General features: G+C 49.2%; 7 protein-coding genes, 2 long non-coding RNA genes, 1 other non-coding gene and 1 pseudogene across 23 annotated transcripts; 5 read left to right on the plus strand and 6 right to left on the minus strand.

Moving 5' to 3' along the window:
• Positions 1-24,265: 24,265 nt before the first annotated feature.
• C17H6orf15 (chromosome 17 C6orf15 homolog) lies at positions 24,266-25,628 on the minus strand. Its single transcript, XM_007973174.3, has 2 exons — positions 25,527-25,628; positions 24,266-25,332 (listed from the first exon to the last, which is right to left on the minus strand). Exons 1-2 carry the CDS (start codon positions 25,591-25,593, stop codon positions 24,422-24,424), a joined length of 978 nt encoding a protein of 325 aa, XP_007971365.3. The 5' UTR covers positions 25,594-25,628; the 3' UTR covers positions 24,266-24,421.
• A 1,879-nt stretch (positions 25,629-27,507) lies between these two features.
• LOC103221798 (uncharacterized) lies at positions 27,508-42,785 on the plus strand. Its single transcript, XR_005242980.2, has 4 exons — positions 27,508-27,919; positions 32,453-32,504; positions 38,611-38,711; positions 41,723-42,785. It is a non-coding gene; the product is annotated as an uncharacterized protein (transcript).
• On the minus strand, positions 28,112-33,527 carry CDSN (corneodesmosin). The gene is made up of 2 exons (XM_007973147.3): positions 33,416-33,527; positions 28,112-30,593 (listed from the first exon to the last, which is right to left on the minus strand). Exons 1-2 carry the CDS (start codon positions 33,498-33,500, stop codon positions 29,035-29,037), a joined length of 1,644 nt encoding a protein of 547 aa, XP_007971338.3. The 5' UTR covers positions 33,501-33,527; the 3' UTR covers positions 28,112-29,034.
• A 4,762-nt stretch (positions 42,786-47,547) lies between the features above and the next one.
• On the minus strand, positions 47,548-52,645 carry PSORS1C2 (psoriasis susceptibility 1 candidate 2). Of its 2 annotated transcripts, XM_073005825.1 has the most exons (4): positions 51,159-52,645; positions 49,988-50,352; positions 49,630-49,730; positions 47,548-48,609 (listed from the first exon to the last, which is right to left on the minus strand). In XM_073005825.1, the coding sequence occupies exons 3-4, from the start codon at positions 49,682-49,684 to the stop codon at positions 48,254-48,256; spliced, it is 411 nt and encodes a 136-aa protein (XP_072861926.1). In that variant the 5' UTR covers positions 49,685-49,730; positions 49,988-50,352; positions 51,159-52,645; the 3' UTR covers positions 47,548-48,253. The 2 variants fall into 2 exon arrangements, with proteins under 2 accessions (XP_072861926.1, XP_007971342.2); XM_007973151.3 differs by lacking the exon at positions 51,159-52,645 and having other exon boundaries at positions 49,988-50,423.
• PSORS1C1 (psoriasis susceptibility 1 candidate 1) lies at positions 50,276-50,581 on the plus strand. Its single transcript, XM_007973154.3, is given in 1 exon segment — positions 50,276-50,581. A coding segment is annotated over 1 exon segment (306 nt).
• On the plus strand, positions 51,329-51,565 carry LOC119626810 (DNA-directed RNA polymerases I, II, and III subunit RPABC5 pseudogene; annotated as a pseudogene).
• Positions 52,646-52,797: 152 nt separating the features above from the next.
• CCHCR1 (coiled-coil alpha-helical rod protein 1) lies at positions 52,798-68,441 on the minus strand. Of its 12 annotated transcripts, none has more exons than XM_007973165.3 (18): positions 68,315-68,441; positions 67,160-67,226; positions 66,868-66,973; positions 64,933-65,236; positions 61,668-61,831; positions 61,434-61,569; positions 61,164-61,274; positions 60,772-60,921; positions 59,389-59,499; positions 59,177-59,283; positions 56,815-56,927; positions 56,566-56,611; positions 56,282-56,418; positions 56,002-56,190; positions 55,804-55,905; positions 53,638-53,789; positions 53,334-53,505; positions 52,798-53,084 (listed from the first exon to the last, which is right to left on the minus strand). In XM_007973165.3, exons 2-18 carry the CDS (start codon positions 67,173-67,175, stop codon positions 52,960-52,962), a joined length of 2,241 nt encoding a protein of 746 aa, XP_007971356.3. In that variant the 5' UTR covers positions 67,176-67,226; positions 68,315-68,441; the 3' UTR covers positions 52,798-52,959. The 12 variants fall into 12 exon arrangements, with proteins under 12 accessions (XP_007971356.3, XP_007971357.3, XP_007971358.3 ...); XM_007973166.3 differs by having other exon boundaries at positions 67,160-67,292; XM_007973167.3 differs by having other exon boundaries at positions 68,311-68,441.
• Positions 68,442-68,630: 189 nt separating this feature from the next.
• TCF19 (transcription factor 19) lies at positions 68,631-73,923 on the plus strand. Of its 2 annotated transcripts, none has more exons than XM_007973168.3 (4): positions 68,631-68,908; positions 69,287-69,841; positions 71,589-72,147; positions 72,616-73,923. In XM_007973168.3, the coding sequence occupies exons 2-4, from the start codon at positions 69,604-69,606 to the stop codon at positions 72,854-72,856; spliced, it is 1,038 nt and encodes a 345-aa protein (XP_007971359.3). In that variant the 5' UTR covers positions 68,631-68,908; positions 69,287-69,603; the 3' UTR covers positions 72,857-73,923. The 2 variants fall into 2 exon arrangements, with proteins under 2 accessions (XP_007971359.3, XP_007971360.3); XM_007973169.3 differs by having other exon boundaries at positions 68,631-68,866.
• Positions 73,924-75,059: 1,136 nt separating this feature from the next.
• Positions 75,060-82,861, minus strand: POU5F1 (POU class 5 homeobox 1). Its single transcript, XM_073005826.1, has 5 exons — positions 80,620-82,861; positions 76,337-76,457; positions 75,948-76,078; positions 75,508-75,666; positions 75,060-75,326 (listed from the first exon to the last, which is right to left on the minus strand). Exons 1-5 carry the CDS (start codon positions 81,022-81,024, stop codon positions 75,060-75,062), a joined length of 1,083 nt encoding a protein of 360 aa, XP_072861927.1. The 5' UTR covers positions 81,025-82,861.
• Positions 82,862-84,095: 1,234 nt separating this feature from the next.
• On the minus strand, positions 84,096-88,123 carry LOC140708856 (uncharacterized). Its single transcript, XR_012089097.1, has 4 exons — positions 86,078-88,123; positions 84,992-85,177; positions 84,875-84,907; positions 84,096-84,392 (listed from the first exon to the last, which is right to left on the minus strand). It is a non-coding gene; the product is annotated as an uncharacterized lncRNA (long non-coding RNA).
• A 21,653-nt stretch (positions 88,124-109,776) lies between these two features.
• On the plus strand, positions 109,777-112,323 carry LOC140708857 (uncharacterized). Its single transcript, XR_012089098.1, has 2 exons — positions 109,777-110,977; positions 111,194-112,323. It is a non-coding gene; the product is annotated as an uncharacterized lncRNA (long non-coding RNA).
• The last annotated feature ends 21,727 nt before the right edge of the window (positions 112,324-134,050 follow it).

The raw sequence follows: 134,050 nt of genomic DNA on the forward strand, positions 1-134,050 counted from the left end.
AAGCCAAGTCCTTTTTTAAGGCTGGTGTCATGAGAATTACTCAACGCCTCCTGCTGCTGGGGAAAGACACCTCACCCCTTTTATGGGAGCCCAAGGGGAAGGACTCACAGGACAGGGCAGGCTGCCCTGCCTCTTGTCTAGGCAGAGTCACTGCAATCACACATGCTCACTAATCCAGTTCACTAAGGTAGGAAGCCACAGTAAAGTTTGGAGCCAAAACTGTAGGAATAAAGAGAGTTCCTTTATCTGGAACGGCCTCAATTTTTGAATAAGGAGTTTTTTGTTGTTGTTGTTTTGTTTTGTTTTGTTTTGTTGTTTTTTTGTTTGTTTGTTTTTGAGACAGAGTTTCTCTCTTGTTGCCCAGGCTGGAGTGAAGTGGGGAGATCTCGGCTCACTGCAACCTCTGCCTCCCAGGTTCAAGCGATTCTCCTGCCTCAGCCTTCGAAGTAGCTGGGATTACGGGCGTCTGCCACTACGCCTGGCTAATTTTTGTACTTTTAGTAGAGACGGAGTTTCGCCATGATGTTCAGGCTGGTCTTGAACTCCTGCCCTCAGGTGATCCGCCCACCTCGGCCTCCCAAAACTCTGGGATTAAAGATGTGAGCCACCGAGCCCGTCCATAAGGACATATTTTTTAATGTCCTGCCTCTTCCTCTTTTTTTTTTTTTCTTCTTCTCTTTTTGTTTTCAAATAATTAAAGATGCATGGAAAGTTGCAAAATTAGTACAGAGATGTCCTGTGCACTCTTCATGCAGCTCCCCAGTGGTAAGCTCTTACACACCATAGTACATTATCAGAACAAGCAATCGATGCATGTTTTCTCAATGCATTGCAGTAGGTGGATTTGGTACTTGAGACCCTCAACAATCTCTTTCTGCATATCATGACTAACAATAGAGGCTCATAGTCTTCAAAGGACTGCCCTGTGAAGGAACTGGATGGAATTTTGTTTGCAAAGGGCTGAGAATCACTGGAGAGGCAATAAATGGAAATGTTCCTGCAGACTGTCACTATAGAGAGCAGGACTGACGGATGTCAAAGGATATCTGGGGACATAAGCCCTCAGCAGGGAGGAGAGCCAAAAGGCCATTCTGGTTGGTTATTGGAGAAGTTATTTGGATAGTTTTTAATTAGAGACATCTCTTGCATGAAAGGATTTCCTAATGAAATCAGATTTTGATTGTGGAAAACATCATTAAAATATAGGGAACATCAGTATATTCTAGGACCTGAGAGTAAAGAATGAAGTCCCTTTTAGAGAGATACACTATTCTCTTTTAGGAAGATGGGCATAGAAGTGCAGGAAGTCAACTAGATGTGTCAAAATATAAATTTTTGGCTTCTTGCAACAGAGACCCAAATACCAATGGCTTAAATTAGGTAGAAAAAGTTTTCCCACCCTTGGATCCAAGCACATGAGGACCCTGCCTGGGCTCCATGATTTAGAGGGACCTGCTCTATCATTCCCCCATCTTATAGGACAAAAAGTCTGAGAAGCCAAAGGGATAGGCCTAGCCATGAAGCTCGCATCTCTTCTACAAGTACTACAGCCTAGGTACTGGGAACCCCTGAATTCCTGGCACAAATGGCCCCCACGCCTGCTTCCAAGCTTGCATGGGCCTCCTCCTGGGGCCCATCCTCCTGTGGGCATGCCCTGCTGCTATTGTGCGTGCTCTGAGGCCCCAAAGGGTGGCTGTTTTCAGAGAAGGATATGGGTCTGGAGGTTTCAGGGGACTTGAATTTTGAGGAAAGAAAGTAGGGCAGATGCAGGTAGAGGACCCAGAGCTAGCTTTCTTCACTCAGCCATATTCTGCCATGGGACCTAGGGGAGTCTCAGAATTCTAAATTCCAGCCTGGCTGTGTTCACTTGGATTCCCAGAAAACAGATTCTAAGATAGATTTGTCTGCAGAAGGTTTATTGGGGAATAATCTTGGGATAAACATCTTTAAAGGTTGAGAGAAACGGGACAAGGAAAGAGAGAAATTGAACTGTAATGAAGCCGTAAAGAGGACTGAGCTGATCTCATGGGTTGCGGAGGCCTCTGGCATTGGGCTAGTCCTTTAAAGTTGGCCAAACTAGAGGCAAGATAACCAGGACTTTGTATGTTCTTATCTGCCAGTCACTGGGCATGGCTGCCCCAGGGAGGGGAGGCGTAACCTTGGGCAAGGCAGCTCTTTTCAGCAGAGAGGGCACTGTCACAACCAACACTCCCGGCAGCTGGGGAATGAGTGACAATAGTGAAGGTAGGATTTGGGTGGCACACAACAGTATCTGCTACACTAGCCTTCAAGATCAGGATGAAGGTATATTTATCAGGACAAAAGCTGAACATGGTTTATTCAATAATTTATTTGTTTGACTTATAACAGTAAACCATCTCTAGCACACATTTCCCTTCTTGATATCAGACAGCTGGTCTGAGGGATACCCAAGACCCACATTCAGGAAGTAAGATAGACACCAGCCTGGACTGCTGAATAGATGCCCTGTGATTTATCTTCAGACACGACTCAGTGGAAATTCAGTAGACTCCATTCAAAAACCTCTCTTGATAATATTTCCAGGCCCAGTCAACTTATCTTGGTCTCACTATAAGGAAGGGAGCTGAGATCAGCTGCACCCTGAGATCCTAAGATCCTGATAGGAAGGGGGTGAAATCAGATTGGAAATAGACATGACAAAGGCAGGCAGATGTAAGAGGTATTCAAAAGCCCAGTTGTGGTCTATTTTTGCTATCCACGAGGAATCTTTTTTTTGTTTGTTTGTTTTTCTTTTTTTTTGAGATGGAGTCTTGCTCTGTCGTCCAGGCTGGAGTGCAGTGGCCGGATCTCAACTCACTGCAAGCTCCGCCTCGCGGGTTCACGCCATTCTCCTGCCTCAGCCTCCCGAGTAGCTGGGACTACAGGCACCCGCCACCTCGCCCGGCTAGTTTTTTTGGGTATTTTTTAGTAGAGACGGGGTTTCACGGTGTTAGCCAGGATGGTCTCGATCTCCTGACCTCGTGATCCGCCCGTCTCGGCCTCCCAAAGTGCTGGGATTACAGGCTTGAGCCACTGCGCCTGGCCTCCACGAGGAATCTTATGGGCAGATTCCACATTACCTGATTATTTGTCAGGGCGGTGAGTTAAGGCTATTTTCTTGAATGAAATAATCAATTCCCCTCCTCTCCCTGCTGAAATGCAGTCTGTTTCCAAGACTTTCCTAACGTAGAGTGATTTTACTGAGCCTAGAGCATGGATTTCCCATTCCATAACTGTTTTGTTTTGTTTTGTTTTGTTTCTTGAGACGGAGTCTCACTCTGTCACCCAGGCTGGAGTGCAATGGCATGATCTTGGCTCACTGCAACCTCCGCCTCCCGGGTTCAAGCTATTCTCCTGCCTCGGCCTCCTGAGTAGCTAGGATTACAAGGGCAAGCCACCATGCCTGGCTAATTTTGTATTTTAGGAGAGATGGGATTTCACCATGTTGGTCAGGCTGGTCTCGAATCCCATCCCATAACACTTTAAGAGGGATGAGATAGAACATAATGTGAGAAAATAACATTGTTCCAAGATTTGTAAATGCTAATAATTGTTGAAGTTGCATGGTACGTAAACAGAGACATTTTCTTTATTTTTGTGTAAGTTTGAAAATTTCAATAATAAAAAGTGTTATAAATTGTCTTAGCAGGTCACGTAATAAAGGTAAAATTTGTGTTGGTCTTAATGAGAGAAAATTTGGAAAGTGGAGATATGCGGGGCTTTGGAGCTCCCAAACTATTCAGGCTGTGTTTTGACTCAGCGAGTTCCAAGTGGGAGAGCAGGAGAGCTCGCTCTTTAAAAGATCGACAGCGCCATCTACCGGTAACAGCGCCCAACTCCCTTGCTAAGGATGATGCTATCCTTATGCTAGGGTGATACTATCAAGCATCATTGTTAGTCATCCAAGAAATTAAGACAATAAGAAATCACTCAAAAAATAAAATGGTGGCAGAACGAGGTGGCTCACGCCTGTAATCTCAGCATTTTGGGAGGCTGAAAGGGGAGGATCGCTTGAGCCCAGGAGTTTAAGGCCCGCTTGGGCAACATAGTGAGGTCCCCATCTCTACCAAAAAAAATAAATAAATAAAATAAAGAAAAAGTAAGCAGTTAAAATTAATTTTTAAAAGTACACAATACTGAAAATGTTACAAAGTACTATTATTCAGCCATAAGAAAGAAATTACATTTTATTTATTTATTTATTTATTTATTTATTTGGATACAGAGTCTTGCTCTGTCATCCAGGCTGGAGTGCAATGGCGCAATCTTGGCTCACTGCAGCCTCCACCTCCCAGTATCAAGTGATTCTCCTGTCTCAGCCTCCTAAGTAGCTGGGATTACAGGCATGTGCCACCACACCCAGCTAATTTTTGTATTTTTTTAGTAGAGACGGGGTTTCACCCTGTTGGCCAGGCTGGTCTCGAACTCCTGACCTCAGGTGATCTGCCTGCCTCGGCCTCCCACAGTTCTGGGATTAGACGTATGAGCCACCGCACCCAGCAGAAATTACATTCTGGTACGTGCTACAACATAGATGAATATTGGAAAAAATTATGCAAAATGAAATAAGCCAGACACAATAGGACAAATATTGTATGATTTCACTTACATTAGATATTTTAAATGGAGAAATCTGGTTTGCCAGCACAGCAGGGAAAAAAATAAATAAAAGTAAAATAGGAAAATCATAGAGGTGAAAAGTCAATAAGGTGCCGTGGCTCATGCCTGTAATCCCAGTACTTTGGGAGGCTAAGGCGGGGGAATCTCCTGCGGTCAGGAGTTCGAGACCAGACTGGCCAACATGGTGAAACCCCATCTCTCTAAAAATACAAAAATTAGCCAGGTATGGTGGCAAACACCTGTAATCCCAGCTACTCAGGAGGCTGAGGTAGGAGAATTGGTTGAACCTGGGAGGCAGAGCTTGCAGTGAGCTGAGATGGTGCCACTGCACTCCAGCCTGAGCAACAGAGCGAGACTCTGTCTTGAGAAAATAAAGTAACATAAAATGGGCCAGGTACGGTGGCTCATGATTGTAATTCCAGCACTTTGGGAGGCTGAAGTGGGTGGATCACCTGAGGTCAGGAGTACGAGACCAGCCTGGCTAACATGGCGAAACCCCGTCTGTACTAAAAGTACAAAAATTAGTCAGGCATGGTGGTGGACACCTGTAATCCCAGCCACTGGGGAGGCCGAGACAGGAGAATCGCTTGAACCCGGGAGGTGGAGGCTGCAGTGAGCCAAGATCGCGCCACTACACTCCAACCTGGGCAACAACAGCGAGACTCCATCTCAAAAAATACACAAATAAAAAATAAAATAAAAATAGTTAAAATGCCAAATTTTATGTTATACACATTTTCATATATATAACATACACACACACACACACACACACATATATATACATACAAGTATGAGCCAGTACACCTGGCCAAATTGACTTTTCACTTCTATGATTTTCCTACTTTATTTGTATTTATTTTTTTCCCTGCTGTGCTGACAAACCAGATTTCCCCATTTTAAATGTCTGCTGTAAGTGAAACCACACAATATTTGTCCTTTTGTGTCTGGCTTATTTCATTTTGCATAACTTTTTTCAATATTCATCCATGGTGTAGCATGTATCAGAATGTAATTCCTTGTTTATAGCTGAATTATATATATATTTCTTTTTACCACAGTAAAAGAAATTTTAGGCCGGGCGTGGTGGCTCATGCCTATAATCCCAGCACTTTGGGAGGCCAAGGAAGGCAGATCACTTGAATTCAGGAGTTTGAGACCAACCTGGGCAACATGGCAAAACTCTGTCTGTACTAAAACTACAAAAATTAGCCAGGCATGTTGGTGTACGCCTCTAGTCCAGCTACTTGGGAGGCTGAGGTGGGAGGATCGTTTGAGCCCAGGAGGTCCAGGCTGCAGCGAGCCGTGATTGCACCACTACACTCCAGCCTGAGTCATAGAGCCAGAACTTGTCTCAGAAAATAAATGAATAGTTTTGTTTGTTTGTTTGTTTGTTTGTTTTGAGATACAGTTTTGCTCTTGTTGCCCAGGCTAGAGTACAATGGTGTGATCTTGGCTCACTGCAACCTCCACCTCCCAGGTTCTAGCGACTGTCCTGCCTCAGCCTCCCCAGTAGCTAGGATTACAGGCGTGCACCACCACACCTGGCTAATTTTTGTATTTTTAGTAGAGACGGAGTTTCTCCATGTTGGTCAGGCTGGTCTCAAACTCCCGACCTCAGGTGATCCACCCGCCTCACCTTCCCAAAATGCTGGGATTACAGGAGTGAGCCACCGCGCCTGGCTAAAAAAAGAAATTTGTAATGAAATTACTTCAAAACTGTTTAAAAAGTTAAGAAAAAACCACATTACATAAATATGATATAAAATTAAAAGAATGACATAAAAATAAAAAAAAAATGCAAGAGCAAAAAAGGATGCAATGAAATATGGAAACTAGTGAATGGAACCAGTGAAATGACAAAATAAATAAACGAGTAGCAAGATACCTGAAAAGAAAAGTTGACTGCCAATCAAAATCTGTTGCTGGGTGACCAATAAATCAAAGTTAAGAGAGGTAGGTATTTTAGGAGTATTTCATCCAGGTCATAGTAAAACCCAGCCCAGGAATAAAACATTGTATGTATCTATACCAGCCTTGTTTTAAACAAAATCTAAAATAGCTTAAACACAATACAATAGAATGAAAAATTACATCTAGGGCTGAGCCTGGTGGTGCCTGCCTGTAACTCCACCTACTCTGGAGGCTAAGGCAGGAGGATTGCTTGAGGCTAGGAGTTTGAGACTGCCCAGCCTGGTCAACATAGCCAGATCTCATTTCTAAAAAACCAATAAAATGAATTAGCCAGGTTGTTGGAGCACATGCCTGTAGTCCCAGCTACTTCCTCGGAAGGCTGAGGCTAGAAAATCACTTGAGCCCAGGAATTTGAAACTGCAGTGAGCTATGAGTGAGACCCCAAAATCTCCAAAAAAAAAAAAAAGAAAGAAAAAAGAAAAAAAATACGAAGGCAATGAAGAGTTAGAAAAATCAGATAAAACCAGTGAGTTACTATAAACATCATGCTGTGGTGTGGGTGGGGATCACAGATTTGGAAATGAGCTCTCTAGAAGCCAATTCAAAGAGGGAAACACAACCATTACATGGCTTCCAGTGTCCAGAAGGTAAAGAGACCAAAGTCTCAGAAGTAGTGAGACAGCCAGGTGGAGGGGGCTCCTGGGAGAAACCCCGACCAGCCTGCCTACTGAGGTGGAGCCTCAGGAAGTTTGCGCCCTTTGCAGCAGGGAGCAGCCTGGCCCCTCTTCTCTGTGTGTGGAACCTGGGGGTTGAATGTCGGGTGGGAAGCGCTCTAGCAGGGACTCTGGCCTAGTGAGAGTCCCTGTTTCCCCCTTTTCTTTTCATCCAATGAAACCCTGTCTCACTCACCATTCAAATTATCTGTGAGCCTGAATTTTCATGGCTGTGGGACAAAGAATTCTATCTTTAGCTGAACTAAGGAAAAGTCCCGCTGGTCTCCCTTGACTAGAAGGGGTGTGATAAAGTGAACAACATCTCAGCCACACCCCTACCATAAATACAAGTTTTCACAGGATTTATTCATTTCTTCCAGTGTTCCTGTTACAGCTGGTGGCACCATGTTCCGGCAGAGTCAGTCAGATCAGATCAGTCCCGTGCTGTGTGCCCATGCCACTGGTCTGGCTTAATCCAGGGATTGATTCTAGTGTACATGGAATAGACGGCACAGATATTGTTCCATCAAACTGACCTAAGAAGTCTCTCTCCACCCATCTTTTGATATGTAAAGCATGACTGTGAGTTCAATGTTATTATACACTTGATGTCACAGCCATTTTGAAGCTGCTGATTAAAAGCAGGTTATGGCTGGGCGTGGTGGCTCACACCTGTAATCTCTTAGGGAGGCTGAGGTGGGAGAATCGCTTGAGCCCAGGAGATCAGCCTGGGTAACATAGCCAGACCCTGTCTCTATTAAAGAAAATTAAGAAAATAAAATAAAAATAGGTTACAACAGAATACCCATGGCCAGAACATACCCGTCTGCATGTTCCCCTGCAGGGAACAATGACTAAACAGTACATGATTCTTGTCCCTTGAGCTCCCCTTTCCTAGATTCCATAAAGGCCACCCTCTTCTGCAGCCACATTTTTTCTTCAGTTGGAACCTAGTATCATGGATTTGATTTTTGCTTCCTTAGGTCTAGTCTTTATCCATGCATGCTTCCCGTGGGCTGCCTTTGATTGGATTTATTTACTCCCCAATTTCCTTAGCACCATCTACAGTGCCTTTCCCAGATAGTGCCTCTCATTCACTGTGCACAGATTCCCCACAACTTTCATTCGTAGCTGATTAACTTCCATGAAATGTCCCAGGAAATCCTTTACTAGCTGTGTGACTTTAGGCAAATTACTTAACCTCTCTGAGCCATATTTTCATCATTTATAAAGTTCATAATGTTTACCTTGGAAGGATGTTTGGAATTAAAGTAAGTTAGAGGCTGGGTGCAGTGGCTCACACCTGTAATCCCAGCACTTTTGGAGGCCAAGGTGGGCAGATCACCTGAGGTCAGGAGTTCTAGGCCAGCCTGGCCAACATGGTGAGACCCCCCTTCTCTTCTAAAAATACAAAGATTAGGCTAGGCACAGTGACTCACACCTGTAATCCCAGCACTTTGGGAGACTGAGGTGGGTGGACCACCTGAGGTCAGGAGTTCAAGACCAGCCTGGCCAGCATAGTGAAATCCCATCTCTACTGAAAATACAAAAATGAGTCGGGCATGATGGCCGGCGCCTGCAATCCCAGCTGCTCGGGAGGCTGAGGCAGGAGAATCGCTTGAACTTGGGAGGCGTACATTGCAGTGAGCCGAGATCGCGCCACTGCACTCCAGCTTGGAGCGACAGAGTGGGTCTCAAAAAAAAAAAAAAAAAAAAATTAGCCAGGGGCATAGTCCCAGCTACTCAGGAGGCTAAGGCAGGAGAATCCTTTGAACCCGGCAGGTAGAAGTTGCAGTCAGCCAAGATCATGCTACTGCACTCCAGCCTGGGGGACAGAGTGACACCCTGTCAATCAAAAAATAAAATAAGGCCGGGCGCGGTGGCTCAAGCCTGTAATCCCAGCACTTTGGGAGGCCGAGACGGGCGGATCACGAGGTCAGGAGATCGAGACCATCCTGGCTAACACGGTGAAACCCCATCTCTACTAAAAATACAAAAAACTAGCCGGGCGAGGTGGCGGGCGCCTGTAGTCCCAGCTACTCCGGAGGCTGAGGCAGGAGAATGGCGTAAACCCGGGAGGCGGCGCTTGCAGTGAGCTGAGATCCGGCCACTGCAGTCCAGCCCCGGCTACAGAGCAAGACTCCGTCTCAAAAAATAAAATAAAATAAAATAAAATAAAATAAAATAAATTATAATAATAATGGTAACAGCAGCAAATTGTTATTGAGTTCTTATTGTGCCAGACACGATGCTAAGAATTTCACATACAAATATTTGGTTGAGTCATCTCAACGACCCTATCACATGGGAACTCTGACTATCCCCACTTTACAGATAAGGAAGATGAAGCTTAGAGAGCTTAGTGCCTGGCCCATTAGTTACAGTAGTTATAACTATAATTATTCAATGTCATGAGAAAGTCACCATGGGCCTGGGAGTTCAGTGGGAGGGTCAGGAAAGACTTGAACAATGAGTTGTTTGCAGATGAATGGGCTTTTGTGTGTGTTTGTTTTGTTTTTATTGTAAACCCAGTACTATACAGGTCTTTGTAAAAGTACAAAGTAAAAAGTTGAAAAGTCCTGAAAAGCTTCTACCGCCAAGGAATAACCCCCGAAATAACGTCTTATCAGACCTTTCTCCATGAATACACTGTTTAAAAATTATCACCAGCAGTTTCATGGAACATGAATACTCTATTTTAAAAAGAGATAAACTTTTATGTCTGTATTACTTTATTTTTTCTGAGTATCATTTTTCCCCTGATTTTCACTGAAAGGGTTGCTGTCTATGTTGCTGTTTCAGCCCTTCCAGTAGTTTAAAATGTGGATCTTTAGTTCTAGTCTAATTAGTGATTTCCCTTACATCTATTTAAAGTTATAATTTTATTTAACCTCAAAGGTTATTCAGTAGCTTTAGTCTTTCCGCTGAACCAAGCACACTTATTTATTTATTTATTTTTGGAGATGGAGTCGCACTCTGTCACCCAGGCTGGAGCACAGTAGCGCGGTCTCAGCTCACTGCAACCTCCGCCTCTGGGGTTCAAGCAATTCTCGTGCCTCAGCTTTCCGAGTAGCTGGGCTTACAGTTGCCCGCCACTATGCCTGGCTAATTTTTATATTTTTAGTAGAGATGGGGTTTTGCCATGTTGACCAGGCTGGTCTTGAATTCCTGACTTCAAGTGATCCTCCCGCCTTGGCCTCCCTCCTCACGCTGGAATTATAGGCGTGAGCCACTGTGCCTGGCCACCAAACACACTTTAACTTCTTTCCTTCTTCCATTCCTCTTACTGTACCCTTCTAGGATTCCTTAAGTTTTGTTAAGAGCTTCTGGAACTGGAATCTAGCAAATGAATGTTCCATTTAGCAGGAAGAGAAAGAGGAGGTGGGCGAATCGCAGAACCAAAGTGCAGAGTGGTGAAGAGCTCCAGACGGGCGTAGGGTGGGGTGACTGGCAGGGCCCTGGTGCATTCAGTCATTGGTTCTGCAAATGTTCAAGAGTTCCACCAGTGGTGTCTGCCCGACAGAGGGCAGGAACAGGGGTGAGGGTGAGGACAAGACACAGACAGAGCCTGGAGGGGCAGTCAGTCGCACAGGAATGACCTTCTGTGCAAGCTGCAGGCTCTGCAGCCAGCCAGTACCTGAGCAGGGGAGAGGTCTGACGAGCTGACTTATAGGATGGGCTGGAGGAGGCAGAGCCTGTGGGTATGAGGCCAATTAGGAGATTGCTGTCACCACCCAGGCAGAAGGCCATGAACATCCCCATGTGAGAAAGAATGGCATAAACAGGAAACAAATTTAACAATTAAATAAAAGCACCTCCCTCATGCAGAAAACTCGCCCTGTGCCAGGCCCTGCAGAACCATCTGCAGAGTCATCTCCTCTCTTGGTGACTTGGCAACCCCTAGCAAACACAATGCATCTTGGCTTGCCATCAGTGCAACCCTGGTTCTTCAGATACAGATAAAACGCCAAATCCCTAAGAAGGCCTAGAAGGCTCTGCAGTGTCAGCACCAGCACCCCTACCCCTTGGCCCCTCTCTGTGGCCACTTTCTTGGGTCCTGCAGATGCTCCAGGCTCCACCCCCAGGGTTTCACACCACTCCTGCCTTTTATTTTTTATTTTTTTCTAGAGGTGAGATCTTGCTCTGTTACCCAGGCTGGAGTGCAGTCAGTGGCATGATCATAGCTCACTCCATCCTCGAACTCCTGGGCTCAAGCAGTTCTCCCATCTCAGCCTCTTGAGTAGCTGGGACTACAGGCATGCACCACCATGCCCGGCTAGTTGCTTTTTAAATAAAGACACAGATTCTACTGGATTAAGGCTCACCCTAATGACCTCATTTTAACTTGATTACCTCTATAAAGACCCTATTTCCAAATCAGATCACATTCTGAGGTGCTAGGGATTAAGACTTCAGCATATCTTTTGGGGATGGGGGACCAACATGGTCACATCCTGAATGACTGTAGCTCAAACAGGTCTTTGCTAGGTGAAAATAACAGGTGGAAAAATCACTGAGCACTTCATCTTATCTCAAACTATGACTTCAAAATCTCTACAGTGGACTGGTATCCCAGCTGACCTCACCTTACATGGAGTGTGGCCTAATTCACACTCTCCAGAATTCCCCACACTGACTGTAACTTCCACATGTTCCTTCACTTGATTCCTGCATAAACCTGGGTATGGTCCCCTCATTGTCTCTCAGTGATGTGGAAAGTTTTCATGATGAGTGCTACCCTACTCTTTCTAATACAAGTAGGATACAACAAATAGCATGTTAAGTTAGCAAATTTGACATTAACGTCTATCTTAAAAGTCGCCAACTATCGGCCAGGCACAGTGGATCACACTTGTAATCCCAGCATTTTGGGAGGTTGAGATGGGCAGATGGCTTCAGTCCAGGAGTTTGAGACCAGCCTGGGCAACATGAAGAAAACCTGTCTCTATTAAAAACAAAAACAAAAATTAGCCAGGCATGGTGGTACACTTGTAGGCCCAGCTACTTGGGAGGCTGAGGTGGGAGGATTGCTTGAGCCTGGGAGGTTGAGGTTGCAGTAAGCCAAGATGGCACCACTGCACTCCAGCCTGGCAGCACAGCGAGACTCTGTCTCAAACAAACAAACAAACAGACAAAAAAGTGGCCAACAGAGGAGGTAGTAGTTTTGTCACTAACTGTCATGTGGACCCCCAGGACCTAACCTTTGGTTTCAAATACTGTTCTTCATTTATAGAAACTGGGACCCCTTAGAATGCAAGGCTTAGATGACAACAAATTCCATGTCTCAGAGAAGGAAAGAATCAGGACAGGACTTGAATGTTCTGTTGTTGCCAGAGAGCAAGGATGACTTTAAGAATGTGAAGGACAGGCTGGGCACAGTGGCTTATGCCTGTAATCCCAGCACTTTGGGAGGCCGAGACGAACAGATCACTTGAGCACAGGGGTTTAAGATCAGCCTGGGCAACATGGCGAAACCCCATCTCTACAAAAAATACAAAAAGTGACTGGGCATGGTGATGAGTGCCTGTAGTCCCGGCTACTTGGGAGGCTGAGACGGGAGGATCATCAGAGCCTGGGAAGGTCAAGACTGCAGTGAGCCGTGATTATGCCACTCCAACCTGGACAACAGTGAGACTCTGTCTCAAAAAAAAAAAAAAAAAAAAAAGAAAAGAAAGAAAGAAGGAAAGAAAGAAAAAGAAAGAAAGAAAGTCAAGGACAGTACTAAAAAGGACAAAGGAGCCAACTTAAAAGAGCTCCCATTGTTCAAGTTGACAGTTGGGCATGAAAGAAAGAAGATGGGGGAGGAATGATAATTATGGTTAATTGAAGTAAATTGAATCTGTGGCAGGCCATGAAATCACGATAATAACAGATAAAAATTCACAGAAAGGGCACAAAAGATGACTGTAATGGAGAAGAATTGAGTTTTAAAATTTTATTTTAATAAAAAGGGAACTATTCATTTTGTCTCTTCTATTAATTATGTGTCTGTTTATAAAGCAAAGATAGGTGCTTGCTTTCATCTGTGTAAGCAGAAAACCCACAGAGAATGCTGAGAAAGCCCAGTAGCCCTGTTGTAGTAGGCAGCTAGTCAGGCATGAGCAGAGCAGGAGAGGGCTCCCTGCCGCACACACACCTGCCAGGAATGTCAGGCGAGCATCAGGTGATGGCCAGGCGGTTATTAACTGTTTCTCTAAAATAATAACTGGTAACAGCTGGCGCCAGGGACAGGCAACCTCCCAAAAGAGAGAAAAAACCTGAAATTGGCGATCAGCAATTTGGTGTTGGCAAAAGTGTGGAAAAATTGGAACTCTCATACACAGTTGTTGAAGTGTGAAATGGTACAGCACTTTGGAAAATAGTCTGACTGTTCCTCCAAAGGTTGAACATGGAGGTACTGTATGACTCAGCAATCCTACTTCTAGGTTTATAGCCCAGAAAAATGAAAATCTATGTCTACACAAGAACTTGTTCACAAATGTTCATAGCAGCATTATTCATAATAAATAGCCAAACAACAACAATGACAACAACAACAACAACAAAAATGGAAATGGCCTAAATGTCCATCAACTGATGAATGGAAAATAAAATGTGATGTATACAGCCATACACTAGAATAAAAATGAATTTGAAAATAAAAAGAAATAAAGTACTGATATGTGCTACAACATGGATGAACCTTGAAAACATTGTGCTAAATGAAAGAAGCCAGTCACAACGACCACATGTTGTATTATTCCATTTATATGAAATGTACAGAATAGGCAAGTCCTTAGAGACAAAAAGTAGATGAGTGGCTGCTTAGGGCCAGGGTGGAGTAGGAGAGGGTTGCCAGGAGATTGGGAGTGACTGCTCTTGGGTTTGGGCTTTCTTTTGGGGTTGATGAAAATGTTCTGAAATTGATTATGGTGTTGGTTTTGTAACTCCATGAGTATACTAAAAACTACTCCCTGATGTTGTACATTTATTTATTTTTATTTCATTTTATTATATTTATTTATTTATTTTGAGACAGAGTTTCGCTCTTGTTGCCCAGGCTGGAGTGCAATGGTGCAATCTCCCCTCACTGCAACCTTCCACCTCCTGGGTTCAAGTGATTGTCCTGCCTCAGCCTCCCAAGTAGCTGGAATTACAGGCATGCACCACCACACCTGGCTAATTTTGTATTTATAGTAGAGACAGAGTTTCTCCACGTTGGTAAGGCTGGTCTCAAACTCCCAACCTCAGGTGATCCACCTGCCTCGGCCTCCCAAAGTGCTGGGATTACAGGAGTGAGCCACCACACCCGGCCTCATTTTATTATTTTATTAATTATTTTTAATTTTGTGAGTACGTTGTAGGCATATATGTTTATGGGGTACATGAGATATTTTGGTGCAGGCATGCAGTGTGTCATAATCACATCATGGAAAATTGGGTATCCATCCTTTCAAGCATTAATCCTTTGTGTTACAAACAATGCAATTATACTCTTGTAGTTAGTTTTAAATGTACAATTAAGTTATTATCAGCTGGGCACAGTGGCTCATGCCTATACTCCTAACACTTTGAGAGGCCGAAGCGGGCGGATCACCTGAGGTCAGGAGTTTGAGACCAGCCTGGCCAACATGGTGAAATCCCATCTTTACTAAAAACACAAAAATTAGTTGGGCATGGTGGCAGGTGCCTATAATCCCAGCTACCCGGGAGGCTGAGGCAGGAGAATCATTGAAGCCCAGGAGGCGGAGGCTGCAGTGAGCTGAGAAGGTGCCACTACACTCCAGCCTGGGCAACAGAGGGAGATTCCATCTAAAAAAAATAAAATAAAATAATTTTAAAAGGTTATTATTGACTATAGTCTTCCTGTTGTGCTATCAAATACTAGGTCTTATTCATGCTTTCTAACTATTTCTTTTTGTCCCATTAACCATCCCCAAGTGTCCCCCACAGCCCCTCTACTCTTCCCAGCCTTTGGTAACCATCCTTCTACTGTCTCTGTCCATGAGTTCAATTGTTTTGATTTTAGATCCCACAAATAAGTGAGAACATGTGATGTTTGTCTTTCTATGCCTGGCTTATTTCATCTAACATAAAGACCTCCAGTTCCAACCATATTGTTGCAAATGACAAGATACCATTCTTTTTATGGCTGAATAGTACTCCATTATGTATATGGACATTTTCTTTATCCGTTCATCTGTTGATGGACACTTTAGTTGCTTCCAAATCTTGGCTATTGTGAACAGTGCTGCAATAAACTATAGTTATTATTTTCTATTGGTTCATCATTTAGTCTTTCTACTTTAAGACAAGAGTAGTTTACCTACCACCATTACAGTGTTATACTATTCTGTGTTTTTCTGTATACTTTGCTATTACCAATGAGTTTTGTAATGAGATTTATTTTCATTCACTAACATCCTTTTCTTTCAGATTAAAGAACTCCCTTGAGCATTTCTTGTAAGACTGGTCTGGTGTTGATGAAATCCCTCAGCTTTTGTTTGTCTGAAAAGGTCTTTATTTCTCCTTTATGCTTGAAGGATATTTTCACTGGATATACTATTGTAGGGTAAAAGTTTTTTTCCTTCAGCACTTGAAATATGTCATGCTACTGTCTCCTGACCTGTAGGGCTTCCACTGAAGAATCTGCTGCCAGACTTATTGATGCTTTGGGAGTTTGATTATTAAATGCCTTGAGGTAGTCTTTGAGTTTAATCTGCCCGGCATTCTATTACCTTCTTGTATTTGAATGTTGATATCTTTCAATAGGTTTGGGAAATTCTATTATTTCTTTGAATAAACTTTCTACCTCTATCTCTTCTCTACCTCCTCTTTAAAGCCAATAACTCTTAGATTTGCCCTTTTGAGGCTGTTTTCTAGATCTTATAGGCATGCTTCATTGTTTTTCATCATTTTTTCCTTTGTCTCCTCTGACTCTGTATTTTCAAGTAGCCTGTCTTCAGGCTCACTAATTCTTCTGCTTGATTAATTCTACTATTCAGAGATTCTGTCTTTTCTGAAAGATTAAAATAAATGAAATTTTAAAAAAGCTGGGCACAGTGGCCCATACCTGAAATCCTAGCACTTTGAAAGGCCAAGGCAGGCGGATCAACTGAGATCAGGAGTTTGAAACCAGCCTGGCCAACACGGCGAAACTCCATCTCTACTAAAAACACAAAAATTAGCCAGGTGTGGTGGCAGGCACTTGCAATCCCAGCTACTCGGTAGGCTGAGGCAGGAGAACTTCTTGAACCTAGGAGACAGAAGTTGCAGTGAAGTGAAATTGTGCCACTGTACTCCAGCCTGGGTGACAGAGTAAGACTCTGTGCCCCTCCTCAAAAAAAAAGAAAAAAAAAAAAAAGAAAGAAAGAAAAGGAAAAAGAAAAAAGAAAACAAATTACAAAAATTTCAAAACAGTTGTATATTCTTTAGCATGTCAATTGTATTTTTCAACTATAGAATTTCTGCCTGATTCTTTTTAATTATTTCAATCTCCTCGTTAAATTTATCTGATAGAATTCTGAATTCTTTCTCTGTGCTATCTTGAATTTTTTTTTGAGATGGAGTCACACTCTGTCACCCAGGCTGGAGTGCAGTGGCGCGATCTTGGCTCACTGCAACCTCTGCCTCCTGGGTTCAAGCAATTCTCCTGCCTCAGCCTCCTGAGTAGCTGGGACTACAGGCGCATGCTACCACGTCCAGCTAATTTTTTGTATTTTTAGTAGAAATGGGGTTTCACTGTGTTAGCCAGGATGGTCTCGATCCCCTGATCTCGTGATCCGCCTTTCTCGGCCTCCCATAGTACTAGGATTTCAGGCGTGAGCCACTGCACCCGGCCCTTGAATTTCTTTTAGTTCCCTCAAAACACCTCTTTTGAATTCTCTGTCTGAAAGATCATATATCTCTTTTTCTCCAGGCTTGGTCCCTGATAGCCTATCTAGTTCATTTGATGAGGTCATGATAGTATTGATGCTTATAGACGTTTGTCGGTATCTGGGCATTGAAGAGTTAGGTATTTATTGTAGTCTTCACAGACCTGGGCTTGTTTGTGCCTGTCCTTCCTGGGAAACCCAATAATACTGTGGTTTTGCAGACTCTTAGAAGTACTGCCTTGGTGGTCTTGGATAAGAGCTGGAAGAATTTTCTGGATTATCAGCATAGACTCTTGTTCTTTTTGCTTACTTTCTCCCAAACATACAGTCTCTCTCTCTCTGTGCTGAGCCACCTGGAGCTGGGGGTGTGGTGACACAAGCACCCCTGTGGTCACCACCACTGGGACTGCACTGGGTCAGACTTGAAGTCAGCACAGCACTGGGTCTTGGCCAAGAGCCTTCCCTTCAGGGCAACAAGTTCCTCTAGGCCAAGAGCTTGTCCAGAGATGCTATCTGGGAGCCATGGATTGGAGTCAAAAACTTTGGTAATTTACCTGATGTTCTGTTCTACTCTACTGTGGCTAAGCGGGCACTCACACCGCAATACAAAATCCCTGCCACTCATCCCTCCCCTTTCCTTAGGCAGAGGAGCCTCTCCCTATGGCGACCACCACCACCAGTCCACAGCAATTCTGCCAGGCCACCACCAATGTTCACTTAAAGCCCAAAGGCGGCCGGCCGTGGTGGCTCGTGCCTGTAATCTCAGCACTTTGGGAGACCGAGGCAGGTGGATCACTTGAGGTCAGGAGGTCGAGACAAGCCTGACCAACATGGTGAAACCCCGTCTCTACTAAAAATACAAAAATTAGCCGGGTGTGGTGGTGGGTGCCTGTAATCCCAGCTACTTGGGAGGCTGAAGCAGGAGAACCTCTTGAACCCAGGAGACGGAGGTTGCAGTGAGCCTAGATGGCACCGCTGCACTCCAGTGTGGGTGACAGCAAGACTCCGTCTCAAAAAAAAAAAAATTAAAATTAAAGCCCAAAGTCTCTTCCATCAGCTTGTGGTGAATGTTGCCAAGCCTGAGACTTACCTTTCAGGACAGCAGGCTCCCCTCTGGACCTGCCCTGAGCCAGAGGGGCAGGTCCAGGACAAAGTCTACACCTAGACTTGGGGACTTCAAGAGACTGCTTGTTTCTTTACCCTACCATGGCTGAGCTGGTGCCTAAGGTACAAGACAAAGTCCCCTTTACTTTTCCCTCTGCTTTTCTGGAACCGCAGGAGCCTTTCACCATAGCCACCATAGCTGGGAATGTGCTGGGTCACTCCTGAAGCCAGCACATCTCAGAGTCTCACCCAAGGCCCACAGTGTACTACCTGGTTATTGCTGCTAGTTATTCAGGGCCCAGGGGCTCTTTAGTCAGCAGGTGATGGATCCTGCAAGTAGCGGGCCCTTCTCTTCAAGGCAGCAGCTTCCCTTTTGGCCCAGGTGTGTCTAAAAATGTCATCTGGGAGCTAGGACCTGGAATGGGGGCCTCATGACTCCGCCCAGTGCCCTGCCCTACTGTGGCTGAGCTGGTATCCAAGATGCAAGACCAAGTCCTCTTTACCTGTTGCTCGCCAACCCTTAAGCAGAAGGAAGGAGTCACTTTCGTTGCTAGGAGCTGCACTGCCTGGGATTGGAGAAGGGGTGGCATAAGCCTTCCCTTAGCCATACCGGCTGGTGTCTCCCTAGGTCAAGTGCAACCCTAGTCCATTCGCTGTAAGTCCAGCCCAGCACTGGGAATTGTCTAGGAATTCCAGTCCTTGTGTCCTAGACTGCCTTTCCTTTTCTGCCTTTTGTAGATATATGGCCTCTTTATGTTGCCCAGGCTGGTCTCAGACTCCTGGGCTCGTGTCCCTCCTGCCTCAGCTTCCCCAAGTGCTGGGATTACAGGTGTGAGCCACCGTGTCCAGCCTAGACTGCCTTTCAAGTTTACCTAGGACACTAGAGCACTTTGGCCCATGGTGGTGAGGCTTGTCAAGAAACTCAAATTCCAACCACTGGATAGGCGATTTCCCTCTGGCTAGGGCTGGTCCAGATGCTCCCTCCATGTGCAGGTGCTGGCCGAGCCCAGCATGGTTTGCTCTCTCCTATGACAGGGCAGCAGTGATTTCAATGTAAAGTACCCCCACTCCCGTGCCCTCCTTCCCCAAAGTGCAAAGATTCTCTTTCTATGCTGCAGGGACACTGCCAGGGAGGATGGAAGGGGGCATCACAATTCAAGACTGTCTCTCCTGCCCTCCTCCAGTCTCTTAGTGATGTGAAGTTAAATCCAGTTACTGTGATTGCTCACCTGATTTTTGGTTCTTGTGATGATGCTTTTCTGTGTGCAGATAGTTGTTAAAAGTTCGTGTTCCAAGGCCGGGCACAGTGGCTCACGCCTGTAATCCTAGCACTTTGGGAGGCCGAGGCAGGCAGATCATGAGGTCAGGAGATCCAGACCATACTGGCCAACATGGTGAAACTCCATCTCTACTAAAAATACAAAAATTAGCTTGACATGGTGGTGCATACCTGTAATCCCATCTACTCGGGAGGCTGAGGCAGGGGAATCGCTTGAACCAGGCAGTCGGAGGTTGCGGTAAGCTGAGATCACGTCACTGCACTCCAGCCTGGCAACAGAGCGAGACTCCATCTCAAAAAAAAAAACAAAAACAAAAAAAACACCTGCTCCATCAGTCACAACTGCCATCCTGAGGCCAAGAAGAACTAAATGGTCTCAAAATTATTTCACAACTGGTTGCTACCACCTTTCCACAGTGGGGCTTGTCTAGCTGGAGATTATCTAGAATCAAACATTAATTAACTTTAGGCTGGTCATGGTGGCTCACGCCTGTAATCCCAGCACTTTGGAAGACCAAGGCAGGAAGATCACTTGAGGCCAGGAGTTCAAGACAACCTGGGCAACAAGCGAGACGCCCATCGCTACAAAAAAAAAAAAAAAAAAGAGTAAGCACATCATAGAATTCTAAGAATTGAAGTAACCCTGTAACATTTAATTCATGGTAAATACATAAAGGAAGCTATTATTATTATCATCACCCAACAGTGTGTGTGTGCGTGAAAAATGTCTTTTTTTACTGACACATGGCTGAGTGAATGCAGTTTGTTTGCGGGATGAAATATTTAAATGAGAAGCCAACTCAACTCTTCCTCTTGAACTTGGAGTCATTCTCTGGAGTGTAATTCCCAGTGCAAAGCATCACGTCAACCTTATCAATCGACTATGATGTCAACGACAGCCACTGCACCAGACCAGCCCTCCTCTGCGGGATTAAGAACTATCGTGTGAACCACCTCACTGGGACAATGCACTGCATTAGGATCTATCCCTTACGATGGCTCAGGGTTTTCAGTCTCTAAGGCACCTTATCGTTATCTTACCTAAACTTCCTAATAACCCTGTGAGGAAGGCTGGACGTCTGCTTTCATCCCACGTTACAGATGAGAAAACAAAGGTCCACAGAGGTCAATGACTTGCCTAAGGTGACCTGGCACAGAAAGTTGTGTGGCAGAAGGGGAACCTCGGTTTCCTAACTTCTGGTTAAGTGCCCTCCTAGGATAGGAGAAATGAACGACTCCTGCTACTCCAGCCACCACTTCCACCAATTAACCACTAATAAAAATGTAAAAATCAGTATGCCAGCAGTACTCCCTGTTGCAAACATTAGGACCTTTCTTGTATCGCAGATTACTGAAAACATTCCCTCTCTTTTTGTTGTAGTTGTTGTTGTTTGGTTTTTGGGTTTTTGTTGTTGTTGTTGCTGTTGTTCTGAGATGGAGTTTCCCTCTTGTCATCCAGGCTGGAGTGCAATGGCGTGATCTCAGCTCACTGCAACCTCTGCCTTCCGGGTTCAAGCAATTCTCCTACCTTAGCCTCCTGAGTAGCTGGGATTACAGGCGCCCACCACCACACCTGGCTAATTTTTTATTTTTAGTAGAGATGGAGTTGCAACATGTTGGCCAGGCTGGTCTTGAACTCCTAACCTCAGGTGGTCCACCCTCCTCAGCCTCCCAAAGTGCTGGGATTACAGGTGTGAGCCGCCTTTCTTTCTTTCTTTTTTTTTTTTAGAGTCTTGCCCTGTCACCCAGGCTGGAGTGCGGTGGAATGATCATGGCTCACTGCAGCCTCGACCTCCCAGGCTCAAGGTGATCCTCCCACCTCAGCTTCCCAAGAGTAGCTGGGACCACAGGCACAACACCATGCCAAGCTAATATTTCTTTTTTTTTGCTTTTTTTTTTTTTTTTTTTTTTGAGACAGAGTCTCACCCTGTTGCCCAGGCTGGAGTGCAGTGGCACAATCTTGGCTCACGGCAACCTCCATCTCCCAGGTTCAAGCAATTCTCATGCCTCAACCTCTCCTCTAGCTGGAATTACAGGCATGCAGCACCATGCCTGGCTAATTTTTGTATTTTTAGTAGAGATGGGGTTTCACCGCATCTCTACTGGTCTTCGCCTGCCTTGGCCTCCCAAAGTACTGGGATTACAGGTGTGAGCCACCATACCTGGCCTACTCTTAATTTGATTTTTTAAGTACACAAGCTAATTTTTAAATTACTATTTGTAGAGATGAGGTCTCCCTATGTTGCCCAGGCTGCTCTAGAACTCCTGGGCTCAAGGAATCCTCCTGCCTCAGCCTCCCAAAGTGCTGAAATTATAGACGTGAGCCACCATGCCCAGTTCCACCACTTTTTAAGCAACAACTAACCTTAAGCCAAAGACCACCCTGAGGGGACTGGTCATATCCCCCTGGGACTCTCCACTGTTGCAGCCCATCTTCCCTGAGCCACCAGCACCAAGCGTCAGATGAACTTCACTGCCCTGGTTCAGTGCTGCCTGTGTGTGAGCCTCGGCTCCCCATCCTCTGTGTCTCAGTGTCTTCCCTGTGCAGTGGGCCTAGCAGTGCCCACCCAATGGGGTGGTTGTGAGGATTTGCTGGAAGGTGTGTGTGGAAGCGCCTTGTCCAGGACCTGGCCTATATGTAAATATAATAAAAGTTTGTTGTTATTTCTGTTAATTGCATATTGTACTTGAATACTCCCTGGACAGATAATGAGAAAAAATGAGGTTTGAGTCACCGCCTCTGTCACTTGTCACCTTGCGTGAGTTGCTTAATCCCTCTAAATCTCAGTTCCTCCATCTGCAAAAATCTTTTTTTTTTTGAGACAGCCTCACTCTGTCACCCAGGCTGGAGTGCAGTGGCACGATCTCGGCTCACTACAACCTCCAACTCCTGGGTTCAAGCGATTCTTCTGCCTCAGCCTCCCAAATAGCTGGGACTACAGGCACCTGGCACCACGTCTGGCTAATTTTTGTATTTTTAGTAGAGATGAAGTTTTGCCATGTTCCTTGTGTTGGACTAGGCTGGTCTCAAACTCCTCAGGTGATCTGCCTGCCTCAACTTCCCAAAGTGCTGGGATTACAGGCGTGAGCCACCGTGCCCGGCTGCAAAAATCTTATAATACCTTCCTCACGGAGAGTAATGAAGGTTAAACGATGAAACACACAGAGCATTTTAATGTTGAGAAGGACTTCATGAGGTTGGTGAAAAATGTCAGTGAGGCTCTGGGAGGGCCACAACACGAGTGCAGATTAGACTCCGAGTGTAGCCGTGTGGCTCAGGAGTTGAGTGGAAGTAGAGAGAGGATAAGAGAGGGGCAGGGACAGAGAGAGAGGATCAAGCATTCCTTCAGTGCCTGCTGAGTGCCTGCCCTGGTCCAGACCCTGTTCTTGGTGCTGGGGGGTGCAGCAGTGAGTTAAAGAGACAAAGCCCCTGTCCTCATGGTGCTTATGCTCTAGTGAGTCTGGGGAACAGATCCGGGGACTGTTGACCCCAAATTTAAATATGTGAATAGGAATGACTATGGAGAAGAGGCAACCAGGAGGAGGGACAGACAGAAGTGAGACTCCAGGCTTGAGAGAATGACCTTGGGCTGGTGGAAGAGGCACGTGCTGAAAACAGGCACAGAACCCCTCACCCTAGGGCAGGGAGAAACCAAGAGAGTCCGAGATGGGAAAAGAATCAGGTGAAGAGGTTGAGGTGATGAAGAAGGGCGCGTGCTTGGTGATGCGGAAGGTGGGCTCTGCGGAAGGTGTTCCAGGGAGGACTTCTCAGTGTAGGATGGAGCCTTATGGCAGACGCTGGGACTGGGCATCTTCTCTGGAAACGCCCCTCTCCCACTCAGGCAGGCAGGCAGCTCCCTATCCCTTGAGTTCTGGTGTTTTTCCTACTCCTTTCTCCCTTCCCACAAGCTGCTCAATTCCCAGGGACCTGGCTGAATGGAGAGTACATACACCTGGACCACTGAAGGCGCGGCACAGGGGAGAGCGAATCCAGAACCAAATCACCTTCATCCGCACCTGCTAATTCTTCTGTGCTTTTGTAGCCTGACCCTTGGCTGCCCTCACTCCAACTCCTGTGTGAGGATGCTGAGCTCCTGGGAAAACCAAAGGGAGGGCAGGAGAGACAATACAGTGACCAAAGGCTGAGAGCGTGTCATCACTTGGGCATGAAAGCATCAAATGCCACCCCAGATGGGACTGTTGGCTCTAAGGTTTTTTCTCCCTTTCCTTTCTCCCTTTTCTCTTTTCCTTTATCGAGGTCTGCTATTTACTCCGCAAATGTTCAAAGTCTGTGGTTCTCTGGGACACAATGTGCCAAGTGATGCATGTAAGGGAGGAGATCAATGTATCCTCCACTTCCAAGAAGCTTGACTTTCCGGGGAAGAAAAGACAAGTGAAGCATAGACTTTGTGACGTTTGGCTTCCTGTTTCTGTGAATTGTGAGGAATCCTGTCCACCTGGCCCTGGAGCCGCCATACCCCTGCTGCAGGTGCCGTCTCAATTAGTCCTGCTGTCCCTCCTCCCCCTTTCAGATTCCAGCACAATTCTGGAACAGCTCTCCCACCTGGTTGAGACTCTCCCACCTGGCCAGGGTGAGGCTCCACCCTCAAGCCCTTGGGCGTTGATCCTTTGCAAAGGATGGGTATAGCAAGAGAGCGTCTGCAGGGGCCCCTAGAGGGCCGTGGAGATGGCTAGAAAACAGGAGTGAACAGACTCACTTCAGCTTATGCCCAGAAACAAAGACACCAAGAAGAAGCAAATTCCATAGTGCTTTTATTTTATTGGAGATGAGCAAGGGAGGCATTGAAAAGTGGGGATAGGGCTGGAAACATGCTGACAGGGCCTGGATTGAGCCCACACAGCAAGGGGTGGGAGCAGGACTATAACTCCCAATATTGGGTTTCCCTCTATGTGCTCTAGCCCCACTGCAACCCAGGGCTTGGAGGATTAGGGAAGCCAGCTGGGATGTTCCAAGAAGAGCCAGGAGGGCGGAGAACTCCGGGAGGAAATGGGTTATTGATACCTGGGTATAGATGAATATTCCCCCAGCTGCCTCCTGGATACCGATTATTATTCCCCCAGCTGCCTCCTGGATACCGATTAATATTCCCCCAGCTGCCTCCTGGATACCGATTAATATTCCCCCAGCTGGTACCTGGGGGTTGATTATTGATACCCCAGATTCCCCCAGGGTGTGGCATGGGCCTCGTTCCCCAACCAGTCCCAGGGCCTCCACCTCCCCAGGACACACTGGGATTCAGGGTCCCCCAGGGGTGATCGGGCAGAACCCTGTGGATGAGAGACCAGGGAGGGCGTTGGGAAAGGATTTTTCCCCCGGGCCCCAGTGGATTAGAACGGGGCAGTCGTCTGGACTCTGAGTCCTGGTGGAGGTGTGAAGCCTCGGGTGAGAGGTCTGTGGCGTCAGGAGAAGACTCCCCAGGCAAAGGGCCACTGCCTGGAGCGAGGGCCGCAGCACTGGAGAGGTAAGAGAGTTCTTCAGGCAGCCCTTCCCCCAGGCGGTCCGCAGCCGCAGCAGCCATCATCAGCCAAGGATCCTCAGGGGGCCAGGAGTACACGGCAGGCAGCCTCCCGGACAGAGGCCACCTCTGCACAGCAGAGCCTCCTGCAGGTGGGAAGCCGTCTGATGGGGGCACGCTGAGCTTCAGAGGAGCCCTTGCCAAATCGTTAGACCTCGGGTCCAGAGCGGGCTGAGGATGTTCAGAGTTAGGGGGGCCAGTCAGGGAAGGTTGTCCAAGCTGAGGCAAGTTGGTCCCCAGGTTTTGGGAAACTTTCTCCTCCACAGCACCAATGCTCCGGGCAAAGAGGCCTGAGGGAAAGGGAAGATAAAGCAGCCAATGGTTTCCCTTCCCCATTCCGGTTCGCTTTGCTTCCCCTGTGCCTATTCTTCCTTTTCCCTCAGGTACCTAAATGTGTACCCTCCTGCCTTTACCCCTTTCCTTAATTCCTGTTTCCTGGGGGACCTCCAGTCTCTCCTGCCCAAGGGCATCACGGCCTCCGTACCTGGGAGATGAAGACAGACCAGAAGCAGGCCCAGGGGAGCGCAGCTCCCTGCCATGCGGCCCTGCATCCTGCTCAGCACCCGAATCTCCCTCAGCCCCAAGACAGCCAGCCCTTTATCCTGGTAGTGGGGTGGGGGACGGCAGAAACAGGCTGGGCTAGTGGTTGTGGAGACAATAAACCTCCACATTCCACCCTCATTCCTAATGCGGTCTGTGGCAACAGGTGCCACTTGAATGAGTGTCCCAGAGGAAGCTGGGTGTCCCCCGCCCTGGCTCCTTTCCTTGACCTCCCTGCCCCTCCTTGGCCTATGTGTCCTGGCTCACAGCTCATACATGGTTGCCAACCTCCCCAGCCCTGCTTCCCTACACACAAGGACCTCCACCCTGGGGTCCTACTCTGTTAATTGCCTCTCAGCAACAGAAACACTGGTTTCTCTTTGGGATCTGGATTGTTCCCTCCCAGCACCCCTTTCTCATGCATCCTCATATCTCCTTCACCTTGGCCCCAACCTGCAGGAGGTTCTGGGGTGCGGAAGTGGCCCCATCTGAGGAGCTGCTCCTAGATGGGACCCTGGATCTAGCTAGGGAAATGGGCCTGGATGCCATCCTTATGAGAAGCTGGCTAATTCCTGCTGCTGCAGTGACAAATTACCATGAACCGAATGACTTACAACAACATGGATTTATGACTTTACAGTTTTGGAGATCAGAGGTCCAAAACAGGTCTCAGTGGATTAAAATAAAGGTCTCAGCAGGGCTGTGATTCTTTCTGGGGGCTTTAGGGGAGAATCCCTTCCCCCCTTTTTCACCTTCTAGAGGTTACTTGTGTTCTTTGGCTCATGGTCCCCTTCCTCCATCTCTAAAGCCAAAATCAGCCAGTTCTTACACTGTATCACTTACACTTCCTCTTCTGCCTCCCATGTCCACACTAAGGGACCTGGTGACTACACTGGACCCACCTGGATAATCCATGATAATGTCTTTAAGGTCAGCTGACTAGCAACCTTAATCCCATCTGGAATCTTAATTTCCCTTTGCCATGTAACCTAATTCCCACATTCCAGGTATTAGGATGTGGACATCTTTGATGGTGTTGGGGTTGGAGACATCATTCTGCCTGCCACAGGTGGTCAGATGTGCCACATAGTGTAAGAAACACTGGGAGAAAGTGGCTATTTCCCAGTAACAGTAGAGGAGAGCCTTTAAATGCTGCTGTTGGATGGCCAGGACTTGATCCTTGTTGAAGCTGCGTAGGGAATGTAGAGACTCATTAACTGTTTGTTGACTTTTAAATATGTTTTATTTTTATTATAAAAATACAATGCCTTTGTTCTCTCCATGGCTTCCCGGAGGCCCCAGGAGTAGGCTTCCCTGGCTGTCCGAGGTCTAAACATGAGCTGTTGGCTGATTCTACTGCTGTGTCCTCCTCCCCAGCCCCTGCTGGCTTAACCACTGGAGGAGCGAAGAGCTTCTCTCCAGAACTGGCAGTGGGAGGAGCCCAGAGGCCTTTTTGGATGACATGCATGAGTTTTACACAAGCTTTTAATTTGGAGCACAGCAGAAGACTTGAGGAATCACCGCATCCGAGGGCCTCCCTCCCTGCAATTCCCATCCATGAAGCATCTGAGGACCTCAATTCCTGCCATTGGCTGCAGATCAGGGGCCAGATGCTGGACCAAGGGTGATTCAGCCTCTTTCTGGTCAATGTAATACATTTCTGCTGATTCCAAACTTGGACTTTCAACAGTTCTAAATTCAGGACCAGACAGCACCATCCTGATAGGAGGGAACGGGTTAAGTGCTAGGGTAGGGGTGAATTCCTTTGCAGCCAGCAGAGGCTCTGAGAGGTGGCCTGGGGTGGGGGTGGGGCTCCTACAGGGACAAGCACGATCCCCTCTGCCCTCCTTGGGATGCGGGAACTCCGTCTGCCTCAGCCACTCTCTGCCTGTCTCAGGACTTAAGTCACATGGACCCCACCGCCACTCCACTTTCTCTCTCTTCTCCAGTGGAGGTGACTCCTCTTCCACACTGGGGCACGCTGCCCTCTCAGCCCTCAACTGAGATCCATGTCGCTCACACTGTCACTCTGGACCCCAGCAGAGCAGCGAGTGTGAAGACGGAGAGACCACTGGCAGCTCTGTTCTGCCGCGGGCCGGGCCTCTTGATCTAGGCCAGTGAGTCACCCTGCTTGGCTGCACTCCCTGCCCCGCTCCCATCCTCTCAGTCCTTTACTCTCTCCACCCCCAGCTCCAGGAACAACGCCCACCTGGGCTCCTACTCAGCTGACAGGAATCTGGTTGGAGTTGTTGTGTCCCAGCCTTCCCAAGCTTCCAGGTGTCCCAGAAACCCAGGAAATCGAGACTCATGACTCCCAGAGAGGATGGCGTCTAGAAGGTGAGGCATGCTAATGGTGGAAGAAAAGGAGTTTGGGTGGGGAGGGGAGGGAAAGGAAACACTGAGGGCCCTAAATAAGGAGGAGGAGGACGCCATGGTGAATGAGGAATGGGAAGAGAATGGATTTCCTGGAGCAATGAGAGAGGACGGAAATGGTGGAAGGATCTGGGAGGCCAGGCACTCTCTGCTTTCAGTTCAACAAATATTTATTGTGTTCCTCCTCTGTGGGAGGAGCTGGAAGGTAGAAGAGAAATACAGGCCAGCTTTTGAAGGAAAATGAGAGACACAGAGACCTCTAGAGGCGTAGGAAGAGCACTAGCCAGGCTCTCAGAGGAGACCCAGGACTCCAAGAAGGCAAAAAGTCTTCACCTAGTCCCCACAGTTTACTGAGCATCTGTCCAGGATCCAGAGACAACAGGGAGCCTGCTCCAACCTCTGAGGGTGCCCCAGTGTCTCCCTCACCCAGGGAAGCATCTGAGCACTGAGGGAAGTGGCCGCAGGAAGGGGCTGAGATAAGGGCCTTGAGAGGCAATGGGTGTGTTGGGGATGGTGATCTAGGAGGGCGTGGTGAGCTCTGTAATGGAGGGTGGGCTGGAATTGGGAGCCAGAGCCCAGTGGCATATTGGGTGGGTTGACCAGAGGTCACTGAAAAGTGGCCACTGTTTCCAGATGATGGTTTGACTTTGCTTTATTTGGTAAAGCGGAAGAGGAAGGTATAACTTTTCCAGGCGTCAGAGGTGCTCTGGGAGCATTTCAGGGGTTTCCCAGTTGAGAAGCAGATGGGTGTGTTACTCAATGGACCATTTCAAAGACACAGCAGAGGGAATTGTAAGGGGTGGTGATCTGGCTGAGGAGCACTGCAGTGGAATGGGAATTTAAACAGTAGGAGAGAATCAAGAGAGGAGCTTTGAATCTACCATTTTGGGAAGAGGAAGGAGGAAGGGGTGATAAGAGAGAGTCTGCAACCTTGGGGTAGTGGAGAAAGCACAGCCACTCTTTTGGGAAGGAGGAGGGAAACTGAGCTGACCCTGTGCCTGGGCACTGGACTTCTCCCATATGGGATATAGTGTATGTGCTTGTTTGTGCCCAAGGCATGCACACACACGAAAGTTGACTTACGGACTGTCGAGTAACTCTCCCTGGGGTAGGAAAACCTCAGGGTCAGCTAGCTGGGGCCCCAGAGGCTTCACTTGGGCTAGGATATCCCGGATGGAGCGGCAGGGGATCTTTCCAGCACTGCCGGAGCCACAGGGCTTGGCACCAGCGGAGGGATCAGGATGGGGAGAGCCATCGGGGTCCCCAGTCAGTGTCAAGGAGGAGACAGACATGCAAGGGTGACCAGAAGAGCTGGACTTGCTGCCACAAGGCTGAAGGATGATTTTGCCACTGGATTGGGAACTGGAGCTGCTGCTGAAGGAGCCGGTGCCTGGCGGGGAGCAGGGGCTCTGGGAAGTGCTGCCGCAGGGATGGTAGGGTGAACTGGAGCTGCTGGAAATGCTAGAACTGCTGTGGACTTGAGAACTGAAGGGAGAGCAGGGTCCCTTGGAGCCTGTGGAGCTGCCTCCACAGAGCTGGACCCCACCAGTCCCCACGGGCTGGAATGCAATGACTGAGGAAGCTCCCGACTGGCTGGGGATGATGGGGTTGCTGGAGAAGTATTTGCCCTCAGAGATGGGGGGCCCAGCTGCAAAGGAAGGGACACCTGGAGAGCCTTTCACAGGGTTATCTTTGGTGAAGTAGCCCACAGGGTAGATTTTCCCTTTACTGTACGTCATGCCTGGAACCAGATAACTGTCAGAGGAGCCACCCACCACCTCATAGCCACCATAGGATTTGTCTACAGAGGTGATTGGGGGACAGGGCTTGCCTGGAAGGCCACCGTTGCTACAGGGGAGACCTTGAACCACTCCAGGGCCACCAGAACCGTGCTGCTCCACCACCACCACCACAGGCCTCTGACCCCCTGACACAGAGTGGGAGCTGGGGATGTAGGGACCGGAGTGTGAGATGATGGGCCCTCCACTGCAGGGAGAGTCGGGGATGTCCGAACTACAGGGACGCTGGTTGGAGATGACCCTTTGGCCACTGCTGGACACCCCAGAGGTCTGGGAAAAGGAAGAGCTTTGTCCAAGCTGGGAGGGGTTTAGTATTCCGCGGTAAGCGTTGTCACTGGTTGGCAGAGCAGAGCCACTCCCTACTTGGGAGCTGCTGCTGCTGAACTGAAAGCTGCTGCTGCTGGAATGAGAGCTGCTGCTTCCCGAGTGAGAGCTACTGCTTCCTGCGTTAGAGCCGCTGCTTCCCGAGTGAGAGCCGCTGCTGCCGCCGGGCTGGGAGCCGCTGCTGCCCCCGGGCTGGGAGCCGCTGCTGCCCAGCTGGGAGGAACTGGATGCACCTTGTAGACTAGAGCCAGATCCGGAGGAGTAGCTGACCTGGGAATACCCTGTTCCTGGCTTAAAAGATCCTGCAGAACCACCCTGGGCAACGCTGGATCCACTGGAGCCACCGCCAGAGCCACTGGCACTGGAAATGGAGCTGCCAGAACCGCTGGAGCCACTGTAGCTACTGAAGCCACTGGAGCCACCCTTCCCAGTGAGGCAGGGGTCATTAGGAGAGGTGATACGCGTGGGGTCCTTACAGGGGTCTGAGAAGGTGCCAATGCTCTTAGCCAAGGTCCCTGTGGAGGAAAGCAGTGGTTAGTAAGGGCCAGGGAGGCTTGGCTTCCTCCCTCACCTTTCAGCCCTGTCTCAGTCATCGGCCTCTATCTCAGTCATCGGCCTCTCGGGTTTCTCCCAAGCGGAGCCCAGGGAGAGTTTAGGGATGGAGAAAGGAGGAAGAACTGGCTATTGTCTCTAAAGGATATTGAGGTGGCAGAATAAAAGCAGTTCCATTGTTTGGGAAGGGTGGGCAAACACCAACCAGAAAAATAGAAAATTAGGTGCCAAAGTGAGGGGCCTCAAAGGAATACATTGAAGATAAGAGGGGGCTGGGCACAGTGGCTCACGCCGGTAATCCCAGCACTTTGGGAGGCCGAGGTAGGAGGATTGCATGAGCCCCAGAGTTTAAGAGCAGCCTGGGCAACATAGTGAGACCCCATCTGTATTTTTTAATTTAAAAGTTTTTTTAAAAGAAAAGGGAATGGAAAAATGGCAGGAACGAGTAGGTCTAAAAGAAAGGACCCTAAAGAGACAAAGAACTGGGGAAACTGAGGCTCTGAGCAGTCCAGGCATAAATTCTTAAGGAGAAAAATCCTGGGCCAGACAGTGGGACCAAAGGGAAGGAGAAGACAAAAGGCAAAACAATGGAGGGCTGAGAAGCGGAGAAAAACACAGAAGGAGACACTGGAAAAAGATAAAGCTGGGGGCAGAGGGGCTGAAATAAAGGAAAGGGCACTCGAGGACTAAGATTTGGTCACCAGCTTCTTCATGAGAGCCCAGGCTGTGGTCAGGAATGGAAACCCTATTTCCCATCCCAGCACTGGCCATGCCAGTAAGGCTGGGTGGGGGCCAGGATGTGGGGTCACTATCTGTTGCCTCAGAACCTGCTGGTACCAGTGTGGCAGGACACCGCACCCTGAGCCAGCCCTGCTCTCGCCGGCCCAGCCCAGGACGAAACCCGAGAGCCTCAAAGACTCCTGGCCATGATTAGCTTCCCTCTCTGAGCACACCTGCCTCCATCCAGCCCTTCATCTGACTTCTGCTGCCTTGACTTCCCTTTGGGATGTGGGAACACATCTTTCCTTATCTTTCCTTTCCTTTGCTCAAAACCCCAGGCCCAACTTACCCCGTGGTTCCTCCATGACTCTTTCACCTGCATTTCTTCTGCATTCCCTGGTCCCTCCAGGTCCCACGTGACACAAACAGAGCCACATAGCAAGTTACTGAACCTCTCTGAGCTTTAGTTTATACATTCAGAGGGGACAAATTTGTCTTGCCTTCTCACAGCATTACTATGAAGAAGACTAAATGAGATCATCCATCTGGAAGATTTTTTTTCTTTTTTTTCTTTTTTTTTTTTTTTTTTAAGATGGAGTTTGGCTCTTGTTGCCCGGGCTGGAGTGCAATAACATGGTCTCAGCTCACTGTAACCTCTGCCTCCTGGGTGCAAGCAATTCTCCTGCCTCAGCCTCCCAAGTAGCTGGGACCACAGGCACCCGCCACCACACCCAGCTAATTTTTTGTATTTTTTGTAGAGATGGAGTTTCACCATATAGGCCAGGCTGGTCTCGAACTCCTGACCTCAGGTGATTCACCTGCCTTGGCCTCCTGAAGTGTTGGGATTACAGGTGCAAGCCATCGTGCCCGGCCAGAAGATGTTTTAGAAAGTGTAAAGCATTATATATGAAGATTTATTACTGCCACTCATCCTGACCCCTCCACTAACAGCCAGACTTCCATCCTCTGTGATGTCCCTGTTCTCTCCTCAGAAAGAAATTCTCTGCATGCACCTCCACACCAAACCCCTTCTGTGCCAGTTCCCTTCAGTACTCTGCACAAATCCACCAAGCATTGCCTTTCTCTTTCTCTATTCCCTCAGACACCAACCACCTACCAGACCATGGGAAGGTCGCAGAAATTCCTTAAGCGCTGTAAGTACCCGGTGGTCAACAACACAGGTCCAGGGGTCACCTGGCCTGGGGTTGAAATCTTGGCTTTGCTGCTTTCTAATGCATGATCCTGAGCTAGTTTCCTAATCTCTTCATGCCTCAGTGTCCTCATCTGTAGAGTGGAAATAGCAAATCTCCTTTCATACCATTCTTGTAATGATCAAAAGTGCTAATGTAGGCCGGGTGTGGTGGTTCATGCCTGTAATCCCAGCACCTCGGGAGACCGAGGCGAGTGGATCACTTGAGTCAGGAGTTCCAGACCAGCTTGACCAACATGGTGAAACCCTGTTTCTACTAAAAATACAAAAAAAATTATCCAGGTGTGGTGATGGGTGCCTGTAGTCCCAGCTACTCGGGAGGCTGAGGCATGAGAGTTGCTTGAACGTGGGAGGTGGAAGTTGCAGTGAGCCGAGATTACGCTACTGCACTCCAGCCTGGGAGACACAGTGGGACTCCATCTCACCAAAAAAAAAAAAAAAAAAAAAGGTTCTAATAAATAATCCAAATGTGCTTAAAACAGAGTCTAGCATATTAAAAGGCTCTAAAAATGATATCACTATTAAATGTCCAATCATTATCGTGTAGTTCTCCCATAATAAAAATCACCACCACCACCATTTATATAAACCTCTAGAATTTCCAAAGCATGTGTCACATACATTATTTAATTTGAGACACACAGACTAGAGATAGGTGTCATTAACCCCACTTCAGAATTTCAGAAACTGAGGCTCAGGAAGCTTAAGAAACTTACCTGAGGTGACAAGGCAGTGAGGAGCAACCCCCAGACTCAAAAGGCAGATTCCAGAGCCCCTGCCCGTCCCCTTCACTGAGTCCTCTCCTGGACTCTCCCTCCCACCTTCCTCCTGTTCCCAGGGCCCCCAGCCTCCTACCTGGCAGAAGGAGACCAGTCAGCAGCAGTGCCATCATCCCGCGCCCGCCCACACGCCCCATCCAGGGTGCCCGAGACGAGCCCATCTCGGACTGCACAGCCTCCTGACTGACGGCAGCTCAAGGACACCCGGGTCCTTTATGCCAGAGCTGGACATTCCCTGGGCAGGAGTCACTGTGGGGAGGGGAGGAGAGGTGGAGGGGGTGGGTGCCCTGGGGGAAGTTGGTGTGGCCGGGAGGAGCGTGGTAATCAACCCGGTGCATCTGCCTACTCAGCAGCAGCAGTGGCTGCAGTGTGGGGTACCCATGGCCACGGGGCCCTAACGATCCTGCCACCTGACAGGCCTGGCCCCGGCTCCTCATTGCTTAACCCGGAACCAGGCGCTCTGCCCCACGGCCACCCACTCTGGGGCGGCCACTCTTGCCACGGGACCCAGCTGCCTGGCTCCTTAACTCTCCTGCCTACCCTGGCTTGGCCTGTCTCCCCATCTGCCCTCCACTCGCAGACGTGGGCGTTTCAGCTTTTTTTCCCACACTTGGGTGCCTGTTCCAGCCCCACCTGCCCAACCCCAGTGAGGTCCCATTCACAGCCCCCAATCTGCTCCTTCCTTGGGACCCCATCACTCCACCTCCACTTTCCTCCTTCAAATATGAGTTCTGCCCCCATCCCCCAGGCTCTCCCTCCCGCCACTCCCCAAGTACTAGGCCAGCCATACACCTGTTACACGTTCCATCACCTGGGGAACCTTCTCCTTCCCAGAAATGGGGCACCACATTCCCAAAACCAATCCCTGACCTGTTCCTTCTGGGGGCCTCTGGGGACGGCATGGTGATGGGGGGGGGGGTTGCTGGGAGCCAGGGCTCAGCCAGGGGAGGGGCCTGGGCTGATGACCTCTGTCATAGCTGGGCCTTGGTTACTCACAGGACACTCACAGCCCCTCCTCATGGCTGGAAACTCAGACCTCAAGGGTGAGCAAGAGGCTAAGAAGGCTAATTGGGAAGGTGGTGGCCCCATAGCCCATCTGCTGGCCCTGGGCTGGATGAGCGAGCAGGAAGCAGCAGCCAACTCTGGGCAGGTCAAGGAGGGCCAGGCAGGCTCCCGGGTCCTCAAAGGATGAAAGGAGGCCAGGAGAACCAGAGCCCTGCCGTCTGCTGAGAGGGTGGTGGCTTCTCCTCCATTGCACTGGCCTCCCTCCTGCTCTGGCCCCAGCCCTGCCCCAGCCAATTAATTGCTCACTAGTATTGCCGGAGTATCAGTATCGGAGGGAGGTGCCTAGGAGTTCAGCAAGCTGCCCTCTCCCCCGCCAGGCCTCGGACACCCCTGCTCCCCTCACCCAAACTCACTTCCAAAACCTCATCTCCTCACAAAGGCAGGTCTATCCCTGGAGCCCTTGGGCTGGTCTCTCCCATTCCCTCTACCTCCTGACCGGCCTTTAAGTCCAGACCAGCAGGATGGAAATGTTTCCTGTCTGTGCTGTCTGACACAGTAGCCACTAGCCACATGGGGCTAGTCTAACCACCAAAGATTTGGAGCTTTAATTTTAATTAATTGTAATGATGTGGTTGACCACATGCAGCTAGTGGCTACCATCTAGTCTTGCTCTTGACTTGCTGGTGACACTCAGAATGGGAGTGGGAGGAAAGAGGGGCTGAGGGAGCCAAGGAGAGAGGAAGGGATAGGACAGGGTCCCCTGAAGGGGGCTAATGCCTTGGGAAACACAAAAACCACTGGCTTCAGAATGAAGATGACGTGGGTTCAGGTCCCAGCTAACCTCTTGGCTTTGGGCGACTCTTCAAATCTTTCTGAACTTCCATTTCCTCATCTGTAAAATGGGGATATTTTAAATAACACTTAGCTCACAAGGTTTTTGTGAACGGCAAATGGGAAATTATCAGAAAGGTTAAATGGGACAAGGGGTGCAGTCCCCCTGTAGGAAGCCCAACAAATGGAGCCCTGCAGGTGCTCCTGTCTTCATCCTTCCACTGGGGGAAACAAATAGGCCAGCTTCACCCCTACGGCCCCAGGCTCCCTTTCCTGAGTCTCCAGCCCAGCCAATGCTAGCAGAGTCTCTTCTGCTCCCTTCCTGCCTTGTGTAGAGCTGCAGGCACAAATGTGAGACACAGATACCGTTTAAAGTGATGCTGCTCGGCGGGCGCGGTGGCGCTTATAATCCCAGCACTATAGGAGGCCGAGGCGGGCGGATCACTTGAGGCCAGGAGTTGGAGATCAGCCTGGCCAACATGACGAAACCCTGTCTCTACCAAAAATACAAAAAAAAAAAAATTAGCCAGGCTTGGTGGTAGGCACCTGTAATCCCAGCTACTCAGGAGGCTGAGGCAGGAGAATCACTTGAACCCGGGAGGCGGAGGTTGCAGTGAGCCAAGATCGCACCATTGCACTCCAGCCTGGGTGACAAAAGGGAAACTCTGTCTCAAAAAATAAAAAATAAATAAATTAGGTGATGCTGCTCTTTCCGAACATCATTTCCTCCTGTGGGCCTCCCTAGACTCTCAGGCTTGGCTCCCTGGAGGACCTGGGCGAGCAGGCAGGGGCTCTGGGGCAGCATGGGGAGTGACAGAGGTCAGGGAGCAGTGGACTAGAAGGTGCTGGGCCATTCCCCAGGTTGGGAGGGGAGAAGGCAGCGGAACAGCGGAACAGCACAACCTGTGGCTTCTTCTTTTCTAACACAAACTTCCCCTGACCAGCCAGAGGTAGCAAAGTTTTTCCTGTTTTCTTTCTCACATTCCTCCCAGCTGCCGTCAGAACTTGGCCAAGACAGCCAGGCTGGAGGAGGCACAGTCTCTCCCGGCCTCCTGCCAGGTTCCAGCCGCCCACGTGGGTTGGTGGTGCAGCCACATCCCTCCTCCTAGCTACTCTCTCCTGTCCACTCCATCCTGCCACCCTGGGCTGCCCAGTTCCTCTGCTGTCCTGCCCACCTCTGGGCCCTCAAACTCCAATCTGCTGCGCTTTTGATTTTTTACTGAAACCCCGTCTTCAGTGCTGGATTTTACGCTGCTGCTCACCATTAATCTTTCTCTCAGCGCAGGCGGTGAAGACCTAAAGCTAATGGGGCTTAGGAAGGTAGAGAAGGGCATCAGCTGAGTGCCCGCACAGGCCAGGGTCACCTTCAGTGAAGCTGCCAGTTTGGTGATGTCCACAGTAGTGCAGGCAGTTCTGCTGTGTTCTACAGCGACAGAGTCTGCCCCTGCCCGTGCCCGTGCATTGGACCAGGTGAGAAAGTGTGGGTGGCGTAGACACCCCGCACCTGAAAAATCAAACTCAAAGCACGTGCCTTCCATAGGCAAAAGGTGGGGCTCCCAGTCATGTATTGTGAAGCAGGCAGGTCACTCTCCCCTCCACCCCTCCAGCAGCCCTGTGCTACTGTGTTTTCTGTGCCAGACTTGGCCCCCAGTGCACGCTCCTCTGCTGTGCTTTGGAAGTTGCACTGAGAAGGAAGAGGAATTGTTCCTTGCCCTGAGGAGCTGCCATCCAACTGGGGACACACAGCCTAGAGTGGAGAAGCGGAGAGGCACTGGGCTTCAGGGAGGTGGCAGGACTTTCCCTAGGCCTTGAGGAATGATGAGAGAAGCACGGAGCAGGCAGCCAGACACCGGGCCTTGCAGTGCTTCAGGTGTGTTTAGAACCAGCGGATGGCGTGGGTTGGTGTGGGACATGCATGTGGAGGAACTGTGGTGTGGGAGAAGGGACAGGCTGCTTGGATCGGGATTGTAGATGACCTACAACACCAGGTTAAAAGAATTTGGATTCTACAGGAATTGCAGTAAATGTGAGAGGGTGCAGGGAACCAAAGGGCTTTGAATGATCACAAAGGGGGCTGAAGCATGGCGTGGTGTAGTCCCAGCTACCCAGGAGGGGGAGGTGGGAGGAATCTGAGGCCAGCTGGGGCAACATGAGGGACTCCATAAAGACGAGGCTTGGGGCACGAGATCCACCGTGTACTGACTGCCTGCTGCAGGCGGACACGGTGCCTGGGTATTTAACATGTGTTGTCTTGTTCAATCTTCACAACAGCCCTACAGGGTAAGTGCTTTTTCCCCGTTTCACAGATGAGAAAACTAAGTTCAAATTATTTGTCCAAACCAGCTGCTAACAAGCAAAAATGTTTGAAAAAGATTCAAACCCAGGCCTGTTGGACTTCCAGGTCCACATAGATCCTGTTACTCTGCAGCTGACACCATGCTATAAACGGGTGGCAGAGGTTCATGGACAGGCTTCAGAGGTTCCCTAAACCCTGTAAGGATGTGTGCAAAATTCCTTATGTAAGTGAATCTTGCTGGAGAGAAGATTTCCACTCTCAAAGCTGGCCAGCTATGGTGACTCACGCCTGTAATCCCAGTGCTCTGGGAGGCTGAGGCAGGTGGATCACTTGAGCTCAGGAGTTTGAGGCCAGCCTGGCCAACATGGCAAAACCATCTCTACTAAAAATACAAGAATTAGTCAGGTGTGGTGGCGAGCACCTGTAATCCCAGCTACTCGGGAGGCTGAGGCACGAGAATCGCTTGAACTGGGGAGGCAGAGGCTGCAGTGAGCTGATTTCGTGCCACTGCGCTCCAGCCTAGGTGACAGAGTGAGACTCTGTCTCAGAAAAAAAGAAAAAGCCCAGAAGAGCAGCTTATTTTGTGCTGGGGAGACAAGGAAGGGGGCCACCCGGAGCTGCTCTGGGGCTCCAGGGCCTGTGGGCTCCTCCCCTCCTTTGTTCCTCTCTGCCTGACTCCAACGAGAGGCCATTTCCTCTCCTCCTCTCTCTTTCTCCATGACACCCACGCTTCCCTGTGGACTCACCTCTGCAGCCACAACACCACCCTCCTCTCCCTGGGCGGAAGCCGACGCTCCTGGCCCACTCCCAGTAGGGGATGTCCTCTGAGTTGTTTTTCCTGTGCGGGGAGGGGTGCACTGAGTCATCCACACTCTTCACCTGGATCCTCTGGTGACCGAGAACATAGAAGGAGAGGGTACATCCCCAGTGGGGCGCTCCGAACATCTCTGTGGGGACAGACCCTTCTTAGTCCAGGTGCTCCCATGGGACTGGCTACATTCTTGACTCAGTTTTAGTCTGTACTTTTCTGCCTTCCTCTTGGGAATGCCCCTCACTTCTGTGGCTTCTTTCCTGTAGTAGACGATCGAGGGTGGAATCCACAGTCCATGGCCCTGACTTCTTGCCTTCCTCTCAAATAGACTCTGCAGCCAGCCATCCATGCAGCGCCCCAACGGCTTTGAAATGCAACAGAAACCATCACCCCCAGACCGTGGGCTCCATGCCAGTGGGCAAAGCACAGGTGTGTTCACTGAGTTCCCAGCACATAGCTGTGGCAGGCACTTGGTGATATTTAGAAATGAAGGAATGGATGAATGTGTCCAGGCTGTGCTTCCCCTTTCTACCTTACTCAGGGACATGGTGCCCCCCTGTCTGGCTTCCTGCCCTGTGCCCCCCACCCCAGCACAGCTCCTATGTGCAAAGCCCCGGTAGGTGCTGGAGGGATTCACTGATGGCCTTGGCGGAGGTGGCAGTGGGCACGTGCACTTGGCTCTGACACAGCCACTCATGCGACACCCTGTGCAATCTCGGCCTGGGCCTGTGTGTCCTGCCCTCATTCCTCACAGGTGACTGTCTCCCCTGAGCCACTCTTCTCTCTATTGGGTTAGCTCCTTTTTTTCCCCCAGGGATGCAACACATTTTTATGAACAAACAGCAGAGTTCACATGGCTGTGATGAGGACATACTGGGGTTTCCCCTGGACATGGCATTAATCTGATGCTAGGGGTGGGCAGGATCGTGCTGTATACTTTTAAAAAAACCCTAGGGGGTTCTGTTAGGTGCCCCCACTGCAGCATAACGAGTTGCCCCTAGCTGAGAAGCCCTTTCCTGGGGCTTGTCCACGCCATCCTCTCCCTGAGATTATTCCAGGTATGGGCGGTGCTCGGCTCTACTCTTCCTTCCTTCTTCCCTGCTTGGCTCCTGGTCCATGGCTCTCTCCTCTATGGAATGGCCTCCTGGAGCTTGGCTGGGTCAGGCCCCACTTTCCACTCTTCCCATGCCTGTCCTCACCCTCCCAGCAGCCCTGCCAGCCTCCGAGGGGCCCAGGGCACTGCAGCCGGCACATGGGAGTGAGGACTGGGGCCAGAGCCAGGTGCACCTTCGGGCAATGAATCCTGAAAGAGGAAGAATTCGGCAAGTGGAGTTCTGCCCATCAAGCTGTCTTCCCCCAAGTCTTTTCGCTTCACCCCCACTTCCCAAAAGCAGCAGGGAGTCAGCTGCAGGGCAGTCGGTCTGAAGCCTTCATGGCTGTTTCAGTCACAGCCTGAGGCCACCCCTCTTGTCTTGCGAGGAGGGAGACCACAGAGGCTGTGTCTAGCTCTCACAGTAACAAGACTGTTCCCCTGTCTGTTCTGCGGAGTGAGTGCGAGGGAAGAGAGCGCTCCTTGTCTGCTCACTATGTGCACCTATTAAATAGTCATTCTTTCCACTAGGGCTATTAGTGGTTTTTATTGTTACTGGTCACCCAGAATTAGAGTCCCAACTCCCTCAAGAGGGTGAAAGAGAGGGCCGAGGTGCAGTCTGAACGTGCTCTCAGGAGAGGAGAGGCCGGAAAGACTTGTACCAGCAGGGACTTCTAGGGTGAGCTGGCCCTTGGAGCACCTGGGAATGGGACTGTCGCGGCCCATCTTCCCTCCTGTGTTCTGGGCTGTCTGAGTGCCTCTGGGTGAGAGGTCCTCACAGGAGGGAGCTTCTCCTACTGCCCAGTGTCTCCCTGGCACCTGGGCATCACCCAGCACACAGAGGTGACCAGCAAACACAGACTCCTGTTGGAGAGGCATCTCGTGTCCCACTCTGTTCTCTTGGGCCCTGAGACTAGAACATCTTCACCAGAGACCAGCACCGACTCCTTGGCAGTCTATAACATTCAGCTCGGTGCCGACGTCTGCCCATGCAGGACTGATCTCCATTCTCTCAATGACCGTAGGAGACAGGAATTATTAGTAGTAGCAGTATTAGTATTTTGAGATGGAGTTTCGCTCGTAGCCCAGCCTGACCAACATGATGAAACCCCATTTATGCTAAAAATATAAAAATTAGCCAGGCGTGGTGGTGAATGCCTGTAATTCCAGCTACCTGGGAGGCTGAGGCAGGAGAATCACTTGAACACGGGAGGTGAAGGTTGCAGTGAGCCGAGATCACACCACTGCACTCTAGCCTGGGCAACAAGAGCGAAACTCCGTCTCAAAAAAAAAAAAAAAAAAAAAAACCATATACACATGTTTGGACCATCCCTATTTCCTTGCTATGCCTAAGCTGCATCACACCATTCATCACTAGGTGACATCCTACTACAGATACCTTGTAAGCATCTATGTATCTCTCTCCTTCCCCACTGGAAAGCAGCTCCCTGAGGGCAGGGCCCTGATCCTTTGACTGGCTGTGGTATCCTCTCCTGTAGACCACCGGCTCATGAAATAATCACGGAGAGAATGTGTAAATGATGATCATGAGGTCCACTTGGACAAGCAGCCTGTGCCTGAATTTTCCTGAGGGCTCCAGACCCTGTCTAGCCTCATCTCACATGCCTGGCTCACCTTAGAATGGTTGCCTTGGCAGCTAAGGGGACACCTGTGTGCCTTGATGATGGCCCCAGGGAGGGGATGACATTAGTGAGGGAAAGAGCTCTGGAGGAAAACACCTGAGAGGAGTCTCTAGGCTGCCCTCTGGTGGCAGTTCTTGGAACAAGACCTGAGAGCCGCTACCTTGGCTCTCAGCATTGCCTGCGAGTTTAGAGGTTATTAAAGAAATCCCCCTAAAGTCCCATCCCAAGGTCACACAGAGAACGAACGGCAAAGTAGGGACAAGAACCCAAGTCATAGTCTGTTGATCTTACTACCATGCTATCCTGCCTGCCCCCATCACAGGAGTTGAATTACGCTGCAAAAGGAAAGGTGGGGATGGGGTGGGGACTGGGGATTTCCCGGAGGGAGTTGATTAATGCCTCTGAGGATATTAGGGGGAAAAACCCACAGGAGGTGCATTTGGTTTAATTCAGCAAGTTTTCTGAGTCAGTGCCAGGCACCTGGTGGGCACTTAATTAAAGATTAGCAGGAGAAAAAAAAAATGTACAGTAAGAAAGCTTAAGTTTATACCAAAGCGAGTCTCAGGTCAAATGATTTTGAAACATGAAATTGGCAGAGAAGTTAGGAGTCCCTCCTGGGCTCCTACGTCAGGGTGTGCCCCTCTCTAATTTAACTTTTCATCAAATTTTATTGCCATAATGTGTATGTTTGTCCTTCCTAAACACAGAGCCCCTTGAGGGCAGGGAGGACTGAAACTGCTTCCTGGGACTGTCACCATCACCTAGCACCCCACACAGCAGATGCTCAATAAATGTTGATTGTGTGGGCAAATGGATGAACAAATGAATGGTTTGGAGTTTCCCTGGCCAGAGAGCTTCAAAGCAGAGCAGACAAGCATCTCTTCTGTCTAATCCAAAGACATCATTCGCTGCCCAAAGGCTGAGGGCTGTGCCTGGTGCTTTCTCAAGGTAACTCAGATTGTATAATTAGATTTTACCATGATACTAGTTCTAGGTTCTTTCTTTTTCTCTTGGCCAAGCATTTAATAACTATCTGTCATGTCCAAGGTTCTGGGCTATTGTTCCGTAAATCTGTGATCCTATTCTGTTATTTAATTCCATGACTCTGTGTTGACATAGATGTGACGGTGTCCCTGCTGCATTTACTCCTAGGTGAGCTTAGCCAAGGCAGGTAGAGAGGAACCAGCGTTGTCTAATCTGAATGGAGAAGCCAGCACAATGGGTTTCCCTGTGCAGATACCTCCATACCATCCAGGCCCACTCACTCTCCTCCCCAGCTAATGAAGACAACCTGTCTGAGTGCCAAGATCCACTGCCTATTAATAGGTACTAAAATCTCCAGTTGCCTCATGCCTCCCCCTTCTCTTTCCCACTCACCTACCTGCCACGTCAGCCTGGGAAGAATTGGTTTGCAGCCCGGCAGTCCCGCATCCAGTCTTGACTCTGGCACTTGTGATATGACTCGCACAGCTGAGTTACCTCTCTCAGTGTTGGTTCCTCATCTGTGAAAGGGGGCTAATCATTTGTTTTATTGACTGCCTTCTAGGCCAGGTGCTAGGAGAGAAGTAAGGGATACAAAGAAAGACAAGGCACCATTGCTGTCTTCAAGAAGCTCATACTTTCCAAGGAAGTAAAGGCATGGAAACCCACACAGTGCTGTGGAATTAAAGAAGGCGGCATGCTGTAAAGAACCCCGGCTTTTCCCCTAGGCAACATCAGGGGCTCAGTTCCTTTCCCTCACTTTCTCTCTTCTTTAAGAATTTCTCTTAAATGGATGTGGTGGCACATGCCTGTGGTCCCAGCTACTCAGAATGCTGAGGCAGGAGGATCCCTTGAGTCCAGGAGGTCAAGGTTGCAGTGAGCCGTAATTGTACCACTGCACTCCAGCCTGGGCAACAGAGCAAGACCCTGTCTCAAAAAAATTTAATAATTAATTAATTAATTAATTAATTTTTTCCTCCTAACTAACTCCACCTTAGTGGCTTGAGGGTCAGTTTGAGGGGTCCAGACTTCCTTCTTCCTTTCTAGCCATAGCTCCCTGACACAGTATACCCAGAGATGTATGTGTTTCTCCCCACCCTGGGCACAATTTTTTTTTTTTCCTGAGACAGGGTCTCGCTCTGTCATCCAAGCTGGAGTGCAGTGGTACAATCATGGCTTACTCCAGCTTCAACCTCTCATGGTCAGGTGATCTTCCTGGCCAACATGGCGAAACCCTGTCTCTACTAAAAAAACTACAAAAATTAGCCGGGACTCCAGGCATGCACTACCATGACCTGGCTAATTGTTAAACATTTCTTTTTGCAGAGGTGAGGTCACACTATGTTGCCCACACTGGTATCAAACTCCTGAGCTCAAGTGATCCTCCTGCCTTGGCCTCCCAAAATGCTAGGATTACAGGTGTGAGCCATTGTGCTCGGCCCTTTTTTAATTTTTATTTTTTTTAGAGATGGGGCCTTGCTGTGTTTCCCAGGCTGGTTTTGACCTCCTGAGCTCAAGCAATCTTCCACCTCAGCCTCTGGAATAGCTGGGATTACAGGTGCACCCTACCATGTTCAGCTAACTAATTTTGTTTGTTCAGAGACAGGATCTCACTATGTTGTCCGGGCCCAGGCACAGTTCTAATAGAGGAGACTTTCAGATATGAGCTCCCACACCTGGCACCAAGATCTTCCCTAATTTTCCCCCGCCTTTTCTCTCCAACATGTCTCTCTCTTCTCCGGGTTACTCTACTCCAATCATTCTGATCTACTCTTTGTTAACTGGGCCCTTCATTAAATAATTTAGCCTTTCACAAGACACACATTAAGTGTGCATGACGGCCGAGGCACTGTATTCTGTGTCAGGGTTACACAGATTAATAAAGAGCTGGGATGGGCCGGGCGCAGTGGCTCACACCTGCAATCCCAGCACTTTGGGAGGCCAAAACTGGTGGATCATGAGGTCAGGAGTTCAAGACCAGCCTGGCCAACATGGAGAAACCCTGTCTCTACTAAAAAACTACAAAAATTAGCCGGGCATCATAGCGGGCACCTGTAATCCCAGTCACTTGGGAGACTGAGGCAGTAGAATTGCTTGAATCCAGGAGGCAGGGATTGCAGTGAGCCAAGATGGTGCCATCACACTCCAGCCTGGGCGACAAGAGCAAGACTCCGTCTCAAAAAAAAAAAAAAGAGCTGGAATGATGTAGTGGTTAAAATCAGTGTTGTTAGCATAGCACAGACCTGAATTCAAATCCTGATTCTGCCATTTGTCCCCTGTGTGACCTTGCATGGGTCACTGTACCTCTCTAGTCCTGTTTCTGTTTTCTTTGAAGTGATCATGATAGCGTTGTTATGCAAAATAAATGACAGCATAAGCTGTAGAGCGTTCGGCAACAGTGCCCTATGACACATGCCCAGTAGAAAGTAGTTGCAATAGTGTGTAGCAAATATTTTGCAACCTAGGTTGGATTCCCCAGAAGCAGACCCTGAGACAAAGATTCAAGTACAAGAGATTTATTTAAAACTAATGAGAAGTTGGGTGCAGTGGCTCACGCCTGTAATCTCAACACGTTGAGAGGCGGAGGCAGGAGGGTTTCTTGAGCTCAGGAGTTTGAGACCAGGTTGGGTTATATAGTAAGACCCAATCTCTACAAAATAATTAGCCAGACGTGGTGGCATGCGCCTGTGGTCCAGCTACTTGGGAGGCTTAGGTGGGAGGATCGCTTGGGCCTGGGCTGCAGTGAGCTGTGATCGTGCCACTGTACTCCAGCCTGGGCAACAGAGTGAGACCTGTCTCAAAAATAAATAGGCTGGGTATAGTGGCTCACTCCTGTAATCCCAGCACTTTGGGAGGCCAAGGCGGGCAGATCATCTGAGGTCAGGAGTTCGAGACCAGCCTGGCCAACATGATGAAACCCTTGTCTCTACTAAAAATACAAAAATTAGCCGGGCATAGTGGCGCATGCCTATAATCCCAGCTACTCAGGAGGCTGAGGCAGGAGAATTGCTTGAACCCAGGAGGCGGAGATTGCAGTGAGCTGAGATCACACCACTGCATTCCAGTCTGGGCAACAAGAGAGAGATTCCGTCTCAAAAATTGAATACATAAATAAATACATAAATAGAAGTAATGAGGGGACCGGGAATGATGGCTCACATCTGTAATCCCAGCACTTTGGGAGGCTAAGGCAGGAGGATTGCTTGAGTTCAGGAGTTCCAGACGAGCCTGGGCAACATAGCAAGACAACATTTCTACAAGAAATTTAAAAATTAGCCCGGCGAGTGGAGTGCATCTGTAGTACCAGCTACTCAGAAGGCTGAGGCAGGAGGACCACTTGAGCCCAGGAGGTCGACACTGCAATGCATTATGATCATGCCACTGCACTTTAGCCTGCGTGACACAGTGAGAACCTGTCCTAAAGAAAAAAGTAATGAGGGTGGGGAGGAGTGGAAAGGGAGTGGGAAAGTGGACCCAAGCACATGAGTGGAACCAAGCTAAGACACATGGAGGGCTGGGGTATTGACACCTTTATATTTGCGCACCATTGGTTAAGGCCTGGGAGTGGCCTGGGGGAGTGGGAGGGTGGTGGCACGTGAGGATATGGGAGAGAAAAATTTCCAAGTGCTTCCAGCTCTCTGTCCCTGGAAAAGGTCCCAGCAGAGGCATAGGCAGGGCTGTTGTGGGTAATTTGGCTGTCGGGGGTGATTTAGCACTCTGGGAGTCCGTAGGCACAAAAATGGTAAAGGAGTTCAAGAAGAAATGCATAGAACACAGTCCCTGCTCCACGAAGTTCATGACCTGGGAAGGGAAGACAGACATGAATAAATCATTGCCATAGTGTGACTGGGGTGAAGGGTGTTGGGGGTCAGGCGGGGTGCCGGAGGGAGTGGTGTAGGCAGAGGCGTTCCTGAGGAGAAATACAGCTGGTTTGGGAGAGGAAGGACATTCCAGACATAGGGAACAGCACACACAAAGGCTGATGCATATAGGCGCAAGGGCTGGTCCCCACAGCTGGTGGGTCTGGCCATGAGAGCGCATCATCCAGGGGCAGCTTCTGCACCTGCGCCCTGCATGAGGCTCCAGGTCCACCCTTCCTGGACCATCCTCCAGACACACCGCCTGCTCTTCTCTCAGGTCCAGCTCCGGGTCCTCCTCCCAGAAGCCTCCCCTGACTAGTCCAGCTCACTGTAACTCTTCTGAACTCACAGCGTTTACTGCCAAGGCTATTATGTTGGCACTTACTCATGTCATTATTAGGACATATGCATTTTTACTGTCTTTGATGTTAGTTAAACTTAACTGTAAATCCTGCCTCTCTCAATTTTAAGTTTCCGAGTAGAAACTACATATTTTTACTCTTTATGTTCTTATATTCTCCCATGGCACCCGGCATTCGTGGACACACTGAGGAAGTAAGAGAATGAATGAATGAGGCAGGGCGCAGTGGTTCATGCCTGTAATCCCAGCACTTTGGGAGGCCGAGGCGGGTGGATCATCTGAGGTCAGGAGTTCAAGACCAGCCTGACCAACATAGTGAAACCCTGTCTCTACTAAAAATAAAAAATAAAAAAATTAGCCGGACGTGGTGGCAGGCACCTGTAGTCCCAGCTACTCGGGAGGCTGAGACAGGAGAATTGCTTGAACCTAGGAGCCGGAGGTTGCAGTGAGTCAAGATCGGGCCACTGCACTCAAACCTGGGCAACAGAGTGAGAATACGTCTCAAAAAAAAAGAAAGAAAGAAAATGCATCTCTTAATGAGATGGGAAGGGGGGAAGGGTTGATTTGTTTCCCACTGACATTTGGCAGCTCTGGGAAGGGCACTCTGGTCAGGCCCAGGACAGGCAGGAGATTCTTTCTAGGGAGGGGCACATATTCATCTGGAAAATGATTCCCTTAAAGCTGGTCCTGCCGACACACCCCGGGAAGGTTTGCATATACCACCAGGGGTATCCAAGCCATAGGCCATTAAACAGAGATGAAACTTGCCTTCCCATTCTTCAATATAGTGTTCCCAGAAAGGGAGAAATGTGGGCCTGAATGTGACTGTGACTTGCATAGTGATATTTCCAACCCTCCTCCTGCTGAGCCCCATAGCCTTAGGTACTGGATATGGGCAAGATAGAACTCAGATTACTTCCAGGTCTCTATAAATGTAGGACTGTGAAGAGGGCATCCAAATAGTCAAAAACGTAAGTGTTGGCCGGGTGCGGTGGCTCATGCCTGCAATCCCAGCACTTTGGGAGGCCGAGGCCGGTGGATCATGATGTCAGGATTTCGAGACCAGCCTGGCCAACATGGTGAAACCCCGTCTCCACTAAAATACAAAAATTAGCCAGGCATGGTGGTGCACACCTGTAATCCCACCTACTCAGAAGGCTGAGGCAGGAGAATGGCTTGAACCTGGGAGGCGGAGGTTGCAGTGAGCCAAGATCGCGCCATTGCACTCCAACCTGGGCAACAGAGTGAGACTCTGTCAAAAAAAAAAAAAAAAAAGGCCAGGCGCTGTGGCTCATGCCACAGAAGAAGGCAGAGGCGGGCGGATCACAAGGTCAGGAGATCGAGATCATTCTGGCTAACACAGTGAAACCCCGCCTCTACTAAAAACACAAAAAATTAGCCGGGCTTGGTGGCGGGCGCCTGTAGTCCCAGCTACTCGGAAGGCTGAGGCAGGAGAATGGCGTGAACACGGGAGACGGAGCTTGCAGTAAACCGAAATCGCGCCACTGTACTCCAGCCTGGGCGACAGATAGAGACTCCATCTCAAAAAACAACAACAACACCACCACCACCAACAACAAAACCCACTAAATGTTAGTTAAAGCAGCAGCCTAGATTCAGAATTAAGAAAACGTGATTTTTATTTTTCCGTTTCATGGAAGCAACAGCTGTCTACTGATAATTCCTGCCGCCGGCCACCAGGTGGCAGAAGGGAACACAGTACCGCAGCCCTGCCCCAGCGATCGCGCGGGCGGGAAGACGCGGAGGGAGGTAGGTGGGGCCGAGGCCCGGAGGTGAGGTAGGAGAGTAGACTTAGGCTGTCAGAGGAAAAAACCGGCAATGTGAGGGCTAAGTACGGATCTCAGGAGGGGACAGGAAATATTCAGAACACCACCTTCTGGGTTCAGAATAAAACCGGGGGAATGAGGAAGAGGTTTAAGGAGACGGGCTAAATTGGAAGAATTCACGGGGAATCAGAGTGGAGAGGGCGTGGGTGTCTGGAGATGCCTGGGAGCAGAACGGCTGGCGGAACCCCATTATCTGTACTCTTCCCGGGGTGGGTCCAGGTCTGGCTCCTCCTGAGGTCGGTGGTCCACCTCAGGGGCAGGAGGCCAAGGGTTTTCTGGGGGCTGGGGTCCCGCTGGCCAAGGGTCATCAGGCCGGGGAGGTTGAGGAGGATCCGTTCTAGGCGGTTCAGGGGGCCAGACTCCAGTTTCAGGCAGGTCTCTCCAGGGACGACTGGGGCTGGGAGGCGGAGGGTCTTCAAAGAGAGGGGGTGCCCCTGGCCAAGGGTCACCGGGGACTGGGGGGCCCTGAGGCAATATTGGGGAGCCTGCCTCCTCTCGGTCCTCTGCGGGTGGGTGAGAGGGGTGGTCCTCGCTGCCTGAGATGCCTGTAAAGGAGGAAGGAGAAAGGTAAGAGGTGATGAGGGCTTCTCTCCGCCACCCCAGCCCCAGCCCCAGCCCCAGGAGGAGGAGCCTCTCTAGATGGACACAGCCTGAACCGACCCACAAACAGACCAAAAAAGTCCCTCTCAAAGAGCTCTCTGTACGTTTGTAAATACTTAACTGATGATAAAATGTCATGAACCCCTACCCGCTATGGATCTGAACCATTCACTTGTCCCACTTTAAACTGACCAGACTTCTCCAAATAAGCTCATCCACCCCTGGTTGCGGTACCCCACTGGCTTTGTCCTCAGGCCAATCTACAACCCAAAGTGGGCTACACCTTGGCTCCCAGACACACAGACCCCAGCTCCTTAACACAAATCACAGCTCCGAGGAAACTCGTCCCGCACGCATTAATCCTGACCGACTTTGCCACATGGAGCCAGCAAACCATTTCTGGTGAGAGCCAAACGCACCTTCTGCACCCCTGAACTCCTGTCCCCCACCCACTGTGTACAGAAAGCCGTTTCTGATGAGCCAGATGCATCTTCTGCATCCCCTGAACTCCTGTCCCCCACCCACTGTGTACAGAAAGCCGTTTCTGGTGAGCCAGACGCATCTTCTGCATCCCCTGAACTCCTGTCCCCCACCCACTGTGTACAGAAAGCCGTTTCTGGTGAGCCAGACGCATCTTCTGCATCCCCTGAACTCCTGTCCCCCACCCACTGTGTACAGAAAGCCGTTTCTGGTGAGCCAGACCCATCTTCTGCATCCCCTGAACTCCTGTCCCCCACCCACTGTGTACAGAAAGCCGTTTCTGGTGAGCCAGACGCATCTTCTGCATCCCCTGAACTCCTGTCCCCCACCCACTGTGTACAGAAAGCCGTTTCTGGTGAGCCAGACGCATCTTCTGCATCCCCTGAATTCCTGTTGGCAACCCCATGCGTCCAGTTCACCTCCCCCATCCTGACCATCCCTCATCTCTCCCCAAACTGCACTCCCTGCCTCTGTTCCCACCTCACCTCTGGCGTGCAGGCAAAGGACCAGGATCCCAAGGAGCTTCCAGTTGAGCATCATGGCTGTGTACTGGCCCCCAAAGCTGGGGTGGGCTGAGTCTGGGTGTCTGGGAACCCCAAGAGGCTTTATAGGGGATGAGGGGAGGAGGGGCCAGCCCAGTGGCACAGGAATACCATCAGAACAGAACTGGTCAAACCCGTTGGGAAGGCCTGGGCTAATGTGTCACCTTTGAAGGTGGCGTCCCTTATTTTAGTCCCCCTGTCCAGGCAGCTGCCCGCTCTCCCTATCATGACCCTGACCCTGCATCACCCCACCCTAGTTTTCACAACCACCCATTCACACCCTGGAGCAGTCAATACTCACTTGGCATCTCCGTAATCACAGAGATGTCCACCTTCATCCCTTGCAACTATTGGAAGCCAAAGAATGGGAGCAAACCACGCGTTGGGAAGCGCCGTAATTACAGGGTTGGGAGGCAGGATGCCTGCGCTGGGGGAGGAGGTGCCTTTCAAACCGGGGATGCAGCTGGGACAGTGTCAGCTACTACCCCAGCCTCCCCATTCACCCACACACTAAAAGCTCCCCCTGGGACTTCGTTCTTTCCTGGGTACTTCCCTTCCCCCATGGGATCCAGGCATCCTGCTCTCCAGCATGTCCTTCTTCAGGCATGCAGGGGACCTCCAAGCAATGACATCCAAGAAATTCCATCTGGGAGTCATCCAGGATGACTGCAGAAGAGGAAGGACACCGGAGGATATCCTGGTTCCCTCTTCCCACCCAGAACTGTTTGCATAAGTCCTGCCAATGGCTCCGGAAGAAGCTGCCAGGCTCCAGCAACCTCAGCCCCTTCCTCCTCCCTCAGGAATCCACCTATCCGCCTCTAAGGGCCTCGGCTCCAACTCTATTGTATCGTCTCCTCCCTCCCATTCTCCTTTTGGTCTCAGCTCCTTGATCTAAGCCTCCCAGAGAGTCCCCTAGAATGTTTCCTTCAAGGGCCTTTCTGCCTGGAAGTTTGTTAGCCCTTCAGAAGTAACGTGTCCAGAATAAAATTTGATTCCTCCCAGGTTGTTCCCTGCCTGGTTCGCTACCCCACAGTAAGGGACACCTTACTATGCAATGGTGTGATCTCGTCTGTTCCCTCCAGGGCTCATGAAGGACAGAAACCTTCGTTACTCTCCCCCACCATCCACAGCCCATCCACCTGCAAGCCCCTCCATGCCCTGTCCAAACCCAGCCCATCATCCTGAGCCGCCATCTCCCCCAGGCCTCTCCAACACCCTTCTCAGTGGCCCCCTTGCTCCCACTCTTTATCCCTCCCCTTCACACAAAATCTGTCCTTCACCAGCGAAGGAGGTCTTCAAATATACATCAGGTGGGCCTGGCATGGCGGCTCATGCCTGTAATTCCAGCACTTTGGGAGGCAGAGGTGGGTGGATCACCTGAGGTTGGGAGTTCAAGACCAGCCTGACCAACATGGAGAAACCCCGTCTCTACTAAAAATACAAAAATATTAACCAGGCATGGTGGCAAATACCTGTAATCCCAGCTACCCAAGAGGCTGAGGCAGGAGAATCACTTGAACCCAGGAGGCAGAGGTTACGATGAGCTGAGATCACGCCATTGCACTCTAGCCTGAGCAACAAAAGTGAAACTCTGTATCAAAAAAAAAAAAAAAGTATTATATCAGGCCAGGCGTGGTGGCTCATGCCAGCACTTTGGGAGGCTGACACAGAAGGACTACTTGAGCTCAGGAGTTGTGTGCGCTGCTTCACCTGTAGCAAGACTGTGGGCAACACGTGGGAGGCCTACCTGGGGCTGCTGCAGGCCAGGTACACTGATGGGGACGCCCTGGGCCTGAAGCACTACAGCCGCTGCTGCATGCTGCTGGCCCACGTGGACCTGATCCAGAAGCTGCTCAATTATGCCCTCCTGGGGAAGTGACCTCGCTGGACCCACCCACCTGCCGTGCTGACCATGGGCAGTTGCTGTCTTGCCCTGAGTTCACTAAACTGAGATGTCAGGGTCCCAGGAGCAATTGCTGACCATACTGGGTGGATGCATGTACCTCACTCTGGAAGGGACCATCCAGTAAGTCTTTCAGGAAAAAAAATGTACACCAAATCATGTTACATCTTCCCTTTGGGGAGTGAGGACAGGTTCTCGCTCTCAGGCTGGGGTGCAGTGGTGCGATCACAGCTCATTGCAGCCTTAACCTCTTGGGCTCAAACAATCCTCCCAACTCAGCCTCTGGAGTAACTAGGATCATGGGTGCGTGCCACCATGCCCTCCAATGTTTTTTTTTCTTATTTTTTTTCAGACAGAGTCTCCTCTGTCACCCAGGCTAGAGTGCAGTGGCGGAATCTCAGCTCACTGCAACTTCCGCCTCCCAGTTCAAGCAATTCTTCTGCCTCAGCTTTCCGAGTAGCTGGGACTACAGGCGCCTGCCACCACACCTGGCTAATTTTTTGTATTTTTAGTGAAGGCTGGGTTTCACCGTGTTAGCCAGGATGGTCTCGATACCCTGACCTTGTGATCTGCCCGCCTCAGTCTCCCAAAGTGTTAGGATTACAGGCGTGAGCCACCACGCCTGGCCTTCTTCCCCATTTTTAAAGAAGTACTCCAATGGCTTTCTATTGACTTGAGTAAAATCCAAACTTGGCCACATCTTGGCCTCGAAGCAGCGTCCTTGACCATTCTCTACAGAGCCCTCCTGGCCTCCACAGGAGCCCACTTCAGGCAGGCCTCTCAGCACAAGGTCCTTGCTCAGAGGCCTCTCCCCAGAGTCAGTTTCTATCACATAATCGTACTATACTTTCTCTTCAAGCACTTGTTTGAAATGATCTTGTTCATCTGTTTAGGTCGTCTGCCCTCTCTCTCCCACTAGGATGTAGGCTCTCAGGGCCCAGGTGGCCCCCAGGCGAATACAGTGCCTGGCTCTGATATTCCTGTTGAATGAGTGAATGTTTCGTCTTCCCCACTCCTAGCATTTATCATTTTCCAGAAGAAAAGATTAAAAGTTGAGAATAAAGAAAAACAGAAGCTTCCCAAATATTTCCAAAGCTGCCTAGAAAAAGGATTTGAAAAGGTATCACCCCAGAGAGAGCTATGGGTGGGAGCACTTCTCACATCTCCAAGAGAGATGGCTGCAGGGAGAATTCCCAGATTCCCAGAGATAACATTTCCAAACAATGGCTCCTACTTTATTTAGAGCAGAATTTAGACTTAGCCGGTGTTCCCCAGGGTGACCCCGGGAGGGGGAAGGGCTCATCTGTCCCCACCCACTTCTCCAGGATCCTCCCAGCCCCCAGGCTGGCTTTCCCTGGGCTCTCAGCTGCTTAGCTGCTCATCTGGGGATTGGAGCTGGAGCATCTATCAAGGTTGTCTCCTTGACAAACAGCTTCCTCTTTGGAAATGGCTTCACTCAAGCCCTGCAGGTCATCCAGCAGGACAGAGAGGGACCCTGGGAAGGAAGATAGCAGAAGATGAGCACCAGACAAGGGGAGGTGCTCGTGGTTACAGGGGAAACAGGGCTGACACAGGAAATGAGGACTGGGAGAGAGGAGGCTCTTTGGTCCAAGCTGGGCATCGCTAAAAGAGGCTAAGGGCCTCGCAGGATCACAGAGAACACCACTCATCATGCAAGAGTCTGGAGGGGAGATTGCTGAAGTGCGCCAATTTGCCCCTTCTCCCTTTGTGCTTGGCCCAAGACCTTTTATGGATTCCCTGGTGGGTACTGCTGCTGCTACAGGTACGGATGCTGAACACTCTGGAGGCCTGGGGCTGGACACCACAGATTTCTTCTTATCCAGTAGGGAAGGAAGAACTGCCAACAGTCGCTGCTGCTTGTAACGGGAGAGGAGACCCTCCTGCTGCAAGGTGGCCTGGGAAGGAGAGGGTTAAACGCCACCTAGCCCGGGTAGAACCTCCCTCACCATCCTCTTTCCACACCTCTAGCCCAGGAGCCAGCCCAGGATGGGCCCTAGTGTCTGCCTGTCTGCTGTCCTGTCTCCTACCAGCATGAGGTTCTTATCCCTCTCCAGCTCCTGCAAGCGCCGGGCTAGTCGCTGCCCCTCCTCCTTCCGGGCCTCCTCCTGCAGACGCCTGAGTTCCTGGCTCCGCTCCTTTTCCTGGGCGGCTCTGCGCTGAATCTGGCGCAAGGAGACCACTACAGAGAGGCCAAGGCACAGGGAGGCAGGTGTGGGTCAGGCCAGAGGCAGCCAGGCACCATGAAGAAAGGAACAAACGCTGGGTCACCAACTCTGGCTGGTGGGGGCTGTTCTGCTCTGTGGATCTGTCTCTTCTGTACAGTTGGAGCGGGGGGGCTGATGCTCTAGGAGCCTGGGAATCTGAACCTAGTATCTTCGTCATCCCTGAACCATCCTGGAGTTCCACAGGGGAAATGTGAATATGAACTGAGTTAGATTTTGTGCAATTAGTGTTCCTTGTCTTAAAGTGTGATGATTGCAGCTATATAGGAGAATTTACTGGCTTTGGGAGATGCAGCTGAACAACTTATGTTTACAACTTACTTAAAACATTAAATGGTCGGGCACGGTGGCTCACGCCTATAATCCCAGCACCTTGGGAGGCCAAGGCAGGTAGATCACAGGTCAAGAGATCGAGACCATCCTGGCCAACATGGTGAAACCCTGTCTCTACTAAAAATACAAAAATTAGCTGGGTGTGGTGGTGGGCACCTGTAATCCCAGCTACTCAGGAGGCTGAGCCAGGAGAACGACTTGAACCCGGGAAGTGGAGGTTACAGTGAGCCAAGATCATGCCACTGCACTCCAGCCTGGTGACAGAGGAAGACTGTCTCAAAAAACAAACAAAAAAAACCACATTAAATGATTACAACTTAAAGTGATTCAAAAGATGCACAAATATGCGTGTATATAGATAACAGACCAAATGTGGCAAACATTAACTGCTATATTTAGAGAAGATATATTCATTACACAATTCTTTTTTAGACACACGGTCTTTCTCTATTGCCCAATCTTGGCTCACTGCAGCCTCCACCTCCCAGGTTCATGTGATCTTCCCACACCAGCCTCAAAAGTAAGCTCAGGCTGCAGGTGCCCACCGCCATGCCTGGCTAATTTTTGTAATTTTTTTTTTTTTTTTTTTAAAGAGATGGGAGTCTGTGTTGCCCAGGCTGATCTTGAACTCCTGGGCTCAAGCAATTCTCCTGCCTTGGTCTCCCAAAGTGCTGGGATTACATGTGTGAACCACCGCGCCGGCCACAATTCTTTTTTTTTTTTTTTTTTTTGAGACGGAGTCTTGCTCTGTCGCCCAGGCTGGAGTGCAGTGGCGGGATCTCAGCTCACTGCAAGCTCCGCCTCCCGGGTTCCCGCCATTCTCCTGCCTCAGCCTCCCGAGTAGCTGGGACTACAGGCACCCGCCACCTCGCCCGGCTAGTTTTTTGTATTTTTTAGTAGAGACGGGGTTTCACCGTGTTAGCCAGGATGGTCTCGATCTCCTGACCTCGTGATCCACCCGTCTCCGCCTCCCAAAGTGCTGGGATTACAGGCTTGAGCCACCGCGCCCGGCCCGGCCACAATTCTTTTAACTTGTTTAGGTGTGTGAAATTTTTGCTAGGGGGTAATTGCTGGTGTTAGACATCTGGAAGGTGGTGGCCTCTGTGAAGGGGTATGACTGGAAGGGGTACAGGAGGGTCCTGAGCTGGTCATATGCTCTTTATTTTTTTTTGAGACTGAGTTTTGCTCTCCAGGCTGGAGTGCAATGGTGTGATCTCAGCTCACTACAACCTCCGCCACCCGAGTTCAAGCCATTCTCCTGCCTCAGTCTCCCAAGTACCTAAGATTACAGGCACCCACTACCACACCCAGCTAATTTTTGTATTTTTAGTAGAGATGGGGTTTCACTATGTTGGCCAGGCTGGTCTCAAACTTCTGACCTCAGGTGATACACCTGCCTTGGCCTCCCAAAGTGCTGGGATTACAGGCGTGAGCCACCATGCCCGGTCATATGCTGTTTCTTAATCTGGTGCTGGCTACATGGGTGTGTTTGTGAAGTGAGAAATCATCTGTGCTATTCATGGATACCTTCATTACTTCTTGTAATGAAGCTTTGAAAAAACTTTGAGGGGAAAATAATAACCTACGTCTTAACCTTCCTTCTTCCTGGAAGGCCCTATCCACCCTGGCGAGGCTCACCGGCCTTGGCATGCTCCCTCCGAGCCTCGTTCAGCCTCCTCTCTGTGTCTGAGAGTTGCTCCCGCAGCCGAGTTTCCACTTCAGCCACCTTCTCTTGCAGGGCTGGGGTGAAAGTGCAGACGGGGCGTATCAGCATGAGCTTTGATTTGCAATTCCCACGCCACCGTCCAAGGGAAGCACCCCTTTCCCTCTCGACACCTTGCCTGTAGAGGTCCTGCTGCTGGGTCAGCTCCTGCCGCAGACTGGCAGCCTCCTCTGTGCTCTCCTGCTGGCCCTGGCGTGCCACCTCCAGCTGCAGCCCCAAGCTAGCCAGGGACTCCTGGGTCTGCTGCAGCTCCTGCTCCAGCTGCTGGGCCACCTTGCTCAGCTGCTGTCGCTCTGCCTCCCCTAAAAGGAGGGGGTGCTGGGTCAGGCCTCTCCTAGCACCCTAGACACCGGTCTTTCCTCATCCTCGCCACCCCCTGGCAACCAGGTGTACCTTGTTCCCGAGCCCGGCCCACCTCCTGCTGAATGAGGCGGGCACTCAGCTGCAGTTCTGCATCCAGGCGGTTCCGTTCTTCCCGCAGCTGCTGCAGCTCAAGGCTTACGTCTGTGACTGGTGGTGGTAGGGGACAGCTGGGACGGGGAAGAGAAACAGAGTCAGGAGAAATCACCCAGCTGCCTGACCCCAAAGCACCCATCCTGCCTCAGCTCTCATGGTTTTGGGGGTCCCAGTAGCCAATGCTCTAAAGCCCCATCCACCTCAAAGTGCCCAAACTTCACCTCTCCTGGCGCAGCTGAGCAAGGGCAAGCTTTCGAGCAGTCAGGCCTGGGAGGGAAAAGGCAGGGAGAAAAACAGATGAAGTTTGCATGGGAGAAAGTGGGGGACAGGGAGTAAGGGAAAAAGAGATGTGAGGGCTGGTGAAAGGAGGAAGGTGAATGGATGTGGGATCACAGAGAGCTGGGTCAGGAAGAAGAAAGTCCGAGCTGGTGGGGCGGGGGCGGGACGTGGCTCACAGTTGCTCTACGCACCCCGAATGGTGTGGACCTTGCGGACAGCATAGCTGAGTCGGTTGTTGAGGCTGGGAAGCCGGGCGGCAGCCTCTTCCACCTTAGCCATGGTGCTCTCGAGCCAGATCTGAGAGCTGGAGAGGGCACAGGTCATTGACCCTCCATGCCTCCCCTCATTCCCAAAGGACTTGCTGTGCCTAGTAGAGACAACTCCCTCAATCCTGTCCTGTTATACAAGTAAAGAACGCACAGCTTCCATCAATTATCTAAAGGGCCCTTGCCCCAAGAATGCATTAAATGACTATCTTTTAAAGCAACCTGTTAAGCTTATTTCTCACAACCTGTGTTTCGCTCACTATTGTGCATCAAAGAGTCAAGTTATCCTCTCTGGCCAGAGGCTTCTGCCTGTAATCCCAGCACTTTGGGAGGCCGAGGCAGGTGGATCACCTGAAGTCAGGAACTGGAGACTAGCCTGGCCAACATGGTGAAACTCTGTCTCCACTAAAAACACAAAAATTAGCCAGGCATGGTGGCTTATGCCTGTAATCCCAGCTACTCCGGAGGCTGAGGTATGAGAATCACTTGAACCTAGGAGGTGAAGGTTGCAGTAAGCCAAGATTGTGCCCCTGCCCTCAAGCCTGGGCAACAGAGTGAGACTCCATCTCAAAAAAACAAAACAAAACAAAACAAAGTTATCCTCTCCAAGCCCAGGAGTGTTGATTTAGCACCAATGACGGGCAGACCCATGTGCTTTACCAGCTGGCTGTGCCAAAAGTAGAACCAACTTGGCTCATGAAAACTGAGCAGCTTAAACAGGCCCCCGGAGGAGGCCAAGGAGTGTCCAGGGCCCACTTGGGGTTTCCTCAGGAGAGTCCAGGTCTGCACCCACAGAAAAACACACGATGATGAAGGCTTGCAGCTGCACCCCCAGCAGCACGGCAAAGTTCACTTTGATCTGGAAATTGTTCAAGTAGATGCTTCCAACACCTACCGCAGCTCGTATTAAAGTCTCTAAGTACCTAGAGACAATCTAATAAACCCAGCAACAATCCGAGTTTGGACTGCTTTAAGCCTGGAGGACTTCTGGCAAGGCATCATTACACAGACCATTTCTGTGATCGCCTGCTACCAAAGTCAAACCCTGTCCGCAGCACATCTTTGTGTTCTCCTGGAGGTAGGGGGCACACGCAATGGATTGAACCTGGGTGGTAGGTCATCATAACTAGTTTAATTCTATGCAAGTGTGAAATGTTTCATAATTTTTTAAGCTGAATTAGTCCCCAAGGTACAAATCCAAGAGAAGGAAGTGGTGGGCAAGGACTCATCCTGCATCTTAATTTCGCTAAACCAAAAATTATCTTTATCTAAATTAACCCATCAAGAAGAGCCTCATGATAACAATAAACATTTACAAGCCAGACACTGCGCTAAGAACTACCTGCCTTGGGTATCTCAATGTCCAAGGCTGAAGGGAGGTCATCACCAGCACAAAGAAGCTTTGCTGTTTCCTTAGAAGTTTTTCCGAAGGTCGTAGAACAATTGTTGGTAATGAAACAACTAGGAAGTTGGTATGAGAGACAAAGGCTGGCAATTGATTTAGAAGGAAACTAACTGGCTTACATTTTAGATGGAATAGTAAGCAAGTAAGTATATAGCTTTATATAAATAGACTAGGCCAGGCGCGGTGGCTCACACCCGTAATTCCAGCACTTTGGGAGGGTGAGGTGGGTGGCTCACCTGAGGTCAGGAGTTCAAGACCAGCCTGGCCAACATGGTGAAATCCTGTCTCTACTAAAAATACAAAAATTAGCTGGGCGTGGTGGCGGATGCCTGTAATCCCAGCTACTCAGGAGGCTGAGGCAGGAGAATCACTTGAACCAGGGAAGTGAGGTTGCAGTGAGCCAAGATTGTGCCACTGTACTCCAGCCTGGGTGACATAGACTCCGTCTCAAAATAAATAAATAAATAAAAAGACTAAATTTTTCTCCAGTGAAACAGAGAATGCCTGTAAAATTTTAGACAAGGAAAGGACAATGAAGTGTCTACACTCTCCATCCTTGAACAATGCTGCACGTGAAGATCCTCCCCGGTGCTCTATTTAGCTCAAGCCATTACTAGACTGAACTGCAGGAGGAAGCAAGACCTCACCTCCAGCCCAACATGCAGTGGGGAGTTCATGACAAGCAATCAGGTGTGAATGCAGAGGAGGCTGCCCCAAAAGAGAAACGAACACAGGAACATTGATATGGCTAAATTTGCCCAGCCCTGTAGCCTCCAGTGGCCAGCTTTCCAGCCCCTCTTGCCTGAGGCTCCTCAGCAGCAAGGTGCCCAGGAAGCTAAGGTGGCAGAAACACTACTCCACCAGCCCCTCCATCCCTGATACCTGCTGACGGCATTGACCACAAGCCTCAGCTGCTCCTCGGCTGAGGTTGTCTGCTGCTGCCACCGGCGCCTGGCCTCCTGAGCACGGCTCAGCTCCAACTGCAGGCCCTGGGGAGGATGCAGCAAAGGACAGGGTCCCTGCCTAAGTCCTGGCTGCAGCCCTGGACCAGGGCTCCCTTGCCCTCCCCGAGTCTCTACTAGGCTGACACCAACCCTGGAACCCATCCGCTCCACCTCCACCTCCGCGGCTTTGTCCTGCAGGGATCGCTGCAGAATGGCCTGCTCCTGGCTCTGGGCTGTTACTTGTTCCTGGAGTGAGGTCACCTGGGGGAGGAGATGAAGCTGGGCAGGGGCCTCTAGAGCTAAAAGCTGAGGGAGGCATTAGAAACAAAGTGGCAGGTGCAGAGAATGTCATGCAGGGGCCAGGCGTGGTGGCTCACACCTGGAATCCCAACACTTTGGGAGGCCGAGGCAGATCGCTTGAGGTCAGGAGTTCAAGACCAGCCTGGCCAACATGGTGAAACCCTGTCTGTACTAAAAATACAAAAATCAGCTGGGCATGGTGGCATGTGCCTGTAATCCCAGTTACTTGGGAGGCTGAGGCAGGAGAATCACTTGAACCCGGGAGACAGAGGTTGCAGTGAGCCAAGATCATGCCACTGCACTCCAGCCTGGGTGACAGAGCGAGACTCCTTCTCAAAAAGAGAAAGAAAAAGAACCAATGCCATGCAGGGTGACAGAAGCTTAGGTTCCTGAGAATAGAATCTGAGTTCAGTGTTCCATGTTCCACGTTCCATGTGCCCACTTGAACATGGGAATAGCCCTTGACCCATCCCACAGGACCCACCAACTGACCATGCCACCCTCCTCAGATGCTGTCACCTCCTCAGAGAGGCTGTTCCTGACCATCCTACTTGAGGCTGACCCACCCCCCAAGTCTCTCTGTGACATTATCTTTTCAATCTTTCTTGCTACTTTCTTTTTTTTTGAGACAGGATCTCGCTTTGGTACCCAGGCTAGAGTGCAGTGGTGGGATCACAGCTCACTGGGGCCTCGACCTCCCAGGCTCAGGTGATCCTCCCACCTCAGCTTCCAGAGTAGCTGGGACTACAGGAATGAGCCACCATGCCTGGCTAATTTTTTGTATTTTTAGTAGAGACGGGATTGCGCATGTTGCCCAGGCTGGTATCAAACTCCTGACCTCAAGTGATCCACCTGCATCAGTCTCCCAGACTGCTGGCATTTTACTTGGCTGGGCATGGTGGCTCATACCAGTAATCCTATTACTTTGGGAGGCTGAGGCAGGCGAATCATCTGAGGTCAGGAGTTTGAGACCAGTGTTGGCACTACAGGCGTTGAGCCACTGCACCCAGCTTGAATCTTTCTATACAGCACATATAATTACTGAACATTATCTGTTTACTTGCGTGTTCTGTGTCTCTGCTGTAGAATGCAAGCTCCACATTTCGGTTTTGTTCAGGGCTGTGTGCCCAGCATGTGGCAACCACTCAATAAACACTGGTTGAATGGATGCCACTCTTATGGAAGAAGCAAGGTGCTGGGAGGAAATACCGGGAGAAAAGAGAGTGCAGTGACCTGTCCCTTCAGCTGCTTAACAGAGTCGCTGTGTTCCAGCTCCTGGGCCTTTAGCTGCACCATGAGGGCAAACACCTTCTCCCGCCAGCGGTTCAGCAGGGACTGGCACTTCCTGGTAAACTCAGGCTCCAGGGAATCTGAAGGTTGAACCTGAGGGAGAAGGAGCGGGAGGAAAGTGTGGGCTCCTGGGGGAGGAGAGGAAGGAGGTGGCATCTTTGTTTCTCCTCTGTCCTGCCCGGACAACATGAGCTACAGCAAGAGGAGTTCACAGGAGGAAAGAGATCCAAGCAGGTTCTGGGGCACATCGAACCCTCCCACCCACAGGGAGGAGGGTGGGGGACAGTAGGTGTAGGATGCGGCCGAGGGTGAGGGATCTGGGGGTCGGGCCATACCTTCCTGGTCAGCTCCTCCTCCTGCAGGGCGAGGATGTGCGTGAGGCTCTGCACCCTCACCTGCAGCAGCTCCGCGGTGGCGTGCAGGCCATCCCGGTCCTCCTGCAAGTGCTGCGGGCGGAGAGAAGCAGCCCCTCTGTAGGGCCTCCATGCTGCCTCGGGTACCACCTTCTCTCCTGAGGGCTGTGCTCTACACGCTCCTCCAAGGGCCACACTTGCCCCCCAACCTGATCCCCAAGTCCCCACACAGATGCACTCCTGCACACTCACCTGCATGTTTTCCAGAAACTTCTGTCGCTCCAGTTCCCATGTCTGGCTGTGGACCTCAGGAGGGACTTGTTCCCCAACATATTTTCTTAGATTCTCAACCAGGGTCACCTGAGCCTCCAAGTCTTCCTGGGTCTTGCTAGGGTTGGGGTGGGAATGGGACAGCCATCAGTGGGGCACCCTGCAGACCCACCACATCACCAACTGCCGGGCCCCCGTCGGCATCCGCCCACCTACCTCAGCTGCTTCCGAAGCAGCTCGGCCTCCCTCTGAGCCTCGGCCAGCTCCTTGGCTTCCCCTGCTCTCCTGGTTTCCAGACTACTCAAAGACTTCTCCAAGCCCTCAGCCTTGCTGGTCAAACTGGAAAGAGCCTCCTGGTGAGCCTGTGTCAAAGAGGACAGCTGCAGAAAGAAGAGGGGGCTCACCAGGAGCTCGACCCCACATGGAGGCCTTCCTTGTTCCCTTCACTCCCACTTTCTGTGACCTTAGACAATGACCAAACCAATCACCCAACTGCGCATAGCAAATGGAGAGCTGGTAACTCATTCTCTGCAGTTGCCCCACAACCCATCGGGAGTTCTTGTCCAATCTCCCCCAATACATTATCTTCACCTCTCTCCGTCTCCGTCTCCACTGCCACCAACCCAAGGTAAGCTACCCTCATCTCTTGCCTGGGCAACAGTGACCATCTCCTAACTAGTCTTTACAAACCCTCGGTGGCTTCTCACAGCATTCACAGCAAAACCCAGGCATCTCTCCACACCTGCAGGCCGGGGGACCTGGCCTCTGCCTGCCTCCTGAGTTCACCCTGGAGGCTCTCCCAATGCTCCCCGCTGCAGCCACAGGGAGTCCGCTGAGAACCAGACAGCAGCCCCTCCTTGCTCCACAGACCCCAGGTGATAGCCCCTCCTCAGGGTGGCTTCGCTGGGCCCTCTAATAACCCTCACCACCCTACTGTGCCCCATCAACTGCTCACGTCCTCCTGAGCACTTAGCACTGACCATATCTTGCTTATGTGTATGTGTTACTATCTGTCAGACCACATCGGAAGGAAAGCTCCAGGAAAGGAGGAATTTTGTGTCTTTTGCTCACGGCACCTCAAAGGGTTGCAGGGGTGTCAGAGCCACCAACAGTCATGGGATGGACTGGGAAGGAGAGCAAAGTGGCCACCCTGCTTCCTGGTCTGCCTCCTCTAGCCCCGTCTCCATACAACAATAAAGTTAATATGGGGGATATAAATGACAAAACTTTTTAGACATAAAATACAAATCTAATCATGTCATTTCCCTGCCTAAAACCTTTCAACAGTTGCTTATCAATTAAAAAAACAATTTTGTTTTCTTTTTGTTATTTTGGAGATGGAGTTTCACTTTGTTGCTCAGACTAAGTGCAATGGCACAATCTCAGCTCACTGCAAACGCTGCCTCCCAGCTTCAAGCGATTCTCCTGCCTCACCCTCCCGAGCAGCTGAAATTACAGGCATGAGTCACCACACCCAGCTAATTTTTGTACTTTTAGTAGAGACGAGGTTTCACCATGTTGGCAGGGCTGGTCTCGAACTCCTGACCTCAAGTGATCTACTTGCCTCAGCTTCCCAAAGTGCTGGGATTACACATGTGAGCAACCATGCCCAGCCCTAGTTTATTTAATCAAATAGAGATGGGGGCTCACTTTGTTGCCTAGGCTGGTCTCAAACTCCTGGGCTTAAGTGATCCTTCCACCTTAGCCTCCCAAAGTGCTAGGATTACAAGTATGAGCCACCGCGCCCAGCCTGCTCATTGCTCTTAAGGGAAAGTAGCAAGTTCTGAAGTGGCCAAGGCCTTGTGCCCTGGGTCCCATGCTCTGCAGCACACTCAGCGCCCCTGATCTCTATGCTCCAGCCTTCTGGCCTCCGCCTGTCCCCGCCTCCACCAGTTGTCCTGCCGAGTGTCCTCCAGCGACCATTGGACCTCACGCGCCTATTCACTGGCCAACTCCTATTCAGCACAAATGGTAGCTTGTTGTTTTTTTTTCAGTCTCGCTCTGCTGCCCAGGCTGGAGTGTGGTGATCTCAGCTCACTGTAACCTCTGTCTCCCAGGTTCAAGCAATTCTCCTGCCTCAGCCTCCCAAGAAGCTGGGGCATTACAGGCGCCCATCGCCATACCCGGCTAATTTCTGTATTTTTTGTAGAGACTGGGTTTCTTCATGTTGGCCAGACTGGTCTTGAACTCCTGGCCTCAAGTGATCCTGCCCACCTCAGCCTCCCAAAGTGCTGGGATTACAGGTATGAGCCACTGTACCCGGCCTAGCTTCTTGTTTCTAATTTCTTTCATGAATCTCCTTTGTCCACTTTCTGACTGGATTGCTGGTCTTTCCCTTATCAATTTCTAGGCACACATTTTATATTAGGGATATTACCCTTTTCTTGTGATCTGAGCTATAAATACAGCTTTTTTTTTTCCCCCACGCCATTCCTAATGTTCATGTTATAAAGTCAATGGATCAATCTTTTCCTTTACGGCTTCTAGATTTTGGATTTTGACTCACAGGTAGAAAGGCCTTGCCCACTACAAGGTTACAAAGAATTTCTCCCTTGTTTTCTCCCAGTTCCTTTTTTATTTTATTTTTTGAGACGGAGTCTTGCTCTGTTGCCCAGGCTGGAGTGCAATGGCACAATTTCGGCTCACTGCAACCTCCACCTCCCAGGCTCAAGTGATTCTCCTGCCTCGGCCTCCTGAGTAGCTGGGATTACAGGTGTGCACCACCATGCCTGGTGAATTTTTGTATTTTTAGTAGAGATGGGGTTTCACCATGTTGGCCAGGCTGGTCTTGAACTCCTGACCTTGTGATCCACCTGCTTCGGCCTCCCAAAATGCTGGGATTACAGGCTTGAGCCACTGCGCCCGGCCTTATGGTTTCTTTCCTTGACATGTCCAATTGGTTACAGTGGCCTTCCCTGAACCCCAGACTAAGTTAGTGCTCTCTAGTCCTTCGCCTTCAAGGTACTCCTCCTGATTGCAATTAATTATGATTAAATTAAAAGTGGATGTGTGTATCCCCCATGAGGCTGTCAGTTCCATCCATGAAGGCAGGATTCAGGCTAATTTGGTCAGAGTCTGAGATGGCAAAGAGTAAGCACTGAGTTTGTGGACTGAATAATCTCTCTCCCAGTCCACCAGAGGCCCCTTATATCCACCTTCCTCACCGCCCTCCACAATACCCCCGATGAATTGGTAGCCGGAGTAAAGCAGGGAGGCAAACTACTTCCTACTAGAAAAGGAAGCAGGGCTTCAAGTCGTGGCAGGCCACCTGAGTCTTGGGGGAAAAGTGCAACCTGAATTAAGATCAAAATACCCAAATTCTCCATCTTTCTAGGCCATGTGTGTTTCTTTTCACCAAAGGTCTCATCACTCCACTACTCACTACTCATGGAGTGTCTTTTCTGCAATACCTGTTCTTTGCTTGGAAGCTACTGCCCAGCTCTCCGTTATGAATTTAAATCCTTCCCACCCCTGCATTCACCTGCTCTTGGTGCAGCCTCTGAACCTCTTCCAGCTCGCGCTGGCTCCCCTCTTCCAAGTTCTTCCGGACGACCTCAGCCCCAGCCAAAGCAGCACGCAGGCCCTCAGCCTCAGCTCGGCCGGCCCTCTCTGCCTGTGCCAGGGCCTCCAGCTCCATGGCCTGGGCCTCTAGCCTCATCTTCTGCTGCAGTGAGGTCTCCCGCAGGAGCCGGACCTCCTCCTCCAGCCGCCGCAGTTCTTGCAACTGCCGAGCGATCACCTCAGCCTGCTGGCTCAGGGCCTGTGACCCCTCCAGCTCCCAGGACCTTCAAAGACAGGTTAGTGCAGGTGAGACTTGTCTCCAGTGCTGGAAGGATAGTTGAGGGTGTAAACATAGCCAGAAGGAAAAGAGGACCTCTCTGCCCCCGTGTGAGGAGGTGAAGGGGGTGCTGAAGCTGGGGCATGGGGATGTCTGCACTGACATCATCATCATTCATCAAAGCCCTATTGAGCATGTTAAGTCCAGTGCCTGGACTCACAGGACCTAAAGTCTGGCTGAGATCATGAAACATGATCTCCCTAGAGAGAGCTACATACAGACAGATTCAACATCAAATGTGTATATCATTAGGCCACACATTCTTTTTGTTTTTTGGTGTTTTTTTGTCTTATTTATTTTTTACTTTTAGGTCACACATTTTAAGTGGAAAGGTTGGAAGAACAGAGACTTCTCAATTCTGATTTAAGGGCAAGAAGTTTGAGGGAGGAATGGGCATAGAGAGAGCTGAGCTTCCAGTATCAATATGGTGAGGCCAGGTGCTAGTTAAAATGCATTTACTGAGTGTTAGGTATACTTTATGAGGAGTCTGAGAGAACAGTACATAAATAACATAGTACCAGCCTTTGGAGACATTGTCTACCAATATCACGTGAAGTTTAATCCAGCTTGGAACGTGGCTCCTGAGGCAGCTGTCTCGCTGACACCCAAACCACAGGAGATTGTTGTTGTTGTTTTTAGAGACAGGGTATCACTGTGTCACCCAGGCCTCAATGCAGTGGCTGGATCACAGGTCACTGCAGCCTTGAACTCCTGAGCTCAAGCGATCCTACCACCTTAGCCTCCCGAGTAGCTGGGACTACAAATGCATGTCACCACAGCCAGCTAATTATTTTCTGTGGAGACGAAGTCTCGCTTTGTTGCCCAGGCTGGTCTTGAACTCCTGGGCTCAAGTGATCCTCCTGCCTCAGCTCCCAAAGTGCTAGGAGTATAGGTGTGAGCCACCATACCTGGCCTTTTCTTTATTTTCTTCATTTATTTTTAAGTATCAGGGATCTGTAGGCTAGGGAAATTGACTTGCCAAATGTCCTCTAGCTGGTAGCCAAACTAGAAATAGAGTCTCTGTCTCCTGACACCCAGTCTAGTGCTCCTTCTTCTTCATCGTGCTGCTGCTTCTAATGTAATCCTACTCTGGAGCAAAATGGCAGAATGATATCCCAGTACATCTGGGAAGACACATGAAACAAGAAGAAGAATGTTTACAGACAATACGACAGCATGGCCAGCTCCCATAGCATGTCCTCTGTAAAGGCTTTCTTCCATCAGAATGAACCCACACTGCCACAGGGCTGGGTCTCTACTTCTAGTTTGCACTTCTTCATCTTGCCTCATACTATGCTTTACCATCAGTTGATGGTCAATCTTATCTCCTCTCTTAGGATTTTAGATTCCTTATTAATTACAAATTTAAGTCAGGATTTGTCTTATTCATTATTGTTATCCTCATCCCTAGCACCTACCACACTGCTTTATTATCTAAGCACTGTAGGAACTAATAATTGCTTGCATAAAAATGAGTACATTCTGGAAACTAGGGCCGAAATAGGGTAAGGAGTTTATTCCAGTGAAGAAGGGTCACTAGCAAGCCAGCCTGAGAAAACAGCGAGGATGGATCCCTACCTGCCTCTCCGCCCTGGCTCCTGCCTGTCACTGGAAACATCCTGTTTCCACATGGTCACTTGAGGTCTCTGGGTGTCTAGTCGCCTCTCTGAGACATCTTGATGGCCTGGGGGTTGGACCAGGGGAATGTCTGAGAGCCAGGTGGGAGCCATTCTCGGCAGAGTTGAAAGGGGCCGAGCTTGAAAATGGGAGGGAGGAATCAGCCCAGTGGAACCTGAAGAATTACAAAATCAAAGATGGTCAGTTTCCCAGGCAGAGACAACCAGCACTCCCCTTGTCTGGTCCCACTGACCTGAAGGTGGAAACATCTCCACATTATTTGAAGGCTCTAGATTCTGTCTCCAGCCATCTATGTTCCCCTGGACAATAGGAGAAACAAAGACACTCCAATTCAATTTTCAGGCCACCTTCCAAAGAGAAAGCCCCTACAATAACAAAGTCATAATCCTTGAATTACAGCCAGGTCCACCCGATGCTCAGCTCTTTTCCTACTTCCCCAAAGAAGTAGGAGATACCCCAAATTCACTTGCTTGTCTCAACCTGGTTCCTCATGGAACCCAGGCAACTAACTATCAAGTGGAGAGAATTTACTGAAAAAGATAGACCGAGAAGGGCTCTGAGGCTTTACTCATACTTTCAGGATTCTGGGCAGTGCCTTTACCCTCCTCCTTAAGTTTCTATGGTCCCTGCTGCCCCTGGCCAGAGGTGAGAAAGGAGGTACACAGTGCAGGGGTCTTGAGCGCCATCTCCAGAGTTCTCTCCATGGCTCAGCAAGGCCTGGGGGAATCCCATCCAGACACCACCAGGCCATGACTCTTGGGTCCTTCCCTATTAAAGTGCTGGCCCAAGGCCTGGCCCCAGCTGAATGTGGCCACATGCAGGGCTAGACCCTTCCCAAGACCTTGGGAATCCAAGCAGCCTAGATCCCCAGGCAGAAAAGCCAGCGTCCTGACATCTCATCCAAATCTTTCCTGCGGCTGTCCTCTCAGCTTCTCTCTACTATCCCCTCAGCTTCCATGCCTGCCGCCCGCCTCCTCTTTCTCGAGTCCTAACACATAGTGGGCACTTTAAGACCTTCCTCCCACCCTCCCACCCTCATTAATCTATTTTTTACCCGAATCTGGGATCCCTACTCCGGTCCCTTTTTACATCCTAATCTACTTTTTTCTGAAGGAATTGTTCTGGTCCTCACCCTCACCCCCATCTCTCAATAGTCTGCTCTCGCCCCCTGTACGCTAGCCGGCTCTGCTCTCCCCGCACTGCTCCCCTAGATACCCGAGGCTTCACCCAGTTGGCCCCTGAGCTCTAAGGCTGTTCTGACCTCCTCATCTACCCCTTCACCTGGCCCCTGTTCCCCCTTCCCCTTTGGACCCCTTGAACCCTCCCAGCACCCCCGCTCAGCCCCTTCCCGCCCACAACCGACTCTTCCCGAACGTCCCTTACCCACCGCGAGAACCCCTACTGCGCCTTGACCACACCCGCTACGCCTCGCTCCGGGCCCCGCCTCTGCCTCGGCCTCTGACCGCGCCTGCGCAAGGCGGGCGCCCTAAGGTCCTATTTCACTGTAGGGAGGAGGAAAGGTGTACGCAGGCGCAGTGGCGTCTAAATCTGGGCCCGCAGAATGTGTCGACGCATCTCCGCGCCCAGGCGGCTCCTCCCCACTGCGGGAACCCGGGAAAACTTGTGAACTAATCAGAAAAAGCGGAAGGCGGGAGATCTTGGGAAGCCGTCCAATGGCGCGGAAGAGAGCAAATGAGCTGGCCAATCAGAAACGGCACGGGGGCGGGCTCGCTCGGCGCGAAGTTCGGGCCCGGGAATTCCGAAGGAGGGGTAGGCGCTGCCCGCGCGCCGAGGCCGCGCCCCTCCTGGCCCCGGCTTCCTGGCTGTCAAACAGCTGCAGCAGTATCGGCTCCAGCCGAGGAGCCCAGGGGGTCCCGGGACCCGCGGCACAGGCTGGCACTGCTTGAAGAGGAGGCTACTCGGAGACTGCACCGCGCTGGTAGATCCGAAACGGGGCTGGGGCCGAGAGTGAAAAGGCCGGGTATGCCTTGCATGATCGCGGGGAGCCCCTTTCTGTTTTTATCCCACCTAGAGAAACCGGGAAGTAGGGGTTTAGGTCCAATTTGTTGGAGTACTTAAGAACTCGTTTGCACTTCCTTTTGGGGGATGACAGTAGATTCATTGCCCTCGGAGGTTCAAACTAGTTATGAGTGAGGGATTGGCCAGAAGATCGGGGCGCAGGCAAGCAGGAGTGCTCTATTAGGATAAGCAGGTTTGACAGGAAGAAGCTGCTCTTCTTCGAATTACACAGAGGTGATGTGTTCCTACTGCACGTAGACGTGTGTATAACAGGACCTCCCCAACGCGCCCCGCCACACCGACACACACAGAAGCTGCCTAAAGTATCCTTGCCTTGCAGATTGGAGGCTCCCCAAATATTTTGCGACCTGAGGATCCAGCTCAAGTGAGGTGCCATAGGACGTGTTCCTGAGTTTGCATTGCACGGAGACCTTCCTGGAATTTTTCATTTGCAAGTCGGCTTAACAACCGATTTTGCATTGAGTCCTAGGCTGCTTGCACTCTGAATTTGGACTATTCAGGTAGTGTGCTCAAAGTTGAAACTTTTGAGTTTGCATCAGACTGGGAAGCGAACTTAAGCCAGCGGTGCGTGGCCCTGGAGTGGGAAAGGAAATGGATCCCTGAAGTGGAAGAGGTGGTGCAAAGGGGGCACCGCCCATGCTGCCCTGCTTCCAACTGCTGCGCATAGGGGGCGGCAGGGGCGGTGATCTCTACACCTTCCACCCCCCCGCCGGGGCTGGCTGCACCTATCGCTTGGGCCACAGGGCCGACCTGTGTGATGTGGCTCTGCGGCCCCAGCAGGAGCCTGGCCTCATCTCTGGGATCCACGCCGAACTGCACGCCGAGCCCCGGGGTGATGATTGGAGGGTCAGCCTGGAAGACCACAGCAGCCAAGGTGAGCAGTAAGCAGGGCAGCTTTGCCCCTGGGTGGTTGAAGTTCCAGGCTGGAATGAGTAAGGTCTCCACAAGACCCTGCTGCCTGCCTCCCGTACTCCCATCAGATTGGATGGATGGTAATTGTCCAGACCTTCATCTTCCCACCAGAAGTATGCACAGTCAAAAGCTCTCTGGCAGACCAACGCTTGTTGGTCCCGTTTAGCTCATACAGGACCTGGGGTATCATCAGAAAGATGTCACAGAGGGGATGTTTAGAGGCCAAGTTTAGACTTGATTCAGTTTCCAGCTTTGCTGAGGCCCTCTGTTCCTGGGTTAGGGCAGTTCTATGTTGAATAATGTTTTTAGTAATTTGGGCATGTGTCTTTCTCCCTGACTAGAGGGAGTTAGCCTCAGAAAGCCTAGATTCACATTTGAGTTCTGCCACTGGCCCCTGGCAAAACCTCTTCCTCTTGGTAAAGTCAGTTGTGGGAGTGTTGTGGTTATTAGACTATGGTAGCCAACATTCATCTAGTGCTTCCCGTTATGAACCAGGCACTATTTTAAGTGTATTGAATGTAAGTGGCACTAATATTATCCTCATTTACAGTAAAGGAAAATGAGGCACAAAGAGATTAAGGAACTTGTCCAGGGCTGGGCATGGTGGCTCACACCTGTAATCCACCACTTTGGGAGGCTAAAGCAGGTGGATCACTTGAGCTCAGGAGTTCGAGACCAGCCTGGGCAACATGGTGAAAACCTGTCTCTACCAAAAAATTAATTTATTTTTTAAAAAAGGCCAGGTGTGGTGGCTCACGCCTGTAATCCCAGCACTTTGGGATCCCGAGGTGGGAGGATCATAAGGTCAGGAGTTTGAGACCAGCCTGACCAACATGGTAAAACCCCATCTCTACTGAAAAAAAAAAATACAAAAATTAGCCAGGTGTGGTGGAATGCGCCTGTAACCCCAGCTACTCAGGAGGCTGAGGCAGGAGAATCACTTGAACCCGGGAGGCGGAGGTTGCAGTGAGCTGAGATCGTGCTACTGCACTCCAGCTTGGGCAACAGAGTGAGACTCCGTCTCAAAAAAACAAAACAAAACAAAAAAAACCAAAAAGCTTGCCCAGGGTCACGTAGCTGGTAAGTGATAGAGCTAGAATCTGAACGAGCTGGAGCTGGAGCTGGGGGAGAGTGAGCATACTTGAAAATTGGACCTTAGGGCGGGGCATGGTGGCTCATGCCTGTAATCCCAGCATTTTGGGAGGCTGAGGCGGGCAGATCATGAGGTCAGGAGTACGAGACCAGCCTAACCAACATGGTAAAACTATGTCTCTGCTAAAAATAAAAAAATTAGCCAAATGTGGTGGCACGTGCCTGTAATCCCAGCTACTCAGGAGGCTGAGGCCGGAGAATCGCTTGAACCTGGGAGGCGGAGTGCAGTGAGCTGAGATTGCGCTACTGCACTCCAGCGTGGGCAATAGAGCAAGACTCCATCTCAAAAAAAAAAAAAGAAAGAAAATTGGACCTTAGGAGAGTGAGGGCAGGGATCCTTTGTAGGAAAGCACAAGAAACACAGACTTGTTCCCAGCTGACAAGGAGTGTACTGCCTGGTACCTGTCACCTGCTGAGGGGCTTAGGATGTGAGGGAGAATCTGATAGCAGTTTCATGTTCTTCCCCAGAAACCAGACAGAGCCAGATTTCTGCACTCCTGACTCTGGTCATTTCTGTTCTTGTCCTCCGTATTTGCCTGGTGCCCCACCATCAACAGGTACTTTGGTCAATAATGTCCGACTCCCAAGAGGTCACAGGCTGGAATTGAGTGATGGAGACCTCCTGACCTTTGGCCCTGAAGGGCCGCCAGGAACCAGCCCCTCGGAGTTCTACTTCATGTTCCAACAAGTACGCGTCAAGCCTCAGGACTTTGCTGCCATTACCATCCCACGGTCTAGGGGAGAAGCCCGGGCTGGGGCTGGTTTCCGGCCTATGCTGCCCTCCCAGGGGGCTCCACAGCGGCCTCTCAGCACCCTCTCCCCTGCCCCCAAGGCCACACTGATCCTGAACTCCATCGGCAGCCTCAGCAAGCTCCGGCCCCAGCCCCTCACCTTCTCCCCTAGTTGGGGTGGACCAAGGAGCCTGCCTGTTCCCACCCCACCTGGGGAGGTGGGGACCACCCCTTCTGCTCCACCCCCACGCAATCGGAGGAAATCTGTTCACCGAGTGTTGGCGGAACTGGATGATGAGAGTCAGCCTTCTGAGATCCCGCCACCAGCCCTTACGGAGCCCAGGAAGAAACTCCGTGTAGACAAAGCCCCACTGACTCCCACTGGGTAAGTAGAGTCCTCACTTGGCCCTCTCAGTGTTTTACTGCCTTTTGATTCCTTGTATCCCTAGGCTGTGAGGAGGTTCCCCTGCTTGGGGGACGGGCATGGGAGGTGGAATAGATGGAATGGCAAGACCTGGGTTAGCTCTGATAGGAAAAGAAAAATATGTGCAGGAGAAAATGAGAGGTGGAGTGGGGTAGTGCTTATAAAACAACCGGAGTGGGCATGTCCTGCTTTACATTCATATGGCTTTAACCCCATTCTTCCAGTGCCTAAGGATGGGGAACTTCCAGGCTCACACTAGAGGTTTTTAGGCCCACCCTATGTGTTTTTAAGGACAGAGTCCAGGCTCACCTTAGTCCTCAGACCACTGTGCCTCTGTGGCCTCACCCTATGACCAGCCATAGGGTGGCAAGGTCTAGGCCTTCTCCTACAGGTTTCCAGTGACCCTTGTGTCTGTGTCACTTCCTTCAGAAATCGACGTGGCCGTCCTCGGAAGTACCCAGTGAGCGCCCCCATGGCTCCCCCTGCAGTTGGGGGCGGGGAGCCCTGTGCAGCTCCTTGTTGCTGCCTGCCCCAGGAAGAGACAGTGGCCTGGGTTCAGTGTGATGGCTGTGACGTCTGGTTCCATGTGGCCTGTGTTGGCTGCAGCATCCAGGCTGCCAGGGAGGCCGACTTCCGATGCCCAGGGTGCCGGGCTGGCATCCAGACCTAAGGTCCACCACCAAGGCACCATTGGACACACCTGCCCATGAGTAGACACAGCAGCGAGCAAATGGGTCTGCTAAATGCCCCCCTTCCCTTCCCTCCCCAGGAGGGAATGACTACAGGGAAGAAGGGCGGATTGATGTGGACTCATTCAGGGCCTGGAGCAGACCCCGGTGGCCAAGCTGACAGAAGAGATGGTTTCCTGCCAAAGATATTGCCACCTCCAGGAAATTGCCAGTGAGCTGGAAGTTCCCACTATTACAAGCTATAAGGCCATGTTGCCATGGACACCAGAATATCTGTAGTCAGAGCACCTATCAGTTGCAAAAGCCATGCCTGCAACTGATGGAAAATGTAAGAGGGAGTTCTTAAGGTTCTTGGTGGCATCACCCAAGGCATTCTGGGAAAACCTAGGGCCTGTCCCCAAAACTTCCCTACTCCGTGGCTAGTCCTGCTGCCGACCAAATCGTAGTGACCTGGCTTTTCAGAGCTTTGCTTTTATTTCTAAGTCAAGGACAAGCAGCTTCATTCACTCCTGGGTATTTACTCTTGTGGGTCTTTGATATTCCTTGCTTTCCAGGGAGAATGTACTTGGCAAGGTCTGGAGAACTAATTCAGAATCTTAGGGAAAGGGGAGGAGAGATGGAAATCCAACCTGCTTACTGGAAAGGTGCAAATATATGAGTTGAGCTGGAGGTAGGAATACAGGTAATTAAGGTTTCTAGTTTAAGGGAAAACAGATCTATTTCCACTTAAATAAGGTAACCGGGATTTGGTTAAGTTCACAAAGATAGCAGAAGATTTATTTACAGGCTTCACCCGTACCATCAGGGGAAGAGAAAGCCTGGTAAACCAGCTACAGCAGTTTACCAGTGTGATGGCTGCGACACAGCTCCGCTCCACAGGTGGACACAGCAGAGGGCAACTGGGCTGGCCTGGTCCAGTGTGAATCAAACTGCTTAACCCACACGTGGTACATGTGATTTTCTTTTGTGAGCCTTACACCAAGCCAAGCTATTGTCAAAGCATCATTTCAGTAGAAATAAAGCCTTATCTTGACCTGTTCTATTACAACCTGCCACATCCACCCTTTCCTACCTAGATTTAATGAGCCCAGGTTTTTTTACATGGAGGAAATGACTCTGGGGCAAAGACCCCTAATGAACTAGTGGCAGAGCCAGGAATAAAACTTTAGTATCTAATGAGTTACTTATGGGCGGAGTATGCAAAAACCTTAAGTGGAAACCAAAGTTATCAAGAAAGCACAAAGTATTAATAGAAGTTTCTGGTTGGGGTGATTTAGGTACAACAGAAATAAGACGGTTTCTAAGTATAAAGCCATTTAAGAATTTCAGAGGGCCGGGTGCGGTGGCTCAAGCCTGTAATCCCAGCACTTTGGGAGTCCGAGACGGGCGGATCACAAGGTCAGGAGATCGAGACCATCCTGGCTAACACGGTGAAACCCCCGTCTCTACTAAAAAATACAAAAAAAACTAGCCGGGAGTGGTGGCGGCACCTGTAGTCCCAGCTACTCGGGAGGCTGAGGCAGGAGAATGGCGTAAACCCGGGAGGTGGAGCTTGCAGTGAGCCAAGATCCGACCACTGCACTCCAGCCTAGGTGACAGCGGGAGAGACTCCGTCTGGGGGGAGCGGGGGGGGGGGGGGAAGAATTCCAGAGTAGGGTGGGGAAAGCAAAAAGCCAGCTCTGAACAGGTAACAGCTACATGGTGACTGATTCTATGGGCAAAAGCTCTTGTGTCACAGGCTTTTGGGAACTAGCCTATAAGAGGGCCCTGTACAAATAAACTTAGCTGCAATCCCACCTCTCCCTCTGACATTGCGTGACCTTAAGGAGTTTCAATGGCACCTTGGTTTCAGGTTCACTTGGGTATGAATGAGCATTGGATATTCCCATCCCCACCTCTGTAACTGAAGGACAAACCAAGATAAGTGTGTCTATCTACTGTGTCCCAGGCTTCTTTATTTAAGAAAAAGTGATACATGATGTGGGATTAAAATCAAGAGCATCATTGAACTTCACCTTCCCTCCAACCAGTTGCCCCAAACTCCCCTGCCCCCACCCTTTGTGTTCCCAATTCCTTCCTTAGTGAATGAAGAACTTAATCCCAAAAGCCCTGGCACAAACTCTAGGTTCTCTTTCCCTAGCTCCTCCCCTCCCCCTGTCCCTCATTCCTAGAAGGGCAGGCGCCTCAGTTTGAATGCATGGGAGAGCCCAGAGTGGTGACGGGGACAGGGGGAAAGGCTTCCCCCTCAGGGAAAGGGACGGAGGAGTACAGTGCAGTGAAGTGAGGGCTCCCATAGCCTGGGGTACCAAAATGGGGCCCTGGGGCCAGAGGAAAGGACACTGGTCCCCCTGAGAAAGGAGACCCAGCAGCCTCAAAATCCTCTCGTTGTACATAGTCACTGCTTGATCGCTTGCCCTTCTGGCGCCGGTTACAGAACCACACTCGGACCACCTGCAAGTGGATGACAGAAAGGAGAGTGACATTAGACCATGAGCTGAGATGGGCCTGACTCTGCTTGGACATTCTGTCCAAAGCCAACAGCCCCTAGAGCAGTTGGAGGAGGAGCCAGAGCTAGGGAGAGCGAGGTGGTGATGGGAAAGAGATGGAGCCCACAGAGAGACATGGCACTCACATCCTTCTCGAGTCCAAGCTGCTGGGCGATGTGGCTGATCTGCTGCAGTGTGGGTTTCGGGCACTGCAGGAACAAATTCTCCAGGCTGCCTCTCACTCGGTTCTCGATACTGGTTCGCTTTCTCTTTCGGGCCTGCACCAGGGTTTCTGCTTTGCATATCTGTGCAGGTGGGAAGGGGGTGACAAGGGCAAGCTTTGGACTTGCTGAGTAACAGCATCAAGGGGGTCTGTGACTAGATGTGTCAGCAAAGCCAGGTGGTGTGAAAAGGCAGGATCCTGGAAGGGTTGGCTCTGGACCTTATCCCAGCAGAACTGAGGAATTTTACTCCATCCCACTGAGAACCACTGCACCAAAGACGGAGAGCTACAAGCTAGGGATGGAAGCAATGGAAATTAGGCCAAGAAAGGGAAGGTCCCCATGCATCCCCCTCCCACCCTCACCTCCTGAAGATTTTCATTGTTGTCAGCTTCCTCCACCCACTTCTGCAGCAAGGGCCGCAGCTTACACATGTTCTTGAAGCTAAGCTGCAGAGCCTCAAAGCGGCAGATGGTCGTTTGGCTGAACACCTTCCCTGGGGGAGGCCAGTCAAAGGAGAAGCAAAGTGAGGGAGCATGCAGGGCCCTTGTGACCCTGAGATCCAAGCTTCCCACCTCTTCCCAGAGGGCGCTCAAAGCCCAAGCATCTTCTCCCTCTCCCCACTCCTCTTCATGGGTGAGGATGGAGTCTGCCCCTGTGCCTCCCACACTTCCTTGATGGGGAGGAAAAGGCCTAGATTCAGGAATGTTCCTTAGAAGGGAGATGTGGTCAGAACATGCTGAGGGGAACCCACCAAATAGAACCCCCAGGGTGAGCCCCACATCGGCCTGTGTATATCCCAGGGTGATCCTCTTCTGCTTCAGGAGCTTGGCAAATTGCTCGAGTTCTTTCTGCAGAGCTTTGATGTCCTGGGACTGGATTTTAAAAGGCAGAAGACTTGTAAGAACATAAACACACCAGTTATCAATCTCCCCTTTCCATTCGGGATTCAAGAACCTACGTGCGGCCCCAAGGAATAGTCTGTAGAAGTGCTTCTACCTTCCAAGCTGCCCACCTAACTTCTAGAAATAACTTTTCCACAAATGTCATTCACCCATTCCCTGTTCACTGACTCATGCATGTAACAAGGGACTGGTCTTCCCCCAGAAACTGGCACATCCAGGGGATGCAGAGCACTGTGAAAGGACAGAGAGACCCTGGACTCGAGGAGAACACCTGTCAGGTTATGAAGGATAGAAGCTCTTTGCTGGGCGTGGTGGCTCTCGCCTACAATTCCAGCACTTTGGGAGGCTGAGTTGGGCAGACACGAGGTCAGGAGTTCAAGACCAGCATGGCCAACATGATGAAAGCCTATCTCTACTAAAAATACAAAAATTAGCCAGGTGTGGTAGCATACACCTGTAATCCCAGGTACTCAGGAGGAGGCAGGAGAATCGCTTGAACCTGGGAGGCAGAGGTTGCAGTGAACTGAGATCGCACCACTGCGCTCCAGCCTGGGTGACAGAGCAAGACTCTGTCTCAAAGAAAAACAAAACAAAAAAAGAAGCTAGCTCATTTAATACTTGCAAAATTCTCTTTCACTCAAGTATCGCCCCCAGTCTAAGGACGTTTTGACATTAGAGAAATAGGTAAGCTGCTAAGTTCTGGGTTAATTAAAAAGGAAGAGCATCATGTCTCAGAAGCTAAATTCGGTATACTCTCCCCAGCTTGCTTTGAGGGCCCCACAAACTATGACATGGCATGCGTATACCCAAACACAGCAAAAAAGCAACAGGTGTCATAAGAATGAATAAAGTGCTTTGTGTGTACTTACTGCTCATTTTTAAAATTGATTATCCCTCATCTTTACTGTATCTTTTTCACTATAGAGGCATCCTAATTGATTTTTGAATTCAAGAGATTTATCAAGCACCTTCTATAAGCCAGCGGCTATACAAAGTGGACAGGGCCCTGACGCCCAGAGTGACAGAAGTGCTGTGTGGCACTTGTTCTCCAAGTCACCCACTTGGATCTCTTCCAAGTGCACTTTCCTTTTTTTCCTGCTCTATAATTTTTTAATAATAAACTTCCACTCCTGCTCTGAAAAATAAAAAAGGAAATAAAATTAAAAATGGCCAGGCACAGTGGCTCATGTCTGTAATCCTAGCACTTTGGGAGGCCGAGGCGGGCAGATTGCTTGAGCCCAGGAGTTGGAAAGCAGCCGGGATAACATAGTGAGACCTGTGACGCCCCTTTCCCTACCACCGCTGCCTCTGTTTAAAAAGAAGTTATGGAAAAAAGTAAAGCAGTCTGGGAGCGGTGGCTCAAGCCTGTAATCCCTTCACTTTGGGAGGCCAAGGTGGGTAGATCACTTGAGGTCAGGAGTTCAAGACTAGCCTGGTCAACGTGGTGAAACCCCATCTCTACTAAAAATACAAAAATTAGCCAGGCATCATGACACTCCTCTATAATCCCAGCTGCTCAGGAGGCTAAGGCAAGAGAATTGCTTGAACCCAGGAGGTGGAGGTTGCAGTGAGCCAAGATCGCAACACTGCACTGCAGCCTGAGGGACAGAGTGAGACTCCGTCTCAAAAAAAAAAAACAATAAATAAATAAAGCAGTCTACAGAAGTAGGGTAAAGGAGGGAAGGAGATTACGGAGGACGGTGACACTTTTAAAGACAGAGAATGTGATTATCTGAGCAAAGGACAAGAATGGCAAGGCCCTCAAGTGGGCCTGCCAGAGCCCAAAGCTGGTCTGGTGGCTAGGTAGATCCTGTTGCGGACCTAGTGACTTTGTTTTAGTCCTAGTGAAATCATCTCTCACTTTTTTTTTTCCCCCAAGATGGAATCTCGTTCTGTCACCCAGGCTGGAGTGCGGTGGCCTGATCTCGGCTCACTGCAATCTCTGCCTTCTGGGTTCAAGCTATTCTGCCTCAGCTGCTTGAGTAGCTGGGACTACAGGCACCCACCACCATACCCGGCTAATTTTTGTATTTTTAGTAGATATGGAGTTTCACTGTGTTGGCCAGACTGGTCTCAAACTCCTGACCTCAAGTGATCTGCCCACCTTGGACTCCCAAAGTGCTGGGATTACAGGGTGAACCACCGCACCCGGTCTCATCTTTTCTTTCTTTCTTTTTTTTTTTTTTGTGAGTTTCGCTCTTGTTGCCCAGGTTGGAGTACCATGGCACGATCTCAGCTCACCACAACCTCCCAGGTTTAAGCGATTCTCCTGCCTCAGCTTCCCAAGTAACTGGGATTACAGGCATGCGCCACCACGCCCAGCTAATTTTGTATTTTTAGTAGAGCTGGGGTTTCTCCATGTTGGTCAGGCTGGACTCGAACTCCTGACCTTAGGTGATTTGCCCGCCTCGGCCTCCCAAAGTGCTGGGATTACAAGTGTGAGCCACCGTGCCCAGCCTCTAGTTGACATGTTGGCCACAGACAGTAGGGAGGAAGCAGTAGAATTCGAGAAGCTACTGCGGTAATCCCAGCAGAGATGATGGTGGCTGAGGGCAGGGGGTTAGGTTGTGATTGATTCAGGATGTTTCCTAAGGATAGGATGTAGGATGTGAAAGAAACTGAGGATGACTGGGCTTGGCCTTGAGCAACTGGGTGATCGGGGTGGAGCAGTTCAGGGAGCCATCACAGCAGACAGAAGACGCGGTAGTCATCTAGCGTCTAAATGGCATTTAAGCCTCGAGGGTGGGTGAGAGGAAAGAAGGGTAAATTGAGCAGAGGTTGAAGGACTGAGCCCTGGGGCACGCCAGTGAGGCTGCCGGGGGACAGAGGAGCACAGCTAGTGAGGAAAAAAAACAAGGCCTTTTTGTAGTCCTGAAGCCTCAAAGGGTGCTTGATCATATCAATTTCAAATAGGCTGTTTTCATTCCCAACTTCTGCTCAGCCAATAACTCAAACTGGTAAATGCCCTCTGCTATCTTAGATTTTCCAAATTCTATTTTGGGGACTTGGAATAAAGTAAACACCGGTCCAAATCCTTGCTTCATCATTTAGCAGTTAAAACCCGTTAAATAGGATAATAATACCTCCCCCTAGGAGATTTTGTGCTGGTTAATGAGGTAATGATGTATAAACGGAGCACACAGCCAGGCACTTAGGAAGTGGACCACAATTGCCAGCCATTATCATTCAAGGCTCAGCAGTGACCTCCTGCAAAGAGGCTGGGGCTTCTCGGTCACTCCAGAAACCAGTCACACCTTTTTGTGAGGTCTCAAGGCTTAGTACTTAATCTCTAATTGCTTACACTTGTCGCCTTGAAGGACTGGAAGATACATCTTTAATAGTCCTCAGCAGGGCTGGATGCCTTCAATCCCTCAGCAGCTCTACATTTGGGGAATGGCCTGGAGAAATCTCTCACCATTTTTCTTGTTTACAACTTTGGAACCGAGGCTGAAGTCAATCAAAATCCAGCTCTCCACAAGGGGTGCCAGGGTGTGCACCTTAACACAGTGGCAAGTCACTGGCCTGAGGCACAGGTCAAGGGAAGACAAGCCCTATACTTGACTGCAGGTAAACCCAGCTCCACACGTGCACACACACAGCCCAAACAGGAGCCCCAATCAGAAACGAGCCACACCCTAGACTTTCAGGAACAATAATCCTGGGATAAGCACTGTTTTTACCCCCAGGCTCTGCTTAACCCTAAGGCCAAGATCTTGGGTCTGATAAGGGTCAAGCAGGACTCAGGGTGGGAAAAGGAGCTCAAACCAACCCCAAGCTGAGTCTGGTGCTGGGCCGGTAATGAATGACCTGACCCTGGGCAGGCCTAGGAAATGTGAGAGACCCTGACAAGGGCTGGGCCAGAGCAAAGGCCAGCCTGGGCCAACTTCCGACTCTCCCAGGCCTCTCTGCCCTCACCTGCAGTTGTCTCTGAATTCCAGCTTCCAGTTCCCACCTGGCCCCTGCCTACCAGGGCTGCCTGCAGTCGATACACACCCCTCCCAGGCCAGGACAGCTGCCCCTGCCTGCTCCTCTCCTGGGTGCCAGGTCTGGGCAGCTGCAGGTGACCACTTCCCCATCAGGTGCCCTGTCATGACCACCTCCCCACACCCCAACCCCGTCGAAGCTCACTTGCCTCCTCCGGGTTTTGCTCCAGCTTCTCCTTCTCCAGCTTCACGGCACCAGTGGGGACGGTGCAGGGCTCTGGGGAGGCCCCATCGGAGTTGCTCTCCACCCCAGCTCCTGCTTCGCCCTCAGGCTGAGAGGTCTCCAAGCCGCCTTGGGGCACTAGCCCCACTCCAACCTGAGGCCCACAGTACGCCATCCCCCCACAGAACTCATATGGAGGGGGGCACGGGGGAATCCCCCACACCTCAGAGCCTGGCCCAACCCCCGGCCCGATTCCTGGCCCTCCAGGAGGGCCTTGGAAGCTTAGCCAGGTCCGAGGATCAACCCAGCCCGGCTCCGGCCCCCCTGGCCCATCACCTCCACCGCCTGGAGGGGGCGAGAAGGCGAAATCCGAAGCCAGGTGTCCCGCCATGGGGAAGGAAGGCACCCCAAGCCGGGGGCCTGGTGAAATGAGGGCTTGCTAAGGGACTACTCAACCCCTCTCTCCCTCCCCAGTCCCACCCACTAGCCTTGACCTCTGGCCCCGCCCCCTGGATGGGTGGAGGAGAGGGAGGTGGGGGGGAGAAACTGAGGCGAAGGATGTTTGCCTAATGGTGGTGGCAGTGGTGTCTGTGGAAGGGGACGACCCGGAGACACAACTGGGCGCCCCTCCAGGACCTTGGCACAGGTCCCCCACCGAAACCTTTTTTTTTAAAGGCAGGGTCTCATTTTGTTGCCCAGACTGGAGTGCAGTGGGTTACAATGATGGCTCATTGCAGCCTCAATCTACTGGGCCGAAGCAATCCTTCTGCCCCAGCCTCCGAGTGGCTGGGACTACAGGCTTGGACAACCTCGACCTGTTAATTGTTTTATTTTTAGTAGAGATGGGGTCTTGCTATGTTACCCAGGCTGGTCTTGAATTCCTGTCCTCAAGCGATCCTCCCGCCTCTGCCTCCCAGTGTCAGGATTAAAGGCGTGAGCTACCACACCCAACTTTCAACTCCCAACCTGCGCCCTGGCATTCTCTGGGGCTCTGCACATCCCAGCTGTCTGGAATCACTCCTACACCACCATGTTCTTCAGGAACCCAGGTGCTTGACCCCCTCTCCAAAGACCTCTGGCACTGTGCTTCACGGGGGGCCAGTCACCCTCTCAGCTCCTCAAATTTATTGAATGTGTGTGTGGAGCTATCCCTCAATGCATCAACAGCATAAGCACACTGGCCAGCTGCTCCCTGATGCCCTCCCCCTGACCCATCCAGAACCCTAGGCATTCCCATCCAGATACTGGCCAAATCCAGCCACCCCATCTGCCTGGCACCATCTGCCCAGCCTGCCAAGTTTCACCCCATCTTCAAGAGTAGACTGCCAGACTGGGCCTCCGTGTGTATCCCTCCCACCCCTTTTCCAGAATCATACTCTGAAGTCTCCTCATCTAACAGACTGAGGGGTTGGCTCCTACTTCCCCTCAAAGGACCAGGTTTGGACTGACTGGGCCTCAGTTTCCCAACCTTTGCCCAAACAGAGGGATCTGACACCCGCTTGGGGCCCCCTCCACTATAGAACCTGCACATCAGGTTCCTTGCTCACCTCTCAACCAAAACTCAGACATCTAATACCACAGTAGGCCCCGTTCTCCCTCCCCCACCTCCCTGGCCCAGGCCTCCAGCCCTAGGCCCTGGGTGGGGAAAACCAAGGGGTAGGGAGAAAAAAATATCTGACTTCAGGTTCAAAGAAGCCTGGGAGGGACTGGGGGAAGGGGGCAGGACAATGGCCTTGGCTGGACAATCCCAGTCCCCAGAGGGGGCAGCTCTAACCCTAAACAAGTGCTCAACCCTTGAATGGGCCTGGATGGCTCCCCTGGGGACTACTTCCTGCTCCCCAACCCCCAGTCCCAATCCCCTCACACAGAATCCCCTTCAGAGACGCTAAAAGGAGCTCCAGCAACCCCCCTCTACAATCCCCTCAAAGACTGAGCCTCAGACGGGCACCAAGGGCCCCCCACAGGGACCTAGGTATCTAGTTCCTCCTTCCTCTGGGGGACTCAGGCATCCAGCTTCATTGTGCATCCCTCCCCCAGCCCCCAGATTGAGGGATGTGCTTTGTTTAGTGGGGCTGGCTGGCAGAAAGATGGAGAGGAGGTGGAGAGTGATTTGTGGAGGGGTGCAGGAAGGCTGCCCTAAGCTCCCCCTCAGGGTCTGTTTTTCTGGGCCTGGCCCGAGTATCCTGAGGCTCATGCTGCTGGCCTAGTGCTTGATTCTGTTTGCAAGAGAATAGCCAACGGAATGCCTGTCTGTGAGAGATGATGTTTGTCTGTCTGCTCCCAAAACTTGATCGCAGTGGAGGGCCTGGGGTAAGTCTGGGGGCTCCAGAGGGGGCTCTGGGCCAGGGATCCCCGCAGCTTCGAAGGCCAGAAGGCCAGGTCTGGACTGGGCACGCTGCCCTCTGTCGATTTAAGTAAGGCTTCTCATTGCAGGCTCCAGGCTCAGCCCTGCCTGGGCTTGTCTGCTGGGGTCATTGGCTCTGCCTTCTGAGGGGATGGGTGTCCTGTGGCCAGCTGTCTTAATCTTGGTAGCATCCGTGAGTCTTTTAAGCCTTTTCCCCCACTCTGTCATGTTGCCTTTGTTCATGTGCCCATCTCCTGTCTGTGTAGACTTTCTGAGCCTAATTGTATGCGTGCATTTCAATACCTGCTACAGATCTGCCTGAAGGTCTACAAGGCAGTGGGGTTGGAGCTGTGTTCACTTCTCAGCCTTTAACTGCCCAAAAGGCAGGTAGATTACGGGGCCTGGTGGGGGTGGGAGGAACAAGCTTCGGAACAGGAGGAGGCCCCTCCCCAGCCATCTCAGTCCCCAGGACAGAACCATCACGGCACCTTTGTCATGCATCTCTCTGCTGTCTGCCAAGAAGACGGCCTCCCAGAGGAGGGGGAGGGGCAGGCCTGGGATTTGGCTGGAATCTCCACGCCAGTGTTTCTCAGCTTGCCATCCTACAGGTTCCCCAAAAGCGCTCTCCCCAAGCCAGTCCAGAGAGTCCCTGCTGCCCATTTTCCTAGTGGTTCCTAAAACACCTTCCACAATTTCCCCACTCAACACCACCCTCTTGTTTTTAGATTACAATTTGTACTGTGGGTGGTGTATTTCTGGCTTGGGCAAGAGGCCCATTCCCCAGAGGGATGCAGACAAGGGGTGGGTGCCTGGGGCCCTGGCTGCCTTGTGGCTGGATATGAGCCAGGTCAGGGGTCAGCCTCCTGCATGCCTAGAGTTCTAGCCGGCCCCCTCCTGGGGTGCTCAGGGTTGATGGGAGGTTGAGGCATGCTTTCCTTCCGTCTCACCGTCCTGTTATGCCTGAAGGGTAGGTGGCTTCACTTCAGCCAAGGTCAGCTCTCCCAGGCCCGGACCAGTGCTGGGGACCACCGTAGGGCCTGGAGGAGACTGGAAACCAGGCTGAGTCATCAGAACTGGTCCCACGATTCCCTGGGTCTTAGAAAGTCACCATAAAAAGATACTTCACACACACCTTTATTATGACAGTACAATGTCAAGACCCTTCACAGAGCACTGCCAGGGGACCCAGGTGAGGCCCACCTCTCCCCACCAGGTGTGGCGGCTGGCATGGCTGGATGGGGAGAGGTGAGATGAGCAGCCTTGCTGCTGTCAGCCCAGTCTTCCCTTCCCCTCACTGGAAGATGGGGTGCTGTATGGTTGAAAAAACAGCTGAAAAAACTCAGTTGGGACCAATAGAGACTTGCTCTCGACCAGGTCTAGGAAACCACTTATTTTGACTTCTTAGGCCTGTCAATCTGAAGGCAAAAGAAAGGGAAGAAATGGAGGGCTGAGGGTTCAGGCTTGGCCCACCATGGGAGATGATCTCTCTTAATAGTAATTTAGACAGATTCCTTTGCTCACTGTGGACCAAGTCCCCTCTTCTCAACAATGGAACCTCTGATCTCCCCCATGAGACCTGCAAACTGAGGTCACCTTATCCCAAATCCAGACACTCTTACCTCAAATAGAGGAGTCAACTCTAGTTGTAGCCTATAGGGAGTCAGAGGTGAGAGCAAGAGGAGTGGGGAGGATTGGTTAGGAACAAACTAGGAGGTGCGGACCAGGTTCTAAGTCCTGGCTCTGACTCCCTGGCTAATAGCACCTCCCCCTCCTGTGCCTCAGTTTCCTCACCCAGTAAAGAGGATTTGGACTAAATGAACTCTAAATTTCCTTCCAACTCAGACATAAAATTGCTGCCCCACTCTCATATGCCCTCCCATCTACCCACCCCACTTACTTGACATGGGAATGTAGACTTCTCTCAGCACACCTGTGAAGAGAAATGGGGGTAGGAAAGCTGGAAGTGGTGTTCAATGAGAAGTTGGCACAGGCCTCCCTGTACCCCGCCACCTACCTCCAAGCAGCCTTCCTGGGGAATCTGGCAGGTTTTCCCCTGAAGTTTGATCAAGAGATATAGGAGGAAGCCAGGAGCAGTGGCTCATGCCTATAATCCCAGCATTTTGGGAGGCTGAGGTGGGCGGATCACTTCAGGTCAGCAGTTCGAGACCAGCCTAGCCAACATGGTGAAACCCTGTCTCTACTAAAAATACAAGAAAAAATGGTGGTTTTTGTTTGTTTGTTTGTTTGTTTTGCATGTGGTGGTGCATGACTATAATCCCGGCTACTCAGGAGGCTGAGATACAAGAATCACTTTAACCTGGGCAGCAGAGATTATAGTGAGCTGAGATCGAGCCACTGCACTCAGCAACTGCACTGCCTGGGCAATAGGATGAGACTCTATCTCAAAAAAAAAAAAAAGAAAAAGTAAAAAAGAGAGAGAGATAGGAGGAGTTTGAGAGCCCAGTTTTGATTTGGTTTTCATTGCTTGGGTGTTTATAAGAAACATATCTGGGCACGGTGGCTCATGCCTGTAATCCCAGCACTTTGGGAGGCCGAGGCGGGCGGATCACAAGGTCAGGAGTTCGAGACCAGGTTGGCCAACATGCTGAAACCCCGTCTCTACTAAAAATACAAAATTTAGCCAGGTGTGATGGTGGGCACCTGTAATCCCAACTACTTGGAAGGTTGAGGCAGAAGAATTGCTTGAACCGGGAGGCGGAGGTTGCAGTGAGCCGAAATCGCACCATTGCACTCCAGCCTGGGCAACAACAGCAAAACTCCATCTCAAAAAAAAAAAAAAAAAAAAGAAGAAGAAAGAAACATACTTCAGGAAGTAAAACTTCTCATGGGTAAGATGGGGGAGGAAGGAGAGGGAGAGAGAGAGACAAAGACAGAGAGAGATGGAGAGAATGTATACGTATATTGGGAGAAGGCAACATAAGTCAGCTAGAGAGGAAACAGGAACCCTAACTCACTCCCCTTTCTTCATATTCCCTAGGCTGCTCTTCTTGAAATTTCTTTTCTCAAGCCCCAGCCTCCCAGAGAGACTGATGTCCAGTGATGCTTAAGGTTGCTTCCAGCTCTAATATTCTGAGCATACCTGCTGTCCTGCCCTTTCTCCACTTCTTCCAGAGGAAGGCACCTGCAGCTCCCGCAACAACCACTGCGGAAGCCAGAAGCCCACAGAAGATCCAGACTGGGGGGTGCTTCATGTGGGGAGGCCCTGAAAGGCAAGAGAGTATGTGGGTCTCTGTGAGACCAGCCGGGCTCCCTACCTTTGCTACATGCCTCCAAACCCCAGTTGCTCATCTGAGGTTACACAAAGACTCAGCATCAGCCCGGTGCGTCACCAGACAGGAGAATCTATGCTCACGTCAAAGGGATCACAGCGGACTGCTGACTCTGAGCAGTGCCATGCCCCAGGGGGTAAGTGGCTTAGGGTTCCAGGGACTTGGGGGCTGAGGCAGGCCATCCTCAGCTAAGTTAGTTGGACATTGGAGGATAGAAGTCAAGGGCCTAGCATGTTGGGATGGCTCCTCTCCAGGGGCTTTGCAGAGTCCCATGCACCAAAGGGGCTAGTGGGACAGAGAAAAGTGGTGGCAAAGACCTCCTAGACAAACTGGCTGCCTCTGGTCTTATCAAGCTGCCATACATCCTCCACACCAGGACTTCAGGCACCATTCCACTGTGTTCCATGGTGACTGTAGGTGATGCCCCACCCTGAGAGCCCTTGGGTGCTCAGCCCTGGGTCAGAACTTGAACACCAAGTGGGAAAAGGGCTGACCAAGCACGGGAGAGGAAAGGCAAGCAGAGTGGCTAGGACGGTCAGCAACAGAGCTGTGTTCATTGAGGACATGGGTATTGGAGTTTTGAAGGCTGGCTGAGGGGCCAGCACTCCATCCCTCCCACAGTGCCCTCAGCTCCTCCACCTTCCCCATACTGACCAGTCCGCAACTATCAACTACCGACGGTGGGCCGTGGTCCCACCCCAGCTTTCTGGTATTTCCAGAGAGGGTAGATGCAGCTCTAGGTCAGGAAGCATTGTTTCCTTTCCTTCTCCTCTTCTGCAGCTCGGCTTGGTTCTGGCTGGCCTTTGCTGGAGGTGAAAGACTCAAGTGTGCTAAGAAGGAAGTCCTGGCCATCATAGTTGTAGTGCCAGTGTCCCCAGCTGCTCTGGTTCCTCAACAACTCACAGACCACTGTGGTCTGGAGGGTGTGTGACTCTGAAAACTCAAAACCCCAGAACTCCAAAGTTACAAGAGGGCAAAACAGTGGCTCTCTCCACCTCCAATCCTACCTCCTCCCAAAATGCCTGAAATTCCCTTCTCTGATAAACCCTCACTCATTCCCCAAGACATATCTTCTCTGTCATCCACATCCCCACTAAAGTCACGCAGCATCCACCCTCCCTCCCCTGCAGCAAGCGGCTCCCTCCCAGGTACCCAGCATGCACTGTTCAGCCACACATACCCACCCGCCCTCCTGAAGGCCCAGCACAGACAGCACTGTGTTTAAATCCCTGATCTACATGCCAGCTACTGGCTATATGCCCATGGCAAATGTAACGGAATCTCTCCAAGCCTTGCTTTCTTCATTTAGCAACGGGACATAAGCATAGTCTCTACCACACAAGTAAGGATTACATGAGATAATCCTTGCCAGTGTTAATGTAGGACCTAACAATAAGAAATCAAGAACTAGTAGCTGCTATTGTAAGGTGTATTATTGGTAACAGCAAAATGAACAGCATTTACTAGGCTTAAATGTTTGCTCGATGAAAAAAAAACAATATTGGTTAGAAATATATTTTGCTCAGGTCACCAGGGTTCTTATTAACCACTGGTGGTGGCAGGAGGTGAATGTCAGAAAAAGGCCAGTTTTTCCCATTTCCTGGATTTGAGAAAGATGGATAAGATTTTTTCACCTGGCCGGGTGTGGTGGCTCACACCTGTAATCCCAGCACTTTGGGAGGCCCAGGCGGGCAGATCACGAGGTGAGGAGTTTGAGACTAGCCTGGCCAACATGGTGAAACCCCATCTTTACTAAAAATACAAAAATTAGCCAGGCATGTTGGTGTGTGCCTGAAATCCCAGCTACTTGGGAGGCTGAGGCAGGGGAATCGCTTGAACCTGGGAGGTAGAGTTTGCAGTGGGCCGAGATTGTGCCATTGCACTCCAGCCTGGGCAATAAGACCAAAAAAAAAAAAAAAAAAAGGACTATTTTCACCTGAAGGGAAGGCTTGAGAGCTTAAGGACAGTGGCTTATTTATTTATTTATTTATTTGAGACACAGTCTTGCTCTGTCGCTCAGCCTGGAGTGGTGAGCGACATCTCGGCTCACTGCAAGCTCTGCCTCCGGATTCATGCCATTATCCTGTCTCAGCCTCCCCAACAGCTGGGACTATAGGTGCACACCGCCACACCCACCTAATTTTTTGTATTTTTAGTAGAATGGGGTTCCACCATGTTAGCCAGGATGGTCTCGATCTCCTGACCTTGTGATCTGCCTGCCTCAGCCTCCCAAAGTGCTGGGATTACAGGTGTGAACTACCGTGCCCGGCGACTGTGGGTTATTTCTTAGAGACTTATTCCTTGACTGGGGGAAAGGGTGAGGGTCTTATACTTCTGTCCTACTCTTGCTAATACCTAAGACCCAGTCCTTTTGGCACCACTGGGTACATAAAACAAGGTCTGGGTCAGGGATGAATTCCTCCAGGTGGGAGGAGATAGCATCAGGATCTCAGTGAAGCAGGGTGGTATCTGAGTGCCCAGCACAGTGCCCCATGCAGAGCTTAATGCATCTTAGCTGAACAATAATGAATGCAGCTGCATATCTTCAGGCCTATATTGAGCTCTTCTCTCTTTCCTGCCTCCTCCTGAGCCCCCAAGCCTAATCACCTTGGCTCTGGTTGTTGTGTGCCATGATGCTCCTCAGGATGGTGACAAGGTGCTGGGCTCTGGCCTTCAGTCTGAGAACTAGCTTCTCCCAAGCTCTTAGGTCCCTGGCCTGAGCCCAGGATGTGCGGGGCTCTGCCCACCTGCCCTCCTTGCAGCACCATAAGAAAGGGTGGTCATCCAGATGGCCTGAGACTTCATAAGGGGCTTGCCCAGGGCGGGACTGGGAAAGAGCAATGAAGTTGTAGTGCAGAGAGTGGGTTGCTGAGGAAAAGAGAATGATGGGAAAGGGTTATTTTCCAACAGGAGTCTTGCCTGGGAGACACTGCACAGGGTGCCTATATGGTGAGGCTGTGTGACTATTTTTTAGGGCACCAAAGGAGTGGGTAAGGGGAATGCGGACTGAACAATGGGAAGGGAACCTCTTGTCTCCCTGCAGGGCCTCATCTAGACTCATTGTTTTAAATAGTAATGACTCCCAAATCTCTACATCCCTGCTCTTCACAGTATATCCAACTAACTAACTACCTGTTGGTCATCTGCACCTAAGGTTCCATATGGCCTCAAATCTGACACATCCCAAACTGAATATTTCCTCTTGGCCCTAGCCATGGAACAACCTGCCTCTCATCCTATACCCCTGCTGGGTGGCATCATCCTCTCACCCGCCTGCTTACTCAAGCCAGAACTGGGTTGAGGTGTGGGCAACTACCTCAATGTAGCCTCCTGGTACAACAGCATGAAGCAATCTGAGAGGTCATGGAACAAAAAGGCTCATGGACCAAATTTAAATACTCAAATAACATGGTTTATTAAATAAAGGTAAAACACATTCTGAGAAGCAGGAGCCAAGTGCTGGGTTGGGTCAACACACGGGAGAGGGTGCAAGTTGGGTGGAATGATCACACCAGCTGAACTGTGGGCCATGCAGTGTGCATACCCATCAAATTGAGACTTCATGAATCCTGAGTGCCTCACGTCTCACGTATTCAGGGTACTGTGAATATTTAGTCCCTACTCAATCCTTCTGTCCCTTTCAATCTCTGTACACACGAATATGTTGTACTATCTACAGATGACTAATTTAGTTATCTATGTGCAACACTTCTTTTGAGTCCCCTCCAGCCTGTTTATTTTCCTGTCTTCTACAACAGAATTGGATATTCCCAAACAGTCGGCAAATCTGGTGTTTATCCTAGACTGCTGTCTCCCTTCACACCCCCTAGTTTCAAACAGTCACCAAGCCCTGCTGATTTTTAACTTCCTGTTTCTTGAATCTGGACATTCCTCTACCTCCACCAAACCAGCCCATAGTATAGTTTGCTTGGATTATAGCCAGAGTCTTTCTAACTGGTCTCTCTCCCTCCAGTCTTAAGCATCTAAAATCTGTCCTCCTTGATATAATCAGAGTGATCTATCCAGAAATACATATCAGACTGCATACCTCTCTGCTCCTCCTCTAAGGATTCCCCTTTTGTCCTCAGGATGGTTCCCAAGCTCCTTAGCAAGCTAAACAAGGACCCTTGAAGGCTGCTGTCTCCACCCTCATCTCCCGCCACACCCTGCCTTCACCTGACCCACTTGGAACAGGAAGGTTGGAGCACTTCTGTACTCCTCCTGCAGTTCCACCTCCCAGTGCCTTCCTGAGATGGTCCGCTGGAGGGAAGACCCATCTTCCCTTCTCCAAACACCACTTAAACCCTTTCATTAAACCCTTACCCTGGCCTCAAACCATCTACCATGCTGCTCTACTCCTTTATTTCAGAGATGGCTCTGACTTTCACTCAGAGGTGGTGGGCTAACCCTGACACTCACCCTACCACTTGTCTATGGCTGTGCTTCCCTCTTGGGGGCCATCTCTTTTCCTGTTCAGAGCTGATTCCTCCAACCCCCTTGATCCATTGGTTATTCCCTCTATTCAGCAGGGAAGTCCTGAAAACCAGCTCCTGACAGAGGTAAAAGGGTACAGTACAGTGCTCTCCAAGCTCCCAGGAGCCTGAGAATCACCTGGGTTGTTTCTCAGGCCTTTTCCCTTAAGAGCCTGACTCAGAAGGGTTGGGTCCAAAATTATTTGCGTATATACGTATGTATGTATGTATGTATGTATTTAGACAGAGTCTTGGTCTGTCACTCAGGCTGGAGTAATTTTGTATTTTTAGTAGAGGCAGGTTTCACCATGTTGGCCAGGCTGGTCTCGAACTCCTGACTCCTGACCTCAGGTGATCTGCCTGCCTAATTTTTTTTTTTTTTTTTTTTTTTGAGACAGAGTTTTGCTCTCGTTGCCCAGGCTGGAGTGCAATGGCGCAATCTTGGCTCACCAAAACCTCTGTCCCCTGGTTCAAGCGATTCTCCTGCCTCAGCCTCCCAAGTAGCTGGGATTACAGGCATGCGCCACCACACCCAGCTAATTTTGTATTTTTAGTAGAGAGGGGGTTTCTCCATGTTGGTCAGACTGGTCTCGAACTCCTGACCTCAGGTGATCCACCCACCTCAGTAGGCATGTGCTACCACACCCAATTAATTTTTATATTTTTTGTAGAGTGGGGTTTTGCCATATTGTCCAGGCTGGTCTCAAACTCCTGGGTTCAGGCAATCCACCCACTTCAGCCTCCCAAAAGTGCTGGAATTACAGGTGTGAGCCACTGTGCCCAGCCTTTTTTTTTTTTTTTTTTTTTTGAGATAGAGTCTCGTTCTGTCACCAGGTTGGAGTGCAATGGCGTGATCTCAGCTCACTGCAACCTCCACTTCCCGGGTTCAAGTGATTCTCCTGCCTCAGCCTTCCGAGTAGCTGGGATTACAGGCACGTGCCACCACACCTGGCTACTTGTTGTATTTTTAGTAGAGATGGGGTTTCGCCATTTTGGCCAGGCTGGTCTTGAACTCTTGACCTCGGGTGATCCACCCTCCTCGGCCTCCCAAAGTGCTGGGATTATAGGCATGAGCCACTGTGACCAGCCCTATATTTTGTTTTTCAAAAATGGGGTCTTGGCTGGGCATGGTGGCTCACGCCTGTAATCTCAGCACTTTGGGAGGCCAAGGCGAGTGGATCACGAGGTCAAGAGTTCGAGACCAGTCTGGACAACACGGTAAATCTCATCTCTACTAAGGATACAAAATTTAGCCAGGCGTGGTGGCACGCATCTCTAATCCCAGCTACTCAGGAGGCTGATGCAGGAGAATCACTTAAACTTGGGAGGAGGAGGTGGCAGTGAGCAGAGATCATGATACTGAACTCCAGCCTGGGCAACAAAGTGAGACTCCGTCTCGGAGAAAAAAAACAAAAAAACACAAAAACTAACTGGATTGAACCCAGGAGGCAGAGGTTGTAGTGAGCTGAGATTGCGCCATTGCACTCCAACCTGGGCGACAAGACTGAAACTCCATCTCAAAAAAATAAATAAATAAATAAAATACAAACATTAGCTGGGCGTGGTGGTATGTGCCTGTAATCTCAGCTATTTGGGAGGCTGAGGCAGGAGAATCGCTTGAACCTGGCAGGCAGAGGTTGCTGTGACTCTAGCCTGGGAGACAGAGTGAAACTCCATTTCAAAAACAAAACAAAAAACAAAACAAAAGATGGAGTCTTGCTTGCTACGTTGCCCATGCTGGAATGCAGAGGCACAATCATAGCTCACTGCAGCCTGGTACTCTGGGATCAAGTGATCTTCCCACCTCAGCCCCTTGAGTAGCTGGAACTGCAGGGACGTTCTACCATACCCAGCTCAAGAGACAGAGTCTGGCTCTGTCACCATGCTATAGTGCAGTGGGGCAATCTTGGCTCATTGCAACCTCTGCCTCCTAGGTTCAAGCGATTCCCCTGCCTCAGCCTCCCAAGTAGCTAGGATTACAGACATGCACTACTACCCCCAGCTAATATTTGTATATTTGGTAGAGATGGGGTTTCACCATGTTGGCCAGGATGCCTTTGATCTCTTGAGCTCATGATTCACCCGCCTCGGCCTGCCAAAGTGCTGGGATTACAGGCGTGAGCCACCGTACCGGTCTTTTTTTTTTTTTTGAGACAGAGTCTTGCTCTATTGCCCAAGCTGGAGTGCAGTGGTGCCATCTCGGCTCACTGCAACTTCCTTCTCCTGGGTTCAAGCCATTCTCATGCCTTAGCCTCCTAAGTACTTGAGATTACAGGCACTGGCCACAGCACCCGGATAATTGTTTTGGATTTTTAGTAGAGATAGGAGATGGGGTTTCACCATGTTGGCCACGCTGGTTTCAAACTCCTGACTTCAAGTGTTCTGCCCACCTCGGCCTCCCAAAGTGCTAGGATTACAGGCGTGAGCCACCTTGTCTATTCAAGAATCTGTATTTTTTTTTTTTTTTTGAGACAGAGTCACGCTCTGTCACCCAGGCTGGAGTACGGTGGCGCGATCTCAGCTCACTGCAACCTCTGCCTCCTGGGTTCAGGCGATTCTCCTACCTTAGCCTCCCGAGTAGCTGGGACTACAGGCGCCCGCCACCCGGCCCAGCTAATTTTTTGTATTTTTAGTAGAGACCGGGTTTCACCGTGTTAGCCAGGATGGTCTCGATCTTTTGACCTCATGATCTTCCAGCTTCGGCCTCCCAAAGTCTATTACAGGTGTGAGCCACCGCGCCCGGCCACGTTAAAATATATTTTTAAATCCAGGTTAAAAACCACGACGAGGCGAAACCCCATCTCTACTAAAAAAATACAAAACTTAGCTGGGAGTGGTGCTGCATGCCTGTAATCCCAGCCACTCAGGAGGCTGAGACAGGAGAATCGCTAGAACCCGGGAAGCGGAGGTCGTAGTGAGCCGAGATTGTGCCACAGAACTCCAGCCTGGTGACAGAATGAGACTCCGTCTCCAAATATATATATATACACACACACACGTATATGTGTATATATGTATATTTTTAACAAACATAGCTGCTATCATTGGCTCCTTTTCCCTTTTCTTTTTTTTTTTTGAGACAGGGTCTCACTCTGTCACCCACGTTGAAGTGCAGTGGCACAATCATGAGGCCCACTGCAACCTCTGCCTCCCAGGCTCAAATGATCCTCCCACCTCAGCCTCCAGAGTAACTGGGACTACAGGCGTGCACCACCACGCCTGGCTAATTTTTTTGTATTTTCTGTATTGACAGGTTTTCGTCATGTTCCCCAGGCTGGTCTCCAACTCCTGCACTCAAGCAATCCTCGGCCCAGCGCGGCCTCCCAGAGTCCTAGGATGATGGGCATAAGGACCTCCAACAGCCAAGTTTAATCTTCAAGTGTGAGACATGGGACAATTACTTACCAGAGATAACCAGTTTCAGAGGAAGCCCTACCTACCCGCTAAGCCTGACTTTATCGTGCAAGCTCCATCGCCCCAGACCTCCCTGGGCTCCAAAAAGCGCTCCCAAGGGGCCTCATAAAGGCCACAGTTTGGGGAAGGTTATGGCTCGGGGAAGGGGAGAGGTGCTACATAATTAAGTCCCCCTACGACTCAACACCCGCGTAAGGCATCGTCAGGCCTCCAGTGGTGGTGGTGGCACCTGGCCTCAGTCTCCCCGGAGGGCTGGACTCTCGCTGCCAGGCTGCAGGGTCAGACGTTATCGGGGAGGGGGACACTTAGCAGGTATGGAGGGCGGAGCAGAGTCCCGCACGCACTGGCCTGACTTCCGGAACGAACCGTCACCAGCAAGGACAGCAGTAGGACGAGGGGAGGTGCAAGATGGCGGGCGGCCGGGGTTGGTACTTCTCGCTCAGGTCCAGGTCCCCTGCCACCAGTCCCGTGGATATCACAGGCGATGCTCCCAGTCAGTGCTCCCAGCCAGCGTAGTCCGCCCCAGCACCCAGCTGAACATACCGGGAGGCTCCCATTGGACCGGAGCTGCTATGGAGGCGGGACTTTACCTTTTTCTTGACTCCCATTGGGTTAAATCCAGTCCAACCAAGCGTCTCTCCTCAGCAGTGGGAGGAGTGATTGGGCTCACCCATACTTAAGAATTTGGGGTTTGAGATCAGACTCGGTGGCTCGCGCCTGTAATCCCAGCACTTTGTGCGGGCCGAAGCGGGCGGATCACCTGAGGTCAGGAGTAGGAGACCAGCCTGGCCAACATGGCGAAACCCCGGCGCTCACCTGTAATCCCAGCTACTCGAGAGGCTGAGGCAGGAGAATCTCTTGAACCCGGGAGGCGGAACTTGCAGTGAGCAGATATAGCCAGAGCCACTGCACTCCAGCCTGGCGACAGAGTGAGACTCCGTCTCAAAAAAAAAAAGGAGAATTTGAGGTTTAAGGTGTCTCTCCTTGGTCGCTGTGGCGTCAAGTGTTTTTATGTTCAGACATCTTCCTGCCCATTTTTAAAATTTATTTTATTTATTTATTTATTTTTACTTATTTTATTTTATTTTATTCTATTTTATTTTATTTCTCTCTGTCGCCCAGGCTGGAATGCAGTGGTGCGATCTCAGGTCACTGCAACCTCCGCCTCCTGGGTTCAAGGGATTCTCTCCTGCCTCAGCCTCCCAAGTAACTGGTATTACAGGTGACAGAGCAAGACAATGTCTAAAAAAAAAAAAGCAAAAAGTTTTTAAAAGAAAATACTGGAAAGGTAGAGACCCTAGAAGAGGGAGAAGGCCTAAGGCAATTTCTTCTTCCTCTCTTCCCCACCATTCTTTCAGCCACTGTGGGGAGAAGGAGAGTATGGGGTGCAGGGTAGATGAGAGTAGACAATTGTGATTATTTGAGGAGGGTTTTTGGGTTAGGGAGTGAGCTTCTTACTGATGTTATTTATTTTTTTTTTGAGACCGAGTCTCACTGTGTCACCTAGGCTGGAGTGAGATCTCGGCTCACTGCAACCTCTGCCTCCCGGGTTCAAGTGATTCTCCTGCCTCAGCCTCACAAGTTGCTGGGACTGCAGGCAGGCACCACCATGCCTGGCTAATTTTTTGTATTTTTAGTAGAGATGGGGATTTCACCATGTTGGCGCGGCTGATCTCAAACTTCTTTTTTCTTATTTTTTTTTCGTTTGAGACGGAGTCTCACTCTGTCACCCAGGCTGGAGTGGAGTGGTGTGATACCAGCTCACTGCAAGCTCCGCCTCCCGGGTTCATGCCATTCTCTTGCCTCAGCCTCCCAAGTAGCTGGGACTACAGGCGCCCACCACAACGCCCAGCTAATTTTTTTTTTTTTTGAGACGGAGTCTCGCTCTGTCACCCAGGCTGGAGTGCAGTGGCCAGATCTCAGCTCACTGCAAGCTCTGCCTCCCAGGTTCACGCTATTCTCCTACCTCAGCCTCCCGAGTAGCTGGGACTACAGGCGCCTGCCCCCTTGCCCAGCTAGTTTTTTGTGTTTTTTAGTAGAGACGGGGTTTCACCGTGTTCGCCAGGATGGTCTTGATCTCCTGACCTCGTGATCCGCCCATCTTAGCCTCCCAAAGTGCTAAGATTACAGGCTTGGGTCACCGCGCCCGGCCTAATTATTTTTTTTTATTTTTAGTAGAGATGGGGTTTCACCGTGTTAGCCAGGATGGTTTCAATCTCCTGACCTCTTGTGATCCACCCGCCTTGGCCTTCCAAAGTGCTGGGATTACAGGCATAAGCCACTGCTCCCAGCCTGCTGATCTCAAATTTCAGACCTCAGGTGATCCCCCCACCTTGGCCTCCCAGAGTGCTGGCATTACAGGCGTGAGCCCCTCGCCTGGCCAAAAAACTTTTATATTAAGTTCAGGGGTATATGAGCAGGTTTGTTATAGAGGTAAATTGCCTGTCACGGGGGTTTAGTGTACAGATTTGTTAATCACCTTGTAATTCTTTCCACCATTTATTTACCTTTCTCCACAGCAGCCTATTCACTTAATAAACTGAGTGCCCATTATGTGCCAAAAACTGGAGATAAGGATATGAGTAAGGAATCTTACTTATCTCCAGTTTTTGTAGCATATACTCATTCTGTTTCTCTTTCCTTTGTCCTAGTTTGAGTGTCCAGCAGGTGTTTCAAGTCACTGATTATGTATCCACTCTGCGAAAGTTGTTTGTGCAGCCTGCTTACCCTCCTTTGGAACTTTGGGTTTTTTTTTTGTTTGTTTGTTTGTTTGTTTTTTTGAGACAGAGTCTTGCTCTGTCGCCCAGGCTAGAGTTCAGTGGTGTGATTTCGGCTCACTGCAACCTCCGCCTCCCGCAATTCTTCTGCCTCAGCCTCCCGAGCATCTGGGATTACAGGCGCCTGCCACCATGCCTGGCTAATTTTTGTATTTTCAGTAGAAATGGGGTTTCACCATCTTGGCCAGGCTAGTCTCGAACTCCTGACCTCATGATCCACCCACCTTGGCCTCCCAAAGTGTTGGGATTACAGGCGTGAGCCACCACGCCTGGCCATGAACTTCAGTATTCTATAGATAGTATTTGATAGATTGAAAGGGAGTACATTAGGGGTCCAGAGAGTGTCCTGAAGCTTAAAAGAAAAATGATTTGGCTGGGTGTGGTGGCAGGCACCAGGCATGGTGGTGCGTGCCTGTAGTCCCAGCTACTGGGGAGGCTGAGTCGGGAGAATCCCTTGAGCAGTGAGCTATGATCGTGCCACTGCACTCCAGTCTGGGCAAGAGACCGAGGCCCTGTCTCTATTAAAAAAAAAAAAAAAAAAAAAAAAAAAGAAAGAAAAGAAAGTAAAGAAGATACATAAACTGAGAAATCCATTGTGTTCTAATTTACTTAACCAGCCCCTTATTAATGAATTTGAATGTTTGCTTGTTTCATTTTTGCCTTTACAATGTTGTGACAGATGTCTTCATACATTATCTTGCCTGTAATTATTGCTCTCTCTCTCTTTTTTTTTCCTGAGACAGAATCTCACTCGGTTGCCCAGACTTGACTTGGCTCACTGCACCCTTCACCTCCTGAGTTCAAGTGATTCTCCTGCCTCAGCTTCCTGTGTAGGTGCGATTACAGGGGTGTGCCACCATGCCCTGCTAATTTTTTTTTTTTTTTTTGAGACAGAGTTTTGCTCTGTCGCCCAGGCTAGACTGCAGTGGTGCGATTTCGGCTCACTGCAACCTCCACCTCTAAGGTTCAAGTGATTCTCCTGCCTCAGACTCCCCAGGAGCTGGGACTACAGGCACATGCCACTACGCCTGGCTAATTTTTTATATTTTTAGTAGAGATGGAGTTTTACTGTGTTAGCCAGGATGGTCTCGATCTCCTGACCTCATAGTCCACCTGCCTCGGCCTCCCAAAATACTGGGAGTACAAGCGTGAGTCACCACACCTGGCCAATTTTTTGTATTTTTAGTAAAGATGAGGTTGCACCATGTTGGCCAGGCTGGTCTCGAACTCCTGACCTCAGGTGATCCTCCCACTTTGGCCTCCTAAAGTGCTGAGATTACAGGTGTGAGCCACCACCCCTGGCCCAATTATCTTATTTATTATTATTATTATTATTATTATTTTTGGGACGGAGTTTTGCTCTTGTTGCCCAGGCTGAAGTGCAATGGTGCAATCTTGGCTCACTGCAACCTCCGCCTCCCTAGTTCAAGTGATCCTCTTGCCTCAGCCTCCTGAGTAGCTGGGATTACAAGCCCCCACCACCACCCTTGGCTAATTTTGTGTTTTTAGTAGAGACAGGGTTTCTCCATGTGGGCCAGGCTGGTCTCAAACTCCTGACCTCAGGTAATCTGCCCGTCTCGGTCTCCCAAAGTGCTGGGATTACAGGTGTGAGCAACCGCACCTGGCTACTTTTTATGATTAATATTAAAATATTTTTATTTAATTATTTATTTTCTTTATTATTGTTATTTTTACTTTAAGTCCCAGGATACATATGCAGAATGTGCAGGTTTGTTACACAGGTATACATGTGCCATGGTGATTTGCGGCACCTATCAACTTGCCATCTAGGTTTTAAGCCCTGCATGCATTAGGTATTTGTCCTAATGCTCTCCCTCCCTTTGTCCCCGACCCTATTTTATTTTTTTGAGACAGAGTCTGTCTCTATTGCCCAGGCTGGAGTGCAATGGTGCGATCTCAGCTCACTGCAACTTCCACCTCTCAGGGTCAAGCGATTTTCCTGTCTCAGCCTCCCAAGTAGCTGGGACTACAGGTACACACCACCACACCCGACTGATTTTTGTATTTTTTTGCAGGGACAGGGTTTTGCCAGGCTGGTCTCAAATTCCTGACTTCAAGTGATCCACCCACTTTGGCCTCCCAAAGTGCTGGGATTACAGGAGGGAGACATCGTGCCCAGCAAAAATATTTTTATTTTAAAATGTATTACATTTATTAAAATTTTATTTTTAAATTGCATCATTTACATATAGTGAAATGATCAGATCTTTAGCAAATCCATCAATGAATTTTGACAAATACAGCCATGTCACCCACACCCCTGTCAAGATATAGAAAGTTCTCTTTGCCATATTTGATTCTGCCCTACCCCGAGTAGCCATGGATCTGATGACTATCACTATAGAGCAGTTTTTCCTATTTTTTTTTTTTTTTTGAGACGGAGTCTCACTCTGTCACCCACGCTGGAGTACAATGGTGCGATCTCGGCTCACTGCAACCTCTGCCTCCCAGGTTCAAGTGATTCTCCTGCCTCAGCCTCCTGAGTAGCTGGGATTACAGGTATGGGCCACCACACCCAGCTAATTTTGTATTTTTAGTAGAGACGGGGTTTTGTTATGTTCGCCAGACTGGTCTCAAACTACTAACCTCAGGTGATCCACCTGTCTCGGCCTCCCAAAGTGCTGGGATTACAGGTGTGAGCCACTGCGGTGGGACACCTGTTTTAAAACTTCCTATAAATGCATGCATAGGGTATGGCCTCCTTTGTGTCTGGCTTTTTGTATTTGGCATAATACCTATGTAATCCATCCATGTTGTTGCACCTATCAGTAGTTCATTCCTTTTTTTTTTTTTTTTTTTGAGACAGAGTCTCATAGTCTTAGGTTGGAATGCAGTGGTGAGATCTCAGTTCACCACAACCTCCACCTCCCAGGTACAAGCATTTCTTCTGCGTCAGCCCCCTGAGTAGCTGGGACTACAAGTGTGTGCACCACCACGTCTGGCTAATTTTTGTATTTTTAGTAGAGATGGGATTTCCCAGCTACTGCGGAGGCTGAGGCAGGAGAATCACTTGAACCCAGACGGCAGAGGTTGCAGTAAGCCAAGATTGCACCATTGCACTCCAGCCTGGCTGACAAGAGTGAAACTCTGTCTCAAAAACAAACAAACAAACAAACAAACAAAAAAGCCAGGTGTTGTGGCTCACACTTGTGGTCCCAGCTTGTGGGGGGCCCAAGAGTTCAAACCTGCAGTGAGTGGTGGTCATACCAGTGTACTCCAGTCTGGGCGACAGAGTGAAACCTTGTCTCAAAAAGAGAAAAGAAAGCAAGATGAAGGAAAGCCTATGTAGTTTGCTAAAATTTATGTGAAAAAAGGGAAATTATATACATACATATATATGTATATATATACACGCACGCACACACACACATAAAATAAAAGATAATTCCAAGGAGAAAAAAACAAAACAAAAAAAACTCATAGTGAAAACTTAAGGAAAAAAAAACTCACCCTGATAGAATTCTCTTACCTTCATTAAGAGAAAACAAAAATTGTCTAAAAATTATATCACTCTTTTTTTTTTTTTTTTAGATGGAGTCTTGCTCCGTTGCCCAGGCTGGAGTGCAGTGGTGCAATCTCAGCTCACTTGCAACCTCTGCCTTAAGGGCTTAAGCGATTATCCTGCCTCAGCCTCCTGAGTAGCTGGGACTACAGTTGCATGCCACGATGCCCAGTTAATTTTTGTATTTCTAGTAGAGATGGGGTTGCACCATGTTGACCAGGCTGGTCTTGAACTGACCTCAAGTGATCCACCTTGGTCCACCCTGGACCTCCCAAATTTCTGGCATTACAGGCGTGAGCCACTGCTCGCCGCCAAAGCCCAACCTTTACAAGGGATTCTTTTTTTTTTTTTTTCTTTTTTCAGATGGAGTTTTGCTCTTGTTGCCCAGGCTGGAGTGCAATGATGCAATCTCTGCTCACTGCAACCTCTGCCTCCCAGGTTCAAGCGATTCTCCTGCCTCAGCCTCCCCAGTAGCTGAGATTATTGGCGCATGCCACCACGCCAAGCTAATTTTTAGTAGAGATGGGGTTTCACCATGTTGGCCAGGCTGGTCTCAAACTCCTGACCTCAGACGATCCACCCTCCTCGGCCTCCCAAAGTGCTGTGATTGCAGGTGTCAGCCACCACGCCTGGTCTTTACACGGGATTCTAATGGTCTAATACGACAGTTGTGACTTTAGTGAGCTCAGGATGCCCTCTGGTGTCCATGTGGGCTCAAGGATGTGATATTTTGAAAAACACCTGTAATTCTGGGGGACACGTAATTGAAGCCATTTGCCAACTTTTCAAGATTCTCATTCGTTTTTATTTTGTTTTGTTTTGTTTTTGGAGACAGAGTCTCGCTCTGTTGCCCTGGCTGGAGTGCAGTGGTGCAATCTTGACTCACCTCCGTCTCCTGGTTCAAGAGAGGCTGAGGTACTCAGCCTCTAGAGTAGCTGGGACTACAGGTGCCTGCCACCGTGCCCATCCAGTTTTTGTATTTTTTGTAGAGGCGGGGTTTTATCATGTTGGCCAAGGTGGTCTGGAACTCCTGGCCTCAAGTGATTCATCAGCCTTCGTCTCCCAAAGTGCTGGGATTACAGGCATGAGCCACCACGCCCGGCCTTTTTATTTTATTTGAAACAGAGTGTCACTCTTTTGCCCAGGCTGGAGTGTTGGTGGCCTGATTTCTGCTCACTGTAACCTCCACCTCCCTGGCTCAAGCAATCTTCCCACCTCAGCCTCCCAAGTGGCTGGGATTACAGGCATGAGCCAGCAAAGATTCTCATTCTTAGCCCATTCTGTTATCCCTGTGAGTTTGCTAATAGTTGTCATACTAGGTCACCTTGTATTTGGATCAGAAGGTACACAAGGAAATCCGAGGGTCTCCTCAGCCTCATAGCGCTCTCCCAGTCCTCTTCTGGTATTAGAGATCAAACCAGGTTGCCTTAGGTCAGTGGTTCTCAAAATGTAGTTCTGGGACAAACAGCACTGGCATCACCTGGAAACTTGTTAGAAATGCAGTTCTCAGCCAGGCGCAGTGGCTCATGCCTGTAATCCTAGCACTTTGGGAGCCCGAGGCGGGCGGATCACCTGAGGTCAGGAATTTGAGACCAGCCTGGCCAACATGGTGAAACACTGTCTCTACTAAAAATATAAAAAGTTAGCTGGGCGTGGTGGCAAGCGCCTGTAATCCCAGCTACTTGGGAGACTGAGGCAGGAGCATCGCTTGAAACCAGGAGGTGGCGGTTGCAGTGAGCCGAGATTGCGTCATTGCACTCCAGCCTGGGGGACAACAGCGAGACTTAATCTCAAAAACAAAGACAAAAACAAACAAAAAAAGAAATGCAATTCTGTGGCCTTGCCCACACATACTATATCAGAAACTGCAGTTTGACCTCCCCTTACCCCTGGAGAATTCTGCTTTTCAAATCAGGCCTTTCTCTTTTTCTGTGTCTCGGTCTTAAGTCTAAATATTGAATAGCTGTGATTTTGGAATAGTCAGATGTGGGACACCCTTTCTCGCCAGGAAGCACCGGCTCCTCAGTCAGCTGAGTCTGATTCTTGGCCTGGCCCAGGGAAAGAAATTCACATCCTGGATTCTCAGCAATGCTCTCTTGTCCCACCTGCCTGTTGGGCTCCTACTTATACTTCAAAACATAGCTTGAACATTGTCTCTCTTGTGAACGTTCTGTGACTCCTAGGTCAGAGATGATGGTCTACTTGTGAGTTTGCAAAGTATGTGTACACGTCCTGCCAACCATCAGTGTTACAGTTTCCTTACTGATCTCTGCCTGAGCAAGACTGGGACAACCCTGAGTGCAAGGGGGGTTTGGTTCCTCTCACCTCAGCCCCAGCTCCTTAAACACAATGCCTGGCACACAGTAGGCATTTGATAAATATTTACTCAATGAAGGAACTGCCTGCAATGGCCTGGTGGACAGGAAAGTGGAATGAAAACAGTCCAAAAGTGGCTGGAAAAAGATTTTCTAAATCCTGGTGCTGGGCACAGGGCCCCCTGAAGTTTGCTTTTGGAACTTTCCTATCTGTCTTGTTCTCCTCTCACCAGGCACATCCCTGCCCTCCAGAGCCCACCTAGTCACACACTACCTTTCAGGACTACCATCCACATCGGCCAGGTGCAAACCCACAATGACTTCCTGCCGTGGCTCCCAGTGCTGAGCTGCAACTCTGAGGCCCATTTCAGTGGGAGTCAGGAGCTTATCCAATGGAGGTGTCACTAGGAGTGACAATGGCTGGCTTTAAGGTTAGGGAAGTAGTGTTTACATTTCAAAAGAGAAGACTGCTCCACAAAGAATGTACAGTTTTGATATGTGCAGGGCTCAGGTCTTCAGAGGATAAATGAGGTTGATAGCTCCAGGAGTACTGGGACCTGCGCTCATTGGCTGACTGTTCCGCCCACCTGTCACCCACAGCCTAGGTAGTGAATGGGCTCTCACCTCGGTCTCTTCTCTGCACGCCCTGGATGTGGATGACCTGAGTGTGAACTCGCCTGGGCTCTGACCCTGGGTGCTCTTCCTGATGTTGTAGAGCCTCTGTGGGTGTGACGCATGCATAGGGGAGCTTCACAGGAGACTGTGTGCCCTTTAAGTCTAAAGACCTACATTTTTTAGTAATCTATGTCAGGTGTTCATATCTCAGGGACGCAGATGCCCAAACTGTGAAAATGAGACAATCCATCCCATTTCTCAGGTGTGGTGAGATTAATTTTATATGACAATCAGTAATCTGTACACTGATCGTATTCTCAGTGTTGCCTTTATCACTCGGCCAATGCCTAAAACCCAAGGATGGGATAGGCCTTGTGGAGGAAGAGCTTCTTTCCTCCTAAAGGCGCCATCAACAGGAATTTCCTTCAGGATAAGTTGGAAAAGAGCATTTGGGCTTTTTAATTAACATTTTAAATGTTTTTAAAATTCACAATAGATATTTTACCCTAAAATAAAGTAAAACTTGCTTAATTACAGAAAATGTGAAAAGTATATAAAAGCAGGGTCTCGCTCTGTTGCCCAAACTGGAGTGCTGTGGTGTGATCATGGCTCACTGCAACATCAAAATGCTAGTCTTACACGATCCTCCTGCCTCGCCTCCGAAAGCGCTAGTTTTACAGGTATGAACCATAGCGCTGGCTCTTTCTGCCTTTCTTCAACACGTCCTCCCAGCCTTCCCTCCTTTCTCCACTCTCTGCATTTGATGCCCAGTGTATTCCAACCTCGAGGCCAACACAGGTGACCGCGTCCGCCTGGGGCAGGGGAGGGAAGGGACGCGAGGTGGCGCTGTCACCGCACTCTGTAAGCCGCAGCGCTCTGGGCGCCGCTGATCTTGTATCATTTCAGTGAACGTCACTCCAGATTTTTTTTTTTTTTTTTTTTTTGAGACGGAATCTCGCTGTCGGCCAGGCTGGAGTGCAGTGGCGAGACCTCGATTCACTGCAACCTCCGCCTCCCGGGTTCAAGCGATTCTCGTGCCTCAGCTTCCAGAGTAGCTGGGAATACAGTTGCCTACCACCACGCCAGGCTAATTTTTGTATTTTGAGTAGAGAAGGGGCTCCACCATGTTGGCCAAGCTTGTCTCGAACTCCTGACCTCAATTGATCCGCCCGCCATGGCATCCCAAAGTGCTGGGATTACAGGTGTGACCCACCGCGCTCGGCTGTCATTGCAGACTCTGATGGGGACCACACTCGGGTTATAAATTAGGATCCTCACTGAAAGGGTAGGACCATGGGGGGCTTTCTCTTGGCCCCTTGGTTGTGGGTTTTCTTCTGGGCGGCGGAGCCCGTTTCCACCAGAACTGCTCAGAGGCGGCCTCTGCCTTCCTGGGGTGACGCAGCAGCGGGAAGCTTTTGCGGATCCTAGAATCCGTGGGCGGCCTGTGGGAGGGGCTGAGGCGCATTTCCCTACTCACCTGGCCCCGAATCCACCGCAGTGCTGTTTCAAGCGAGTCAGATTCCAGATCGCGCTCCAGCCCGGACTCGGAATTCCTGCCCCGCGGGTCTGCATTTTCACAGCGGCAGGTGTGAGTGACCCGCAGCTGGAGACCAGAAACCTAAAGGCAGCTCCGCCCTCCCCAGCCCACAGTGCCGTTATTCCGTTTCTATATCAGTAAACACTTGTCATTTTTCCTTAGCCCGGGGCGGGGTGACCGGTGATCCCAGTCCTCGCAGTGAACTCCGGGCCGCAGACTTCAAAACGCTTGCGGGCGCCGAGCGCAGCCCCGCCCTGGTTTATGTAAATGACCGCACTGGGCAGTTTCTCTTTCTTTTCCGGACCCAGCAGTGGCGCCTAAAGTCTGCAAGGAGGAAGTCACCTCTATGCTCCTGAGTCCAGAAATCTAAGGCGAGTGCTGAGGAAGAAAACGTAGTTGATGGGGCGGAGCAGAAAGGGTGGGGTGGAGGGGAGGGCTTTGGGCAGAAGACCTCGGAGGCTTGGAGGCGGAGGGGCACCCAGGCTTGGACCATGGGAAGTGACTCACCCAGAGCCGAAGACCATCTCGGCTTCCCCTAACCCAGAAAGGGTGGGATTGGCTTTATTTGTGCCTGTCACCACCTCAAAGTGCCTTGGAACAAACTTCACGTATTATTATTTTGAGACAGAGTCTTGCTCTGTCACCCAGACTGGAGTGCAGTGGCGCCATCTGGGCTCACTGCAACCTTCGCCTCTCGGGTTCAAGCGGTTCTCCCTGCCTCAGCCTCCTGAGTAGTTGCGATTACAGGCGCCCACCACCACGCCCGGCTAACTTTTGTATTTTTAGCAGAGATGGTGTTTTGCCATGTTGTTCAGGCTGGTCTGGAACTTCTGATGTCAGGTCATCCGCCCACCTCGGGCTCCCAAAGTGCTGGGATTACAGGCGTGAGGCACTGGGCTCTGCTAATTTATTTACTGATTTAGAGACGGAGTCTTGCTCTGTCTCCCAGACTGGAGTGCAGTGGCGCAATCTTGCCTCACTCACTGCAACCTCCACCTCCCAAGTTCACCTCCCAAGTTCAAGCGATTCTCTTGCCTCAGCCTCTTGAGTAGCTGGGACTACAGGCGCGTGCCACCACGCCTGGCTAATTTTTTTGTATTTTTAGTAGCAACGGGGTTTCACCATGTTGGCCAGGCTGGTCTCGAACTCCTGACCTTGTGATCTGCCTGCCTCGGCCTCCCAAAGTGTTGGGATTACAGGTGTGAGCCACCACGCCCGGCCCCAGTTTATTTATTTTTAAATAGAGATGGAGATCTCCTTATATTGACCAGACTGGTCTTGAGCTTCTGACCTCAAGCAATCCTTCCATCTCAGCCTCCCTAAGTGCTGGGATTACAGGTCTGAGCCACTGTGCCTGGCCTGTTATTTGCTATTATTATCGTTATTTTGAAGTATTAAGAGTTTTTCGGGGGTAAGCTGAATGAGAGTTCACTGGAGATGGCACCCAGAGGAAGTCCTGCAGGTGGGGGTAGACACTGTGGAGGGAAGGGTTTGGGAACTGGTGTCAGGAGAGCTGGCTCCATCTCCTTCTGCCTGTCACTACCTTTGTGACCGGGTCCATTTCCCACTGCCTCTCACTACCTTTGTGACCTTTATTTATTAATTATTATTATTATTTATTATTAGTATTATTATTTTGAGACCGAGTCTCGCTCTGCTGCCCAGGCTGGAGTGCAGTGGCGCAATCTTGGCTCACTGCAACCTCCGCCTCCCTGGTTCAAGGGATTCTCCTGCCTCAGCCTCCTGAGTAACTGGGATTACAGGTGCACACCACCATGCTCAGTTAATTTTTGTATTTTTAGTAGGGACAGGGTTTCACCATGTTGGCCAGGCTGGTCTCAAACTCCTGACTTCAGGTGATCCACCCGCCTCGGCCTCCCAAAGTCCTGGGATTACAGGTGTGAGCCACCGCTCCCGGCTGGGAAATATCTCTTACAGAAATAAAGGCAGTTGGCCGGGTGTGGTGACTCACCTGTAATCTTAGAACTTTGTGAGGGTGAGGCAGGCATATCATTGGAGCCCAGGAGTTCAAGACCAGCCTGGGCAAAATGGTGAAGCCCTTTCTCCACCAGAAATACAAAAAATTAGCCAGGTGGGGTGGCTCATGCCTGTAGTCCCAGCTCCTCCGGAGGCTGAAGTGGGAGGATCATCTGAGCCTGGGGAGGTCAAGGCTGCAATGAGCCATGATTGATCTACAACTGCCCTCCAGCCTGGGCCACAAAACGAGACCCTGTGTCAAAAAAAAAAAAGAGAGATTTTTCACCTTGGATTCCTGGGTCAGGGGATGATGGGTACTTTCATTCATAGTCTCAGATTACTTTCACAAACAATGGAAACAGTTTCCAGGCTCCTCCGCTTCTCACCTCCAAAATGCCTTTTTTCCTGTATCATTATCAGTCCTAAATGTTCTGGCTAATCAATTGAGCCACTGTTTATAGATTTGCAGGCCATTTGGATTTACCATTACTCTTTTTAATGAGGCTGAAATGTGAAGTTTATCTCAACCGCAAGGAAGTAATTCAGCAAGGGTCAGTGGTTTCACTTAACAGTCTGGCTCTGAGGCTGGCTGTGGCCCTGTTATCCATGGTGAGCACCACGGGAATGCAGGCAAGGGCTGCGAGGGGCTTGGACGAAGGCTCCACCCAGGAGAGATCTGGGTGGGCATTGGTGACCAGTAGAACCTAGGTGTCCTGGGCCAGTGCCCTTGGGGACTAGTCTTCTTCACCCCAGGCATCTTCTTTGTTCTGGAATAAGCCTGCCCATCCCTCAGGAAGACTGAAAGGAATTTGGTCAGAATAATATTACTGACTTTTGTCCAGACTTGAATTTATCAATAGAGTTCTGAGACCTGTCATATCCTCTGAGTGAGCTCTATCCAGGTCCCCTTCCCTGAATTACTCCTGTCCTCTCCTCACTGACTGGGATGACACCTAATTTTACAACCTGCTCTAGCATCTTTGCTCCCACCGTAACAGTAAACTCCTTGAGACTGCTGGCATCTTGGGAGGTGATTAGATTCAGAAGAGGTTGAGAGATTGGGGCCCCTATGATGGGATTACTGTGTCCTTTTAAGAAGAGGAAGAGACTGGAGCTCCCAATCTCTTCACCACCTAAGGATATGGCAAGAAGGCAGCTGACTGCCAGGTGGGAAGAGGGCCCTCACCAGGAACTGAAACTGCTGGTTCCCTAACCTCAGACTTCCAGGGTCCAGAATTGTGAGAAACAAATGTCTGTTGTTTAACCAATCCATCAGTGGTATTTTGTTATGGCAGCACAAGCTGACTAAACAAGCACCAAAACCAAACCAGTAACTGCCCCTTTCCAGTCTCGGACCCAGTATTAAGGAATTCTGGTCACAGCATTTATTCATCCATTTAACAAATATTTAGTAAGTGCTTCTGTGCCAGGCATTTTTCTAGGCCTGGTGATCATTTAATGAAAAGAGACTAACACCTACTCCCTGATGCTTACAATCTGAAAGACAGACAATAAAGAAAAATATAATAACAGTAGTGGATTATATGGATGTGTTCCAGCAATTTATTGCTGGGTAACAAATGATCTTAAGACATAAAAACGCCAGGCATGGTGGCTTATGCCTGTAATCCCAGCACTTTGGGAGGCCGAGGTGGGCAGATCACGAGGTCAGGAGTTCGAGACCAGCCTGGCCAGCATGGTGAAACCCCGTTTCTACTAAAAATACAAAAATTAGCCAGGCGTGGTGGTGGGCGCCTGTCATCCCAGCTCCTTGGGAGGCTGAGGCAGGAGAATCACTTGAAACCAGAATGCAGAGGTTGCAGTGAGCCAAGATCATGCCATTGTACTGCAGCCTGGGTGACAGAATGAGACTCCATCTCAAAAAAAAAAAAATTGTTTGTATATATATATAAATATATAAACAACCTTTATATTATCTCTCATTCTGTGGGCTGATTGGGCTCAGCTGGGCAGCTCTTCTGCTCCATATAACAGAGGCTGGGGCTGCCATCATCTGGAGCCCAGCTGGTCCAACACATTCAAGAGGCTCCTGCACAGGGCTGCAGTTGGTGCTGGCTGTTGACTGGGAACTCACTGAGGCTGTGAACCAGGTGACTTGGGTTCTCATCCACCTGCTCCTCCACGTGCCCTGGCTGCTTCTGGCTCCACATCTGGGGTCCGGGTATTTCAAGTGGCCAAGTTAGAACCACAAGGCATCTTATGCTGGAACCTCAGAAGTCAGGCAATATCACGTTCCTCATGTTCTAGTCACCAAAGCAAGTCCCAAATCCAAAAAGAAGGGGATTAGGATCAGCTCTTGATAGGGGATGGCAGGGTCACATTGCTAAAGAGCATGTGGGATGGGAGATATTGTTGAGGCCATCTTTGGAAAAGGACTTTTATAGTTACAAAGTGATGTGTGATAAAAAGAAAAAATAGGCCAGGCACGGTGGCTCATACCTGTAACCCCAGCACTTTGGGAGACCGAGGCAGGTGGATCATGAGGTCAAGAGATCAAGACCATCCTGGCCAACATGGTGAAACTCCGTCTCTACTAAAAATAGAAAAAGGCCGGGCGCGGTGGCTCAAGCCTGTAATCCCAGCACTTTGGGAGGCCGAGACGGGCGGATCACGAGGTCAGGAGATCGAGACCATCCTGGCTAACATGGTGAAACCCCGTCTCTACTAAAAAAAAAATACAAAAAACTAGCCGGGCGAGGTGGCGGCGCCTGTAGTCCCAGCTACTTGGGAGGCTGAGGCAGGAGAATGGCGGGAACCCGGGAGGCGGAGCTTGCAGTGAGCCGAGACTGAGCCACTGCACTCCAGCCTGGGTGACAGAGCGAGACTCCGTCTCAAAAAAAAAAAAAAAAAGAAAAAAAAGAAAAATTAGCTGGGCGTCGACCAGGTGCAGTGGCTTACACCTGTAATCCCAGCACTTTGGGAGGCCAAGGTGGGCGGATCATGAGGTCAGCAGATCGAGACCATCCTGACTAACACAGTGAAACCCCGCCTCTACTAAAAATACAAAAAATTAGCTGGGCGTGGTGGCGGGCCCTTGTAGTCCCAGCTACTCGGAAGGCTGAGGCAGGAGAATGGCGTGAACCCGGGAGGCGGAGCTTGCAGTGAGCTGAGATCTCGCCACTGCACTCCAGCCTGGGCGACAGAACAAGACTCCGTCTCAAAAAAAAAAAAAAAAAAATTAACTGGGCGTGGCGGCACGCACTTGTAGTCCCAGCTACTCGGGAGGCTGAGGCAGGAGAATCGCTTGAACCCAGGAGGCAGAGGTTGCAGTGAGCCGCGATAGTGCCACTGCACCCCAGCCTGGTGACCGAGCAAGACTTGGTCTCAAAAAAAAAAAAAAAAAGAAAATACAAAGTTGAAAGTTGACAATCAATGCAAGGTAATACAGGTGGCATTTTAAGTAGGGTGGTCATGGTGGGCCTCATGAAGGTGCCATTTGAACAGACTTGAAGAGGAGAGAAACTGAGCCACGCAGATATGTGCAAAGGAAGAACCTTCCAGAATCACCCTCACATACCTCTATGCTCTGTACATACCCAGCGCTCTGCACTGAGGCAGACCCTAAAGCTGCAGTGGGAATGGAGGTGGATACACTTATGGAAAGAAAGACTTCTTCAAAGAATGGTGGCGACCCAGGTCTCTCCTTCTGCTGTGGCTCTTAGAGGACCTGGAGTTGGAGAGGGGAAGTCACTGGCATGTGGAGGAAGACTAGGAGAGGAGGGGGAGGCCAAAGTGTGTCCCACCTTCACTCTACTTCTCTGCTCTCTCTCTCCTATATTGAGCGCCTCCCTCCCCAGAGTTGTGGTCACTGATAAGGAGGACCCTGAGGGCAACCACACCTTGCCATGCAGAGCACCTGGCTTCTCACCTGCCATCCTCACTCTGACCTGGCTGCAGGAAGGGAAGGAGCCAACTCTGGACTCAAGATTCAAGGGGACCAGACCCAGAGAGATGAGACATACCAGGGCTGGGCAGCTGTGGGGGTTCTTCCAGAGAGGAGCTGAGATACACCTACCTGGAGGGGCCCCAGGGCCTGGAGGGGCTCCTCAGTGTGACTGGGTGAGGTGTTTTCAGAGGACCAGGTGTTGAGGGTGGGGGCATCTCATCCAGACCCTGCCCCTCTCTCTGCCCCAGGACCCAAGGCCCCCTTCCTCCCTCCTCAATGGAGATGCTGGGGATGTCCTTAGTCACCCTCTGAGTACTCACACATCACCCCTTATTTGGAAGTTTTTCTTGTTCTAACCTCCTTCCTTCCTGCTGCACCTTCTGCCCCAGCCCCAGGCTCTGGCCTCTCTCTCTCCTCTTCTACCCTCTAGCCGGTAATGACTGATTTCCCACTGAGGAGCCAGCTCTAGGTGAGAGTCTGGGCTCTCGGTGAGGTTGGGAGATGGAAAAGGCTTATGGGCCAGGGGATGGGAGGGAGAATGGGCACAGCCAGAGCAGAAGTGAAAGGGTTGGGGGAGGCGATAAAGACAGATGTTTCCATATCACCATTTTTCTTTCATGGTCCAAGGGAGCTGTCCTTCCTCCAGGCCCAGGGAAGTGAAAAAAGAAGGAGGAACAGTGAAATACGCCATAGGAAAGAAAAATCTTAGTGATCCCTCCTGCTGTCTCTCTCCTTTTGTCTATTCTGGCAAATTTTGTAAGTGAAATGTGTTACCAAGATGTGAAAATCTTATTATAAGAAAGTCTCTAAATATTTGAGAATAAAATTATCAATGTCTCAGCTCTGCAGACTGAAAAAACAGAAGCTTTACAAAATAAAATCATGTTTGGAAAACTTCTCCTCTGAGGGATATCAAAGGCTGCACGGAATAAGCTCTAAGGAGTTGCTGAAATGACAGCCATTTATTTGCCTGTGTAAGCTCAGGCAGGTGTTGGAATTGAGGAAGGATAGGTAATGAAAAAAGTAACCATGTGCTTGGGGCACAGTGACGGTGATGACCACAGAATCAACACAGTAAGCTCTAGCATTTGCATTGTAGTCCAGTTCATTCAAGCAAAGCTATCTCCAATAGGGAATTTACCCTGTACAGAACATGTGCGTTTTGATTTCACCTTTTCAGACTGACCTTTTGCTCATGACAATAGTGAAAAAATACAGCCCCGGGTGGAGATTTAAGATGCTAATGAGTCATGAGATGTATGAACATGCATGTACAGTTACTGCACATGTGCACCCAGAAGACCACCCAGAACATGCTTACTAGTAACCCCTCTTCCCACCCACCTCCTATGAATAATCATGTAAGACTCCCATAAAGGGAGTTTCTCCAGCAGTAATCAATGCTGTCTCATCCATAGGAGCAGCCCGCCCTGAATCCTCTTTCTCAGGGTATACAGTTTATTTTGCACTTAACTTTCAAAATAGTATTTTTCCTTTGTAATAAATTGCTTTGTACTTCTCCTTTGCTGCACGTTTCTTATTTAAATTCTTTTAAATGAAGAAGTCAAGAACCACAGTATTACAACAGCCGTCAACATTTCTGGTGCCATGACTCAGACAGAGGTTTGTCTGCTTCATTGGTTTCAGTTCCCCTTCACTCCTGGTGAGTCCTGTGGCAGCCCTAGACCGCTGATTGACTATCACTGCTTTCCCCAGATCTATTCTGTTAAAGTTTTGGGGGAGGACCTTTTAAATCACTCACATTATTTGAGCAACTGATTGTGATTGCTTTCCATTTGGCTGCTGCTTTTGCAATGTTTACAATTACCTTATTTGGATGGAACACCCTGATTATTCAACCTTTGGACTCTTGCTGCTTCTGTTTCACCTTTAGTTTTACTGTCCCTCCCAGGACTGCACCTGATCAGTACTTATTGGCTACTGTAACTTTTTTTTTTTTTTTTGAGACGGAGTCTCACTGTCGCCCAGGCTGGAGTGCAGTGGCTCAATCTCGGCTCACTGCAACCTCCGCCTCACGGGCTCAAGCAATTCTCCTGCCTCAGCCTCCCAAGTAGCTGGGATTACAGGCATGCGCCACCACGCCCAGCTAATTTTTGTATTTTTAGTAAAGACGGTTTCACCATGTTGGCCCGGCTGGTCTCGAACTCCTGACCTCGTGATCTGCCTGCCTCGGCCTCCCAAAGTGCTGGGATTACAGGCGTGAGCCACTGCACCCAGCACTTGTTTGTTAATCAACTAATCTCTTCAAAGATTTTTGTTCACCTTGAGGGACACATTAGATCTACTTTTGCCAGCAGTGCCCATCCCTCCAGCTGTGTGTGTTCCGAGACTCCTTCAGGAGACGTTCCAAGAGGCCATCCATGTTGAGTGCAGGATGTGTGGCCACATGGATGTGTCGTCATGGGGACTACAACTAGGCATTCCAAGCATGATGACTGGACATTAAAAATGGCAGATCAGTGAAATAAGGAAGGGCTTGCTGGCGAGACATCCAGGCCTTCCGGCTGGCAGCAAGAACCTCTTAGTTCAGCTTGGAGATGTCCAGCACCAGTGAGACCTAGAATGGTGCATGGCAAATGCCCATGACCTCCTAGGGCCTCAGTTTCATGGGGATTCAAGGGAACACCCTGGATTCCATTGTTGTCCAGCTCAGCTCACGGGGATGCATATGACCTCCTGGATTTTGGTACATGTTTCTATGGTTGCAGGATTCTCTTGGTACCTAGAGAGCTACCTCCTCTACTCTCACTGAAACACCTCTAGGGTATATACTAAAAATTGGAATATTTTGAAACAGTATAAGTTAAAAGATAATAGGCTGGGTACGGTGGCTAACACCTGTAATCTCAGCACTTCGGGAGGCCGGGGTGGGCAGATCACCTAAGGTTGGGATTTTGAGACCAGCCTGACCTTCGAGACCAGCCTGACCAAGATTTCGAGACCAGCCTGACCCCGTCTCTATTAAGAATACAAAATTAACCGGGCGTGGTGGCGCATTCCCGTAATCCTAGCTACTCGGGAGGCTGAGGCAGGAGAATTGCCTGAACCCAGGAGGTGGAGGTTGCAGTAAGCCGAGATTATGCCATCGCACTCCAGCCTGGGCAAAAAGAGCGAAACTCCATCTCAAAAAAATAAAAATAAAAGATAATAAACAATGGCCAAAGAATAAAACTCTTGATACGATCGTCACCATTTTAAGGCTTAAGGTTTTCTTTTCCATCACTGAGTCTCTCCTTTTCCTCTCATTCTTCTACTTATAAATCTCGATAACAATTCTCCTCGCCCACTGTGACTTTGCTCCCTTCGGCTGATTTATCGGTTCATCCTGATGGCCTGATGGGTGACAAGCAGATCTAGTTCACTGTGGCCCTCCCTGACAGGAGGCTTGTGAAGTTGGCAGCGCTTCGGTCCAGGCTGTGCAGTATGGGAATCCTCATTTGCAATGTCTGGAGATCTTCATTTTTCTAACTAGTAATAACCATCTTGTTATGTTTGCACTTCTTTGCATTTCACCCCCTTTGAATTCTGTCCTCCCATGAAAATTTATTATCCTTTTTGATCCGTCGGTATTCATAGACTTGCATTTGCTTTCTTTTTGTCTCTAACCTGTAAGACTGATACAAATTATCCTAAAGGTTCTTTCTTTCTGCTGTGTATGTCAGGGCTCCTCTGCCTTTGGTGAGAGCAAAGCGAGTTTTGTCTTTATCCAGAAGAAAACTTTTTTTTTTTTGAGATGAAATCTTGATCTGTCACCCAGGCTGGAGTGCAGTGGCCCGATCTCGGCTCATTGCAACCTCCACCTCACTGATTCAAGCAATTCCCTGCCTCAGCCTCCCTAGTAGCTTGGATTACAGGTGTGCACCACCACTCCTGGCTAATTTTTTTGTATTTTTAATAGAGATGGGGTTTCACCACATTGGCCAGACTGGTCTCGAACTCCTGACCTCAGGCAATCTGCCCGCCTCAGCCTCCCAAAGTGCTGGATTACAGGTGTGAGCCACCGCTCCTGGTCCTGGAAGAAAACTTTAATTGCTGGGTGAAATATATTTTCTACCAAATTCCCCTTATGAGACCTAGAAAGCCTAATGGACATAGCTACTTACATGTCTGAAGCTGTTATTTTAAGGCCAAAATTAAAACATTAAAGGCACATATAAGGTTGGCCGTTACTAACCTGAAAAAAAAGATAAATGAATGTTCCATGATTAGGTCTTTTCAACAGTGCATGGTCCCAAACAATACTGTTTTACAATTAGAGGTTTGTTTGTTTGTTTGTTTGTTTTTTAATAGAAAGAAAGGCGGGCTGGGTGCGGTGGCTCATGCCTGTAATCCCAGCACTTTGGGAGGCGAAGGCGGGCGGATCACGAGATCAGGAGTTTGAGACCAGCCTGGCCAATATGGTGAAACCCCATCTCTACAACAAATACAAAAATTAGCTGGGCATGGTGGCACGCTCCTGTAGTCCCAGCTACTTAGGAGGCCGAGGCAGGAGAATCACTTGAACCTGGGAGGCAGAGGTTGCAGTGAGCCGAGATCGAGCCACTGCACTCTAGGCTGGACAAGAGAGAGAGAGACTCCATCTCAAAAAAAAAAAAAAAGGAGGATGATCAGGGATTCCCCCAAGGGCCCAGGGGTAACCTGACGTTATTCCCATTACTAACCAGACACCTCTATACTAAGACAAGTCTCTTAAAGACTGATACCAAATGTATTATGCTCATGTTATTCAAAATAATTCGGGAGGCCGGGCGCAGTGGCTCACGCCTGTAATCCCAGCACCTTGGGAGCCTGAGGCAGGTGGATCATGAAGTGAGGAGTTTGAGACCATCCTGACCAACACGGTGAAACCCCATCTCTACTAAAAATACAAAAATTGACTGGGCATGGTGACTTGGACCTGTAATCCCAGCTACTCAGGAGGCTGAGGCAAAAGAATCACTTGAACCCGGGAGGCAGAGGTTATAGTGAGCCAAGATTGCATCACTGCACTCCAGCCTGGGCGACACAGCAAGACTCTGTCTCAAAAAAAAAAACTAACATAATTAATGACTCTATAATAAGAAATATACCAGCTGGGTGCAGCAGTGGCCCTTTGGGAGGCCAAGGCGGGTCGATCACTTGAGGTCAGGAGTTTGAGACCATCCTGGCCAACATGGCGAAACCCTGTCTCTACTAAAATTACAAAAATTAGTCGGGTGTGGTGGCGCAGGCCTGTAATCCCAGCTACTTAGGAGGCTGAGGCCGGAAAATTGCTTGAGTCCAGGAGGCAGAGTTTGCAGTGAGCTGAGATCACAGCACTGCACTCCTGCCTGGGTGATGAGTGAGACTCTGTCTCAAAAAAAAAAAAAGAAAAGTACCTCCTACCAACAACTTTCCTCCTTTGCAATCTAGTCCAGGATTACTCTTCAAACCTCTTAAGCTTGTACTCCTAGTGGTCTTTCCTCACTTGACACACAGTCTTCTGCACCCCATCCATATCAGTTTGTTCACCAAACACTCCCTGAAGAGTCCAGTCCTGCTGGAACAACTCATAGCAGGGTATCCTATTGCCCACCTAAAACAAAAAGCAACCTTCGCTCACTGTCTGTATCTCCCTGTCTCAGGTAACATAGAGAAACAACCAAATCCTCTTAGAAACCTACTTCATTAGTATGTTCCAGATACCAGGAAAAAGTCATGAAACTAGTCATAAATCCCCAAGTCCCAGTAAATTAACTGCTAAACATAACTTTTGGTGTCTTTAGTTACCAAGACAGAGTGGAAAAGGCACATAGAGATCAAAGGGAAGAAAAGAGAGACAAAAGACAGGCCCAATTGTTGGCCTTCACTCACTACGCAAAAACTCCCACCTCCAGGTTAACCTGGGTGGAACCCAAAGGCTATTGCTGCATTTATTTATTTATTTATTTAGAGATGGAGTCTTGCTCTGTCGCCCAGGCTGGAGTGCAGTGGCCCAATCTCAGCTCACTGCAAGCTCCACCTCCCGGGTTCACGCCATTCTCCTGCCTCAGCCTCCCGAGTAGCTGGGACTACAGGTGCCCACCACCTCGCCCAGCTATTTTTTTTGTATTTTTTAGTAGAGATGGGGTTTCACCGTGTTAGCCAGGATGGTCTCGATCTCCTGACCTCGTGATCTGCCTGTCTCGGCCTCCCAGTGATCTGCCCGTCTCAGCCTTCCTCTCAAAATGGAAGTTTGAACTGGCAGTAGCCAGGTCCAAGGAACTCTCTTTGTATTGTTTGTTTAGCCAGATATTCCCATATTATGGTCCAAAGTTTGTTCCAGGAGGTGTATGGAAATGTTGGCCCATTCTTCCTGAGACACAGGTTTTGCATATTTTTAACTTTTGATAGTCATGCTAAGCCAGCAAAGCTGAGTTAATTTTTATAAGCTAGTAGTATGGTTTATTATTTCTTTTTTTTTTTTTTTTTTTTTTTTTGAGACGGAGTCTCGCTCTGTCGCCCAGGCTGGAGTGCAGTGGCCGGATCTCAGCTCACTGCAAGCTCCGCCTCCCGGGTTCATGCCATTCTCCTGCCTCAGCCTCCCGAGTAGCTGGGACTACAGGCGCCCGCCACCTCGCCCGGCTAGTTTTTTTGTAGTTTTAGTAGAGACGGGGTTTCACCGTGTTAGCCAGGATGGTCTCGATCTTCTGACCTCGTGATCCGCCCGTCTTGGCCTCCCAAAGTGCTGGGATTACAGGCTTGAGCCACCGCGCCCGGCCGGTTTATTATTTCTTTATCAGATAAGGTCGTTTTACTAAGAGCACCTAAAATGCAGTAACCAAATAAGAAAAAAATGAAAACATCACATGTGACTGTGAGTTGCTTTCTTGAACAGAAGCTTATGCTGAGGCGACATTAATTGCCTAATGTTTTGGGTCTTGGCTGTTTTTGGACAGAGCCTTAGATCCTCCAGTGCTTCATAGGAATAGCTTGGAGTCTTTGTTTCAAGTTTCTGTGATGACTTAAAAGGAATCATTTTTTATTTTTGATAAACACACCAAAGGCCTACACCCCTAAGTTTTACTGCAGCGGAAGTTGGTCAGCTGCGTGGTAGAGTGAAAATCCTAGTTTGGAATTTGTTATTAACACCAATGACAGTGACGTGTTTGGTAGACAGAGGCCCAGGGCAGAAAGTGAGAACTGACAGGCCAGCCTCTGTCTTTAAAAGGATATTGATATTTTTGCCTGTCATGTCCGGGGTCACCAGAGGCTCCATTGCTGTGACTGGGACTGATTGCCACATAGGAGCTGTTGTTTGCCTTTGGCCTCTTTAGTCTTTAGCCAGGGACAATAAGGAATTAGGAGTCCCTCCTCCCTTCAGAGTTGGAGGCAGTCCTTCTTCCATTGCCCTTCTTTGTCACATTGATGACAGGCTCCAGAGGGTTTGCAAGCCTGAGGCCTTTGTTACTTATTTAGCTCCAGTTTCCATGCTTTTTATAAATGCAGCAATAGGGCTGGGCGCGGTGGCTCACGCCTGTAATCCCAGCACTTTGAGAGGCTGAGGCGGGTGGATCATGAGGTGAGGAGATTGCGACAATCCTGGCCAACATGGTGAAATCCCGTCTCTACTAAAAATACAAAAATTAGTGGACATGGTGGCATGTGCCTGTAGTCCCAGCTACTTGGGAGGCTGAGGCAGGAGAATCGCTTGAACGAGGGAGTCGGAGGTTGCAGTGAGCTGAGATCGCACCACTGTGCTCCAGCCTGGCAACAGAGTGAGACTCTGTCTCAAAAAAAAAAAAAAGAATTTGTTTGTATTTGTGGATCTTCAGCACATCTAAAACTCCCTCCACAATGAAGGTACGATGTCCCATCGTTTACATTTCCCCTTATCTACCTTTTGCATTGGCTAACACATCTCTCCCTTTCCCCATGTACCAACATCACAAGATCCACCTCTGAGCAGGATTCCTCGTTCCCTTGGGGTTAGTGCTATCCTTTCTATTGGGACTAGCAGAGCCAGCCACAGAGACAGAGCCTTGGGAATCCAGCATAAACTGTCTCAGGAGATCACAGTGGCCCTCTGACGAACAGCAGAGAGCCTCACCAGACTTCAGCAACAGCTGGACTTCCTGGCAGTCCTACAAAACTGAAGAGCCTTAGACCTTCTCACAGCCGGACAGTGAGGAACATGTTTGTATCGAAAAGAAGAATGTCATTTTTGCATCAATCAAATTATGAATACATATTTAATAGCATTTTCTTGCAACAAGAAAATCATTACCCAGGCAGACAAAATTGAATATTTAGGAGCATCCATGGGAACTTGGAAGCAATGGCTGCTCCCTTTAACAGCCATTATATAACAGCCCAATAACCAAATTGCTCCCTTTAACAATGCCAGTCATTACCATATGTTTAGCTCTAACTTTTGGTGCAAATTTGTTTAAAGTGCTGATTTCCCAGTCTGGCCAACATGTCGAAACCCTGTCTCTATTTAAAATACAAAAAATTAGCCGGGTGTGGTGACAGGCGTCTGTAATCCCAGCTACTTGGGAGGCTGAGGCAGGAGAATTGCTTGAACCTGGGAGGCGGAGGTTGCAGTGAGCTGAGAGCTGAGATCGTGCCATTGCACTCCAGCCTGGGCGTCAGAGCCGCACTGTCTCAAAAAAAAAAAAAAAAAAAAAAAAATGCTGATTTCTTGCTGTGTCACCTATAGCAAATCCTGGTTCATGTGACGGTTTTGCAGGGCTTCCAACCTTTGGCTGCTAATGAGCTATCTCACATCTTGCCCACCAGTCCCCTGAAAGACATGGCTTACACACTGTTAGATTAGGCAGGGAAAGACTTCAGGGCCCAGGTTAGGCAAGGAACAATGCCGCACTCAGCAGGAAGCAGCTCTGGAAGAAATGACCTAGCCTCTCATCCTCCCATGTGACTGTGGGTCCTAAGATCTTTTAGGGAGGAATTGAGGCAGGATAGGGAGTCAAGGAAGTAACTATGTCCTTGGGATGCAGCAACAGTGATAACCATACAGTCAACACAATAAGCTCCAGCATTCACATTGTAGACCAGCTCATTCAAGCAAAGCTATCTCCAGTAGGGAATTTACCCTGTAGAGAGCACGCGCATTTTGATTTTACCTGTCATCAGACTGACCCTTTGCTCATTACAATAGTAAGAAACACACCCCTGGGTAGAGATTTAAGATGCTTATGAGACATGGGATGCATGAACAAGCGTGTATAGCTACTGCACATGTGCATCCAGAGGACCACCCACCCAGAGGACCATGCAGAACATGCTTACTAATAACACCTCTTCCCACCTCTTTATGAATAATCATGTAAGAATCCCATAAAGGGAGTTTCTGCAGCGATTATCAACACTGTCTCATCCTTAGGAGCAGCCCACCCTGAATCCTCTCAGGGTATACTGTCTACTCTGCACTTAACTTTCAAAATATCATTTTTCCTTTGCAACAAATTGCTCTGTACTGCATCTCCTTTGCTGTGTGTCTCTTGTTTACATCTTTTAAATGAAGAAGACAAAGACAGAGGTATCATAGGTGTCATCAACAGAACCTCTATGTCCTCCTAGGAAAGTGAAATGAGCACCCAATGCCCAGATTTTGGTTATGATACATCATTCTCCAATAAAAGGAACCAGGACTCCTTAGAAAAATAGCTGTTCTAGGAGTGAAATAGGAAAAATACAAGATGAGCCCAGAACATCTTGAAATGTTACCAAAGAGCTGGGCAGGGTGGCTCACGCCTATAATCCCAGCACTTTGGGAAGCTGAGGCAGGCGAATCACAAGGTCAGGAGTTTGAGACCAGCCTGGCCAACATGGTGAAACCCCATCTCTACTAAAAATACAAAAAATTAGCTGGGCATAGTGGTGGGTGCCTGTAATCTCAGCTACTTGGGAGGCTGAGGCAGGAGAATAGCTTGAACCTGGGATGAGGAGGTTGTAGTAAGCAGAGATCACTCCAGTGCACACCAACCTGGGCAACAGAGCAAGACTCCATCTCAAAAAAAAAAAAAAGAAAAAGAAAAGAAAAGAAAAAAAGAAATGCTGGAAAAGAAGAAGCCTCCACCCATTCCACAACCCACACCACCAAAAAATGAGGGCAGGTCAGAGGGACACAGGAGTCAACCTGAAAGAGCTCCCTATGGACAAAGCTGCAATAATTTGAGCAACAAAGTAACAATAGTATTGGATTATAACCCAAAATATAAAATAAATATCCATTCCATACTAAAATTCATAAATGATTGAGTAAATAAATAAATAGGGAAGAAGGGACAAATCTTCCTTACAGAAGAATTCCAAAAAATATATTAAGAGAAACCCCCTTCCAGGGGGTGGAGCTTTATTTCTCTCAGCTTGATGTGGGTTGGACTTGCCATCTTGCTTCCAAAGACTTGCGTATGAAAAGGGAAAAATAGTAACCTTACAGTAGAGAAATGTGGCAGATGCCACCTTAACTAAGCAGTCAACGTCGTGTTAACATCTTGCCCCCCAGAAATGATGTGATGAAGACACTCTCCACTATGGTATTCTTCCCTTAAACCTATAACCCCAATCTAATCATGAGGAAGCATCAGACAAACCCAAAGGGAGGGATATTCTGCAAATTATCTGTCCAGTATTCTTCAAAACCTTCAAGATCATGAAAATAGGTAAAGACTGAGAAACTCACAGATCAGAAGAGACTAAGGAGGCCTAAAAACTAAATGCGTTATTGTGCCCTGGATTGGATCCTTGAACAGAAAAAGGACATTAGTGGAAAAACTGGCAAAATTCAAATAAAGTCCATGGTTTAAATAATAGTGTTATACCAATGTTAAGTTCTTAGTTTGTTAGTCTCGACATGGTTTTGTTAGATGTTAACATTTTTTTTTTTTTTTTGAGACGTAGTTTTTTGCTCTTGTTGCCCAGGCTGGAGTGCAATGGTGCGATCTCGGTTCACCGTAACCTCTGCCTCCCGGGTTCAAGCAATTCTCCTGCCTCAGCCTCCCAAGTAGCTAGGATTACAGGCATGCGTCACCACCCTGGCTAATTTTGTATTTTTAGTAGAGTCAGGGTTTCTCCATGTTGGTCAGGCTGGTCTTGAACTCCCAACCTCAGGTGATCCGCCCACCTTGGCCTCCCAAAGTACTGGGATTACAGGCATGAGCCACTGCTCCTGGCCTAGATGTTAACATTAAGAGAAGCTGGGGTATTTGAAAACTCTATGTTCTAACTTTGTAACTTTTCTCTAAATCTCATATTAATCTGAGATTAATTGATTTAAAAAGATGAAATATACATATTTAAGATAAATAGAATCAGTAAATTAGTAACATTTCAAAACAGAAAGCATTGGCCTATATGGTTTCACTAATGAATTCTACCAAACATTTAAGGAAAAACATACCAATTTTCCAAAAGATAGGCACAGAGGAAATATTTTCTTTTTTCTTTTTTTTTTTTTGAGACAAAGTCTCGCTCTGTCACCCAGGCTGGAGTGCAGTGGTGTGATCTCAGCTCACTGCAACTTCCGCCTCCTGGGTTCAAGGGATTCTCCTGCCTTAGCCTCCCGAGTAGCTGGGACTACAGGCATGTGCCACCATGCCTGGCTATTTTTTTCTTGTATTTTTAGTAGAGACGGGGTTTCACCATGTTAGCCAGGATGGTCTTGATCTCCTGACCTTGTGATCTGCCTGCCTTGGCTTCCCAAAGTGCTGGGATTACAGCTGCAAGCCACCACGCCCAACCTATATTTTCTAACTCATTTCATGAGGTCAGCATTACCCTAATTCCCAAAGACTTTACATGAAAAGAAAACCACAGACCCATATCTTTCAAGAACATGAAAAATTCTCAACAACATATGAATAAACAAGATTCACAATATATAAAAGCAACTATACATCCTAGGTATACAAAGTTGGGTCAGCATTTGAAACTCAGTTGATGTCATCCATTACATCAACAGGCTAGAAAAGAAAAATCACATCATCACATTGATAGATGCAGAGACTAAGGTCAGGACGAGGCAGTGATGACTTTCTCATCACTGCTTTCCAACATCATACTGGAAGTCCTAGCTAATGCAATAAGACAAGAAAATAAAATAAAAGGCATACATAATGGGAAAGAAGAAATAAAACTGTCTTTGTTCACAGATGACATAATTTTCTATGTAGAAAATAAAAAGAAATTCACAAAAAATCTCCTGGAACTAACAAGCAATTATAGTAAATTGCAGGATAGAAAATTAATATGTAACCTGGGTGTGGTGGTGCACACCTGTAATCCCAGTGCTTTGGGAGGCTGAGACAGGTGGATCACCCAAGGTCGAGAGTTTGAGACCAGCCTGACCAACATGGAGAAAACCCGTCTCTACTAAAAATACAAAAAATTAGCTGGGCATGGTGGCACATGCCTGTAATCCCAGCTACTTGGGAGGCTGAGGAAGGAGAATTGCTTGAACCTGGGAGGCAGAGGTTGCAGTGAGCCAAGATTGCACCATTGCACTCCAGCCTGGGCAACAACAGTGAAACTCTGTCTCAAAAAAAGAAAGAAAGAAAGAGAAACAAAACAAAAGAAAATTAATATGTAAAAGTCAGTCACTGTCCTATGCACCAGCCAGCAATAAATACATAGAATTTGAAATTTAAAACACAATACAATGTACATTAGCACCCCTCAAAAGTGAAATATTTGGGTACAAATTTAACCAGTTTTGTGCAAAACCTATATGAACAAAATAGTAAAACTTTGATGAAAGAAATCAAAGAAGAACTAAATAAATGGAGAGGTAGGCCAGGTGTGGTGGCTCATGCCTGTAATCCCAGCACTTTGGGAGGCCGAGGTGGGTCGATCACTTGAGGTCAGGAGTTTGAGACCAGCCTGGCCAACATGGCGAAACTCAGTCTCTACTAAAAATACAACACTTATCTAGGCGTGGTGGTACGTGCCTGTAATTCCAGCTACTCAGGAGGCTGAGGCAGGACAATCACTTGAACCCAGGAGACAGGGGTTGCAGTGATCTGAGATCACGCCACTACACTCCAGCCTGGGTGACAGAGGGAGACTCTGTCTAAAATAAAATAAAATAGATAAACACATACATACATAAATGGAGAGATATGCTAGATTCAAGAGCAGGAAGAGCCAATATTGTTAGTATGTCAGTTCTTCCCAACCCTATCTATAGAATCAGTGCAATCCTAGTCAAAACCCCAGAACGCTGTTTTGTGTATACTCACAAGCTGATTTAAAAATTTATATGGAGAGGCAGGGTGCGGTGGCTCAGGCCTGTAATCCCAGCACTTTCGGAGGCTGAGGCGGGTGGATCACCTGAGGTCAGGAGTTCAACACCAGCCTGGCCAACATGGTGAAACCCCATCTCTACTAAAAATACAAAAATTAGCTGGATGTGGTGGTGGGCACCTGAAATCCCAGCTACTTGGGAGGCTGAGGCAGGAGAATTACTTGAACCCAGGAGGTAGAGGTTGCAGTGAGCTGAGATCATGTCTTTGTACTGCAACCTGGGCAACAGGAGTGAAACTCTGTCCCCCACAACGCCCCCCACAAAAGAAAAGGTTTATATGGAGAGGCAAAAGGCTAGTCAGCACAATATAGAAGGAAAACAAAGTCAAAGTACTGCCACACCTGACTTCAAGACTTTCTATAAAGCTGCAGTAATCCAGACAGATAATTGGTATAGTCATTGTTGGAAGCAGTATGAAGGTTCCTCAAAAAATTAAAATATAAAACTACCATATGATCCAGCAATGCTACCACTGAATATATATTCAAAGAGAATAAAATCTGTGTGTCTAAGAGATATCTGCACTTCCACGTTCATTGCAGCATTATTCTTTCTTTTTTCTTTAGAGGTGGGGTGTCACTGCATTGCCCAGCTTGGTCTCAAAATCCTGGCCTTAAGTGATCTTCTTGCCTCAGCCTCCTGAGTAGCTGGATTACATGTGCGAGCCACCACACCTGGCTGCAGTGTTATTCTCAAGAGCCAAGATATGGAATCAACCTAAGTATCCATCAATGGATTAGTGGATAAAGAAAATGTGGTATATATACACAATGGGATACTAGTCAGTCAACAACATGAATGAATCCAGAAGACATTACGTTAAGTGAAATAAGCCAGGCACAGAAAAACAAACATGATCTCACATATATGTGGAGTGCAAAAAAAGCCAAACTCATATACATGGAGAGTAAACCGGTAGTTATCAGAGGCTGGGAGGTGGGAAGATGGGGAGGGGTAAGCAAATGACACAAAATTTCTTTTCTTTTCTTTTTTAAGACAGAGTCTTAGTTGGGTGCAGTGTCTCACACTTGTAATCCTAGCACTTTGGGAGGCCGAGGCAGGCAAACTGCCTGAGTTCAGGAGTTCGAGACCAGCCTGGGTAACACAGTAAAACCTCATCTCTACTAAAATACAAAATAAATTAGCCAGGCATGGTGGCATGCACCTGTAGTCCGAGTTACTTGGGAGGCTGAGGCAGGAGACTTGCTCAAACCCAGGAGGTGGAGGTTGCAGTGAGCTGAGATCATGCCACTGCACTCCAGCCTGGGAAACAGAGTGAGACTTTACAAGAAGATAGAGTCTCTCTTTGTCACCCAATCTGGAGTGCAGTAGCGTGATCTTGGCTCATTTGCAGTCTCTGCCTCTTGGGTTCAAATGATTCTGGTACCTCAACCTCCTGAGTAGTTGGGGCTATAGGCACGTGACACCACACCCAGCTACTTTTTGTATTTTTAGTTTCACCATGTTGACCAGTCTGGTCTTGAACTCCCGACCTCAAGTGATCCACCCGCCTTGGCCTCCCAAAGTGCTGGGATTACAGGCATGAGCCACCACGACTGACCAACACAAAAGTTCAATTAGACAGGAAGAATAAGTTTAAGAGAGCTATTGTATTTTATGGTGACTAAACTTAGTGACCACATATTGTATATATTTAAAATTATAAGAGAAATTACTTGAAGCATTATTACCACAAAAAGTATGTGAGGTAATGTATATATTAATGACTTGCTTTAGCCATTTCACAGTGTATACATATATGAAAACAAGATGCTGTACACCCAAATATAACTTTTATCTGTCAACCAAAATAATTTAATTTTGAAAAGACAGTGTGGTATTGGCAAAAGAATAGACAAATAGATCAATGAAACAGAATAGCGAGCCAAGAAATAGACCCACGTAAATACAGACAAAGGAGCAAAGACAATACAATGGAGAAAAGACAGTCTTTTCCATAAATGGCACTGGAAAAACTGGACATCCACATGCAGGAAAAGTGAAATGAAAAGAGCTCTCTCGAAAGGTTGTTGTGAAGGTCATCTGTGACAGGAACAAAAAGTGCCCAGCAGGGTCTCTGACAGTTAGCAAACTCCAATATTACTGTAATGGCTGGACTGCAATATCCCTTAGCCCCATCTCCATAAAACTTTCCTATGAAGGCTACAATGATTCCTGTCAGTCATGCAGTCCTACTAACCTGCTGGGTAGGATACAATATCGAAGGGGCCAGTGTACTGCCCTCAGGGGGCTCTCTGGCCTCTTGACCTTGTGGATGATGCTGACCATATGTTCTGCTTGTCCCTGGCTGAAGACAGGCCCCTCCTGCAGAGGTCAAGCATGAATGCACATCTGAGTAATGACTCAAGAATAACAAACATAAATAAATAAACATGATAACATAAAACTAGGTTTCATTTTCTGCTGCTATAATGGAATACCACAAATGGGCAATTTATTAAAAAAGGTATTTCTTATAGTTCTGGAGGCTGGGAAGTCCAAGAGCACGGTATCAGCATCTTGTGGGGGCCTTCCTGCAGCATCATCCCATGGTGAAAGGTAGTAGGGCAAAGGGACCAAACATACCTTCTATCAGGAGCCCACTCCCACAATAATGACACTAATCTATTCAACCTAATCAACTCTTAAAGGTGTCCCCTCTTAGTACTACCAGAATAGCAATTAAATGTCAACATGAGTTTTGGTGGGTCACTCAAACTGTCAGAGGCATGTGAACCAGAGCAACTCAGTCTTGAATAGGAGCTGGGTAAAATAAGGCTGAAACCTACTGGGCTGCATTCCCAGATGGTTAAGGCATTCTAAGTCACAGGATGAGACAGAAGGTCAGCACAAGATACAAGTCATAAAGACCTTGCTGATAAAATGGGTTGCAGTAAAGAAGCTGGTCAAAACCCACCAAAACCAAGATGTTGATGAGAGTGACCTCTGGTTGTCCTCCTGCTACACTCCCACCAGCACCATGACAGTTTACAAATGCCATGGCAGGGGCCGGGTGCGGTGGCTCAAGCCTGTAATCCCAGCACTTTGGGAGGCCGAGACGGGCGGATCACGAGGTCAGGAGATTGAGACCATCCTGGCTAACCCAGTGAAACTCCGTCTCTACTAAAAAATACAAAAAAACTAGCCGGGCGAGGTGGCGGGCGCCTGTAGTCCCAGCTACTCGGGAGGCTGAGGCAGGAGAATGGCGTGAACCCGGGAGGCGGAGCTTGCAGTGAGCTGAGATCCGGCCACTGCACTCCAGCCTGGGCGACAGAGCGAGACTCTGTCTCAAAAAAAAAAAAAAAAAAAACAAATGCCATGGCAATGACAGGAAGTTACCCTACATGGTCTAAAAAGGGGAGGCATAAATAACCCACTCCTTGTTTAGCATTTCATCGAGAAATAACCATAAAGATGGGCAACCAGCAGCCCTCAGGGCTGCTCTGTCGATGGAGTAGCCATTTTTTTGTTCTTTCACTTTCCTAATAAACTTGCTTCACTTTACTCTGTGGACTTGTCCTGAATTCTTTCTTGTGCAAGATCCAAGAGCCCTCTCTTGGGGTCTGAATCGAGACTCCTTTCCTGTAACAAAATCTTAGCATTAGGTAATCTGTGGTTTACGGTTTTTCTTTGTTTGTTTGTTTGTTTGTTTTTTGAGACAGAGTTTCTGCTCTTGTTGCCCAGGCTAGAGTACAATGGCATGATCTTGGCTCACTGCAACCTCTGCCTCCTGGGTTCAAGCAATTCTCCAACCTTAGCTTCCTGAGTAACTGGGATTACAGGCATGTGCCACCACACCTGGCTAATTTTGTATTTTTGGTAGAGATGGGGTTTCACCATGTTGGTCAGGCTGGTCTTGAACTCCCTACTTCAGGTGATTCTCCCGCCTTGGCCTCCCAAAATGCTGGGATTACAGGTGTCAGCCACTGAACCCAGCCTCGTTTATGTATATTTATCTTTATTCCTACATTTCCATGCTTATGAGATTCACAGCTCATCCAATAGACTTGAACTGACCCAATGCACAGCACTTTCTTAAGTTCTTACAGATGAACAAAGCCAAAATTCACAGATTCTATTCATTTATGGCTTAGGGTTACCTGTTGTAAATTATTGGGGGCCAGTCTATTTTGGAGTTCATAACCTAAAGCAGAAGCTCAGGTAGCTAATATGTTACTTTCATGAAGGACTGTTTTAAGTGTATCATTTCAATTGTCTTGCAGAAGCCTCATTTGTTCTGTTAGATACAGTAAGTTCCCCTTCAAAGGTTCAGCTTCTTCAGCTTCCTTGTTCTTTGTTCTCTATTCCTGAAATCCAACTTCCTTGTACTCTCTTGTTCCTAGTTACTCGCTCTGTAAACAACTTCTCCTGCCAGTCCCAATCTGTTACTTGCAGAGGGCCCTTCCTGACTTTGCCACACCTTGACACACCCTGACATGTCTTGCACAGTAAAGGATGGCCTCTCCCTTCTCACTGAAACAGCCCTTCCTGCCCTACTTACTCACACCCCTGCTCCATTTGAAATAGCCAGTCGGGATCAGCTTAGATTGTGTGGTCCGACTCTAGTGAATGGGGACAGGACACAGTAGCAGGGGCTGATTGCATTAGGGATAAAACCCCCTTCCCTCCATTGTTCAGTGTGCTCTTGCAGCGGCCAGAAGTGCAAGCAGCACCCTTCTGCAGAAGTAAATTTTCCTTGCTGAGAAATCCTTTCGAGTGCTCATCTTCTTTGTGACTCCGAGCTCTTGTTTCCAACAGTTCTTTTTTTTTTTTTTTTTTTTCTAAATAGCTGCTATCTTTATTATTTATTTATTTATTTATTTTTTTGAGATGGAGTCTTGTCCTGTCACCCAGGCTGGAGTGCAGTGGTGTGATCTTGGTTCATTGCAGCCTTGGCTTCCTGGGTTCAAGTGATTCTCCTGCCTCAGTCTCCCAAGTAGCTGGGATTACAGGTGTGCACCACCATGCCTGGCTAATTTTTTGTATCTTTAGTAGAGATGGGGTTTCACCATGTTGGTCAGGCTGGTCTCGAACTCTTGACTTTATGATCTGCCTGCCTTGGCCTCCCAAAGTGCTGGGATTACAGGTGTCAGCCATTGAGCCCAGCCTCGTTTATGTATATTTATTTTTATTCCTACATTTCCATGCTTATGAGATTCACAGCTCATCCAATAGACTTGAACTGACCCAATGCACAGCACTTTCTTAAGTTCTTACAGATGAACAAAGCCAAAATTCACAGATTCTATTTATTTATGGCTTAGGGCTACCTGTTGTAAATTGTTGGGGGCCAGTCTATTTTGGAGTTCATAACCTAAAGCAGAAGCTCAGGTAGCTAATATGTTACTTTCATGAAGGACTGTTTTAAGTGTATCATTTCAATTGCCTTGCAGAAGCCTCATTTGTTCTGTTAGACACAGTAAGTTCCCTTTCAAAGGTTCAGCTTCTTCAGCTTCCTTGTTCTTTGTTCTCTATTCCTAAAACCCAACTTCCTTGTACTCTCTTGTTCCTAGTTACCCGCTCTATAAATAACTTCTCCTGCCAGTCCCAATCTGTTACTTGCAGAGGGCCCTTCCTGACTTTGCCACACCCTGACATGCCCTGACATGTCTTGCACAGTAAAAGACGGCCTCTCCCTTCTCACTGAAATAGCCCTTCCTACACTACTTACTCACACCCCTGCTCCATTTGAAATAGCCAGTCGGGATCAGCTTAGATTGTGTGGTCTGACTCTAGTGAATGGGGACAGGACACAGTAGCAGGGGCTGATTGCATTAGGGATAAAACCCCCTTCCCTCCATTGTTCAGTGTGCTCTTGCAGCGGCCAGAAGTGCAAGCAGCACCCTTCTGCAGAAGTAAATTTTCCTTGCTGAGAAATCCTTTTGTTTGAGTGCTCATCTTCTTTGTGACTCCAAGCTCTTCTTTCCAATAGTTCTTTTTTTTTTTCTAAATAGCTGCTATCTTTATTTTTTATTTTTTATTTTTGAGATGGAGTCTTGTCCTGTCACCCAGGCTGGAGTGCAGTGGTGTGATCTTGGTTCATTGCAGCCTTGGCTTCCTGGGTTCAAGTGATTCTCCTGCCTCAGTCTCCCAAGTAGCTGGGATTACAGGTGTGCACCACCATGCCTGGCTAATTTTTTGTGTCTTTAGTAGAGATGGGGTTTCACCATGTTGGTCAGGCTGGTCTCGAACTCTTGACTTTATGATTTACCTGCCTTGGCCTCCCAAAGTGCTGGGATTACAGGCATGAGCCAATGCACTCGGCCTTTTTTTTTTTTTTTTTTTTTTTTGAGACGGAGTTTTACTCTGTTGCGCAGGCTGGAGTGCAGTGGTGTGATCTTGGCTCACTGCAACCATCACCTCCTGGGTTCAAGTGATTCTCCTGCCTCATTCTCTCAAGTAGCTGGGATGACAGGTGCCTGCCACCATGCCTGACTAAATTTTGTATTTTTAGTAGAGACAGGGTTTTGCCATGTTGGCCAGGCCAGTCTCCTGACCTCAGGTGATTCACCTGCTTTGGCCTCCCAAAGTGCTGGGATTACAGGTATAGCAGGATGAGCTGCAGATAAAACTCCTCAGACACCTGGTTAAAGAAGGAAAGAGCTTTATTCAGCTGGGAGCTTTGGTAGACTCACATCTCAAAAGCCGAGCTCCCCGAGAGAGAAATTCCTGCCCCTTTTAAGGGCTTACAACCCTAAGGGGGGGTCCATGTGAAAGGGTCATGATTGATTGATTTAGCAAGCATGTGGATATGTAACTGGGGCTGCATGCATCGGTAATTTGATTTTTAATTACCAGGCCTAGGGTGCGGCACCGGGCTGTTTGACTATTGATTTCATTTCTGCCTTTTCTTTAACTTCTACTTCCTCTTTTTTTTTCTTGAGGCAGAAGACAATAAGAGAGGTGGTCTCCTTCCTTATTCCCCCCTTTGAGAATTTCACTTATTAGTAGGAGTTCTCACTTTCATCCTCACTACCTAGGTCCTCCTCCAAGACAGATCAAAGTGGTTTATGTAATACACTTGTGCTGAAGCATTTTGGTGGACCACGATAGCAACAAAGTTTCTTAATATTTGAAGGAGCACAGGTAGCATGCAAGGGAACAACAAGCAAGTTCTTTTTACTAGCAATATACTTACCACGAGGGTTTTAAATTTTTTTATACCTGGAAACTATTTTTTAAATAAAGACCTAGGATTAAACCTGTGCTAAACCTGTACAGACACATGGGCTAACTTTGTCATGTCTTTAACTACATTTTCAAACACTTGTTCTTGATCATTTGTTTGCAGACAGCAATTAGTTAAGTTGAATTTTTCAGACTCTTTCTTCAGCTACCAGTAAATAGTTTAAGGCCAGTTTATTTTGATAGATGGCATTTTTCACTTGGATTTCCTGCCAGGCTAAAACAGTTAAAGCTCTGCCAGTTTTATTATAATATTGCTGTCCTAAGCAGGTTAGTTCTTTTACCGTGTTTGTTAAAAACATTTTTCTAGTGAGCAACACAGTAATTCTTAATAATAGAAGTTTTTAAGAGCCAGACACTTGAACTTATGGGTGTCTGTTTGGGGAAAGAGTCAGTTAAAGTTATTTTGAGGCATTAATTTTTTTGCTTTTTAAGGCCATTGGTCTCCTATGTTACTTATTCCACAAACATAATATGAGGAAATGCCTAGGCTGCTGGCAATGTTGTCAGCCAGCTGAGCAAATAGGTTTTTGGCTAAAGGAGGAGGCTTTGGTAACTTCTGGGATATATGCTTAAAGAATGACTTAAAGACTCGGAATTGCTGCTGGGCTGACTGCTTGGTTCGAGTCCTTTTTAGAATATACAAAGTTATTTTAGCTTTTTGGCCATAGCTTTGTAATGCCATGGAGTAACCTATAGTTTACATAAGTAGATCTGGCTTTAAGATAGTAAGATTTATAGGACTGCAAGTGCTTGTTTTACAATTTGGTTTTGCTGGTACTTTGATAAGCAAGACTGACTTTGGCCTCGGTGATGATCGATCAGTGAACTGCGTTTTGTGCAGTTCCAGCAAGTTATTGCTAGGGCCTTGGAAGGATAAACAGGGGGTGCATACACAATTTTATACTGATAGTTTGTGTAGTACTTGTAAGTCAAGATATTGTGAGATAGGTTGGGTTTATGGATGTTAACTGACAAATATTAAAGCATATGTATATAACCCCCTCCACTGCGAAGAGAGGCTTGGGTTTGACTTATAAGACTTCTTCCCTTTGACTCAGTATGAATCTTAAACCAAGTCCTAGGTAAACACTTAGGGTCATAGCATATATAAAGCTGGCCATTTCCTGGGTCACAGATTGAATATGTGGTTTGATTATAAGTAGGACTAAGTGAGTCCCTGTACACTTATAATAAGTATAGTACAATAGGGCTTTAGTTATACTGTTTTTTGATCAAGTAGTATGTGTACAGTGGGGACACCCTTCTATAGGTGTTTTTTTCTAGCATGGTTAAGGGAGGTAAAAACAACAAAACAATGTACAGCATATTTATATCCAGCAAGGACAAAAGAGGTCCTGACCTGGGAAAGGAGGTTGAGCACAGTGACAGAACAATAGGAAAACAGTTAGTATACAGGAAAACCACTGGTCTTAAGATTTGTAACTACATTTACTTGCTTGACGAGTTCTCAAGTTTCATCTGTGCGTAGACTAGTCAGCTTCTGGTGTGTGACTGGAGCAGGGCATGTTGTTTCCTCAAACTTTAGCCGTGCGTAGACTGGTCAGCCTCCAGAGTGACCAGAGCAGGGCTGTTGTCCTCAGCAGCAGCTTGGTCTCATCTTAGAATCAGTTGGGTTGGATGATCTGGGTCCTGCTGGCTGGTTTACTTGTCCTGAGCTGCCAGTTTTAGCCGACTGTGGTGGATCTAAGATACAACACCTGGAACTTTAACAGCAGTAGGAGTGGACAAGATTACAATATAGGGCCCATCCTATATGGATCTTAGAGAAGTTAGATTCTACTTTTTAACCTAAACAGAGTTACTAGATTTAAAGGGTTGTCAGGCTTACAGGCATTTTTTTCATGTGCCTAATTATGAACACTTTGTATGGCTATTCCTAAAGCCTGCATTTGCTTTCTTTTTTTGTTTTGTTTTTGTTTTTTTTTTTTTTGAGACTGAGTCTTGCTCTTGTTGCCAGGCTGGAGTGCAATGGTGCAATCTCAGCTCCCCACAACCTCCGTCTCCCAGGTTCAAGCAATTCTCCTGCCTCAGCCTCCCGAGTAGCTGGGATTACAGGCATACACTACCATGCCTGGCAAATTTTGTATTTTTAGTAAAGACAGGGTTTCTCCATGTTGAGGCTGGTCTTGAACTCCTGACCTCAGGTGACCCGCCCACCTCAGCCTCCCAAAGTGCTGGGATTATAGGCGTGAGTCACCACACCCGGCCTGCATTTGCTGTCTTAAGGTTAATTCCCTTAGTTCCCGGAGGTCACCTCTAATTTGACCTATGATTTGGGGTGGCCGACAGAACAAAATCTTATAGGGCAGATACCCAGTTTGTTTGGTGGGAGTGCACCTGACTTGGAGGAGGACCATAGGCAAAAACCTGATTTTATCTCAGATGAATTTCTTGGCAATATTTCTCCAGTAACTGGTTGAGTGTCCAGTTCACACATTTTACTTTTTCCTGAACTTTGAGGCTGACAGGCTGTATGTAACTTCCATTTTATTTTTAACAGTCTTGTTAAATCTTGCACTATTTCAGCTATAAATTGCCGGCCCATTATTTGACCTTAAAGTCAGAGGCAGTCCAAACCTGGGGATAATGGATTTTAGCAATACTTTAGTCACTTCTTGTGCTTTTTTGTCCTGGTGGGGAAAGCCTTAAGTCACCCTGAAAAGGTGCAAACAAGCACTAGCATGTACTGATAGCCTCTGGAACAGGGCAGTTCTGTAAAGTTTTTAAGAAAGTTTTCACAAGGCATGGCTCC

Source organism: Chlorocebus sabaeus, chromosome 17 (assembly GCF_047675955.1).
Source record: "Chlorocebus sabaeus isolate Y175 chromosome 17, mChlSab1.0.hap1, whole genome shotgun sequence".
Taxonomy (NCBI): Eukaryota; Metazoa; Chordata; class Mammalia; order Primates; family Cercopithecidae; genus Chlorocebus; species Chlorocebus sabaeus.

Coding starts and splice junctions, on each gene's coding strand:
- PSORS1C2 (XM_073005825.1), bottom strand. CDS start 49,684: ATGATGCTCAACTGGAAGCTCCTTGGGATCCTGGTCCTTTGCCTGCAC. Junction 48,610..49,629: donor CCTTTGCCTGCACGCCAGAG/GTGAGGTGGGAA, acceptor CCTCCTTTACAG/GCATCTCAGGCAGCGAGGAC.
- POU5F1 (XM_073005826.1), bottom strand. CDS start 81,024: ATGGCGGGACACCTGGCTTCGGATTTCGCCTTCTCGCCCCCTCCAGGC. Junction 76,458..80,619: donor TGGAGCAAAACCCGGAGGAG/GCAAGTGAGCTT, acceptor TTTAAAATCCAG/TCCCAGGACATCAAAGCTCT. Junction 75,667..75,947: donor ACAATGAAAATCTTCAGGAG/GTGAGGGTGGGA, acceptor CCACCTGCACAG/ATATGCAAAGCAGAAACCCT.
- CDSN (XM_007973147.3), bottom strand. CDS start 33,500: ATGGGCTCGTCTCGGGCACCCTGGATGGGGCGTGTGGGCGGGCGCGGG. Junction 30,594..33,415: donor GACTGGTCTCCTTCTGCCAG/GTAGGAGGCTGG, acceptor TTTCCTCCACAG/GGACCTTGGCTAAGAGCATT.
- C17H6orf15 (XM_007973174.3), bottom strand. CDS start 25,593: ATGCAGGGCCGCATGGCAGGGAGCTGCGCTCCCCTGGGCCTGCTTCTG. Junction 25,333..25,526: donor GGTCTGTCTTCATCTCCCAG/GTACGGAGGCCG, acceptor CCTTTCCCTCAG/GCCTCTTTGCCCGGAGCATT.
- TCF19 (XM_007973168.3), top strand. CDS start 69,604: ATGCTGCCCTGCTTCCAACTGCTGCGCATAGGGGGCGGCAGGGGCGGT. Junction 69,842..71,588: donor GGAAGACCACAGCAGCCAAG/GTGAGCAGTAAG, acceptor CACCATCAACAG/GTACTTTGGTCAATAATGTC. Junction 72,148..72,615: donor GCCCCACTGACTCCCACTGG/GTAAGTAGAGTC, acceptor CACTTCCTTCAG/AAATCGACGTGGCCGTCCTC.
- CCHCR1 (XM_007973157.3), bottom strand. CDS start 67,744: ATGTGGCCACATTCAGCTGGGGCCAGGCCTTGGGCCAGCACTTTAATA. Junction 55,906..56,001: donor GCAGGACCTCTACAGGCAAG/GTGTCGAGAGGG, acceptor CTTTCACCCCAG/CCCTGCAAGAGAAGGTGGCT. Junction 53,085..53,333: donor CACCAGGGAATCCATAAAAG/GTCTTGGGCCAA, acceptor CTTCCTTCCCAG/GGTCCCTCTCTGTCCTGCTG.